The sequence below is a fragment of the Oncorhynchus masou genome, chromosome 18, assembly GCF_036934945.1.
Source record: "Oncorhynchus masou masou isolate Uvic2021 chromosome 18, UVic_Omas_1.1, whole genome shotgun sequence".
Lineage (NCBI taxonomy): Eukaryota > Metazoa > Chordata > Actinopteri > Salmoniformes > Salmonidae > Oncorhynchus > Oncorhynchus masou.
Window position 1 is genome coordinate 41,420,764 of NC_088229.1, and position 121,896 is coordinate 41,542,659.

At 43.2% G+C, this 121,896-nt stretch overlaps 6 protein-coding genes, 3 non-coding genes and 1 pseudogene across 12 annotated transcripts; 9 read left to right on the plus strand and 1 right to left on the minus strand.

The window, feature by feature from the left end:
* Nucleotides 1-4,476: 4,476 nt before the first annotated feature.
* LOC135504627 (rho-related GTP-binding protein Rho6-like) lies at nucleotides 4,477-11,746 on the minus strand. The gene is made up of 5 exons (XM_064923360.1): nucleotides 11,470-11,746; nucleotides 10,457-10,544; nucleotides 6,456-6,565; nucleotides 6,139-6,273; nucleotides 4,477-6,059 (listed from the first exon to the last, which is right to left on the minus strand). The coding sequence occupies exons 1-5, from the start codon at nucleotides 11,587-11,589 to the stop codon at nucleotides 5,814-5,816; spliced, it is 699 nt and encodes a 232-aa protein (XP_064779432.1). The 5' UTR covers nucleotides 11,590-11,746; the 3' UTR covers nucleotides 4,477-5,813.
* A 21,087-nt stretch (nucleotides 11,747-32,833) lies between these two features.
* On the plus strand, nucleotides 32,834-35,132 carry LOC135559363 (DNA primase small subunit-like; annotated as a pseudogene).
* A 260-nt stretch (nucleotides 35,133-35,392) lies between these two features.
* LOC135504628 (nascent polypeptide-associated complex subunit alpha) lies at nucleotides 35,393-52,254 on the plus strand. Of its 2 annotated transcripts, XM_064923362.1 has the most exons (9): nucleotides 35,393-35,482; nucleotides 37,192-37,269; nucleotides 42,751-43,641; nucleotides 47,729-47,808; nucleotides 50,406-50,483; nucleotides 50,671-50,817; nucleotides 51,045-51,173; nucleotides 51,727-51,849; nucleotides 52,139-52,254. In XM_064923362.1, exons 2-9 carry the CDS (start codon nucleotides 37,200-37,202, stop codon nucleotides 52,151-52,153), a joined length of 1,533 nt encoding a protein of 510 aa, XP_064779434.1. In that variant the 5' UTR covers nucleotides 35,393-35,482; nucleotides 37,192-37,199; the 3' UTR covers nucleotides 52,154-52,254. The 2 variants fall into 2 exon arrangements, with proteins under 2 accessions (XP_064779434.1, XP_064779435.1); XM_064923363.1 differs by lacking the exon at nucleotides 42,751-43,641.
* On the plus strand, nucleotides 44,963-47,722 carry LOC135503805 (uncharacterized; the record flags this gene model as incomplete). The annotated part of the gene is made up of 1 exon (XM_064921941.1): nucleotides 44,963-47,722. A coding segment is annotated over one exon (1,635 nt), but the record flags the coding sequence as incomplete, so codon positions are not given.
* Nucleotides 50,196-50,270, plus strand: LOC135505340 (small nucleolar RNA SNORD59). The gene has a single exon (XR_010450273.1). It is a non-coding gene; the product is annotated as a small nucleolar RNA SNORD59 (small nucleolar RNA).
* On the plus strand, nucleotides 51,228-51,301 carry LOC135505339 (small nucleolar RNA SNORD59). The gene has a single exon (XR_010450272.1). It is a non-coding gene; the product is annotated as a small nucleolar RNA SNORD59 (small nucleolar RNA).
* LOC135505338 (small nucleolar RNA SNORD59) lies at nucleotides 51,994-52,067 on the plus strand. The gene has a single exon (XR_010450271.1). It is a non-coding gene; the product is annotated as a small nucleolar RNA SNORD59 (small nucleolar RNA).
* A 3,911-nt stretch (nucleotides 52,255-56,165) lies between the features above and the next one.
* Nucleotides 56,166-64,336, plus strand: LOC135504629 (prostaglandin E synthase 3-like). Of its 2 annotated transcripts, none has more exons than XM_064923364.1 (8): nucleotides 56,166-56,382; nucleotides 59,531-59,644; nucleotides 59,925-59,994; nucleotides 60,129-60,227; nucleotides 60,403-60,540; nucleotides 60,673-60,729; nucleotides 63,077-63,104; nucleotides 63,257-64,336. In XM_064923364.1, coding segments are annotated over exons 1-8 (528 nt in total). In that variant the 5' UTR covers nucleotides 56,166-56,380; the 3' UTR covers nucleotides 63,277-64,336. The 2 variants fall into 2 exon arrangements, with proteins under 2 accessions (XP_064779436.1, XP_064779437.1); XM_064923365.1 differs by having other exon boundaries at nucleotides 56,167-56,382; nucleotides 60,403-60,492.
* An 8,950-nt stretch (nucleotides 64,337-73,286) lies between these two features.
* LOC135504630 (bromodomain adjacent to zinc finger domain protein 2A-like) lies at nucleotides 73,287-115,667 on the plus strand. Its single transcript, XM_064923366.1, is given in 30 exon segments — nucleotides 73,287-73,466; nucleotides 75,420-75,549; nucleotides 75,866-76,759; nucleotides 90,435-91,570; nucleotides 91,573-92,668; nucleotides 93,278-93,529; nucleotides 93,659-94,051; nucleotides 96,213-96,273; nucleotides 96,476-96,584; nucleotides 96,870-96,971; nucleotides 98,929-99,154; nucleotides 99,339-99,400; nucleotides 99,503-99,568; nucleotides 99,661-100,311; nucleotides 100,941-101,155; nucleotides 101,358-101,432; nucleotides 101,560-101,728; nucleotides 101,813-101,875; nucleotides 102,004-102,148; nucleotides 102,251-102,852; nucleotides 102,973-103,201; nucleotides 103,511-103,666; nucleotides 103,931-104,091; nucleotides 104,511-104,576; nucleotides 105,056-105,339; nucleotides 105,559-105,694; nucleotides 107,781-107,927; nucleotides 112,699-112,976; nucleotides 113,130-113,273; nucleotides 113,432-115,667. Coding segments are annotated over 30 exon segments (8,235 nt in total). The 5' UTR covers nucleotides 73,287-73,439; the 3' UTR covers nucleotides 113,592-115,667.
* A 1,955-nt stretch (nucleotides 115,668-117,622) lies between these two features.
* LOC135504631 (aquaporin-4) lies at nucleotides 117,623-121,072 on the plus strand. 2 transcript variants are annotated; one of them, XM_064923367.1, is made up of 6 exons: nucleotides 117,623-117,811; nucleotides 119,401-119,595; nucleotides 119,725-119,886; nucleotides 119,995-120,159; nucleotides 120,358-120,438; nucleotides 120,668-121,072. In XM_064923367.1, the coding sequence occupies exons 1-6, from the start codon at nucleotides 117,797-117,799 to the stop codon at nucleotides 120,881-120,883; spliced, it is 834 nt and encodes a 277-aa protein (XP_064779439.1). In that variant the 5' UTR covers nucleotides 117,623-117,796; the 3' UTR covers nucleotides 120,884-121,072. The 2 variants fall into 2 exon arrangements, with proteins under 2 accessions (XP_064779439.1, XP_064779440.1); XM_064923368.1 differs by having other exon boundaries at nucleotides 119,404-119,595.
* The last annotated feature ends 824 nt before the right edge of the window (nucleotides 121,073-121,896 follow it).

A 121,896-nucleotide genomic window follows, 5' to 3' on the forward strand; every position in this document is an offset into this window, starting at 1 on the left:
ATTCACCATATGCATGGCCTGGAGCAAACTTCCACAGCTCACTGGCTAAATGAACATGCTGTGTCTGGCCAGATGTTTGCCTAATTTGCCAGGACTCCTATATGCTAGGCATTTTTTCCAACCCTGTGTGTGTGTGTGTGTGTGTGTGTGTGTGTGTGTGTGTGTGTGTGTGTGTGTGTGTGTGTGTGTGTGTGTGTGTGTGTGTGTGTGAGTGCATGCATGTGTGCATGTGTGCTTTTGTGTGTGCGTGCGTACATGCATTATAATTAGTGCTAGGCCTATGTACTGCATATCCTGTAGAAAGAGACAGACAGACATAGTACATCTTTGGTGAATCACCACAAACGTTCTATCTACACCACTCTGCCCATTAGCACTGAGGTCAACTGTATCGTAAAGAGTAAAAAAAAAACTTGCAGATGACTATCGTGTTGTACAGGCTCTTCAGAAAGTATTCAGACCCATTGACTTTTTCCACATTTTGTTATGTTACATCTTTCTTCTAAAATGAATGAAATATTTTTTCCTCTTTAGTAATCAACACACAATAACCTATAACCTACAAGGTGCACACAGATTTATAGAAATGTTCGAAAAAGAAACAGAAATACCTTATTTACATAAGTATTCAAACCCTCTGCTATGAGACTCAAAATTGAGCTCAGGTGCATCCTGTTTCCATTGATCACCCTTGAGACGTTTCTACAACTTGATTGGAGTCCACCTGTGGTAAATTCAATTGATTGGACATGATTTGGAAAGGCACACACCTGTCTATACAAGGTCCCACAGTTGACAGTGCATTTCAGAGCAAAAACACAGCCATGAGGTCAAGGTAATTGTACGTAGAGGTCCGAGACAGATCTGGGTGAAGGGTACCAAAAAATGTCTGCAGCATTTGAAGGTCCCCAAGAACACATTGGCCGCCATCATTCTTAAATGGAAGAAGTTTGGAACCACAAAGACTCTTCCTAGAGCTGGCCTCCCAGCCAAACTGAGCAATCGGGGGGAAAGGGCCTTGGTCAGGGAGGTGACCAAGAACCTGATGGTCACTCTGACAGAGTTCTTCTGTGGTGATGGGAGAACCTTCCAGAAGGACAACCATCTCTGCAACACTCCACCAATCAGGCCTTTATGGTAGAGTGGCCAGCCGGAAGTCACTCCTCAGAAAAAGGCACATGACACCCCACTTGGAGTTTGCCAAAAGGCACCTAACGACTCTCAAACCATTAGAAACAAGATTATCTGGTCTGATAACGACCCTAAGAACACAACCAAGACAACGCAGGAGTATCTCTGGAGAGACCTGAAAATAGATGTGTAGTGACGCTCCCCATCCAACCTGACAGAGCTTGAGAGGATCTGCAGAGAGGAATGAGAGAAACTCCCCAAATACAGGTGTGCCAAGCTTATAGCGTTACACTCAAGAAGACCCAAAGCTGTAATCGCTGCCAAAGGTGCTTCAACAATGCACTGAGTAAAGGGTCTGAATACTTATGTAAATGTGATATTTTTTGGGGACATTTAATAGATTTGCAAAAATCTCTAAAAACCTGTTTTTGCTTTATCATTTTGGATTTCGTCAATTTTAGAGTAAGGTTGTAACGTAACAAAATGTGGAGAAAGTCAAGAAGTCTGAATCATTTCCAAATGCACTGTATATCTAGTGTGCAACATACGGCTGGAGATGCAACACCTGCCCCCTGATCCACTGATCCAAGGATTATTGTCAGGATCTGGCAGAAGAGGAGATCTGTTGTAGATTGGTAACAGCAGTGTGTTCCCACCTCGGCCACTTTCTGCTGGCTTTCCCTGTGTCTCAGACACCCCCACAAGCACAGACACCACCCCAGCCCAGATGCTCTCTGAGCCTGGACAGATGTGCCTCTGCCCCTCTGTCACTGTCGAGGAGATGGAGAAATGTGTGTTTGTTTGTACGTCTACGTGTATGCGAGATGTGTGTGTGTGTGTGTGTCACTTAGGATAAGGTAGTCTTTCTATGTAAGCTCAGGAATCCCAAACTCTCCTCCGCTTCCATGTGTCCATCATGGCACAGAGAGTGACAACAGGACACAGACCGAGACACAGCGAAGGACAAAGACCGTTAGAAGGAAATATATCAATACAGAGGGGGAGAAGGACAGCTTTAAGTGAAGAGGGTGAGAGAAGGGAGCAACAGAGAGAGAAAGAGATAGACAAGGGTGAGAGGAGAGAGCAACAGAGAAAGAGAGAGACGAGGGTGAGAGGAGGGAGCAACGGAGAGAGAAAGAGAGACGAGGGTGAGCGAGAGAGTGACTGTATAAGAGGGAGATTGAGAGAGAGAGAGAGAGTTACTGAGGTTGGACACAGACCAGGGCAGTTCAGAGATTCTTGGATGTTTTTTAGTGCTGGGTTTGCCCAATAGGTCACTTCTGCAGTGAGCATTACCACAGGGTTGTAATGTTACATGACTAAAATACTCAACCTGTGTGTGCGCGTGTTTTTGGGGAGGGGTGGCACCAAGGCCATATGAGCTATACACATTTTGGTTACATTTAGTTCCCACCATTTAAATTTTTCAAATAATCTCAATATTATTTAATATCAGTAGACACAGAGGCCAAACATACAGCTCGCAGACTATTGGACCCTGGAACCTGGGATAAAACAACCACGTCACTCTTCTTTGAAGACAAAACACAACAAATAGCTGTATCACTATCTATCCTACATTCCTTCGGTGTAAGAACCTTGAAGTAAGCTTAGTTGACCCAACACCACGTAAATGTTATGGTTAAGACACACACGGATTGATTGCATTTGATTTACCCTACATCATAGCTCAAAGTAAAGCTGAAAGACAATGCATCGATATACTTTTCTACTTAACAAATGCTATGAAGCTGCAATCTTACTTAGGGCAACTTGTGTCTGCCATCACAGTATAGCAGAGCATGAAGTGTCTGAAGTGGTTTCTCTACAGGTGGATGTGATGCATTAGCGTAATAGCCCTGTTCGCGCTCTAATAGCCAAAACGATATCCTTCTGAGGTGCAGTGTGGGGTTCATTCATATCATTATAGCTCTCAGTGTCACCGGTGCTCATGTTGTTTTTCGGTTAAAGATGATCAAATCGGGCATTTAATGTGGACTAAATTACAACACACCCTCAGCAATTTGATCACTTATGCCCCGGTTCTATTAGGCGGATCCTTCTTTAGTCCTAGCACGTGTGTATTATCCGTTAACATTATCTCAAAGTAGGCCCAAAGTTAAGAGGCAATTAGCTATATTTGTGAGTGGCTCTCAACTCTCAAGTTATTCTTTATGGCTCACGTTTTACTGCAACATCTTCATTAACTTCAAGGACGTGATTTTAGCCAAAGACTCCTCAACAGAATTAAGATGAGAGCTTGATGAGCCTAACAGGGCTGCTAGTGCCCGAGAGTCTTCCTCATCACAGGGAGTGTGACGGTGCCTTTGAGGGTGTAGCTACCTGTTTAAGTGTCATGCTGTGTGCTATGCTGATAACACGTTATGTATGGCACCACCATCACATGTTATAATGCCTCATAAACATTCAGAACAACTTATAGATGTTGCTTTCCCCCATACGGCCCACCAAACCTTAACCCCACAAAAACTCGGAAACATCTGAGTGTATGATGAACAAAAGCAAACTTTATTCAGATCCCGACAGAAAAAGGGCGGACCGAAATCTCAGTGTCCGTTCAAATTAAAAATGTCAAAAGATAAAAATGACAACATGAAGCGATACAGTATCTCATTAATAAACAAAGGTCAAGCCATTTTACATATCCCAAACGCTTTGTTTCGTTTCAACAACATGCTTCGTAACTCACTGCTAAACAAATAGTGTTTTGGTTGGAACTCAGTTTGGAAAGGTACTCACATTGCTTTTTGAAAATCCCTGTGTTGTTCTTACACCTGCCACTGAACTGGAGGCTTCAAATGAGTTTCAGATATTTTTCAGCAGTGTTCTACTTACTGAAATGTCCAGCCGTCACCTTAGTAGTGGTCTGTCTGGTGCTACAAAGTAATGGTGAGGAGCCCAGTTGACAAGACATCTTTCTTTTCTCCCAGAGACAGGAACTGCATCCCAGTCACCGCAGCCCTGCTCATGCCTGCCCCTGCTCGCACTGTTGCTAAGCAACATGTTAAATTCCAGTGTTCTGTATGTCCAAACAAATCATGACGTCCTCCGTTAGCTGAGCCGTAGACAGCTCCTAATACAAGATGACGTCAGTAAGTACAACAACAACTACAACAAAAAACTGCAGAGAACAATAAACAGTTAAAAAAGGACTGGGCAGAAAGCAGATTTCAAATGAGAAGAAAACAAAAAAATTGAAATCAACTTATACTTAAAATATTTGAATACAAAGCAGAACAAAAATGGAAAAATAGCTTTCTTCAGACAGGACCAGCCTGTTAGTTCTGTTTCGGCACAACCCAACCCATCCCACCCCCACCCCTTACCACACCCAGGACCCTTTACCCCATCTACATTTCTTAAGCTCTCCTTCACACAGTATGAATGAGATACCCAGCTTTGTAAAGGCTTTGATCCTGTACTATCGTGACTAGCCACACTACAAGAATGACGACTCCAGAGAGTCTCATCTCAGGTGACCAATCGCGGAGCAAGGAGACTTCTCTTTCAACCCAGTGTTGACAATGACATGATCAGCTTATCCCTGCCACCGGTAAGCTTCTCGAGGCGTAGTGAGTGAGCTCCTGACTCCTTCAATGCTACGGTTAAAAGCTCATAGTGAAGAATGATTGACCTTTTATGTGTTACGTAAACGCAAGGTCAGAGGATTTAAGAATGATCCAAATGAGGCTTAGAGGAACCAGGGGGGACTCTTCTCCTTCTGGTAAATCAAATATCAAAGACTATTGGACAGTAAAAGTGGCCTTATAAATATCACCCCACTCCATCAACGTCTGAAGTTAAACACCTTGAGATGAAAAAGAGAGTGGCTGACTAAAGGAGGAAGAAAAACAAGTCTCTCTCTCATCCTCAGTTCTTTTTCTTCTGCTCTCAGCCCGTGTGAATGTTCAGTCACATAGCACTCCTTCAGACTCGCGCAATCTATCCTCCCCACGACCTCTTTTAAGAGCGGTGTGCTTGCCATATCCCTCCTCCAGACCCTGTTTCATTGCTGACAGATTCAATGTCCTAAAAAAATACTGTAGAGGTCGCCATGGAAATAATTTCATTTAAGGCCCACTCTCTCAAACCTCCCCAGTTGCGTCACACTGGGTACTCTGGGTACCGTTCCCTCTCATTGCCAGGAATGTAGAGGTGGCCACCTCATCCTTTTTTTTTTAGCAAAGATCCCCATTTTAACGTTAACATATTCAAGTTTAATTTAGGGCAAGGATGATGGATGGTACACACATCAACATTACAAAGAGGTGAGATGCTGTGTTTACAATTGATGTTTTCTTATATCATTTCACTCTCACTAGCATTATAAAAGGAAGTCTGCACTAACCTACAGTATGCTGGTGAAGTGTGTGTCTGTGTGTGGATCTGTTGTGTATGTGTTTTTGGGGGATGGGGGGGTCATGAAGAAGACCAGTATAGACTACACAGAGTAAACCATGGAGGGGTAGCATTCTTTTTTTTAAAGAGGGCCGTCAGTGGGGGTGGGGAGGATGTTTGGGGAGGCCAGAGGGATTAAACAGAAACCCCTTCCTTCCCCCTTACTTTCCCTTCCCTTCCCCACCCCGCACCCCCCTTTATCCGCTGGACCGGTCAATGGAGTGCCTCTCTGGCCACCACTGTCTGGGTTCTACTCCCTTCCCTCACATAATGGAGCAGCCCTTGGCCTTGTCCTTGCCAAAGGTGGAGGAGAGGAGGTCAGACTTGCCGGGCAGAAAGAGGAGTCTCTTGGAAAGGCGTCGGGCAGGGCTGGGCTTGGTGGAGGGCTGCAGCTTGTTGATGCAGGCCAGGGCTGCAGTACGGAACACACTGTGGATGCTCTTCTCTGAGGTGAAGGCTGAACACTCCAGGTAGGCCTCCGCACCTAGTTGCTTGGCCATGGAGGACCCCTGCAACACGATGGGGAAGAACAAGAGTGAGATGGGGAGAGAGAGAGAGAGAGCGAGAGAGAAAGGGAGAAAGACTCACTTGCTCATGTGAGATGGGTGTCTGCTTCTGATTGGACAGCTCCATAAGCGTGCACACGTCCGTGCGCAGGTCTGTTTTACAGCCTATCAGTAGGATGCGTGTGCTGGGGCAGAAATCCAGGATCTCTGTCTTCCACTGCAATGAAAAGGACATATGACTGTTATAAGGTTGTTGTAATGTATCATAACCACAGCTGTAATGTACATGGTACACAGAGAAAATGATCACAATTATTGTGACGATGACAAGGAGGAGGAGGAAGAAGAAATTGACAGCAGCAATGATGATGATGACGATCACAATGACAAGATCCTCACCTTTTTCAGTGCACCGTCAAATGAGTCTGGGCGGCTGATGTCGAAACAGAGGAGCACAGCGTCTGAGTCGCTGTAGCACAGGGGTCTGACATTATCGTAGTACGGAGAGCCTGTAGGGTCAAACAGATCGGCTAGGGTTAGTCACAGGGCTTTCAAAAGGACAGTACCAAACTAATAAGGCTCCATTAGTTGCAATAAGAATGGTTCGTACCAGAACAGTATAAAGACTAGTGATGGGAGAATATTTTTTTTGATACAGTTACCTATTGGAATATTATTTTTGACAAAATATCGTATCGTTTTGACAATATTATTTTTCTGCTAGTTTGTTGTACCTGCACCAAAACTCTAGTATTTAAATAGGGAGCCAATTTGTTTTCAGCACTTTCCATGACTGATCATTTTCTCATGGCTCTCTTGTCCCTCTACAGCAGACATACGGTGTGCAATATATTTGGAACATCGAATCGCAATAAAAATCAGTGTATCGAATTGCAATACACATAGACCTGTGAGAATCGCAGTAAGCATCGTACACAGGCACTTAAGTATCATGATAATATCGGATCGTGAGGTCCCTGGGGCAATTTTCATCCCCACTAAAGACCAAGAACGAGGAGTGTTAGGTGCTTGGTGTATTGCAGGGTTGGGTGCTGGGATGCTATAGTAAAGGCCAGGGCTGGGTGCATGGATGCTATAGGCTAACGATGGCTGCTGGGTGTAGTCAGACAAAGATGCTTGAGTACTGCTCTCAGACTATTAACACAAGGAGTCAGTCCCCCCACACAGCACCGGACACCACCCACTCCCCCCGGTAACTACGGCAACAGCCTTGGTAGACAATGCTTGAATCCAACCCTCTATTTTACTACCCCCCCCCTGCACCCAAACCATTCTCCGCACACACACACTCCAATTTTCCTCCTCCCTCACTCGGATCTACAGTGAGTCGTTTCACTAAAGCCCCACGCCTTCCCACTCAGTAGAAGAACTTGCCAATAAATCACATGAACACACAAGCAGACTGTACACTATAACTCTATCCCAATCACACCCCTGCGTTACCCAAAAGGTTTATATTGAACCCTTTGTCTGTGCAGAAATCCCACTTGAAATCAGATAGAAGAAATAAAGATCTCTGTCAAGGGAGACACTTTCATAGATTGTTGTTCTAAGAGTGTATCATATATGAAGCAACACACTGACATGATTCAATACACATGCTGTATGTATGCACAACGTCGTTAGCAATGACCGCTAACAAAAAGGTAAATGCTTCTCGTGTTAATAAATTGAAGACAATTGCAAAGAAAATCTGTGTGTTGTGAGCGTTGTGTGTGTGTGCATGTGTGCGCGCGTGTGTGCGTGCGTATATGCTTGCGGGCCTACACATCAAAGTGTAAAAGTATGTTATTGTTGCAAAGGGAGGTCCCTGTGGCTAAAAACAGATGCTTCACCGAATGTCCGTCCTCTGTTGTGCTCCCTCGTCGCTTCGCACACCAGCCACAGATTCAGTTTCCTCTCCCTGCTCCGGAAACGTATTGAACACAAACTCAACCAGGTAAGAATGAATTAAGAAAAGCTTCACCTGTGGATGTATGACCTACGTATGCCTCTATGGGTAGTGTGAAATGCATTTGGATGATATAGGATCCCCTCCTGCTACTGTCAGCGTGACACTGTCTTCAGATCCAATCCATTACTAAAAGCCTAACAAACGCTCTCCTGTGAGGGAGACGATTGTCTGACGTTCACAGGGAACGACTGTATGAACAGTCAAGTGTGTCAAGGCAAGGAACGAGGCAACTGATTAGTAGCGATATGACTTGTTTTTCCAGTAGGTGACAACGCCAGCATTTGGCAGAGAGGAGCCCAGGGTGATGCAACACTGGGGAAACAGACATGATGATGGCTCTGAGCCCTGGAGCTGAGAGAGGATACAAGCCGCGATACACCTCCCACACACACCTCCCACACACACCTCCCCTACCTGGACGTGGACTCACACACACACACAACACTGGGAGAAGGAGGAGTCTAAAAACCTAACGATAAACTGGTTGCTTGTTGATGGAGGCTGGAGAGGCAATGGGAAAGAGAACTAAACGGGACATCTCACTTTGAGTCCGATCACTGCGAGAGAGAGAGAGAGAGAGAGAGAGAGAGAGAGAGAGAGAGAGAGAGAGAGAGAGAGAGAGAGAGAGAGAGAGAGAGAGACGGTGAGAACAGGCCGCCGCAGAGCTTGACCATGAACTCAGAGAGGAGCGGCACGGGGGGAATCGTTAGGCACAGCAACTCTGTTACACAACAACACAGCCCATTCCACAGCAGAGCACAGACAGCAGCCTGACCCTAAGGGGACACTCTGCCTCTCTTCACACACCATCAGCCAAGGAAAATAGAGAAATAACATGAGAATAAGAGCAACCTCAGAGAAAATAATTATATGGCTGTTCATGGTTTTATCATCAACAGCTAGGCCTTCTCTCTCTCTCTCTCTCTCTCTCCCCACAGACCATCGGTAAACATGATAATAGCGATATATGTATAATCACCAACTTTAGTGATAGTACAATCGGAGACAACCATGGTATGGCCATGGATGACAAGAGCACTGCCAGGATAGGACGTTAGAGAGATGGATACAGAGCTCAGATAGATGGAAGCGACCAGAGTGTTTTGTGAGAAAAAAATAAAGGTGGGAAGAGCTTTAAAACAAGGTGTGAAAAATGTAAATGGTAATTATGTAATGGGACTTTCACTACGGAGTGGACGAGCATCCAGCTCGGTCCATCTCTTTTGAAGTGAAACAGACCAAGCGAAAGAATGAAATCCTGTGATGCTTTCTATTATATACGGCATTTTGTACACACTTTCCACTGGGCACAGACGTCAATTCAACGTCTACTCCACATTGGGTTCGACGTCAGCCGCCCAGACTCATTAGACGGCGCACTGAAAAAGGCAAGGATCTTGTCTTTGTGATCACCATTATCATTGTTGTTGCACGCACACACACACACACACACGCACACACACACTCTTCCCACCACTCATGCAGATTCAACCCCCTGGCCAGCCCAACAACTTGGAACTGGTTGGGAAGGTGTAGAAGGATCTTATCTTGTCAGTAGGTCACCACAACACTGTGTGTGTGTGTGTGTGTGTGTGTGTGTGTGTGTGTGTGTGTGTGTGTGTGTGTGTGTGTGTGTGTGTGTGTGTGTGTGTGTGTGTCCGCTATAGGTGTCATATTTGATGTAGAGCCAACAGGTTATTAGACATTCCTCTAGTAAGGGGGTAGGTGGTGAGAGGGGGATATATTTGTCTCCTGGGAATGAGATCCCTGTAGTGTCAAATGAATTAGGCCTGCATCATTCTATGCCTTCTAAACATAAATCGAAGGGAGAGGAGACCAAAACAGAGAACAGGCAGGCACACAAATGGTCATTGGCATTCAAATGTTGTGTCACTGTCTGAGAAAACTTCTCAGGCCTCAGCAGCCTACCACATCACTACCTGTGATAAGCAGCAGGACAACAGTACAGATCGCTATCTTAAAGGAAAACAATAACAAACCACTAACAACCATACAGTATACACTATGATGTTAAATAAGACTGTGAGACAATGGCCAATGGGCCTTTAGTTAGCCTACTGTTGTTTACGCAAACTCTCTGATTGCATTGTTTTCAGGGCGGGTGGGAAAGGAAATGTTAAACTGGAAAGAAATGACAAGTCAGGTTTTACAGTACAATTAGTCTGAGAACTTGAACGTTGACACAAATTTCAAATGGCGTGCTTTTGGACTTGAACTTAATTTCACGCATCATAAACCTGCTGCACAGGTAGAGCATCTTGTATAGAGAGACACGACATACTATATAACCTTTGGTATAAGACGTTATTAAGGCTTATTATACCTGGATGTGCTCAAATCCATGCCTCAATGACTGTAAGGTATATTGGATGTGGGCATGGGGGGTGCAGAGTGTAATGCTCACCTGACGTGTCCCAGAGACTGAGCTCTACGCGCTGCTCCTCCAGCTCCAGACACGCTGTGTAGTTCTCAAATACTGTTGGAACATAGGTCTGTGGATGCAGAAAGTAGCGAGTTCATTAGCTATGCATTACAGTACGGTCAGTCGTTGTGAAACAGTCACCCCAGTAATCAGCCATATTAGATTGACACATAATGATCATCCCAGTCTGTGGCTAATGTCCTGTCTGTCTGACCAAATAAGGCATCTGAACAGTTGTGCTGTTTAGAAAGGATTTTTTTATATACATCTAGTCCTGCCCCTTTGTATTTGGACCTATTCACTTGTATGTGTATTGAAGTAGGCTAAAGTGTAGAATTTGGTCCCATATTCCTAGCACGACGTTAAGCATGTGACTCTACAAACTTGTTGGATGCATTTGCAGTTTGTTTTGGTTGTGTTTCAGATGATGTTGTTCCCAATAGAAATTAACGGTGATTAAATGATGTATTGTGTGATTTTGGAGTCACTTTCACTGTAAATAAGAATAGAATAGAACACTTCTACATTCATGTGGATGGTACCATTATTACGAATAATCATGAATGAATCGTGAATAATGCTTTCATGACTCCAACATGACACAATACATTATTTAATCACCGTTAATTTATATTGGGAACAACATAATCTGAAACACGGCCAAAACCAACAGCAAATGCATCCAACAAGTCTGTAGAGTGAGCTCTACGCGCTAAACACTCCATTTGAAATTAAGCACCATTTGACATTTCTCTCAATATTGAAGTTCTCAGAGGAATTGTACTGACTTGCATTTCCTTTCCAGTTTACTCAATCTTTCCACAAGCCCAGAAAACAATGCATTAAACTTCAATTCGTTATTATCATAGAATTAGAATGACATTTCTATTGCTATTGTCATCTCTTTATAGTATGTGTATGTAGCTTATTCCGCATGTATTTAGGATATGGGTATTATAATCCAGTCAAACGTGCCAGCTGTAGACATTGCATACCTCAGGATAGGAATCCTTGGCAAGGACTTGCAACATCGCCGTTTTTCCGCATTGAACATCCCCAACCAACACCAGTTTACATCTCGCCACCAGAGGCTGGGTAAGTCTCCTTTCCTTCATTGTGAATACGATTTGGTTGACGAACACAATAAATTGATATGCGAAAGAAAAACCCGTGCAAATCCTCTGTCAGTTATCAGCGCATTCCGCCGGGATGCTGTACAGTACACCTTCGATGAAGCTTGCTACCAGCGGTATGCGCCGAGTTATGACACTGCTGAACTTTATATTGTGGCGTCAGCCAATGAAAATTAGCGTTCTGCTCATTGTTGCGCAGCATGCGTTTCGGACCGCATAGGCTATGCAAGATCAGGGTTGGTTGTCAGTCAATTTTGTTCTAAAGTATACAATTACGTATAGTCTATCCATGTCAAGTGCATGATGTGTAACAACGCTACTTCACCGTTTTACCAGCTTCAATTCCATGTTATAGATTTGATTGACACCTGCATTTCACCCTAGCTCTCTATCTCTCACACACACACACACACACACACACACACACACACACACACACACACACACACACACACACACACACACACACACACACACACACACACACACACACACACACACACACACACACACACACACACACACACACACACCAAATCATCTGAAGGAACCCCTTCCATGAATAAATCAATGGAAAGTACCTGCTCACTTCTTCATGCCCAGCGGTAGCTTTTTCTGCATAGATTTATACGAAAAATGTTGTTGTGTGGATTTCGGAAACGTTTCCTGACAGTAAAACGCTTATCTGAACTCAAAGTTCAAGCGATCACAACCTTGGCAAGCAAATTTGGAAAGTGTTGCCTCCCCTTGTGGCTTGGCAGACATGTGTGGACCCAACTCCACTACTTATATTTCACCCCGATCTTGAACAGGATTTAAAAAATGAAGAAGAATTACACTTATTTGTCTTCTCATCAAGTTCTATACATTTGGCAGGAAACCAATCATATGGACAGAGAACGTGCCCTATGTAACAGAGATGGAGTATGCAATGGCTGACTGGGTGCAATGTGCAGGTGCAGCCAGTGTGCTGAAAAACACGTTTGTGTGGGAGTGTGTCATCAGTGTGTGTGTGTGTGTGTGTGGCATGCTAGTGTGCCTGTGAGTGAGCATATGTTCATGTAAGAGTTAGCGTGTGGTGACAGTAGCACAGACAATCAGAGCACACTGACTGCCAAGCCCGAACAGACGAAAGATGGCTTCATGACTCTGAAACACCACAGAACCTACAAAGTCTGCCATTTGGGGGGGAAGTGGAGCATGCCAAGTTATACAGAACATGAATGGGTATACACATAGTGTTATGGCATGAAATGCCATCGTATAAATCAGCACATTATAGCAACTTGGATGGTCTTGTGTGCACGGAAATTTACAGCACAGCTCGAAATGGGCGCAGAGAACTATTTACATTTTAGTCACTGAGCGGACGCTCTTATCCAGAGTGACTTACAGTGCATACATGTACATACTTTTTTTGTACTGGTCCCCCGTGGAAATCGAACCCACAACCCTGGCATTGCAAGCACAATGCCCTACCAACTGAGCTACATGGTAAAAACCCACCTTTGAAAAAAGACACACCGAAAATAGTGGACTGTGTTAGAATAACACATAGCCAAACATGTTCTTAAATTGTCCCTGTTTTGATGTATACATTCTTATCATGTTAACTGTTTCTTTTCAACTTTAACACGGCACTTTCAACCTGACCTCTTTTATCCGTCTCTTTGCTCTCTCTGTGTGTCAGTGTGCTGCCCAGGAGGGGGTTGTCGCAGGCTGCTGTGAAGCTGGTTTTACCCTGGCCAAGTGTCACCAATGTCAGGCAGAATGTGTAGCGCTCCCTCTGGTAAGGCTGCAGGACCGAGAGGTAATTATGGAGCCCAGAAACTTCCTTCCACCAGGGATACAAACCCACACTGGGGGTCAGGCAGACTCCCAGGATTTTAGGAGACAGAAAGAAAGATTAAAGGGGGAAAGGGAGCGAGAGAAGGAGATGGAGTGGGAAGGGAGGAAAGGAATACCCCCTTTTTCAGAATTTGAAATGTTCCAAGTGACTACGTGAAATAAGTACAGCACAGCACACAAGCACATCAGCTAGTGACACCTTTTCTCTTCATCCCAATTATTCCTGTCGGTGGCCGGTAGCATTGCGGATAAGCGCGTTGGGCCAGTAACTGAAAGGTCACTGGTTTGAATCCTACAATTGACTAGGTGACAAATCTGTTGATGTGCCCTTGAGCAAGGCACTTAAACCTAATAACTCTAGATAAGAGCATTTGTGAAATGTAAAATAAATGATTTACAATGGGTCTATATATGGTGTTGTCAAGGCAATCAATTTAGGTTGGCAAAGCCTCAAACATACACTACATGACCAAATGTATGGGGACATGCTGAACATCTCATTCCAAAATCATGGGCATTAATATGGAGTTGGTTCCCCCTTTGCTGCTATAATAGCCTCCATTCTTCTGGGAAGGTTTTCCACTAGATATTGGACCATTGCTGCGGAGACTTGCTTCCATTCAGTCACAAGAGCATTAGTGACGTCAGGCACTGATGTTGGGCGATTAGGCCTGGCTCGCAGTAGGCATTCCAATTCATCCCAAATTTGTCCGATGGGGTTTAGGTCAGGGCTTTGTGCAGGCCAGTCAAGTTCTTCCACACCAATCTCGACAAACCATTTCTGTATGGACCTCGCTTTGTGCAAGGGGGCATTGTCATGCTGAAACAGGAAAGGGCCTTACAAACTGTTGACACAAAGTTGGAAGCAAAGAATCATCTAGAATGCCATTGTATGCTGTAGCATTAAGATGTCACTTCACTGGAACTAACGGGCCTAGCCCGAACCATAACAAACAGCTCTAGACCATTATACCTCCTCCACAAAACTTTACAGTTGACACTATGCATTGGGGCAGGTAGCGTTCACCTGGCATTTGCCAAACCCAAACCCTGTCGGACCACCAGATGGTGCTGCGTGATTCATCACTCCAGAGAACGTATTTCCACTGCTCCAGAGTCCAATGGTGGTGAGCTTTAAACCACTCCAGCCAACGCTTGGCAGTGCGCATGGTGATCTTAGGCTTGTGTGCGGCTGCTCGGCCATGGAAACCCATTTCATGAAGCTCCAGACAAACAGTTATTGTGCTGACTTTGCTTCCTGAGGCAGTTTGGAACTCTAGTGAGTGTTGCAACTGAGGACAGACAATTTTTATGCGCTATGAGCTTCAGCACTCAGCGGTACTGTTCTAGGAGCTTGTGTGGCCTACCACTTCGTGGCTGAGCTGTTGTTGCTCCTAGACGTTTCCATTTAACAATAACAGCATGTACAGTTGACTTGGACAGCTCTAGCATGGCATACATTTGAAGAACTGACTTGTTGGAAAGGCGGCATCCTATGACAATTGAAAGTCACAGAGCTCAATTTTATACACCTATCAGCGTCCGTCTGGTAGCCTAGTGGTTAGAGTGTTGGGCCAGTAATCGAAAGGTTGCTAGATTGAATCCCTGAGCTGACAAGGTAAAAATCTGTTGTTCTGCCCCTGAACAAGGCAGTTAACCCACTGTTCCTAGGCTGTCATTGTAAATAAGAATTTGTTCTTAACTGACTTGCCTAGTTAAATCAAAATAATAATAAAAAAATCAGCAACAGGTGTGGCTGAAATAGCTGAGTTCACTCATTTGAAGGGGTGACCACATAATTTTGTATATAGAGTGTACGTTATTTATTCTGCATGTCTATTCCTCCTCTTTCAAACTGCCTTATTGCTCTTGCTTTTTATTTTCCCTATTGTTCTTTGTCCTCCTCCCTGACCCGCGTGCTGACAACACATGCACGCGCACCAGGGCACCGGAAAACGTGTGGAGAGGCAGAATTTTGCCACATCCCTTTTGATTTAGTTTAATAAAATATATCGACGCAAAGTGTTAAAACGTGGGGCAAAGTGCAGGTAAAAAAAAATTATTATTTGATATGTCTAATGACTTGTCAACTCGTGCACAATTCCTCTGTCCTTCACATCCGGAGTGTTTCTGCAGATGCTTTGCGTATCTTGACCAATCAGATTAATGGAAATCGCAGGTCCGGCACAATGCACAAAGCTCAAGGCGCGCTCTCCACTTCCCTCCGGTATTAAGAAAGTGTGATAACAAGTATCACTCCCGACCGACAAAAACAAAAACTCTATGTGCCTAAAGCAATAGCGACCGTGCATGCTGTATTGCATAGAAACTATACCATTTTTCAGTCTGATCAATTGTAGGCTACTACAGTTTTTTTAATCGCTTTGGTACTATTTTCACAAGTTTGTGGTGAATTTTCAAAACTCTTAGTACAAAACTCAAAACTGGTAACGTGAGAACTTTCATTGTGCGTTCATTTTGTTTGTACATCTTTCACCATCCAAAATATAAGTTTACTGTGAACTATAATGACTACATTGGTTTAATCACCAAAACACAACATAATATCTTCTCAATTTAGTTATTTAACAACCAATTGCAAAAAATGTAAAACACATGTTTCAAAATTGCCCTTTGAATGTAGTATGCTACAGTACTGTAAATTACAGTACATTACACTGTTTTCACATTAGGCAATACACATGCACTACCCATTAAAATTGACAGATCACATTTCCATCATTTCTATCCCATGTTTGATCAAAGGTGTGATCATTGAAGAAATCTTTCACAATATAATCAAATTAAATAAGCTGTATTGAGCATTTGGCCATAGGTTCTCATTGAAATCAACGTAAATATCATATAATTGTTCATGCACCCGGAGAAAAACCTTTTGGCATGACTTAGCCAAGCCTGACATTGGTCTGTATTGAAATCATTGCATGCCTCATACATGGCCTGAAGGAGGGTGATACACTCATGAGGTACAGTGCAAAGTATTCAGACCCCTTGACTTTTTCCACATTTTGTTACATTACAGCCTTATTCAAAAATGGATAAAATTGATTTACCCCCTCATCATTCTACACACAATACACCATAACGACAGTTCCTTCGGGAAATTATTCAGGTCCCTTGACTTTTTCCACATTTAGTTACATTCCAGCCTTGTTCTAAAATGGATTAAATAAATACATATTCCTCAGCAATCTACACACATACCCCATAATGACAAAGCGAAAACAGGTTTTTAGAAATGTTCGCAAAATTATAAAACCTAAAAAACAGAAATACCTTATTTACATAGGTTTTCAGACCCTTTGCTATGAGACTCAAAATTGAGCTCAGGTGCATCCTGTTTTTATTTTACTAGGCAAGTCAGTTAAGAACAAATTCTTATTTTCAATGTCAGCCTAGGAACAGTGGGTTAACTGCCTGTTCAGGGGCAGAACAACAGATTTTGTACCTTGTCAGCTCAGGGATTTGAACTTCCAACCTTTCGGTTACTAGTCCAATGCTCTAACCACTAGGCTACCCTGCCGTCCCATTGATCATCCTTGAGATGTTTCTACATCTTGACTGGAGTCCACCTGTGGTAAATTCAATTGATTGGACATGATTTGGAAAGGCACACACCTGTCTATATAAGGTCCAACAGGTGACAGTGCATGTCAGAGAAAAAACCCAGCCATGAGGTCAAAGGAATTGTCCGTAGAGCTCCGAGACATGGTTGTTTCGAGGCACAGATCTGGGGAAGGGTAGCAAAACAATTCTGCAACATTGAAGGTCCTCAAGAACACAGTGACCTCCATCATTCTTAAATAGAAGAAGTTTGGAACCACCAAGACTCTTTCTAGAGTTGGCCGCCTGGCCAAACTGAGCAATCGGGATAGAAGGACCTTGGACAGGGGGGTGACCAAGAACACGATGGTCACTCTGACAGAGCTCTAGAGTTCCTCTTTGGAGATGGGAGAACCTTCCAGAAGGACAACCCTCTCTGCAGCACTCCACCAATCAGGCCTTTATGGTAGAGTGGCCAGCCGGAAGCCACTCCTCAGTAAAAGGCACATGACAGCCTGCTTGAAGTTTGTCAAAAGATACCTAATGACTCTCAGACCATGAGAAACAAGATTCTCTTGTCTGATGAAGCCAAGATTGAACAATTTGGCCTGAATTCCAAGCGTCATGTCTGGAGGAAACCTGGCACCATCCCTACGGTGAAGCATGGTGGTGGCAGCATCATGCTGTGGGGATGGTTTTCATTGACAGGGACTGAGAGACTAGTCAGGATTGAGGGAAAGATGAACGGAGCAAAGTACAGAGAGATCCTTGATGAAAACCTGCTCCAGGGTGCTCAGGACCTCAAGACTGGGGCAAAGGTTCAACTTCCAACAGGACAACGACCCTAAGCACACAGCCAAAACAATGCAGGTGTGGCTTCCGGACTCTGGAGAGAGCTGAAAATAGCTGTGCAGCAACGCTCCCCATCCAACCTGACAGAGCTTGAGAGGATTTGCAGAGAAAATGGGAGAAACTTCCCAAATACAGGTGTGCCACGTTTGTAGCGTCATACCCAGGAAGACTTGAGGCTGTAATCGCTGCCAAAGGTGCTTCAACAAAGTATTGAATAAAGGGTCTGAATACTTATGTAAATGTGGTATTTCAGTATTTTTTTGTTTAGAATTGTGTAAAATCTATAAAACAAAACGTTTTTGATTTGTCATTATGGGGTATTGTGTGTAGATTGAGGGGAAAAATACAATTTTATCAATTTTAGAATAAGGCTGTAACCTAACAAAATGTGGACAAAGTCAAAGGGTCTGAATACTTTCCAAAGGCAATGTATATATATATATATATATATAAATAAATATATAAATATACATACATATATACATATACACAAACATATATATATCATACTTTTTATGTTTCTACTTTACAGACGAGGTTCTCAAAATCTGTAGTAAACAAACCAGTGGACACCAGTGGACAAACCAGTGGACATGTAAAATCCTCAATTAAGAGCAGTCGGATTAAGTAATAGTAAAATGTATTTTAACAAAAGAGAAGAGAGTCATATCTGAAGTAATGTGAGCAGTGCATTGTGGAAGGCAATTACTTTATATGAACATGCATTGCAATGTGAAACTGATTAAGTGTGGTGAAAAAGTGACTGTATGATTTTGTGTGTTGTACTTAGTCAGCGTAAAATGTACTCACCGTTTTGAAACAACTGCCTTTTTGATGATCTGTTTTGAGTTTTCTACTAAGAGTTGTGAAAATGTATCATATACTTTATCACCAAAAATATTTTTAAAAACTGTGACAACGGCAGCTGCATAGTCTAGCCAACTATGCTCCCAGTCCCTCTGATCACTGGACAGGGTTAACAAAGGGGTAACGTTGTGTATTAATAGCCCATTTAGTTGTGAGAAAATGTGAATAGGATCACATTTGGTTTATATTCAAACTTGCTGGCTAGGCTATCTAGACTTTTTCAATCCAAAATTATTAACTGGGATTAATCAATAAACATGATCTCGGACATAGACTGTGAGTACATTTTTTATTGGGCCTGCAGTTGCATATGGCAGGACTATAAGATGCAAACCTGTATAAAGCAATCTCAAGCCCTGTGAATTTTATTGTCCAATCATGTTTCTTTCTCTCCGTCTGTGTAGAGGAACCCCCCCTAGTACTTTAAAACATAATTCCGATGAACAAGTATAAGGTTGCTGCAGTTTGACAGCGTTTTCATCCTCCCCAAGGCCAGGAGTTTTTCCAGTTTTTTTAAAAAGCATGTGACCTGATTAAAAAAGCTCTGGTCCCATCATAGCCCATAATAACCCTTTTTACAACATATTAGTCACGCCATCACCTTATAATGTCCAAAGTTTTTCCTGGTTAGGTTACCAGGTCAGGAAAAACTACAGGCCCCAGATTTTGTTTTCGCCACTCCACTTGGGGGCCTTTGGTGCCACCTCTAACACACACACACACACACACACACACACACACACACACACACACACACACACACACACACACACACACACACACACACACACACACACACACACACACACACACAAAATGTCTCTTTCCCTGTCTCGTCATCAGCTTGGGCACCTCTGTGTGTTTGTTTCATAATGATGTGTTGCACAACCTAGTCTGTTTCAGGCATGATGTGGAGAAGATCTTCACTGTCCCTCCTCCTGAGACTGTTTTATGAATCAATATCAGAGAAGAATTCTTCTTTCTTCTTTTCCCATTAAATGGATTAAATTTACCATAGTCATTTTTGCAGCCAGTAGTACTATACCTCTAATGGTATAGTAATAGTGGGGTGCACCTCTGCGGTAAGGCTTACACTATGGTCAACCCATTCTCGGAACCCCTACAGCTCTTTGACCTGGAATGTCCCATTAGATAACACAAAGTGAAGGGGCTGTATACACAGCAGTGACATGTTCACCCACTGGGCTATCTTACTTATCAGACCCCACTGTTGTGAGTGTGTGTGTGTGTGTGTGTGTGTGGGGGGGGGGGGTTTGAGAGAGAGATACACTAGTATACTCAGGGAGCGAACTTGTATGAAATAAAGCATACAGTCCAGTAAGAGAGATTTAATATGTGAGAAACGTAGTATGCTTTATATGACATCGTCCACGAAGGGCTGTAGATACTGATACTGTAAATCAAGACGCCAAAGAGATAAGCAAAGTTGAGGTTTTCCTGTATCTAAAAACAAACATTGGTAAGTGCTTATTTCTTCAAAATAGCCACCACCGCCACAATAAACTGTGTCGCAAGAAAATTATATTCCATAAGTCGCGCAGTAGGATGGGCACGACCAATAAGCAGAAGAAATCACATCCAGCATGCCTTGCAGCCACGGAATTTGCATAATTTAAACAAGACGTGGTTGAGGGGGTTGCATTATGCAAATAAGGTATTGATTAAATGATATTCTATACACAAATGTAATCATAAAAAGGAAATTCTGAGGAAATGTTTAGCATTTATTAATTGCCTTTGAACATGCTACAGTTTTTACAGTAATTAAAACCTGTTATGAATAAAACAACAAGTCTATTCGCATTATGTTAGATTACTTCAGATATTGTAAAAAGGATGGACTGTGCACTACCTATTTGATGTGAAGTGGAATCTTTACCACTTTCCAGACTCAGACCTCGTGAAAATTGTCACTTGTTCAACAAACAAGTCACAATTGTTCACATTAGCAAATACTAATCAGTTTAGTGTATACTACTATTTGGGTGTGTTTCCCAAATAAATAAATAACTCTCCAAGAGCAGGGCTGTAAACCACAATATTGGAGTATGAACATCAAACTAGGCTGTTGCGTACCCAACACCTGGGTTGTATTCATTAGTCGGATTCCGTTGCAAAATGTTTTGTCCGTTGCAAAACATTTTGCGATGGAAACCAAATGGAAGCAAACAGAGCAAACGGAACGAAACGGGGAGGGACCTGACTTTGTCCAATAGAAACCTACGTTTTTGCTGCAAATTGTTTGTTTGTTTGGAGTTAACGGTTTCTGTTGTCCGACTAATGAATACACCCCTGCTTTTTAGGGGTTGGGTAGGTTGTTGTTAGTGATGACTGGGGTTATGCGGAAGTCATTATGTATCACTTTTAGAATCCCAGGGAGGAAGGAAGCTTTCTGCGCACACTAGTGCCAAGGGTAGCGGCAGGAATTCGTCCAAACAATGGAGTTGCACTTGCTGGTGTTAGGCTCTGTGCTGTCTGTCTCTCTGTCTGAGGGGGGGAAAGTCCCACATCACCTCTTTAAAACACCACTCCCATTTCCTCCCAATGCCACCCCCTCCATCCTCCTTTCAAAACTATAAACCATTGTTTTTGGCAAAACAGAGCATGCCTATTTTTTTGGGAGGTCCTGTCAAGTAAACAGGCTGTGGCAATTCTAACATTTACATTTTAGTCATTGAGCAGATGCTCTTTTCCAAAATTATTTACAGGAGCAATTAGGGTTAAGTGCATTGCTCAAGGGCACATCAAAATATTTTTATCCTAATTCGCTCAAGGATTTAAACCAGCAACCTTTCGGTTATTGGCCCAACACATTCATAATTTATACATACTGTGTGTGTTCTTTTAACCCATAAAATCCCCCCCCTAAAAATAACTTTCCCCACCCCAGACCTTTATGTTAGAGCGTTGGTCCAGCAACAGCAAGGTTGCTGGTTTGAATACCCGAACAGACAAGCTGAAAGAAATCGGTCTATGTGCCCTTGAGCATTGCACGTAAACCTCATTTCTTCCAGGGGCGCCGTACTATTATGGCTGACCCTGTAAAACAACACATTACAATGCAACTATCCGGTGTATGTGACAATCAAACATATTTTTTTCCTTTCTTTTTTATGCAGAAGTCTACTTTTAACAATTGCCACATTTTTTTTTTTACTAAAACACATTTGTATGAGGAACAATGCAGATGCAAAGTTTGGTAACAGAATGACAGTAAATGCTCCCTCAGTTTTTTGTGACCACGTTTAACATCCACTCCGAATTAAGATTCAAAGATGACGGAAGAAAGAATGGGGTGTCAGCTATGATACGACACCTTGAGTTTGAAAAAAAAATCTCTTTTGGTTATCGAACTACAGTAAGTGAAGTGGATGATAAAATAATGACATCATGGGTCCTTGATCTGCACTATACAGAAATGCATAATTATGAATGTCATTCTCTTCATGGTGATGTATCCTGAACAAGTACACAAAGGTAGAAATATGTAATATCCTCCTTTGCATGTTTGGGTATTATTAAAAAAACTGGCTATTATTCTAATGAGCTCTGCCTCCAAACAAGACCACATTTGGTTGGTCCAGACTGGACCAAATCTGTACCAGTCATAGACATCTATATTTCACAAGTTTAAACATCACAGTACAGCACCGTAGACCACAGTACAGTACAGAGAAGTATAATTCAGTACAGTACAGTAGAGCATAGTACAGTCAAGTAAATTAGAGCAGAGCATAGTTCAGTACAGTAGAGTGCAGAAGCAATTAAAGCAATTAAAACCTGTTATGAATAAAACAACAAGTCTATTAGCATGATGTTAGATTAGTACAGAAGAGTATAGTACAGTAAGGTAAAGGAAAGTAGAGTATAGTTCAGTACACTACAATACAACACAGTCGAGTACAGCACAGTTGTAGAGTATATTACATTATACTGTACTCTACTCATGTGTCATCTACTGTACTGTACTGAACTCTACTCCATTGCACTGAACTATATTCTACTCTAATTTCTTTACTATAATTTACTGTGCTCTACTGTACTCTACTGTACTGTGCTCTACTGTACTGTACTCTACTGTGGTCTACTGTGCTCTACTGTACTGTACTGTACTCTACTGTGGTCTACTGTACTGTGCTCTACTTTGGTCTACTGTACTGTACTCTAATGTGGTCTACTGTACTGTACTTTACTCTACTGTGGTCTACTGTACTGTACTCTACTGTGGTCTACTGTACTGTGCTCTATTGCAGCTGTGGTTTCTGACTACTATGATTTCCCATTGTATACAATTCAATTGCAGTCAAATCAAATCACATTTAATTTGTCACATGTGCCGAATACAACAACCTTACCGTGAAAGGAGTCTTATGGCTTGGGGGTAGAAGCTGTTAAGAAGCCTCTTGGACCTAGACTTGGCGCTCCGGTGCCGCTTGCCATGCGGTAGCAGAGCGAACAGTCTATGACTAGGGTAGCTGGAGTCTTTGGCAATATTTAGGGCCTTCCTCTGACACCGCCTGGTATAGAGGTCCTGGATGGCAGGAAGCTTGGCCTAGTGATGTACTGGGCCGTATTCACTACCCTCTGTAGTGCCTTGCGGTCGGGGAAGAGCAGTTGTCATACCAGGCGGTGATGCAACCAGTCAGGATGCTCTCGATGGTGCAGCTGTAAAACTTTAGATCTGAAGACCCATGCCAAATATTTTTAGTCTCTTGAGAGGCAATAGGCATTGCCATGCCTTCTTCACGACTGTCTTGGTGTTTTGGACCATGATAGTTTGTTGGTGATGTGGACACCAAACAACTAAAAGCTCTCAACCTGCTCTACTACAGCCCCATCGATGAGAATGGGGGCGTGCTCGCCCCTTCTTTTTCTGTAGTCCACAATCAGTTCCTTTGTCTTGATCACGTTGAGAGAGAGGTTGTTGTCCTGGCACCACACTTCCAGGTCTCTGACCTCCTCCCTATAGGCTGTCTCATAGTTGTCGGTGATCAGGCCTACCACCGTTGTGTCGTCGGCAAACATAATGATGGTGTTGGAGTCATGCTTGGCCATGCAGTCATGGGTGAACAGGGAGTACAGGAGAGGACTAAGCACACCCCCTGAAAGGCCCCCGTGTTGAGAATCAGCATGGCAGATGTGTTGTTGCCTACCCTTACAACCTGGGGGCGGCCCATCAGGAAGTCCAGGATCCAGTTGCAGAGAGAGGTGTTTAGTCTAAGGGTCCTTAGCTTATTGATGAGCCTTGAGGGCACTATGGTGTTGAATGCTGAGCTGTAGTCAATGAAAAACATTCTCACGTAGGTGTTCCTTTTGTCCAGGTGGGAAAGGGCAGTGTTGAGTGTAATAGAGATTGTGTCATCTGTGGATCTGTTGGGGCAGTATGCAAATTGGAGTGGGTCTAGGGTTTCTGGGATGATGATGTTGATGTGAGCCATGACCAGCCTTTCAAAGCACTTCATGGCTACAGACGTGAGTGCTACGGGTTGGTAGTCATGTTGTGGAGCCATAAACACTGTTATTCTCTACTAGACACTGTTATTATGTTATGTATCCTGGCTGAAAGCAGCTTTCTGAATGACTGGAGCCATGAAATAGTTTGCTGTGGAATTGTGCAACATTGTATGGTAACATCGTGTACTGTACACTATGTGACATGTGCCCTCTCTCTCTCTTTTTCCCACTCTCTTATCCCTTTCATACGCAGATAAAAAATACCACTATTTTACCATGCCTGCTTTTTTATACCAGCTTTTTGGTATATCTGAAAGGGGTAGGGGTAAAAAAACAAGGAAAAATAAAAGCCACCGAAAGAGCTTGCCATGATTCCTGCATTTTCACAGACCCTGTAAGCAAAATACAGGAATCAGGTCTGTGTGAATGGTTCTCTGCTTTTTTGCAGGTAAACCCATTAACACTTATATTGTTTAACACCTCCCTAATTTGAAATGCAAACACACCCCATGGTTTTACAACACCCCCCAACTCCCACCCCTCCCAATTAGCCCATTTCTACTCACTGTGTAAAAGGGGTATACCTGCAAGAAAGTGGTAAATAAGGTTCTGTTTTAAAGGGGTTATATAAACGTTGCCTCATATCTTTTTTTGCAGGAAATATACCACATCTTCTGTCTGAAATGGGTATCTCTGTCTGATTCCATCTGGTTGTAAAGATCCTCCTCGATGTTCTGGAAGATAACCTTCAACACAAGTTCACTTTCTCACTTCTCACATGGATTCCATAGACCTGCACAGCTTTGACGCATCAAAGGTGGGAAAAGTGCAGTAATGGGAAATCAACCAAGGTCCACTTCAAAGACAGCCTAGGTAGAATGGCTGTTCCACAGCAGCAGTGCTCAAACAGAAGCACACTCACAGTAGAGGAGAGAGCACTCAACGCTGCAGAGCAGAGAGGAATGGACAGTGAGTGGAAGTCTGTGTTGTGATGTGATAACTCAACTCTCACTCAGCTGCTCTCAACCTTCAGCACATCAGCACCACTTCAGTCAGGTGCAGTCTACGACATGTACACCAGAAGGACAACATACTCAGGGTATAGAAAACAAACATGAGCCACGCTCACATGCACGAGAACATCAACAGTGCATGGGGGGCTATAGATAAGGGAGTAAAAGTGACTTGGCTTGGCTCAGAATGCAGATGCCTGTTGGGTTCTGAGTAACCCCTGAGAAACACCAGTCATTCTGGTAACAGGAGCACATCTACCCAATCGATCTCCTCTGCTGAGAAACTGCAGTGTGGTGGAGGAGGGGGGGTGTACAGAGGGCAATCCTGCAGGGAGAGATTATCTGATGTTGCATCGCCATCGTATGGTCATAGAGGAAAAATGCAATCCAGCACCATTTAGCCTGTGTCAATGCGAATGCACAGCAGCAGACTACCATCAACAGCAGCATTTTATAAACAGAAAGTAGTGTATCAATCCAGAGCATATTAAAGTGAATTGTGAATCTGTCAATCCACGCAGAGTTCAATAAGATTGAAGTCCCTTTGCACCATATGTGTGGTGCAGTGGTCTAAGGCACTGCATCTCAGTGCTAGAGCCCTCACTACTGACACCCTGGTTAGAATCCAGGCTGTATCACAACTGACTGTGATTGGGAGTCCCATAGGGCGGTGCAAAATTGGCCCAGCGTCGTCCGGGTTTGGCCGGTGTAGGCTGTCCTTACTTACAAGTCCTTAACCAACAATGCAGTTTTAAGAAAACACAACAAAAACAGTAAGAGATAAGAATAACAAATAATTAAGTACATCGGTAAAAAAAATAAAAATAGCGGGGATATATACAGGGGGTACCGGTACTGGTTTAGTGTCACAAATGAGCAGACATTGAAACACACAAATGCAAAAATACTTTGACATTTTGGAAAGCTCTCAATTTGAGTTGCTGTGAGTGACAACGTAACAGACTACAAATGCTTAGCTAACATATCCCATCAGCCTGTTCGGTGATTGATTCCGGAATTTCCGGTCTAATTTCAGAGTTTAACGCGCGCTCAAACGTCAGTGAAACAACTGTGGTTGTACAGTCTCATCTATCAGTGGTACAGTCGGTTATCAAATTAAAAATATATATTTATCATAATAGCTTAACAAATGTTAGCTGCTGATTATGACCAGGCCTCTCTACCGGACCTAATTGCCCCTCTACTACTGCCGACTTTCCCCCTTTCTCTCAATATTACGGGTGGTTGAACCATGGAGGAGGTGAGTAGTTAGCTAGCTAACGTTAGCCTGCTATTTAACTTGAGTCTGGGTTTATAGAAGAAGTTGAATATGGCGATTCTCCAAGCCCAGGAAGCAGCCATTCAATTTATCATTCACCAGCTTTTTCAAGCTTAATAATGTCAAAATTCGTTCAATACTTACCGAAGAATGGCGTTTCGCTCAGCAACTATCGTCACTACTGAGTTAGTGAACTGTATTTCCAAAAAAAGGTCTAAAAATTGAAACAATCAAAGTATTGTTTTTGACCAAGTGAGCATGCATCTTCTGCAATTAATCATTACTGCCATGCACTTAGTAAAATAAACTATAACGTTACTTAGATTCACCAAAAGGTGTTGTATTCTTCACACGAAGACAGTATCCAATTCAATAATCTTTTTTTTGGGGGGGGGGGGGGGTTCGCTCCACTTACAAAAAACACAAAGAGGGTTTTGACACTCACCATTCTCAGCTTGTTCTAAAATAATTTATGTAGTTAGAAACACAAGATTAGCATTCCTGCACCATTCCTTTATTTTACTATAATTTGATCTGAGAAATTGAGCTAATTGGCCAGTTTAATTTATAGGATTCAATAAATATAGTACCCAACAAACGATATGGACAACTTCTTTCTAACAGTGAGTTAGACATGAACCACCCACGGCAATCTCTCCCCAACAACGAGTATATAGTATCAGTTCTCTGTCTGACAAGTAGTATGGAGCCGAGTATTGTTTTCTTCATCCTATGTAATGTAGTCCCAGTGAATTTGGTGGTTTCTCCCCTCTCTGTACAGATAAATTATTAATTGAAGTTGTTTGGTTTATGTCCTGTCCTACATCCAGATATTACCATGTTCTGACCACTAGATGGTGTTGTTCCAAGATATGCCGATACTGACCAGATGTGACAGTAACCCATGCTTTGGTTTTGTTTACCAGGACACTGTAAAGTCCATTATGCCTCTGAAGAGTATGAATCCTTAGCAACTGAGTCGCTGTAAAATAAATGATCAATGGCAACTTCAGGTTTTTCGGGAATACTTTGAAAAATAACTTGACACTATTAATCAGTCGGATCTGCTGGCTAGGGGCACTCCAAACATAAGGCAATGAAAAAATGGCCAAAACTTGTAAATGATGGTTATGAAATAAACCAAAACTTGTTTCTCACAAGTGTAGCAGGTTGTGAACTCTGCAAACAACATTTCCACTCTGAGAATGAGAACAGTAAATGACTAATTAATACATGCATAAACAGAAATGTATGTAACCAAACTATGAGGATTAACGGTACATTTACTACTGGGGACAAATGTAATGGGGAATTGATTTAAAAAAAGAAACATTGCAAACATTTCACATAAGTAAGTAATGAATGTGCAAGAATTGGTGGGAACGCTGAGCACATTCTGGAGAGCTGAGCACATGCATTCTGGAGAGAAATGCCCAATATCTTTGTGCCACACCGCTTCCCTTGTCTCAACGTTGAAAATTATACTCAAGACACTATTGAAACACACATTTTGGATGCTTTTCACTGACAGACGCAACTCAATCAGCTAGGCCTATTGCCACGTGCTCTGCCCAAATAGAGCTTGCCAGCTTGTAGTCCTAAACCCAAAATGAGATACCTGGTTCGTTCTGCCATTCCTATGAAGAAAGAATAGGGTTTTGGATTAAATGCCAAAAAGGTTTGAGGTTAACATAGGCTTTGAAGATTTTATACGTTTTGTTCTATTACTTAAAAAACAACAACATAGTTACAGGAGAGAAGAGGAGGGATGAATGAGCTAATTGGAAGCTGGGGATGATTAGGTGACCATGATGGTATGAGGGCCAGATTGGGAATTTAGCCAGGACACAAGGGTTAACACCCCAACTCTTACGATAAGTGCCATGCGATCTTTATTGACCACAGAGTCAGAATACCTGTTTAACGTCCCATCCAAAAGACAGGACCCTACACAGGGCAATGTCCCCAATCACTGTCCTGGGGCATTGGAATATATATATTTTTTAGACTGGAGGAAAGAGTGTCTTCTACTGGCCCTCCAACAACACTTCCAGCAGCATCTGGTCTCCCATCCAGGGACTGACCAAACCTGCTTCGCTTCAGAGGTGAGCCAGCAGAGGGATGCAGGGTGGTATGCTGATGAATTATGAAGCTTTTGTGTGTTTTTTTATTTATTTATTACATAAATGTTTAAAAATTCAGTGACATTAGCTGATGAAGATTCTCAGAACAAAACGTATAAAATGTCTTAAGCCTGTTTACCACAGACCTTATTTTCTGTGTTTTATTTTTAAAAATCCATTAAATTCCCCGTAGGCTTTTCCCCAAATGTATTTCAATTTACTTTAAGCCTATTGGATGTGCCACCTATTGAAAAAAAAAATGGGTTACCTTCGCATGTTCGTCCAAAATAATTCCAACGTCCGAGCATTGCGCTATGCACCCGCCAATTCGCATGGCTGAAACTATCTCACCGGAGAAAGCATCCGAGCCATACTCTTTTAGCCCAGACAGTATCAGATACATGGGCACACATACTGAGACAGTGGAGTGCTATTTTGCTCGTTGGGCTGCTTTATCTGAGATTGATGCATTTTTCTGTCGGTGTGCGTCTTGGTCAAATAAATTATCAATATTTAAATGTTTTATTTGGATGGGCAATGAGGTACGGTAGGGCGTACCAGGCCAACTAAGGCCCGCCCATAACATTGTCCATGTATCCAACTCTAAATAAAAGGTTGGGGAAAAACATCATGCACTATACAAAAATAGACACATTTAGAAAGCCCATCCCACACATTCAGTCATAATCCAAATCAAATCCCTACAGGTTCAAACGTGTGAGGGCAGAACATTCTTCAACAGGATTCCTTGCAAGGCCTCGGCTGTAGAAAGGCGTAGAGCCACACCCAATTTTCTGATTTCTACTCCGTTTGTGCCGTTAATGACCGTGCTCAAAGCTACAGCCAAAATGGGTAGACGGTTCCGATTGGAGAATCGCTGTTTGCGTCACCGAGCAGTAAACCAAACTATTAAATCCAGTTTTTAGATGTTAATCCTGTCTCCCCAAATCAAAACCAAACAGATTCCATGTTCTCACACCTGTCTGTGTTTCAAACCTTTTTGTCTAGCTAATCCGCCTTGCAGTATGGGCACAATGCTGCCCCAGACGGGAATGTAGGGGAAATGTGCCCGCAAAGTCAGAACAAGACATTGCCAGCCATATTACATTTAGATTTTTTTTGGGGGGGGGGTAAACTGCAATTCTCCAATCGGAATCGTCAACTGATCATAGATGTAGTTTCAGATGCGGAACACGTGCTGCTAACAGGTACAGTGATTGGACCATGTGTTATCTCAAACGCAGTCACTTTGGAATGCCCCTCCTACTTTTTCTCATTAATTAAATATTGGGCTACTTTTTCTCATTAATTAAATATTGCGCTACTTGCTAGCTAACCTTTTAAACACGAACCTCGGCGGCAGAGTTAAAGCTTGTCTGAGGTCGGTACAGGCTGCTGTAAGCAGCAGATTTCCGGCCCACCTTTACTTGCCGATACTTTCTTTGTTCTCGATTCAAAGTTACCGGTGTCTTCTTAACCCTTGCATGAGGCTTGGAGATCAATTGAAATCGGATGGGATTACGGAATCAGTTTTTAACAAACACAATGAAATGGGCTTCAGCTGTGCGATCTGTCTTATTTCTGAAGATATGGATGTTTTATAAAGCCCGACACGTTCAACAGTTGTTGATCATAACTAAGGTAGGTTTTCCTCTACTCACTTTTCTTCTAAAATACACTTCTCAAAGGTCAATGTAGCCCACTTGGTGAAATGTTATGCACAATGGTAACATGGACTGGGTGCAACCATTTTCTAGAAGGTGCAACCATTTTCGAGAAATCAGCCTTTCTTTCGGGTTCGGGCTCATTACATTTCTGTGACATTGGACTTGAATGGAAGTTTGGCTCGGGCTAAGCCGAACCGGACAAATGTTTTCAGAACGTATTTTGACAACCTTAGTGTAGAGGTCGACCGATTTATGATTTTTGAACGCCGATTCCGACTATTGGAAGACCCAAAAAATTGTTTAAAAGAAAATGTGTTTAATTTATTTGTAATAATGGCAATTACAACAATACTGAATGAACACTTATTTTAACTAAATATAATACATCAATAATAACACTTTAGCCTCAAATAAATAATGAAACATGTTCAATTTGGTTTAAATAATGCAAAAACAAAGTGTTGGAGAAGAAAGTAAAAGTGCAATATGTGCCATGTAAAAAAGCTAACGTTTAAGTTCCTTGCTCAGAACATGAGAACATATGAAAGCTGGTGGTTCCTTCAATATTCCCAGGTAAGTTTTAGGTTGTAGTTATAGGAATTATAGGACTATTTCTCTCTCTACGATTTGTATTTCATATGCCTTTGACTATTGGATGTTCTTATAGGTACTTTAGTATTGCCAGTGTAACAGTATAGCTTCCGTCAATCTCCTCGCTCCTACCTGGGCTTGAACCAGGAACACATCGAAAATAGCCACCCTCGAAGCATCATTACACATGCAGCGCAAGGGGAACAACCACGCCAAGTCTCAGAGTGAGTGATATTTGAACCGCTATTAACGCGCAAACCCCGCTAACTAGCTAGCCATTTCACATCGGTTACACCAGCCTAATCTCGGGAGTTGATAAGCTTAAAGTCATAAACAGCGCAATGCTTGAAGAATTGCGAAGAGCTGCTGCCAAATGCAGGAAAGTGCTTTTTGAATGAATGCTTACGAGCCTGCTGCTGCCTACCATCGCGCAGTCAGACTGCTCTATCAAATCATAGACTTAATTATAACATAACACACAGAAATACAAGCCTTTGGTCATTAATATGTTCGAATCTGGAAACTATCATTTCGGAAAACAAAACGTTTATTCTTTCAGTGAAATACGGAACCGTTACGTATTTTATCTAACGTGTGGCATCCCTAAGTCTAAATATTTCTGTTACATTGCACAACCTTCAATGTTATGTCATAATTATGTACAATTCTGGCAAATTAATTATGGCCTTTGTTAGGAATAAATGGACTTCACACAGTTCGCAATGAGCCAGGCGGCCCAAACTGCTGCATATACCCTGACTGCTTGCATGGAACACGAGAAGTGACAGTTATAAGTTATAAGAAATTCATGTTCGCAGGCAATATTAACTAAATATGCAGGTTTAAAAATATATACTTATGTATTGATTTTAAGGAAAGGCATTGATGTTTATGGTTAGGTACATTGGTGCAACAACAGTGCTTTTATTTCACAAATGCGCTTGTTAAATCATCACCTGTTTGTCGAAGTAGGCTGTGATTCGATGAGAAATTAACAGGCACCGCATCGATTATATGCAACGCAGGACACACTAGATAAACTAGTATATCGTCAACCATGTGTAGTTCACTTGTGATTATGTTAAGATAAGATTTTAATGCTAGCTAGCAACTTACCTTGGCTTCTTGCTGCCCTCGCGTAACAGGTAGTCAGCCTGCCCCGCAGGCTCCTCGTGGAGTGCAATGTAAGGCAGGTGGTTGTGGGTTGGACTAGTAACCGGAAGGTTGCAAAAACGAATCCCTGAGCTGACAAGGTACAAATCTGTCATTCTGCCCCTGAACAAGGCAGTTAACCCACTGTTCCTAGGCCGTCATTGAAAATAAGAATGTGTTCTTAACTGACTTTCCTAGTTAAATAAAGGTGTAAAAAAAAAAAAAAATCTGTCAAATTGGTGTCCAAAAATACAGATTACCAATTGTTATGAAACCGTGAAATCGGCCCTAATTAATCGGCCATTCCGATTTAATCGGTCGACCTCTACTTTAGTGAACACCCACCTGTCTCGATCAATGAGAGAAGATCAGAAGCGGACAAGATGGCAACGTATACATAGTTGGATTACTTAATGGAGCAAAACATGATTTAATTGAATCATGTTCTAAATTCAAACATTCTCCCTGCAACTGGCCATGGGCGTTTTAGAATACACAGGTGAATTCCGAATCGAGAATGAAAAAAGTATCGGCAAGTAAAGGTTGGTCAAATCTGCTGCGTACAGCTGAACAGCAGCCTGTACACGACCTCAGACTCAAGTTTTAGCTCTACCGCAGAGGTTCGTGTTTACAAGGCTAGTTGGCTAGTCAAGTTTAATGATGACGACTTATTTTGCAACCCCCCCCTCCCAGTGACAAAGAACTACATCCAAAATCAAGTTCTCCTTCACGTTGAAGGATAACATCTACGTACAGTATCAGTCGTTCAGCAAGCTGGAGAAGGCGACGCAAAAGATGAACCCGTACAAGATTGACATTGGAGCAGTCTACTGTCACTGGGTGGGCTCCGTTACTCACCGTGTTTATCTGACCACCTGTTACACACATTCTTGCTTTCTTCTCCATCTGCCTAACTCGATCACATGCATCTGTTGTCCCTCAAGTGTCCATTTTTATTTATTTATTTATTTATTTATTTTCCATTCCTCCTTCTTTCACCCTCAGCCCAATCAGCATAACACAGTCAAGTCTGGATCCTTCCAGGCTCTTGAGAAGGAGCTGGTGTTTGATATTGATATGACAGACTATAATGATGTCAGAAGCTGTTGCACGTACTTGGATCACGGCCAGAAAGTTTATTTGTAGTTCCACCATCTTTACTATTATACAGATGTAAAGTATGTTTGAATGTACAACAGACTAATTCAGGGACGGTGCCTTTTGACGTTTTGTTGGGGGTGTGGGACTGTTGTTTTGCAGTGCTGCAGACATCTGCCCAAAGCACTGGACTCTGATGACTATTGCTCTCTGTATCCTGGACAGTGCACTTCGAGGTGAGTCAAAAGGAGAAAAAAAGTGTGATTTAATTGCCATTTAGCAGACGCTTTTATGCAAAGCCCATCACGAATGCATACATTTATTTTATGTATGGGTGATCCAACTTTCCCCAGCATGCTCTAGTAGGACAGGACATACTGGGCAGCAAAGAGGCTGCGGACAAAGTGCTGGCCCTCGTGCCTGAAGATATCCTTTTCCTCTGCCGATTTTTATTACATGACACGATATGAAATGTGTGTGTGTAGCCTTACATGTACTGTAGATTTGTCTCACACCCACACACAGTGTTCCGTATCTTAACGTTTAGCAGGATTTTGCGATAAAATGCCCGTCCTTAACGTAAACCACATGTCAGAAAGGAGCTGCTGCAGTGCTGCCAGACTAAAAAAAAACCTGAGAAGCGCTGGTGTATACTTAAGACTCTGGTCCAAAACAAACGTGTAGGTCGCCATGCCTACACAACAGTGAAGACTGACATAAGCCTTGTTATAACACAATACAACAATGTGGTGATGTCATAAGCGCATGCTTGGCTGCCATTAACAACTCTACTTTCTACCACCAGACGACTGCCAAGGGCCATTAGTTTGAGAAGGAGATCATGTGGCAGTACTGTTACCCTCAGGTTGATGTGAACGTCGGTAAAGGAGTCAACCACTTGCTGAAGAGCCCCTTCAGCGTCCATCCCAAAACGGGTAAGGGAAAAACTAATGAAGTGCATGAGTAATGGATGAAACCTGAGAGAAACGGTCAAAAGACGCTCTCATCCAACTGAAGGAGATACTCTTAGGATGTCATTAGCTCGACACCTTTTCTCAATTATCCTTACTTCCCCAAAAGGCGGATCTCTGTTCCTATTGACCTGAGAGAACTGGATCGCTTTGACCCCTGTGATGTGCCCACTGTTAGGTAAGCCCTCAGTCAATTTGTCATAATAAGAACTTTGTAAAGAGAGAAATTCAAAATGTATTCCCAAAGCCTTACAAACTTTGTTTATGTGTGGCGTCCCTAGGGTTCTTCTCAGTTGGTACACTCACCGGTCCTGTTATCGTTTCTCCCTGTAGTCTGATCTGTGAGGAGCTGGATCGGCCCAAGACAGCAGGAGGAAGAGAAGGAAGAACCCAAGGAGAATGAGAGAGAAGCAGGAGAGCGACAGAAGAGAGGTATTCAAAAAAGACAAGTGCAATTAATCACTAAGAACCAAGGGATCTAATATTGTTTTGTTCATTGCATGTTGATTTGACTAACAAAAACGTTCTGGTTCCATAGACTACAAACGAACAAGCTTGGGGAAGTATGTGAAACTGTTAGATCAATTCCTGGAAGGGATGGCTCGCTCAAGGAAAGGGGAGCATCTTAAAAAGAGTGGTGGGTGTAATTTAAAGTCCTTCGTGGAAGAATACAATTGTTCGAATGAACATTTAGATCTAAACGAGTTGATGATCATGGATTGTTTTCTCAATTTCTTTTCACAGATCTTCAAAAGGACTTCTAGCCCTTAGCAGTATCCAACGGAATACTGTCTTATGCTGGGATTGGTACCTACATTGGTTGGCTAATCTTAAACCATCCCATCATATCAGTTGTTTATAATCTGACAGTTAAAGATGCAGAACACACATTAGATACACTGTAAACAAATGGTTTGTTTGAGAATTGTCACGCAAATATTTGACCAAATCAACAATTGAAAGATCAGTTGTGCAAAACTTTTATATAGCTTATTGTTTTCTAATTAAAATGACTTTATACTACAGTCTGTGTCAATCTATGTTGTGTGTCATGAGAGTCAAGGATAGAGCAGGTACAATCAAGTCACATAACAATACATGCCAGGGTATCAATGTAAAAATGTCCCATCATAGGGTCTTCACTTTTCCAATTATTGGGTTGAAAATGCATAAAGTAAGTAACTAACAAGAAACTAATTCAAGGATACACCAGAGATATGTGTGTGTGTGTGTATATATGTATATATATATAAATTAAATTAAAATTTTTTTTTTTTTTTTTAAGGACCCGGAAGAAGTTAGCGCAAAATGTGATATCGGGAGCCCGAGGTCAGAAATTCTCTCTCAACCATCTTGGATATAGAATCCTAACTCGGTGAGTGTGTCTGCCGCGAATCTAACTTCATCTAACCATTTATCGCAGTTTAAATGATTTAAAACAGGGCTCTGAAAGTACACGAGAACCGTGGCATACCCCTTATGTGGATATTTATCCATATCATTATCTGTACACAGAAATATTCACTGTTTATGTTATCGATCTCCGGTACAAAATGGGGGAACACGACTTTGCCCACATTTGCTAACGGGTATAGGCTTGGTTTCATGTGACACGACAGTTGAGAACACAGGACGAATTAGAAGTTTTACTGATGGGGCAACTTGTGTAGTGTTAAGTGGAAGTTTTCAGTGACCCAACCTAATAACATATCTTTGACAGCGCACATCCAGCTAGCAAGATTCAAGCGAAGCTTGTTCGAAAGTGAGAGTACCGTTAGCTAACCATCTCCCTAATCTTTTACTATTTTCTTTGACTATACAAGTATCAAGCTATGATTGTTATTGCTGTGGCGTTATATTAAACAGCGTTTTAGTCCAGTGTCCATTTGTCTCCTGATTTGCTGCTTGCCAGTATTAGCTATCTAGATAACGTTAATCCATTTAAAGTGGCTAGTTAGCTTGCTAACTAGGGAATGTATCATTACATTAGCAACACGTGAAACACACAATTAACGCTTGAGTTCGAAATTAAAATGGCTTGTTGGCTAACCACTAATTTATCCAGTAACCCTCACTGTCAGTAAGTACCTAACCAATGTTTGACAGTATGAGTCTGTCACATTATATAGTATAATCTGCCGTCCTAGAATTTCGCTACATCCGCAATAAAATTATATTTCACTTTGTATTTAGCTGGGAATTATTTGGATTTTAACAGTGGGAGAACCTCAATTTCATACTTTTCGCGTCCTCTTTCTCAACCAATTCGATGAGAGAGGCAGAGGTCCCTACCATCTGACTTCCTTCAATGGTGTTTAAGGAGGTGAGGAGAGATGACTCTGGAAGTGTGCAGGTGATTTCACTGAGACATTGAGTACGATTACATGCACACAATAATGCGATTATTGTGGATAGATTAATATAATAGTTCGATTAAAACGTTTACATGCTTTGCAAGAAGAACGATTCCCTTAATGTTTTACATAGACACATCTGAAATCGGGCTACCTGATGGCACTGATAAATGCAGAGAATCCCCAATCAAAATAAACGTTCTACCACAGCGAGCATAATTTTTTTTTGGAAGCATATTTGATTTTGAGATCGGACATATAAAGTTTGAACTACTTCTATGCATTCATTCAGTTATTCTGAACGCACTTCACTCAGCACTGAAGAGGGAGGCTTGCTCAGGTGGTGTTAACACATACACCAATCAAATACAGAACTGGGAATGCCAATTAAGGTGTTTACATTTGCTAATAATTAGAAAGATTACACAGATAACCAGGTGTATGCTTACTTTGATTTTGACCTAATGCAGATTTTAAGATGAACAGAGTAAGGTGTTTACATGATTGCATAATCTGCCTACTGCCATAATCAGTTTAATATCGAATTACTACTGTGCTGGTTAATGTACTCATTGAATCCAATTCTTACTACTACATTTTTTTTGTCATCTGCTCTCTGGGTTTACCTAGTCAATGGGAGATGTGTAAAAGTATCTAGTAAGTTGGTCTGTGTTTTATTCATGCCATGTCAGTTATTCCTGGTGAGTCATTCCTTGATTTCTCATTTCAGACACAAGCATGCCTGGTGAAGCTACAGAGACGGTCCCGGTCACTGAGCAGGAGATGCAGCAGCCACAAGTTGAGACTGGTTTGTATAGCATTATTACATCACACCTGCATGCTAAGATGCTAAACTGCAAGGCTAATGGGGTCCTGGAACTCAAACACTGCAGTAGCTAATTCAACAGTGCTTGTTGGATGTAGTGATTGAAGTCATATTTCCCCAGTGGAGTGGTGGCTGTTATTTGAGAGCTCTATATTAATTGAACTCCTTCAGGAAGTGTAGCACCCATCAGTTGACACTTAGATAATCAAGCAGGTGACACTGCTGTAGAATGACACACTGTTGGGGACGCTCACTTGGAACTGTTTTCTCTGCGTCAGGTACAGCTTTACACATATTCTCATATATAGGGATATGTGGTGTCAGGTTTCTTTTAAGGGGAAGGGTGGGCTGATCAGCTGAGGGATCATGTAAGGTGAGGTCCAAAAGTATTTGGACAGTGGAAAATGTTTTGTTTTGCCTCTGTACTCTAGCACTTTGAAATTATGCAATGACTGAGGTTAAAGGGCAGACTGGCTTACATTTGAGGGTATTTTCATCCATCTCTGGTGAACCGCTTAGAAATCACAGCACTTTTTGTACATGGTGTCCTCCCCCCCATTTTAGGGAACCAAAATAATTTGGACAAATTCACTTGCATTAAAGTAGTCAAAAAAGTGAATATTTGGTCCCATATTCCAAGCATGCAATAAGTGTTGTCACTATTCATTTAGCAGCAGCGCAACTCTGCTGCAAAATTGTTGCCGCCCACCCAGAAAAAAGTCTACATTCGTCTGGATGGTACCATGGTTACAGATCATCCTGAATTAATCCTGATGAGTGAGAGGTACAAAGATCACAACCCCAAAACATGTTTACCTCTCACCATTACCAATAACAGGGGAGGTTGGCATTTTTTTGGGGGGGGGTGATATTTATGCCTCTAACTTTCTCTCTCAACATTATTCACAATTCAGTCATGATTATCTGTAATAATGGTAGCATCCACATTAATATAGAAGTGTTTAAGTAACATTTACAGTAAAAGTGACTCAAATGACACTACATTATTTATAATTTCTATTGGGCACAACGTAATCTGAAATGCAACCAAACTGCAAATGCAGTGTCACAAGCTTGATGTAGTCATTGCGCGCTAGGAATATGGGACCAAATACTAAACGTTTGACTATAATACATGTATTAGTGAATTTGTCCAAATATTTTTGGTTCCCTAAAATGGTGGGGACTATGTACAAAGTGCTGTAATTTCTAAACAGTTCAACCAATATGGAGGAAAATGCCCTCATTCAAGTTGATAGCCTGCACTTTAACCTCGTATTCTTGGTATCATTTCAAGTACAGGGCCAAAACAACAAAATGTGTCACTGTCCAAATACTTTTGGACCTCCCTGTATAAACCATGGCCTGTACATTATAATCCTGGGGGGGCTCTCTTTTCTTCTTTTACTTTGAAGTGAGTAGCCCTCAATGATTATGTTTGGCCAGTCATCGACTCACTTTTTAATTTTTAATTTATTTTACCTTTATTTAACTAGGCAAGTCAGTTAAGAACAAATTCTAATTTTCAATGACGGCCTAGAAACAGTGGGTTAACTGCCTGTTCAGGGGCAGAACGGCAGATTTGTACCTTTTCAGCTCGGGGATTTGAATTTGCAACCTTCCGGTTACTAGCCCAACGCTCTAACCACTAGTCTACCCTGCCGCCCCACTTTGCATCAATGTTGAAAAAAGGGTGTGGGAACAATTTTAGGGATTTGAGATGGCTTAAATAATTGTGGATGTCTTGAATTTCACTGCAGTTCAAATGGGTTATCCAGGACCCCTTATTTACTGAAACCCACTCACAACCGCATGTGTTGAATGTTACTGTACCGACAACTGTGTTGTGAAACACTTTCTAATGCATGGGTATTGACGTAATGGCATGTGCATGGACATTTTTTTTAAGAAACACCCTGCACACATTAATTATAACTGAACAAAAATATAAATGCAACATGCAACAATTTCAACCATTTTACTGAGTTACAGTTCAGTCAATTGAAAATAATTCAATAGGCCCTAATCCATGGATTTCACATTACTTGGCATGGGTGGGCCTGGGAGGGCATAAGCCTACCCACTGGTGAGCCAGGGCCCAGCCAATCAAGAGTTTTTCCCAACAAAAGGGCTTTATTACAGACAGAAATAGTCCTCAGTTTCATCAGCTGTCCGGGTGGCTGGTTTCAGATAATTCCGCAGGTGAAGAAGCCAGATGTGGAGGTCCTGGGCTGGTGTGGTTACACAAGGTCTGCGGTTGTTAGACATGTTGGATGTACTGCCAAATTCTCAAAAATGACATTGGATGTGGTAGAGAAATTAACATTAAATTCTCTGGCAATAGCTCTGGAGGACATTCCTGCAGTCAGAATTCCAAATGCACGCTCCCTGAACTTGAGAAATCTCTGGCGTTGTGTTGTCTCAACTGCACATTTTTAGTGGCTTTTTGTCCCCAGCACAATGTGCACATATGTAATGATCATGCTGTTTAATCAGCTTCTTGATGTTCCACACCTGTCAGGTTGATGGATTATCTTGGCGAAGGAGAAATGCTCACTACCAGGGATGTAAACACAATTTTGCACACAATTTGAGAGGAATAAGCTTTTTGTGCACATGGAACATTTCAGGGATCTTTTATTTCAGCTCATGAAACGTGAGACCAGCACTTTACATGTTTCATTTTATATATATATTTTTTTTTACATGTTTCATTTTATATTTTTGTTCAGTATATGTGATACTATTTTATTAGCAACCTCAGCATTAAAACGTGTCACTGACTTATCATAGAGCATTAGGAATTCCTTATGCTTCTGGAAATATATATTTAGTTTTTAGACCAGCTTTTATTTTTTTATATTCACACCTACTTTCTCTTTGACCATGTTAGTGATATGGTTGGTAATGTTATGCTCACAATTGCGGGCCTTTTTTATGGCATTGATTTGACTAAATGTTTGATGGCAAATGTAAGCTGCTTCTGTGAAGTATCTTATGGCGCTTTATTTTCAAGTCATTTAAGAAACATTGGTTTTAAATGCAATTAGTATTGATGGTTTTCTTAAAGCATTTTCTCATTTAATTTACATGCTGCAGCAAACTAAATTCTGATTAGTATAACAAAGATGCGTCACTATGCAAGTGGAAATAATTGGTGACACTTATGGATTTCCTCACTACCAAGCCCTGAACTGGAAGAGTGAAGTGTTGAAAACCATGACGGTTATAAGCAGATGAATCGCCATGTTTCCTGAAGAGACAATGAGTTGGAGCTGGTGAAGGCCACAGATTTGCTTTTGAAGACCACTGGTCATGATGGCAGCCGAAGAAGGTGCTGAACAAGTGAAGACTACTAATATTGATTGGAGAAGATTCTGGATGTTCAGTACCACAGGTGCCTGTTAATGAGGTTGATGGGAAACTACAGTACAGGGATTATGAAGCGAGCCCACATAGTTTTGCAGGTAATTACTTAGTTTAGCTAGTGGAAACACCATCGGTGTTGGCTGATAAATGGGAACTGTTAGTTATGACCACAGGAGAAGACTTTCGGAATTAAAGTTAGACTGTTGGAAAAGCGGTAAATTGTTTTTGTTCAGCAAGGAAGACTGCGTTGTTCCAGAAAAGTGTTGAAAATCCACTTGGGGATTTGGGTTAAATTGCATGAAGTGGATGAGAAAATGTTTATATTTTGCTTTTCAGTTCTAGTTATTTGACTGTAATTCAGGTAAGGTTACCAAATTGCCTCATCACATCAAACAGAATAGCAACCGGTTAAATTTAAATTTTCTAATTCAACCGTTTTCACTAGTGGTTCAGTGTGCATGGTTCTCTGTGGTAAGATTATTTTCACTCTGAAATATTGTGTCATTACGGTTTGTAGATGTATTGAATGCTGCTCGCTCTTCAGAGGGTTTCTACCCACTTTCGGTCTCAAGGTTTTTCCAGTCACAATCTTGTGCATTTAGGCACTGCATGGTAACTGGGACATGGGCTCAAGTTTGGTTTTGTGGGTACACACAACATTCACCCATTCTTGGTTCACTTGTAGCAAACGGAAGGCTGATGTCTGCATCCTTGAACAACCTCACAAACACCTTGGTTCAACTGAATTGATACACTACATGACCAAAAGTATGTGGACACCTGATTGTAGAACATCTCGCCCCAAAATCATGGGCATTAATATGGAGTTGGTCCCTGCACTTCTGGGAAGGATTTCCACTAGATGTTGGAATATTGCTGCGTGGACTTGCTTCCATTCAGTCACACGAGCATTAGTGAGGTCGAGCACTGATGTTGGGCGATTAGGCCTCGCTCGCAGTAGGCATTCCAATTCATCCCAAAGGTGTTCAATGGGGTTGAGGTCAGTGCTCTGTGCAGGCCAGTCAAGTCCTTCCACACCGATCTCGACCGACTATTTCTGTATGGACCTCGCATTTTGCACGGGGGCGTTGTCATGCTGAAACAGGAAATGGCCTTTCCCAAACTGTTGCGACAAAGTTGGAAGCACAGAATCGTCTAGAATGTCATTGTATGCTGTAGCATTAAGATTTCCCTTCACTGGCCTAGCCCAAACCATTAAAAAAACGCCCAGACCATTATTCCTCCTCCACCAAACTTTACCGTTGGCACTATGCATTGGGGCAGATAGCATTCTCCTGGCATCCGCCAAACCCAGATTTGTCCGTCGGACTGCCAGATGAAGTGTGATTCATCACTCCAGAGAACACACAGCCACTGCTCCAGAGTACATTGGCGGCAAGCTTAACACCACTCCAGTCGACACTTGGTATTTTGCATGGTGGTCTTAGGCTTGTGTGCTGCTGCTCGGCCAAGGAAAATCCATTTCATGAAGCTCCCGCCAAACCGTTCTTGTGCTGATGTTGCTTTCATACAGACAGTTTGGAACTCGGTAGTGAGTGTTGCAACTGAGGACAGGTGAGCTTGTGTGGCGTACCACTTTGTGGCTGAGCCGTTGTTGCTCCTAGACATTTCCACTTCACAATAACAGAGATTACAGTTGACCAGGCCGCTCTAGCAGGGCAGAATTTTGTGTATTGAGATTGTATGGCTGTGTGCTCGCTTTTATACACCTTGTCAGCAACGGGTGTGGCTGAAATAGCTGAATCCACTCATTTGAAGGGGTGTCCACATACCTTTGTATATATAGTGTAGATCACAACCCCAATTCTAAAAATGTGCTCATTCAATTGTTTCCTCTTAATATTTTGTGTCATATAATCAAAACATTTGTACCCCAACTTCCTCATGTTGGTAAAAGTACCTGGTATAGGCGAATACCGTTATTGTAGTTAGATTTTATTAAATGAGGGGTTAAATCATTTTGATCATATGCTTCAAAAAACGTTATTGTAAGCTTATCAACCGCTCCTCACACTTGCTGTGACTACCCCCTGCCGCTCCTTCCACTCCTCCTTTCCTTCCTATCAACTCCAGGGGTGTTGCGTTCCTCTGCTCCCCCTGAGATGGCTGTGTCTGACGTGACCAAGGCAGCCGCTTTGGAGAGTCCTGTGCCTCTAGGATCCGCCACTGTTCTTCCAGAGATCGAATCCCAACCGGTGTCAGAAATGGCTTTAGGAGAGGCATCTGGTGGACAAATTAATGGTGTAGAAGCAACACCTGAAGTTGAAGCAGCCATTGTTGAAGAACGTAAAGAAACTGCTGAACAACAGGTCACCCAAGCACCGGAAGAGGTCATCATTCAAGATTCAGCTGAAGTTATAGAGGCTACCGTGGCAGCCACTCAAGATGCAGTGGGTGCCGAACCCGTGGCAGTGGCTGCAGAACCCGTGGCAGTGGCTGCAGAACCCGTGGCAGTGGCTGCAGAACCCGTGGCAGTGGCTGCAGAACCCGTGGCAGTGGCTGCAGAACCCGTGGCAGTGGCTGCAGAACCCGTGGCAGTGGCTGCAGAACTCGTGGCAGTGGGTGCCGAACCCGTGGCAGTGGCTGCAGAACCCGTGGCAGTGGCTGAAGAGACTCCGGTCCAAGAACCAGCACCTGCTGCTAAAGAGCCAATCGCAGACACTATTGATGGGATGGCACGTGTAACTCCAGAAGTCACCCCCGAGCCTGCAGTCGAGATGATCACTGAAGAGTTGGAGACTGTGAGTCTGGATCCAGCTCTTGATGATGCCGTATTATGCACTGAAGTGGTCAGCTCGGACACTGGGGCCCCAGAACCTGAAGCACTGCCTGCTGATATGACCATTGACACGCTAAACGAAACTTCTGTTGAGAAAGACCCAATTGCGGCCCTCTCTGAGGCCGTCCAGACGAAGGTGATGTCAAATCGCGCAGGCCCGCCCGTCTCCACCTGTCTCCTGTCAGGTGGGTCATTTTGTGTGCAAAGTTAGTTGATTTTCCCCTCTTACAGCAGCTCCCCCTTTTCAGACATTTCGTCTTTTTTTTATATACTTGCAAACTTCTCCGCCAATGCCGAGCCTATATTTGCCCTTTCAAATGTTATGTTTTGCCCCAAAAAATTGTAAAATGTTATTATGCTAGATGAAAAGGGCTTATGTTTTAGAGAAATGAAGAGATGTTCAATACTGCATTTTCTTTTTTCGGGCTTTTTATTATCTCCATTGGCTCTCAATTTTCTCTTGCGTCACTGTTTAAACCCAGCGTTTCACCTTGAAACAGGCCAGTCCATTTAGGCACTTAATGTAAAGAACTGACTTCCAGCAACTTCTTTGTCTTTTGTCATCAGATGTGGACTGTCCTTTGACTGTAATATTTCAGTCTTTCTATCTTTCTCTGGGCTTATTGGTGTTTATCAGGAAGAATGCCACCTAGCCAACTGTGTTCATGTGCTCTAACTGCAGTATCTGTTTTTAATGTATTTGTAGCCAATGGGAGTGGTCATAGTTCCAGTTATGGCTTTTTGGTCATTGCGGTACACCTTTTTACTACTCACTAGCCACATTTAATCCATTGGGTTGTTGTTTAATTTAACATATGAAATTGGTCATGTTTCTATTAAATAACAATTGCATTTAATAGTCTATACTACAGCCCGACTTTTAAACTTGGTTGTAAACCACAATTTATATTTGTACCTCCAAAATGAACAACATTGCACCTCATCACTGCAAAAAAAAACAAAAAAAACCGAAGCTATTACAATCTCATTCAGTCGATTTGAACCATTTCAGGTTATGGATGTTAGTGGGCTGAATTTGCCTTTAAGTGTGACCGAAGCTCCCTAATGGGTTCAAACAATGCATAGCATTGTTTATACCCGCTACAGTTCCTTTAGAATTTGACCTGTCATACCACTGTCACAAATGTATTTTAGTGTAAATAGTGCCACGCTTTCCTCTGCACTGAGTGGGTCCTCACTTTTGTTCTCTGGTTATGAAATTGGACTAACGCTGTAGAAAATACTTTGTGTGGGTCTGTGCTTGGACCAAGTAGATGTTGGTGTTTTAACTTTAGGTTGTCAGTTGTGGTTTTGCCTGAATACTTGAATTGGAGTGTGCATTGAGTTTGCTGCCCTGCAACAAATCCTTCCATTTTGGAAATAAGGTTGGTGTGGTGTTCATTTTCCTAACCCTGGAGTTCTGAGGTAACATTGTCTTGTGTGTTCTGATCTTTTAACCCGCATGGTTCAGGCTTTGACTTCCTTCCAAATTTTTAACAAACAAATTTGTTTCATTCAGCCGCACCCTCTGCCCCTGCAAGTGTGGCTACCTCCCAGGAACCCCAGGCTGCTTCTGGCCCTGCCAAGCCCAAAGGCAAAGAGGCCAAGGGTGGCTCGACCCCAAAGGCTGTCCCTGGCAGAAGAAAAAAGACCTCGATATCTGCCTCCTCCTCTTCTCCTACCTCCCCAAAGCAAACCTCCTCAACACCCTGTTCCCCCTTAGCTACCTCACCTGGGGCATCTGGAGCTCCCAGCCAGGGCAACCGTGGCGTCCCAAAGGTTGTAAAGGCTGGCAAACAAGGAAAGGCTAAGAAAGGAGAGGCTTTCAAGCCTGCTGTTGACCTGCCAGCCCCAGCCAAAGCTCCTGCCCCAGCCAAAGCTCCTGCCCCCACAGAGGCCAAACCTGTTCCTATTGAGCTTAAAGCTGCTCCTGCACCAGTAGTGGCCATGCCAGCACCTGTTGCTGCAGATCCTGCACCTGCCTCACCCGTCTCTCCCAAGCCTGAGGCTTCCCCTGTGGCCTTCAAAGTGACCTCAAAGCCTGCTGCATCAGCCCCTATGTCATTTGCTGATGCTGTTGCCTCTAGCCCACTTAAAGCTGCCCCTGAAATGCCTAAGGCCAAGCCTAAGCCTGTGCCCAAAGCTGAGGTGAAAGAGGTCAAGGCAGCCCCTGCACCAGCTAAGCCTGCTCTGGAGGATGATGACCTTCCACCTCTCATTCCACCAGAGGAGCCAGTAAAGATGCCAGTCCACTCACCCCCTACAGTAGTAGAGGCTCCTAAGCCTACCCTAGTTGCTTTTCCAGCTCCCCCTAAACCAGCTCCAGTTGAGCCCGTTGTAGCTGCACCAGCTCCGCCCAAGCCTGCGCCAATTAAGCCCGTTGTAGCTGCACCAGCTCCGCCCAAGCCTGCGCCAATTAAGCCTGTTGTAGCTGCACCAGCTCCGCCCAAGCCTGCGCCAATTAAGCCTGTTGTAGCTGCACCAGCTCCGCCCAAGCCTGCGCCAATTAAGCCCGTTGTAGCTGCACCAGCTCCGCCCAAGCCTGCGCCAATTAAGCCCGTTGTAGCTGCACCAGCTCCGCCCAAGCCTGCGCCAAATAAGCCCGTTGTAGCTGCACCAGCTCCGCCCAAGCCTGCGCCAAATAAGCCCGTTGTAGCTGCACCAGCTCCGCCCAAGCCTTTCCCAGTTGAGCCTGTTGTAGCTGCACCAGCTCCGCCCAAGCCTTTCCCAGTTGAGCCTGTTGTAGCTGCACCAGCTCCACCCAAGCCTGCGCCAATTAAGCCCGTTGTAGCTGCACCAGCTCCACCCAAGCCTGCGCCAAATAAGCCCGTTGTAGCTGCACCAGCTCCGCCCAAGCCTGCACCAAATAAGCCTGTTGTAGCTGCACCAGCTCCACCCAAGCCTGCGCCAATTGAGCCCATTGTAGCTGCACCGGCTCCGCCCAAGCCTGCGCCAATTGATCCTGTTGTAGCTTCCCCTAAGCCTGTTGAAGTAGCCATTGTACCACCACCACCTCCAGTTTCAAAACCTGCCCCCACCCCTGCTAAAACCCCAACCAAACCGGAGCCTGTGACCAAGAATGAGGGTATTTCTTCTTCCTCCTCTCTCTGTCTCCTGTCTCTGTTTGCCTGCCAATGTTGAGTTCTGTGGCCCATTCACTGGCTTGCTCAAGTGTCTCTTCCCTTTTTCTTCAGGTTTGAGTTGAAGAAAGTAGAGATTGTAGTAGTCTGTGTATTAGATTTGCTTCAAATGTAACCTCAACTGGCCTGTTTCAAAGATTACATGTAATTGGAGCTATTGATTGGTGAAATCAGTGCTCCCACTTTAGTGCCATTTTTGTTATTTTGGATTATAATTTAAGCGGCAATCAACAGTGGCCTCCCCACCCCTGGTTTGGTAAAAAGCTGAGAGGTGGGGCAGGAGAAATGTAATCACTCTCAAATGAATAGACTGTGCTATGGATGCAAGGATTTGACAGTCCATTATATCAAAATTATAGTTTTAACCATGTTTTGAGGCCAAATAGTGTTTATTTACATTTTCTTGTTTTCAAATATTGGAGTAAAACAAGCTTAATTTGGGTTCCGATGGGGTACGACAGTTGAACTAAGTTCATGAAGCATTTATAAGTCAAATTGATGTAGCAAATGCTGATTTCCCCTTGAACTGTGTACTTTCAAACCAACCGAAGGTTCCAGTTGGCATGTTTTGCCTCCCATCAAGGTGCATGTTAAAAGTTCAAGTCGTGTAAATGTTCTCATTTCCCTACTATTTTTAGACACTGTATGGTGGCTGTTTTTCCCCACAATGATAGTTGATTGAGCCATAGTATGGAACTCTATAAAATATCCTTGGGGGGGGGGGGGTCATGTCATAAGTTCGGAGAGCCATCTTAAATCTGTATGACTAAGGCAACATTTTACCATAATATTATTTTAACCTTTATTTATAAGCAGGTCTGTTAGTTTGTACACTGACATTTAATTTTTTTTTTTTTTACCTCATCCACATTTAACCATTATTCATTCAGTGCCTCAAATTACTAGTTTAAATTCACTTACCACCAACAAATGTTGGGCTCATTTGACATCTCAATTTGTATTGGTCTCGGTGCCTTAAACCGACTGCTCAGTTAAATGACCCATACAATTACAATTCTCTGGTCTTACACAGGCGCTACTGTAAGAGAACTGGTTATCTGCTGCTCAGGCATCTGCCTGTGACAGCCTGTATAATGTGACTAATGCTTGTTTCTCTATGGGGTGCTTATAGGGTCGGGCACTGAATCGGACAGCGATGAGTCTGTACCAGATCTGGAGGAACAGGACTCCGCACAGACACAGCAAGCACAGGTAAGACCACCTGAGTGATCAAGTGCCCAGGTAAGACTGCCTGAACAAGGGTCTGGTAGGGCACAGATTGGATTAACTGCTTATATATTGTATATACTGATACAGGAACAGTCCCTCCAGGATTCTGCAATCACAATTTTATTTAGCAAAATCAACAACTTCCCAACGCATATTGTGAGGGCTTTCAAATTTGACCAATTGCCACAATATTTCTGCATTAAGAGTCAAATCGTCGCAATATTATTGCATAAAACTTCAATACAAAAAGAGGGCTCGCAATTTCAACCAATCACTGCTAAGGATGCCCCGATGTGAAATGTTTGGGCAATACCAATATCTGGTACTTTCCTTGCCAAAAACCTGATACTGATTATTTAAAATTTTAGCAGCATTTTAAGCATTCTAGTACAGTTAAATAGTTGAAACACACACACACCGACCAATAAGTTATTTTGTTGGCATTTATGTATGTCCCCATTACCAGTAAAAAAACAAACATAATCAAAACCTATTTATTTCACTTGCTGTGCTGTTTCGTTGTTCAGTCGTTTCGTTCTCAGGATTTCATCATGCATGTCAAGCAGTGAAGTTTCAGCTCAGTTGGCCCATAGCCTCTTCTATCGTGGGTTTTCTTCATCGGTGCGCACTGTCTGTTTCCATCTTGTTCAGCTGTGTCTAACATTTCACGTAAACCCTGTTTCTTGTCTGCATCGAAGTAGCGGCCCTTGTACCTAGCATCGAGCTTGGTGGAGACACAGTAAAGAGGCTCAGAGAGAAAGCCACCGACTCACTTGTTCAACCTCTAGTAGAGTACTTTAACAAGTTTTAACCCCACGGTCTGTTGGCAGTTTTGTTGAGCAGGTGTTTCAATGCCATGACAGAGGGTATCACATCTGCTGCAGACGCAGTTGATGAGCTTATTTCTCCAGTCAGTTGTTTGAATGGAGCTAGGAGTGTTTTCATGTTTCAAACATGTTCTCAAATGCCATTGAAATGGCAGCCGCGGTATGAGAATCAGCACATTATTGAGCGTGCAATACGGCTTTCCTCCGTATGAAATCCTCGTCCACCCACTGTGCTGTCAGACTCAGCATGCTCATAGGGCTGACATCGCTGGTCCAAATGTCAGTCGTGAAGCTAATAGCAGTGACGCCCATAGCAAGTAGTTAATGGATGTGCTTTTCAACAATACTGTGTAACTCCGGTAGTGTGTACCAGTCGGTGAAAGCCAACATCATCCACAACAGAGAACGGTTGATTGTTGTCATGGGTAATGAATTTCATTATCATCCTCAACTTTTGAGTTGTCTCACTTTAATGTTCTTACTCTTTCAAATGACTGGTCGACTTGAACTTGTTTAGTTGTTGGAAGCTTCTTTTTTCCCCCCGCTTTTATTCTAGGTAGCCGCTGAACGTCTGGGGGTGATGCACGTTCAAATGAGTAATTAGGTTTGTGGTATTGAAAGATTTCACTTTCTCCCCTCCTCTGGAAATAATAGCGGCACAAACGTTGCATATGGCCTTTATCTTCCTTTGAAACGTTAAAATAGTTCCACCCGGCAGACGTTGTGGTCTAGGTTAGGAATGCTGTGTTGTACGCATAGCGCAATTTTTTTTTTTGTGGCGTGATCACGTCATGTCTGCTACCTACGTAATATAGGTTTAGCATGTCAGCTTTGACATCGGCATGGAACTAGACATCGGGCCGATGTTGCCATTTTTAGCTAATATTGGCTGTTTCCGATATGCTTACCGCTATATAGTGCATTCCTAATCATTGCACATTTACCACATATGGTTCAATCTGTTAAATTCTTATTTTCCAGAGTAAATAACTCATGGACACTAGAGAAGCTTTAACCAAGTTTAATCATTCCCCAAAGGTTCTGTACAGCTGAAAACAGACAGCAAAAGATTTGACTTCACAGTTTATATGCATCCTACTTAAAACACTTACCTTTCTCTCCAATCCTTAATTTTAAGGCTCTACAGGATGCTAATAAAGAGGGTAACAGGATTCCAAACATGTATTACTCACTTAAGAGAATGTGTCCTCACCACCTGACCTCAACCCCTCTTTCATCTAATACACATTCCAAAGCCTTTCTTCTGAGAACCATTAACTTCTAACATAACCCAGTCTCTTTAATTTCCTATGTTTTATTTACAACGTCAATTATCAAAGTATAGCACATTCCAACAAATCAAACCAGACGTCAACAATACTTTTCCCTCGCTCATTTTCGCCACAGTGGACAATCATTACATATTGCCATGCACATATCACAAAGAAATCCCAGCGACATCCTGGGGGGACTGAACACTTGAACTGCACTCACAACATGATTAGAACCCCTGAGTATCTGTTTTAAGAATAGATCCTTGACTCTTCAGTGATGATTGATAACAGTGACTTTCGTTCTTCTGAGTCTACTGAAGCCAACTCCTCTGTCCTGAGAAGAGCAACGGCCAAAGGGATGCTTTCATTTTTGTTTTCTCCATTCATGCCATATTCTTACATATGGGTAGAATTTTTGCTCGCACTCTGAAACCTTGACTGCCATTAAAGGAGGATAAATGTATTTTTTTTTCCGCAGCTTGCAGCTGCTGCAGAAATAGATGAGGAACCCGTTAGCAAAGCCAAACAGAGCCGTAGTGAAAAGAAGGCACGAAAGGTAACTAGCTTTTTTTTAATATATATATATCTGGACTCCATCATATTTTCATTAGACATTCCCATCTTAAAAGTGTACGTTGAATAATTTAAATGACTATGCCACCTTTTAACTATCCGTATAAACAATGGATAGTTGAGGAGTACGGTTCCAGTCAAAATATAACCCATGATTTGCTTTTCTTCAGGCAATGTCAAAGCTGGGTCTCAGGCAGGTGACGGGGGTCACCAGGGTTACCATTCGCAAGTCTAAGAACATCCTATTCGTCATCACCAAACCAGATGTCTACAAGAGCCCTGCATCAGACACTTACATTGTCTTTGGTGAGGCCAAGGTAAGATAGATCCAGGATACCGTTATAATTGTATTTTCTGGTCCCCTTTTAAATCTGAAATGCTATTGGCATTGTTCCATCTAGTTTAGACTGTTCTTTCATGATAGTATGCGATTCTGGTTATCAGTCAAATATGCAGTGTAATATCCTTCAACCAAGGTGTTGGTGTTCTTGCTAAAGGATACCGCACTGATATCTCTGCCTGTTTCTCTCCCTTTGTGTCTCAGATCGAGGATCTCTCACAGCAAGCCCAGTTGGCAGCGGCAGAGAAGTTCAAGGTACAGGGAGAAGCTGTGTCGAACATCCAGGAAAACACACAGACGCCAACCGTACAGGAGGAGAGTGAAGAGGAAGAGGTGAGGGCATTGAGGGGTGAAAAAGTTACTATGTAATAGGCAGGAGTTAATTTCTCTTCAGTGATGATTGATACAGTGACTTTCGTTCTTCTGAGTCTACTGAAGCCAACCCCTCTGTCCTGAGAAGAGCACTTAACTATGATGGGGTTTAGTTTGTACATTATCAAAAATCTGGCACCGTAAGTTTTGTTGTACATTCGATTGTATAGCTCTGAGCCTAGTGGTTAGAGCGTTGGACAAGTAACCGAAAGGTTGCAAGTTCGAATCCCCGAGCTGACAAGGTAAAAATCTGTTGTTCTGCCTCTGAACAAGGCAGTTAACCCACTGTTTCTAGGCTGTCATTGAAAATAAGAATTTGTTCTTAACTGACTTGCCCAGTTAAATAAAGGTAAACATAATTTCCATGTCGTTTGATTGTAGTTGTCTCCCATGTTTAGTGGGGTAATTTATGGGCCCAATCCAAAAGCCCAATTCCCCTGGAGATGATAGTGAATTGCAGTGCGAGTTGACTGTCAAATGTGTATATATACTAACGTTTTGTCTCAATGCATAGGTTGACGAGACCGGGGTCGAGGTGAAGGACATTGAACTTGTGATGTCACAAGCCAATGTGTCGCGAGCGAAGGCTGTACGCGCCCTGAAAAACAACAACAACGACATTGTCAACGCAATTATGGTAAGTAATTTTTACCACACAATTCCCCCTGTCGCCGGACAAAATAATATCTGGCACAGGGTTCCCTTCACTCCAAATATTTGTAGATTTGAATTGTGACCTGTGTCCAAGTTACCATGGGATCTACCAGCAGGAGATAATTTCTCTTCATTGATGATTGATACAGTGACTTTCGTTCTTCTGAGTCTACTGAAGCCAACCTTTCTGTCCTGAGAAGAGCAAAGCAGTGTCAACTATGATGGGGCTTAGTTTGTACATGCATCAACACATTGTGTTCTTATATTCACAGGAGTTGACGATGTAGGCTGCTGGAGTCGACGGGGTTCTGAAAGGTTGCTGATTTTAATCTATCGTTGGTACAATTTATACCCAAGATAGAAATAAAGATGTGGCTTGGTAAATCGATGCGGTTTCCCACAGTCTTTCATTTTGTGAAATTATGCATCTGACACGTCGTCTCCAAGGAACACTTGTCTCCAAGGGATTTGTCTGAACAGGGATATTGAATACAGTTGAGTCCTTTATAGGTGTAAACTCTGCTCTGTTTTACTGAGCTTTCAGAAGTCCCTTGTCTTAAATAATATTATAGGACTGGATATCTTATCATTTCGGCAGTTCAATATGCATTCTACACAGAGGAGTGCACCACAGATTTAAGTCGGAAGGGTGGAGTTTTCATGAGCTGGTGCTGGAAATCTATCTACTGTTACTATGACTCATCAGAAGACGTCAAGTGAAAACTGCCCCTCTTGTGTTACTGATGGATCAAGGAAGCTGTGGCATGCACTCGGGGAAGGTTGGTAAATGGGAATACAAAGAGTAGTGTCTGATATTTTGGGCACCAAACCATTTCAAGCATTAGTATGCAGTTAATTTGATATCCTAGAAATACCTGACTGATGCTTATGATAATATACCAGTCATCAACCCAGAGTGTTTCGAAGAGTAGGTATGTTAACCCATCCCCCTAATGATAAAGGCTAGGAATAGAGTAACCGTAGATATGTGGTCAGGCCAGGTCAACCACTTTTTTAAAATTAAACTAGGCAGGTCAGTTATGAACAAATTCTTATAATGACGGCCTAGGAACAGTGGGTTAACTGCCTTGTTCGGGGGCAGAGTGACAGATTTCTATCTTGTCAGCTCTGGGATTTGAGCTAGCAACCTTTCGGTTACTGGCCCAACGCTCTAACCACTAGGCTACCAGGGGTCAAGTAATGCTGCTATCTAGGGTTTGGCATTTTTCTTAATATACACTGCTCAAAAAAATAAAGGGAACATTAAAATAACACATCTTAGATCTGAATGAATGAAATATTCTTATTAAATACTGTTTTCTTTACATAGTTGAACGTCCTGACAACAAAAGCACACAAATTATCAATGGAAATCAAATTTATCAACCCATGGAGGTCTGGATTTGGAGTCACACTACAGGCTGATCCAACCTTGATGTAATGTCCTTAAAACAAATGAGGCTCAGTAGTGTGTGTGGCCTCCACGTGCCTGTATGACCTCCCTACAACGCCTGGGCATGCTCCTGATGAGGTGGCGGATGGTCTCCTGAGGGATCTCCTCCCAGACCTGGACTAAAGCGTTGGTGAATGGAGCGAGACATGATGTCCCAGATGTGCTCAATTGGATTCAGGTCTGGGGAACGGGCGGGCCAGTCCATAGCATCAATGCCTTCCTCTTGCAGGAACTGCTGACACTCCAGCCACACGAGGTCTAGCATTGTCTTGCATTAGGAGGAACCCAGGGCCAACCGCACCAGCATATGGTCTTACAAGGGGTCTGAGGATCTCATCTCGGTACCTAATGGCAGTCAGGCGACCCCCAAAGAAATACTGACCCACCGCCAAACCGGTCATGCTGGAGGATGTTGCAGGCAGCAGAACGTTCTCCACGGTGTCTCCACTCTGTCACATGTGCTCAGTGTGAACCTGCTTTCATCTGTGAAGAGCACAGGGCGCCAGTGGCGAATTTGCCAATATTGGTGTTCTCTGGCAAATGCCAAACGTCCTGCACGGTGTTGGGCTGTAAGCACAACCCCCACCTGTGGACGTCGGGCCCTCATGGAGTCTGTTTCTGACCGTTTGAGCAGACACATGCACCTTTGTGGCCTGCTTGAGGTCATTTTGCAGGGCTCTGGCAGTGCTCCTGCTCCTTCTTGCACAAAGTCGGAGGTAGCGGTCCTGCTGCTGGGTTGTTGCCCTCCATGTCTCCTGATGTACTGGCCTGTCTCCTGGTAGCGCCTCCATGCTCTGGACACTGCGCTGACAGACACAGCAAACCTTGCCACAGCTCACATTGATGTGACATCCTGGATTAGCTGCACTACCTGAGCCACTTGTGTGGGTTGTAGACTCCACCTCATGCTACCACTAGAGTGAAAGCACCGCCAGCATTCAAAAGTGACCAAAACATCAGCCAGGAAGCATAGGAACTGAGAAGTGGTCTGTGGTCACCACCTGCAGAACCACTCCTTTATTGGAGGTGTCTTGCGAATTGCCTATAATTTCCACCTGTTGTCTATACCATTTGCACAACAGCATGTGAAATTTGTCAATCAGTGTTGTTACCTAAGTGGACAGTTTGATTTCACAGAAGTGTGATTGACTTGGAGTTACATTGTGTTGTTTAAGTGTTCCCTTTATTTTTTTGAGCAGTGTATACATTTCACTGTGACCTGCTCCTGATTATCAGGCAGAGTGAGTGAGATTTCAGACACACAAAGAATTCAAACACATCCAATTTTGATAAACTCACATATACTGGGTGAAATACCACAGTGTGCTGTCACAGCAGCAATGTGTGTGACCTGTTGCCACAAGAGATGTGCAACAGTGAAGAACCCATATTTATGTTCCCTTTTGTGCTTTAACTATTTGCACATCGTTATATAGCCATAATGACATTTGAAATGTCTTTGGAACTTCTGTGTGTAATGTTTACTGAGTATTTTTTTGTTTACCTATTTCACTTGCTTTGGCAATGTAAACACATATGGTAGCTGAGTCACTTGAGTGAAGAGGCATTTTATTTAACCTACCTAGTTAAATAAAGGTTAAGGATTTGTTCTTATTTACAATGACTGCCTACTCTGGCCAAACCCTCCCCTGACCCGGACGACGCTGGGCCAATTGTGCGCTTCCCTATGGGACGCCCGATCAAGGCCGGTTGTGATACAACCCAGGATCGAACCCGGGTCTGCAGTGATCCCCAAGACAGAAGCACGTCATGACAACGTCTTAGCAGTTGAAGGTATGCTATTTAGGTTGTCATTATGGAGACACCGATTTCCTAAACGTTTCCCATAAAATATTAACGCGCTGATGTGCGTCAAGAAATACCGCGACAAAGCACAGGAAAACGACTTTAGGCGCCATAGAGCACATGAGATTGGTAGAAACGGCCTTCTCATGTCGACTTTATGGAAAACCATATCAAGCAAAACATGCAGTCAGTCATTGGTTATCGAACGAGGGACATTTCAAATTTAAGTTATGGAACTTTGTTGTGGGGAGAAGTCCACAATGAAACTGACATTACATGTTGAGAAGGATGCATCTGTTGGCCATTAAGTAGCCTAGTAATTTCTATGCAGTTTACTGTATCCAACCATTTAATTCAATAAATATGTTGAAATCACTGTCGGCATTGCAAATAAACGTGTGCCACTTGTGTAGCCTACCTGGTGCTGGCAAACTATTTAATAATTAGCCTCCATATTATTAATATATGATTCCGTGATTTAAATTACAACCCATAACTTAAACATTTTTATTTTACTAGGTAAGTCAGTTAAGAACAAATTCTTATTTTCAATGACGGCCTAGGAACAGTGGGTCAACTGCCTGTTCAGGGGCAGAACGACAGATTTTGTACCTTTTCAGCTCGGGGATTTGAACTTGCAACCTTTCGGTTACTAGTACAATGCTCTAACCACTAGGCTACACTGACGCCCCGGCAGGGATTTATTGACAATCATGGCAGTCAAACGAGTTAACATCCATTGATGGAAAATGATCTGGCGAGTTTAATAAAGGCTAATTATATTTTCTTGCAACTCCCCCCCCCCCCCCCCCCCCGTCATTATAAATTACGCCAATAGTCCTTAATTCGCTCGATAACGTTATGTAAAAAAATATATATTTTGGGGGGCTAATAGTGGCAACTCCTCTCTTGCTGCTGAAAACAAACATTTGGGCTAGTGTTCAGGCCTTGCCGTAGATGTTGAGTAGGTCACTGGGCTTAAGAAAATGTGACTCGACCTGGCAACCCTGCTCGTGAAGGCTCTAGAAACGTCGAAGGCGCGGTAGCTGCGTCACAGCGTCAGGTCGGATTCAGAGTCCTCGAGGTGTAGACAGGGTGGCCTTGCAGTGTGTAGAATACAATACACAGTTCTGTAGTTCGCGCACACTTTTCTACAGCCCATTGAAACGAAATCCCCACAAGGACAGTATTCTAAATTGAATTGTGTATCCCCAAGGAGACGGCGATCACAACGGAATTTGACATACAACAAGACATGTAAGTTTGAGGAATGGCGAGCGCGTGCTCCTGTACAATTTTAGCCAGCAAAAGGACGCTAGCGCCAGTAGCTAGCCAACGCCGTTGGGTTCGTTATACTGCTAGCTACCTAGCATACCAACATGCTTTTGCGAAAGACGGGAGGAACACCTAGCGATGATGGGCCTTCTTTCATAGTTTTCTGTTAACTACCAAGCTCATTTACAATGCAAGTTCATGAGAATGCCAATGACCATCATTTGATAACTAGCGCTAGCCAACTTAATATTTACTCGTTTTCTGTTTACTCAGTCCCTTTTGGCTAATGGGAATTTTGCCCATTAGTAGAAACTGACTAGTTAACTATCTAGCTTACAGTAACGGAAGTTGGCCTGCTAACTAACGCGTTAGTGTGGTCAAGTGCATGGCTCCGCATGGCGTGTTTTCCTGTCCATGTTCCAGTGAGCTAACGCTAGCTAACTAGCCAGGTAGCAAAACATATTCTACAACTGATTAACTTTATTAACTAGCTAGATTAGTTAGTATATAGATCAATCACCATGGGTTGGCCTTACCTATCTAGCTAGTTAGCTTACGTTAGCCACAGAACGGAAACCCATTCACGAGATGTAACGTTAGCGTTCAAAGAGCTCTATCTAGCCTAAGTAGCTAGCCAGCTTAAGAGGATTTATATAAATAATGAACGATGCATCGTTTTGCGGGAACGAAATGTTTATTCATACCGTGCAAATGGTTAGATAATATCCAGTTGCTCTCAACAAAATGAACGACTGTTTATCCTACTGCTGACTGTAGCTGTAAGGAAGCCAAGCGAGATTGCTAATGATACAGCATGCTCATTGTTGACTGTCCTTAATAGAAGCTAACGTTACGTGCATTCGGAAAGTATTCAGGCACGTTGACTTTTCCCACATTTTATGTTACAGCCTTATTCTGAAATGGATGGGGGGAAAATCCCCCTCACCTGTACACACACACACACACACACACTACTCCTTAATGACAAATCTATAACTTGCCTGTAGAAATGTTTTTAAAATAAAAACAGAAATACCACATTTGCATAAGTATCCCGACCCTTTGCCATGAGATTCGAAATTGAGTTCAGCTGTATCCTGTTTCTATTGATCATTCTTGAGCTGATTCTACAACTTCATTGGCATTCTCCTGTGGTAAATTCAATTGATTGGACATGATTTGAAAAAGCACACACCTGTCAACAAACTGAAAGGTCTCACAGTTGACAATGTCTGTCAGAGCAAAAACCCAGTCACGAGGCCGAAGGAATTGTCCATAGAACTCAGAGACAAGGTTGTGTCAAGGCACAGATCTGTAGGAGGATCCCCAAACATGTCTGCAGCATTGATGGTCCCCAAGAACCATCAATGGTCCCCATCATTCTTAAATGAAAGAAGTTTGGAACCACCAAGATGCTTCCTAGAGCTGGCCGCCCAGCCAAACTGAGCAATCGGGAGAAGGACTTTGGTCAGGGAGGTGACCAAGAATCTGATGATCACTCTGACAGAGCTCCAAAGAACTTTCAGAAGGACAATCATCTCTGCAGCACTGCACCAATCAGGCCTTTATGTTACTGTCCAGACAGAAGCCACTCCTCGGTAAAAGGCAGATGACAGCCCACTTGTAGTTTGCCAAAAGGCACCAAACGACTCTTAGACCATGAGGAACAAGTTACTCTGGTTGGGTGAAACCAAGATTGAACTATTTGGCCTGAATGCTAAGTGTCACATCTGGAGGTAATCTGGCACCATCCCTAAGGTGAAGCGTGGTGGCAGCATCATGCTATGGGGGTGTTTTTCAGCGGCAGGGACTGGGAGACAAGTCAGGATCGAGGCAAAGATGTACTAAGCAATGTACAGAGAGATCCTTGATGAAAACCTACAACAGTGCTCTCAAGACCTCAGGCTGAGGGTGAAGGTTCAGCTTCCAGCAGGAGTGGCTGTGCGACAAGTCTCCAATGTCCTTGAGTGGCCCAGCCAGAGCCCTGACCGGTCGAACATCTTTGGATAGACGTGAACATGGCTGTGCGGCGATGCTCCTCCTCCAACCTGACAGAGCTTGAGAGGATCTGCAGAGAAGAATGGGAGAAACTCCTCAAATACAGGTGTGCCAAGCTTGTGACTCGAGGCTGTCTAAAGTTCTTCAAAGTACTGAGTGCTTTGTCATTATGGGGTATTTTGTATAGATTGAAGGGGGACAAAAACAATTTAATCCATTCCAATAAGGCTGTAACATAACAAAGTGGGGGGGGGGTTCAAGGGGTCTGAATACTTTCCAAATGCACTGTAAGATCAGCTGTATGGTAAGAGAAATTACATTTGCATTGGGGCTTTTCTAATCCAACTGTAACAGAATCACATGAGAGCAGGAAGTAGTTAAATTAATGAAAAAATTAAATGTTTTTAAATGATCACAGTTGAGTTTGCACAGTGAACTTTGCATATGTGTTTGGCATGACATAATGCCAGTTTTGAAGAGCTATTGATGTTTCAATCGGCTTTGACATAGCATCAGTATATTCCATCCTCTTTTGACTGTGTGGCTCAGTTAGAGCATAACGATCACCGCTGGGATATCTGCTTTGGACAAAAGCGTCTGCTAAATGGGATATATTATTATTATTATTGATATGATCACCGTGAATCTGTTGACAGCCGGGTTGCTTTTTAATAAATGCTCAGCCGTTTTCCATTTTGGAACCATCTTGCCTTTACTGTACTCCCAGCAAATTGATGCCTTATTGGCAACCTGATACACCTGTCTTTGACGGTGAGCCTTTGTGTCACAACTCGCAACTGTGTCCCATCTGCTCCATGCAGGTGCTTCACAGCCGTTTGTCCCCACCTCCCACTGTTAGTATCACTGGGGTAGGAGTTACCCTTGGGTACAGCTGTAGGATCAGTGTAATGATTTAGGGTGATTTGCATGCAGTTTGCGATCCAAGACAACATTGCTGGAAAATACCAGCAGGAGATTCTCCCTCTCTAGTGATGATGGATACAGTAACTTTTGCTATTCTGATTCTACTGAAGCCAACCATTCTGTCCTGCGGGGGGGTTGCTTTTCTCAATTCACAAAATATTATGTAGTAGTTTGGCATTCATTTGAGTTTCTTGATCTGTGTTTCCAGGCATCCAGCGACTGCTAAGTGGTATGACAGACGGGACTCCGTCTACATCGAGTTCTGCGTAGCGGACAGCAAGGATGTCAAGATCAATTTCGAGAAAGCAAAGTTTGCTTTCAGGTGAGTTATGACATCTGTCAATGGAGTTTTAAAGAAAAAGTTTGCCAAACTGCTCTGGGCATTTGAAAATCCTTCTAATTCATTTTAAATATGTGCTCCGGGACTTTAGCAACTACCTAAGTAGATTTTAACCCTCCCACTTTGGGCTGAATGTGTCGGGGCCCACTTTGGCTTGTGAGTGCTACTTTCAGAACTACTGGTTAAAAAGTATACATAAGTACCGGAGAATCCATTTTAAGTCAAATTTATGCTGAATTCTTTTCACCCCTCCCTTTACCAGTTGTCTTGGAGGAACTGACCAAGTCAAACACGAGAATGAAGTAGACCTTTTCGAAGCCATTGATCAAAATGTGAGGCACTCAATCACTTCCTTACATTGTCACCCTGTCCTCGGGACGAGGTACAGATCGCATGAGTTATAAGTAATGGAACTTAATTTTGCGGAATGAAAGTGTTCATGTATCTCTTGTACACACACACACAGGAATCCATGCACAAACGCACAGATCGGTCAGTGTTGTGCTGTTTGCGAAAAGCAGAACCTGGGAAGCCGTGGCTGAGGCTAACAAAAGAGAAGGCTAAGGTCAGTTCTAGTGTCTAATGTATTTGCCATATATAGTTAAATAAAAATTATGTGCTTAAGTATTGGTTGATAATTGATTTCGGAACACGCTGAATTCTAAATGCATGTAAGGAGGAAGATGACCTCCAAACGAGCATCTGCAAGCCTTTTTGTCATACGTGTTATCCCTCAACAGCTAACTTGGCTCAGCGTCGACTTCAACAACTGGAAAGACTGGGAGGACGATTCGGACGAGGAGCTAGGCAACTTCGATCGTTTCTCAGAGGTAGGAGATGGGGATATGGCGTTCAACACACAAGAAGCAATGGCTAAAGTAAGGGCCCTAGGGCAACTGGTGAACTTGCTCTTGATTGCTGTATGGATGGTTGGGCCAAGACTGTACAAATGAGTACATGGCAGCAAGATGATATTTGGCTCTGACTGTTCTTTGTGATTCTGATTGCAGATGATGAACAACATGGGAGGGGAAGATGACCTACCTGATCTAGATGGTGCTGATGATGTAAGAGCTACTCTGGAGTTCATTCTCTTTTTCTCCGTTTCACTTTACTTGACTTTGTACAAAAACACAATGTCATGTGCCTCTTGTGTATGGGCTTCCTAATGACTGATCAGTCCCTTTAGAAGAATGTGTGGGGGACAATATGTTCAAATCTTAATTGCGACGGTCATATCAGCGAGTCACACAAATTTCCCCAGGTGGCACTGTTGTCACTAGGTTTCTCCAGTTGGTTGCATCAGCCCATGATTTGGTTGCACCAGTTTTTCCTGCGACAGCATGCAATAGAGAAAATTAGTAATCGTCTTTATAAAGATATTCAGTGCTTTATTAACCCTTCTCCCACAATTTCCGTGGCACTGTGGAAATCAAATTAACGAAGAAAAAAATCCATCATAATCCCTGTTTAAGATATGTTTTTTGAGTGGGGTGCGTCCACAAATCGCCCTGATCACCAATCGTCCAGTTTGGCCAAACTATTATGACCCCTCTGTGGAAAGATGAGACTCTCACGGAGTCACGGGACTTGTCTGAGATCAGTACAACTACTGATGCCAATTTCTGTATGTATCGTCCAAACAATTTGGCCGAGACACTACGAACATGTACATGTGGTTGTTTTGCTCTAGGACAACCATAAGGCTCACAAGACTCGTCTGAAGGTCCCTAGTACCAGTTTAAGAAATGTATGGGAGTACAGTACCTTCGGAAAGTTTTCAGACCACTTGGCTTTTTCTAGATTTTGTTAAGTTACAGCCTTATTTTAAAATGGATTAAATAAATACAAATCCTCAGCAATCTACACACTACCCCATAATGGAAAAGGTGAAAACGGGTATTACTATTTTTATTTCTAAGAATTCAGACCCTTTGCTATGAGACTTGAAATTAAGCACAGGTGCTTCCTGTTTCCATTGATCATATTTGATATTTCTACAACTTGATTGGAGTCCACCTGGGGTAAATTCAATTGATTGGATGTGATTTGGAACGGCACACACCTGTCTATATAAGGTCTCACAGTTGACAGTCCATGTCAGAGCAAAAACAAAGCCATGAGGTTGAAGGAATTGTCCATAGAGCTCTGAGACATGATTGTGTCGAGGCACAGATCTGGGGAAGGGTACCAAAATAATTCTGCTGCATTAAAGGTCCCCAAGAACACAGTGGCCTCCATCAATCTTAAATGAAAGAAGTTTGGAACCCACCAAGACTCATCCTGGAGCTGGCTGCCGGGCCAAACTGAGCAATCGGAGAAGGGCCTTGGTCAGCGAACCAAGAACCTGATGTTCACTCTGACAGAGCTCTAAAGTTCCTATTCCAGAAGGACACCATCTCTGTAGCACACCACCAATCAGGCCTTTATGGTAGTGGCCAAACAGAAGCCACTCCTCAGTAAAAGGTACATGACAGCCCGCTTGGAGTTTACCAGACGGTACCGAAGACTCTCAGACCATGAGAAACAAAACTCTCTGGTCTGCTGAAACCAAGATTGAACTATTTGGCCTGAATGCCAAGTCTCACGTCTGGAGGAAACTGGCACCATCCCTACGGTGAAGCATGGTGGTGGCAGCATTATGCTGTAAGCATGTTTTTCAGCGGCAGGGACTGAGAGACGAGTCAGGATCGAGGCGAAGATGAACAGAGCAAAGTACAGAGAGCTCTTTGGTGAAAACCTGCTCAGGACCGCAGACTGGGGCGAAGGTTCACCATCCAACAGGACAATGACCCTAAGCACACAGCCAAGCAACGCAGGAGTTGCTTTGTAACAAGTCTCTGTATGTTCACATGTTAGCTTAGTAGAACCCAGTTTCCAGATTTGTTTGGCAAATAAATCTCTATTGAACAAATCTTTACGCACTAATCTAGGTTCGATTCACCACCTGAGTAAGTACAAACTCAAATGCTAGATTGCTAACTAATCACTAACTCTTCAGTAGTGACAACCGTATAGCACAGGATAGCTGTTTTCACCGTAATTGGATTTTGAAATGTTATACAGTCAGAAGAGATTCTCCCAGAGCATTATTCCCCCCCCCCGGGAAGGGCAGTGAGTGGCCCACTTGTCACCGCAGCAGTCCCCAGCCAAACAGGCACTGGGCCATGGCAGATACTTTCATTGCAGGAATCATGAAGATAATGCTCTTAACTGTTTTTGAGCAAATCAGGGTTTTAACCTAACCCCTTAGAAAAATAGGAAGTTTTGCATGTAGAATGTGCAGCTCGCATCCATACGACCAAATACAAATTGAACTTCCACAGCCAAGTAAACGGGTCGCAAAATGCGACTAAATTGTAGTCAGGAGCTTTTCATATGCAACTTCTCATGCTTATTTCTATTCCTGTTTAGGATGAGTCTGCAGATAGTGACGATGAAAGTAAGTGAAATGTTTTCTCATCACACTGAGATTTCTAATAATTTTTATACTCTGACATCCCTTAACCCAGAAATGTTAAGTGCTATCCGAAGTATATTGTTGTTTTTATCACATGGCCATTTATTTACTTTCCATTATTATTATTTTCCCAGAAATGCCTGATTTGGAATGAAAAACCTCAAACCTGGAAGAGGGATGGAAGGAAGAATCAAACTATCTTGAAATTGAAGACTGGGGGAAAAAAATCTGTACAGATATATGAGTCGGTAGCCATGTTTAAATCCATAGCCTCTGCTCCAGAGCTAATTTCCAATCAGTCCACTTAAGGTTGATATGCATAGTGTTGTACAGAGTAGCAGTCTCCACTTCCATTTGCAGTGCTGCACTCTTGGCGTGTCCTGTTTTTACTATTATTAGATTAAGCATTCATGATTTGTTACGGATGTACTGTATAGTCATCCTCAACCTAGAAAGCAATACATGTGAAGAGATTGTCAAGTGTAATGAAAAGTAATTAAACATCTGTTTTATCCTCCCCCACAAGGTTCTGTGTTAAGTTAGTTGAGCAGTGTACCAGAACAGTTGAACATTTTCTGTTTGGTTCCCACTTGTGAGCCTCCCTCCCCTGTGGCATATAGATAGTGATCAGAGAAACGGTTCTGTGTTTCAGTAGCTTAGCCTTTACGCTTACATGTTTCCCTTTCTTCCTCACCTGTTATGTCGCAAACAGTTTATCAATGTTATGTTCATTTAGATTTAAAATGTTTTGGAATTCATTACAGGCATCTGACTTGATATGTTGCTCCCCACTTTTTGTTATTTGACTAATCCTGTATTACTATTTGCGATCCAACAGCATTTGCGTTATTCATCACACATTTACGCAGGAATAGAGCATACACATTCCTATTTGTTTAGGCCTTTGTAAACATCTGGATTTGTCTTGTACCCTAAAGAATATTCCATCTGTTTAGAGTTTTGGCAGTTAAAATATCCCTTGTGTGGGGAGTGGGTTGTTGATATGAGATGGTAAACTTGTATAATGACCAAATTATATTTGCACTGTCAAGAAAATGTAAGTCCGGGGAGATGAATAGAAGCGTCGTTATTGGTGTGTATGTCAACTTGTCAGGTTATCACAGGCTGAAGAACTTAAATTGATGTTGAATTGCAGTGGATTTTTTAATTTTTTATTGTCTACGTCTTTTTAATAAACTAAGACTCATGTTTCACACGGTGTGTGTGTTTTGAAGACTGTCTATGCGTGTCAAAGCAGTTTTAGGGTGCGACATGGCTACTGAAATACATGAATCACTGTTTTTCCAAAACCATTTACCAAGAACAGGCTACTGTATAAAGCTGTATGCCTCAGCCTCCAGACATATTTGGACAGCTGCTCGCTGAAGAAGGAAAATAAATATCCTAGAAATAATTCTGCTCCGTGTTCAATATCTATCACCAATAACGTTATGAGCACTTGGGTGCACGCTTGTTTCCCCCCAACCTTGCACTTTTAAATAGGCTACAATAGCCTGTACTAATTAAGCAAAAAAGGTACAAGGGAGTGTGGTACATTGATGATATACCATGGCTATGGGCTGTTATTATGCACAACGCAGAGTGCCTGGAGGTATTTTTGTAATTGTAACTTTAGGGATGACTAAATTCATGTGAGTTGTATAGATGTAATTCTAATTGAAAACAAGTCTAAGTGTGTGTTAGTAAATTCACTCTGGCTATCTTATCAGATTTCAGATGTCCAATAATCTGACACGCAGAATACTTGATGCAATCAATCATCAAGTTTGCAGACTACACAAAATAGTTGGCTTGATTACCAAACAACGACGAGACAGCCTACAGGGAGGAGGTGAGGGCACTCGGAGTGTGGTTTCAGGTAAACAACCTCTCACTCAACATCAACAAAACAAAGGAGATGATTGTGGTCTTCAGGAAACAGCAGAGGGAGCAGCCCCCTATCCACATCGAAGGGACAGCAGAGGAGAAGGTGGAAAGTTCCTCGGCAAACACATCACAGACAAACTGAAATGGTCCAGTGTGGTGAAGAAGGAGCAACGGCGCCTCAACCTCAGGAGGCTGAAGAAATGTGGCTTGTCACCCAAAACCCTGACAAACTTTTACAGATGCACAATCAAGAGCATCCTGTCGGGCTGTATCACAGCCTGGTACGGCAACTGCACCGCACTCAACCGCAAGGCTCTCCATAGGGTGGTGCGGTCTGCACAACGCATCACAGGGGGCAAACTACCTGCCCTCCATGACACCTACAGCACCTGATGTCACAGGAATGCCAAAAAGATCATCAAGTAGGATTGCAAAGGGTTGGAATCTTTCAGGGAAAATGGGAAGTAAAGCCAGAGAATGAGGAATTTTGCTGAAATTCATCAAAAACGTTAGCTTATAACAGTGAACCTTTTTTTGTGGGATACACATAAGGCAATTCTAGGTCTTATGGCATATTTTGGTTAAACTATCCCTAATTCAATGGAATTGCAACCCTCTGCATGCACAGTGAATTCTTCCATCATGTGCAGTGCACTCTTCCATCACATGTACAGCTGATTCTCAAGATCTTGCACACTAATGAGATGCTATTGAGCCCACACTACTACACTGTCTGAGCCAATGACAACATGCTTTCTGGTAAATTTTGATTACAATACTGGGTGGGGTGAATATATTTTATTTGACATGATTTTTTTTGTTAACTAGTAAATAGTAGCCTACAGCAATGTGTGTTTCAATCCTTTCTAACTTAACAATTTCTGAAAGTTAGTTTTTGCTACCATGTGTGTTTTAGCTTGCTTGAGCCTGCTAACTGAGAAGTGTTAATGTTTCATAAAAAAAATTATCTTACAAAGGAGTTGTTTAATCTAACTGCTTAACTATTTGTACATGGAATTGTATCTGGTTTTTCTCTCTCTAATCCCCCCCCCCTAATCTTTACAGGAAATTGTCACGGGCACTATCTGATGTGTAGAGACATTTCGCTGCAGCTAATGTAGAAGGAAAGGCTGTGTACATTTGTAAATACTGTGCCAAATCATATGTGATTCTGCAACAAAAATGCAGAATCATCAGGCCAAGTGCATAAAGTTCCCTCAGCGCTCACAACAAGCAACCTCTGACAAAAGTCCCTCTGCTTCTATTCGAGGTGTAAATGATGAATCAGACACCTTACCGATAGCAACAGCTCATGGTCCTCCTGAAATCATATGTTTTTTTGCCTCAATGGAGGAACGTAGTCAGAGAAATGCTGATGAATGTTTTGCTCGGGCTGTGTATGCAAATTGTTAAACTCTGATGCTCACAGGCAATGTGCATTGGAAGAGATTTCTGAAAGTTCTTCGCCCAGGATACACCCCTCCAACCAGACATGCTTTATCTACTCATTTGCTGGATGCAGAGTTCAAGTGAAGTTCAAGCAAATCATAGACATAGCAGACTATTGCGATCATCTCTGATGGGTGGTCGAATGTTTGTGGGCAAGGAATAATTAACTACATCATCTCCACCCCTCAACCAGTATTCTACAAGTGCACAGGCACAAGGGACAACAGACACACCGGTCTCTACATTGCAGATGAGCTGAAGGCAGTCATCAATGACCTTGGACCACAGAAGGTATTTGCACTGGTGACAGACAATGCTGCGAACATGAAAGCTGCTTGGTCTAAAGTGGAGTCCTACCTTCACATCACACCCATTGGCTGTGCTGCTCATGCATTGAATCTGCTCTTCAAGGACATCGTGGCACTGATAACAATGGATACACTCTACAAGAGAGCCAAGGAAATGGTTAGGTATGTGAAGGGCCATCAAGTTATTGCAGCAATCTACCTCACCAAGCAAAGTGAGAAGAATAAGAGCACCAGTTTGAAGCTGCCCAGCAACACCCATTGGGGTGGTGTTGTTGTCATGTTTGACAGACTCCTGGAGGGGAAGGAGTCTCTCCAAGAAATGGCCATATCACAGTCTGCCGATATGGACAGCCCCATGAAGAGGATCCTCCTGGATTATGTATTTTGGGAGAGAGTGGTAAACAGCCTGAAACTCCTGAAACCTATAGCAGTAGCCATTGCATGGATTGAGGGAGACAATAACATCCTGTCTGTTATTCAGACTCTGCTTGCAGATGTAAGAGAAAAATCCGTACTGTCCTGCCCACTTCACTGTTGTTTCAAGCAGAGGAAACTGCAGTTCTGAAATACATCAAAAAGTGTGAAGAATTCTGCCTGAAGCCAATACACACTGCAGCTTACATGTTGGAGCCCAAGTATGCTGGCAAGAGCATCCTGTCTGGTGCAGAGATCAACAAGGCCTATGGTGTCATCAATACCGTGTCTTGCCACCTTGGCCTGGATGAGGGCAAGGTTCTTGGCAGTCTGGCGAAGTACACTTCCAAGCAAGGGCTTTGGGATGGAGATGCAATATGGCAGTTGCGCCAACATATCTCATCAACCACCCGGTGGAAGGGACTTTGTGGATCTGAGGCTCTTTCCCCTGTTGCCTCTATCATCCTCCAAATCCCACCAACTTCAGCCACCTCAGAGCGCAAATGGTCCTTGTTTGGGAACACACACACACACACCAAAGCACGCAACAGGCTGACCAATACAAGAATTGGTGGCCATCCGGGCAAATTGGAGCCTGACAACAAGCCATCCTCAACAAGGTTGGAAAGTGACCGTGAAGATGAGGCCTCAGAGTCTGATCTTCAAGAAGTGGACATAGAGGTCTAGGGAGAAGACATGGAAGCCTGAGAGGAACACAACCAAAGTTTTAGATTCCAGACTATCATTTTACAGATGTATGTTGAAAAAGTTTTGGGTAGATGATCATTGGGGATCATTCAATATTCCCTTTTGTTGTTCAGTGAAATCATCCTATGTGAAGAGTCAACTCATTTCATTAAAGTTCAATTCGTAACGAAATTGTTGTTTTTATTTATATTGGACGGATTTAATCATTTGCAATTATGTCTACTTATGATAAGGTAAAAGGTTTATGTTTCTGTCTCCATACAACATGGTAAATATATCCAATGCAAAAAACATTACATTTAAATGATATTAATATTAATTTGCATATATTCCCGTTAATTCCCACGGAAAGTTTCCACCTCTGAATATTCCCCAAAATGTGCCACCCTATCAAGGACAACAACCACCCGAGCCACTGCCTGTTCACACCGCTACCATCCAGAAGGCGAGGTCAGTACAGGTGCATCAAAGCCGGGACTGAGAGACTAAAAAACAGCTTCTATCTCAACACCATCAGACTGCTAAACAGCAATCACTAACTCAGAGAGGCTTCTGCCTACATTGAGATCCAATCACTGGCCACTTTAATAAATGGATCACTAGTCACTTTTAAATAATGCCACTTTAATGTTTACATATCTTACATTACTCATATCATATGTACATACTGTATTTTATACCATCTATTGCACCTTGCCTATGCCACTCATCCTTATACTTATATGTTCATATTCTCATTCACCCCTTTAAATATGTGTGTAGTTGTTGGGGAATTGTTAGATTACTTGTTAGATATTACGGCACTGTCGAAACTAGAAGCACAAGCATTTCGCTACACTCTCATTAACATCTGCTAACCATGTGTATGTGACCAATAAAAATGTGATTTGATTTGCGAACACGCAACACCCGTTGAATATGACAGGTGTCAGTAATAGTCGACAATAAAACGTAATTGAATTGTTGCCAGCAGCACAGTTAGTCACCATTGCTCTAGATAACATGAAAACAGCCTCACCAGCACTGCTAGGGCAAGTAAAATGGTCATAGTGAGGTGTTCTCTCATTTGTATCTGGAATTAGCTATCCAACTTTGCTTGGGTGCTTGACTGCTGTTGTGAGGTCAGAATGCTCGGATCAAACCTACAACCCTACTCCTCAGACAAACGAGATTGTGATCTGAACGCTCTGAGAGCGAAAGACACTGGATTTACGAATGGACAATGTGACAACTCTCTGAATTTACCAACGGATAATCTGACAGCACTCTGAATTTACGAACGCCCAGAGCACACTTGCACTCCAGAATGAATATACAAACACACCCTAAGAAGCGGTTGATGTGTTCAATGTGAGCTATTTTTTATGCCTCCCTTGCTTAAGTTCCGTTTCAGCTTCTTTTACTTTCGGTTTTGTACACCAGCTGAAAATACAATACTTTATTGGTTATGGAAAATATATTTCACTGCGGTTTAGATGGTACAATGATTCTCTACACTATACTTCCTTGTTTTGTGACATTAACGGAAATTAGGCGAATTATTAGAATTTTAGCAACCAGGAAATGGCGGATTGATTTCTGCATAGAGCATCTTTAAACGACAACCTCCCATCTCAATACTATCTCATCATCACTTCCTGTTGCATTCTGACCACACACTTTGCGTTCTCATGATTCCGAGGGAGACATCCCGTCGGGTCCTAGAGCCGCTATTTGCATTCGGTATTGAATGAGAGTAATTAATTAAATAGTTATGCCATGAAAGCTGTGGAAAACGATTAGCAAGTGTGAGACGAGAGGAGGTAGTGCGTTGAAAAGGGTTAATGTGAAATGGCTTAATGAGAAAGCAATAGTTATCGATTAAAAATCAGTTTCTTTTGAGTAAACAATATTATCAAATAAAATTGTATTTGTCACATACACATGGTTAGCAGATGTTAATGCGAGTGTAGCGAAATGCTTGTGTTTCTAGTTCCAACAATGCAGTAATAACCAACAAGTAATCTAACCTAACAATTTCACAACAGCTACCTTATACACACACGTGTAAAGGGATGAACAATATGTACATAAATATATATGAATGAGTGATGGTACAGAATGGCATAGGCAAGATGCAGTAGATGGTATCGAGTACAGTATATACATATGAGATGAGTAATGTATGGTATTGTATATATGTATGGTATTTGTTTTATGCTTTTCTTGAATGTGCCCATTTTGTGAAATGAAACTCTGGCAAAACTGAAGATTAAATACAGTGCATTTGGAAAGTATTCAGACCCCTTGACTTTTTCCACATTGTTACATTGCAGCCGAGTTCTAAAATTGTTTTTATTTTATTTTTTATCCCTCAATCTACACACAATACCCCATAATGACAAAATCAAAACAGGTTATTTGACATTTCTGCCCTTTACTCAGTACATTGTTGAATCATAATTGGCAGCGATAACAGCCTTGAGTCTTCTTGGATATGACACTACAAGCTTGGGACACCTGTATTTGGGGAGTTTCTCCCATTCTTCTCTGCAGATCCTCTCAAGTTCTGTCAGGTTGGATGAGGAGCATCACTGCACAGCTGTTTTCAGGTCTCTACAGAGATGTTTGATCGGGTTCAAGTCCAGGCACTGGCTGGGCGACTCAAGGACATTCAGACTTGCCCCAAAGCCACTACTGCATTGTCTGTGTGCTTAGGATCATTGTCCTGTTGGAAGGTGAACCTTCACCCCAGTCGGAGTTCCTGAGCGCTCTGGTGCAGGTTTTCATCAAGGATCTCTCTGTGCTTTGCACCGTTCATCTTTTCCTCGACCCTGATTAATCTCCCAGTCCCTGCCACTGGAAAACATCCCCACAGCATGCTGCTGCCACCACCATGCTTCACCGTAGGGATGTGCCAGGTTTCCTCCAGACATAACGCGTGGCATTCAGGCCAAAGAGTTCAATATCTTTGCTTCATCCGATCAGGGAATCTTGTTTCACATGGTCTGAGAGTCCTTCAGGTCCCTTTTTGCAAATTACAAGGGGGCTGTCATGTGCCTTTACTGAGGAGTGGCTTCCGTCTGGCAACTCTACCGTACTGGCCTGATTGGTGGAGTGCTGCAGAGATGGTTGTCCTTCTGGAAGGTACTCCCATCTCCATAGAGGAACTCTGGAGCTCTGTCAGAGTGACCATTGGGTTCTTTGCGACCTCCCTGACCAAGGCCCTTCTCCCCTGATTGCACAGTTTGGCCAGGTGGCTAGCTCTAGGAAGAGTCTTGGTGGTTCCAAACTTCTTCTATTTAAGAATGATGGAGGCCAATGTGTTCTTGAGGACATTCGATGCTACAGAAATGTTTTGGTACCCTTCCCCAGATCTGTGCCTCAACACAATCCTGTCACGGAGCTATAAGAACAATTCCTTCTACCTCATGGCTTGGTGTTTGCTCTAAAATGCACTGTCAACTGTGGGACCTTATATAGACAGGTGTGTGCCTTTCCAAATCATGTCAAATCAATTGAATTTACCACAGATGGTTCTCCAATCAAGTCGTAGAAACATCAAGGATGATCAATGGAAATAGGATACACCTGAGCTCAATTTTGAGTCTCACAGCAAAGGGTCTGAATACTTAGGTATTTCTGTTTTATTTTTATACATTTGCAAAAAAAATCTAAACTTGTTTTCACTTTGTCATTTCGGGGTATTGTGTGTAGATTGATGAGGAACATTTTTTAATGAATCAATTTTAGAATAAGGCTGTAACGTAACAAAATGTGGAAAATGTCAGGTGGTCTGAATACTTTCCAAATGCACTGTATATTATGTGGTGTAACTTGTTGTGTCCTACAGAGCAGGTTTTTTGCTGCAGGATTGGATAGTCTTTATAAAAGTTCAATGATGTTTTGCACAATGATAAAGTGTGTGTCTGTTCAAATGTAGGCCACTGTAGAACACACTTCCAAGAATTAGACAGGTGCAGGGTTCAACAAATGTCATGAAATTAATAGAAACACCTGCACGCAGTTATGTTACCAAGAATTTTATTGCAATAAAATAAATTCATGAAAGCCTAGAATGTAGGTTGTTCTATTCCTTTAATATAATCTATGTTCTCATTCTGGAAATTTGCCTAATTCATTGTAGGAGATGTAGTAGCCTATTCCACAATATTGCAAAATTAAAACATGAATTTAATTAAAAGGGATTTGCTTCGGGATTTTGGCAATGAAGCCCTGTATCTACTTCCCAATAGTCAGATGAACTCATGGATACCATTATGTCTCTGCATCCAGTATGAAGGAAGTTAGAGGTACTTTCGTGAGCCAATGCTAACTAGCGTTAGTGCAACCATTGAAGTCTATGGCATCTACTAGCATGCTAGCTGATACCATAGACCTCTGGGTATTGCGCTAATGCTAGTTAGCAATTGCACTAACTCTTGTTAGCAACTTCCTTCAAACTGCACGAAGATACATTTTTTTATTCAAGAGTTCATCTGATCCTGGTGAAGTAGATAATGGGCTTCATTGCCAAAATCCCTAAGTAATCCTTTAACAGAATCATTTACCATGAAATGTTAGACTTATGTAACAATGTAACAGGAAATGAATAGGTTAAAATTGCAGTGTATAAGTATATTAAAAGTAGCAGAGCAGCACACATATGCACTACACTGAATTTGCAGGCCTTCAACACAAAAACCATATGGTGTGAGAGACCACATCCCTACTTTGTAGTGGGCTATCTTTATAAAAAAAATGGCACAAACTAATCTCATGATGTCCATACTCGAGACAGTCAAGTTTCAACTTTATTTCTCCCAGAGGACAATTTATTTTAAAGCAGATGAGCACTAGACAATAAAAACATAAAATCCACATGGATCTGAATGAGGGTAAAATGAAGATGTCACAGCGGTCCACCCCTTAATTTCATGCAAAGGAAGCTTCAATCCAGTTGTAGGAGTAACATGTTTCTCCAGACAAAAACTTAAAATGTAGATGGTTTGAGTGCTGCTGAAATTTGTTTTGCATGTAGCTGAACGTTTCAGGTCATGCACTTTTAGCTTGGAAAATGCTCAATATGGTCCCCGATGACAGTGAAATGTGGGAAATGTGTGAGATGACAGGCCAAATACATTTGTAATCTGAAATAGCACTGTGATAACTATTTTCAGTGCCAGTAGGTTATGTATATACTCTGTGTCTAGTATTATACCAAATATACTTATCTAACTCGGTTTCCCATACTCATTTGTGTTTATACTCAAATTCATACGTACTTTTAATTACATTGTATTGATCCATACTTCCATTTTTGTGTGTAGCCTAAGTACATCAGATGACAAGTGTAATTTTATGATAGTTCGGCGGTAGGACCCAGAGCTCACCAGGCTGTGTACCCTCCATTCACTTCCTCATGCGGCTCGATTTCTTTCTCTTCTGTAATCATGGCTGCGCTCAAACACCAGCCATGTTTTCTAATTTGAAACCCAAAGGTTAGCGAATACCTGTTTATTATTTACATCGCCTGTACCATATTTGTTCAATCGGAGGATCAAAGGCACCGATGCCTTTGAAATCCAAGGATTACAAGGTTAGGCAGTTTTAATTACATTTTATGGCGAAAACTTTTGTTTGTGAGGATAATGCTGTCTCACAATTTCTAAGGCAACTAACGTTAACGTTACAGCAAAAACAATGAGTTTATTACCTTGCTAACAAAGGAGCATCCAAAATGTTCAGTAACGCAAACAAGAATGAGACTCCAAGACGACCTACTATGTTTCGATTCTCCATAAGTTTTATTAGCTAATGTAGCTAGCTACCCGCTGTGACTTATTAGCTAACTAGTTTTACACTACGGTGTAACTTCAGTTGCTGATTTATTGTAAATAACCTTGAATTTAGCGGTATCTTATAGGGTGTCGATTGTTGAAACAACCAGCAAATTCTAGAATGTAAACCCGATTGCATTAAATGTAACTAGCTAGCTATATCTCACCTCACGGCATCATTTGAGGACTGTTTTTGTTGCAGAGAAGGACATGAAATCAGATGTTAACTGCGCCCGGTGTTGCTAACCAGATAGGCCTATCTCGCTGGTTGGAAATGACGTTATTTAATGAGCTTTAGCCACTTATCTACTAGCGAGTTTTGAATTAAAGTTATGTAGATACTGTTGTACACACACGAACAAACGTTAGCTAGTCAATATATCGACAATACCAAAACGAAACGTGCTTAATGCAACTGCTCGAGCAATTTTGTTATTGAATTTCACCAACATTACAAGCACTGTTAAGCCCTTTTTTGTTTTCGTTGACCGTTTTGATAAGCAACTGGATAACGTTAGCCACTGTAGCTAGATGGTTTAGCTATATTGACCTAGCTAAGCTAACAAGCGAACATATACATGAATCAACTTCAGCTGGACACGTCAAAGTAGCTAATGTTATCATGAAATAAATGTACAATACTTTTTTAAATTAAACATAGCCATGGTGAGAAACCAAAATGTTTTTGTTTTTTTAATCAGAGGGCTACATTTCGATTTACGTCGACGAACACTTAGCTAGCTACACAGATAATCTTGGTAGCTCGTTGATCTGTGGATGAGAGAAATTCAGGTCCATCCAAGGGGGTGATATCCGCGAGCGCATGGTCACGTGTGGCAGTTAGCCTAGCCAGTGTGAGATGGTAAGCAGAATGATCTACAATCGAATAACATTTTTATGTCATTCGAAAGTAACTAATAAATGACTAACTGCTGTTTTGGTTATTGCATTACCCACATATTTGTGATATGGCCCAAGCATGTCGGTTGCAGTGAGCTACGGTAGTATAGAACGCTAATGTTTTCAGCTAGCTACTAGTGTTAGTTAGCTCTTGGTGCTAATGTTACTGTTTATCGTGGGATGGATGTTGAAAAACGCAGTTAAACATTTGGGTTTACGAATGGTTTGACGTTTCATACAATATGTACTTGTAATCTACGACATACCTTTTTTTCAACTTGTGGTTATGTTGAAAACATATTTCTCAGACCAAAATATTGTTGTTTTCCTGTTATCAAAACGGGTCCGTTGTGCTTTAGCTACGGTGGATCAATCCGTGGCGTTCATTGTCCATTATTTTGTTGGCCAGGGCATCCCCTTCGCTGCTCTAACTGCGACATTTCTAGGGAGCTATGGGAGGGCAATGTTTGATAATTAATTCCACACCGTGTCATCCATAGTAGTCCATCTCAGGCTTGCCAACGCCTGCAGTTCTAACCAAGTAATATTAGTGTATGGATCTAGCTAGCTACTTTGTTTTTAAAATAACATACAATTTTCTATTTATTTTATACTACACACATTTTATTTTTGAAAACCATCCATTGCGTGTGTATTCTGCTTACAAGAATAGCCTATTTATGAGACAGCTGCATGGAATCTGTGATTTAAAAATATATTATTTTTTGATATACAGGTAAAATATTTTTTTTTCTGGTTTCTTTGTTTGTTTCTCCTCATGACTTGTGGTCTGTGCTACTTGTCTTTCTCAGATGGAGTCAAACAACCATTTCAACTATGGCAGCCACTCCTCCGTGTCTGCTAACTCAGGACTGAAACTCTCCTCAGGGGATTCTCTCTATTCTAACAGGTCCTCCATGAGTTTCCCTCCACAGGGGAAGAGTGAGTACCCCTCTAACCACATTTGCTGTGGTTACTTTCTGCCTCACTATTTCTATGTCAATAACTGATTTATATTTCATCTCTCTCTGCCCTAGTCTCGTGACCCTTATAATGAGCAAAATATTGTATGTAACTCTAGACCAGGTGTTCAGTGCAAAAGCAATCAATATATTGATCATACCACAACAAATTGATGTAACCTCACCTTAAATTCACTGGACATTTTATGATTACAGGATGCATGACCTGTGGATGCTGTATGATTTGAACACACTGAACAATTAATAATCTGATTCACCCCTAACCACCTTTGCAGATATGAATGGCGAAATGAATGTGAATGGTGTCACTACTGTAATTGGGCCTAGTGTGCCTGGCTCCCAACTTCCAACAGCCTCATACCCCCACATGAGCAACCACCACCAGAGTAGCATGGGCTACGACTACATGTGGGGAGGACAGCCACAGTACAGCCCAGCCATGAGCTCGTCTCCTGGGCATGGCATGCACCAGAAGCAGCCTCCACCTGGGGGGATGCAGCAACAGAGCCAGCACCACTTCCAGGGTCATGGACAGTTCCAACTGAACGGGGGCATGCCTGGGTCCCGTCAGCCACCCGTGGCTGCCCCACCAAACGTGACTCTTACAGGGGGCCAGTACTGGAACAGGGGTAACCCGGGGCAACAGCAGAGCAGCACAGCCATGGCAATGGGGTATAACTCACAAGGTGTGTACGGGTCCTACCCGAGCCAGGTGCACCCTGGGATTGCGCCCTCACAGCATCACCAGCAGCAGCCTCCACAGTCATCCCCTCACCAACAGACACAGCAGCACCTTCACCCGCACCACCACCCACACCACCAGCAGCAACACCAGCAGCAACCTCAGCACTACAGCATGGTACCCAATGGGATTCCCTACTACCAGCCCCAGCACCCACCTCTTCCCGCTCCACAACCCCAGCCCCCATCCCAATCTCAGTCCCAGGCTCAGATGATGCCCCCTACCTCCCAAAATTTCACAACTCCACGGGGCAGCCCACAGCACCACCACATTGGCCGGGGAGGCACTGGCAGCCCTCTCCCCCTGGGGGTGTCCTCTGTCCCAATGATGTCACCTTCGACAATGGCGGATAGTGGATCGCCCCAGAGCCAGACCAGGGAGAGGAGTCCCCACGGAGGTACTGTGGGGATGCCTGCTGTCATGCAAGGTAAGATTTAAATATTTACACAGGTGGCAAGTTTTCAGAGTAACCTCGTCCCTTTTTTATGGCACTACGGAAGTAAGTATCAGTTTCATTTTCATATCGTCACTAGAGCCAGTGTCTGTGGAAACGGCACCATATATCACTGGAGTTCGAAATACCTATTTCAAAGCGATTTTTCTTTCCAAACGATGACTCAATTACATTCAATTAGGCCTAATCAGTGTCTCAGCTGTCAGTAATTTAATTTGCTAAGCAGATTTAATTAAAACACTGTTTCCATGACAGAACTGAAAACCTTTGCAGATATGAAAACATATACCAGTGTTTTCTCAAAGCGTCTACTTTTTCCACTTCATAAGTTAACTAAGCACATTTTCATTTAGAGGAGAGTGGGGTAAGTCGAACCGCTCCTTGTTTCTAGGAAACCATACACAAAAATTAATAATACATCTAAATATCTCGGAAGCAATCATTTCATGGTCTGTGAAGGAAAAAAAACACACGGAAAACACATGTTCTATTTATTTGACCATTTTTAAAACACAATTAGACAATACATTGGCCTCCTGAGTGACACAGTGGTCTAAGGCACTGCATTGCAGTGCTAGAGGCGTCATTACATACCCTGGTTCGTTCCCAGGCTGTGTCACAAACGGCCGTGATCGGGAGTCCCATAGGGGGGCAGCGGGTCGTCCGGGTTAGGGGAGGGTTTGGCCGGGGGTAGGCTGTCATTGTAAATAAGAATATGTTCTTAACTGACTTGCCTAGTTAAATAAAGGTTCAATTTAAATAATAAGGTAAAATTATTGGGGATTACACAAAGTTAAACTTATTTCCATTTTGATCCTCTTAAATAAATGCTAAAAAAATTAACAAACAGGCTGCACAGTAGACCTAGCCTACACAGCTTTTATTTTTATTTACTTTTTATTTATTTCACCTTTATTTAACCAGGTAGGCTAGTTGAGAACAAGTTCTCGTTTACAACTGCGACCTGGCCAAGATAAAGCAAAGATGTGCGACACAAACAACAACAGAGTTACACATTGAATATACAAACATCCAGTCAATGACACAATAGAAAGTCTATATGCGGCGTGTGCAAATTAGGGAAGATAAGGGAGGTAAAGGCAATATATTTTCCATGGTGACAATATAATTACAATTTAGCAACTAACACTGGAGTGATATATGTGCAGTAGATGAATGTGCAAGTAGAGATACTGGGGTGCAAAGGAGCAAAGAAATAAGTTGGGATGAGGTAGTTGGATGGGCTATTTACAGATGAGCTATGTACAGGTGCAGTGATCTGTGAGCTGCTCTGACAGCTGGTGCTTAAAGTTAGTGAGGGAGATATGAGTCTCCAGCTTCAGTGATTTTTGCAAAACATTCCAGTCATTGGCAGCAGAGAACTGGAAGGAAAGGCGACCAAAGGAGGAATTGGCTTTGGGCGGTGACCAGTGAAATATACCTGCTGGAGCGCGTGCTACGGGTGGATACTCCTATGGTGACCAGTGAGCTGAGATAAGGTGGGGCTTTATCGAGCAAAGACTTAGATGACCTGGAGCCAGTGGGTTTGGCGACAAGTATGAAGCAAGGGCCAGCCAACGAACATAGAGGTTGCAGTGGTGGGTAGTATATGGGGCTTTGGTGACAAAACGGATGGCACTGTGATAGACTGCCTCCAATTTGCTGAGTAGAGTATTGGAGGCTATTTTGTAAATGACATCATGGCCGATTAATTGGGGTCGATTTCAAGTTTTCATAACAATCAGTAATTGGCATTTTTGGATGCCTACACAGCCTTCTTCGCCAAACGGGTGCTGATTTAACAAAAGTGCATTCGCAAAAAAAGCACAGTCGTAGCACCAATGTACCTATCCATAAACATCAATGCATTTCTTAAAATCAATACACAAGTATATATTTTTTAACCTGCAAGAAATTCATGTTAGCAGGCAATATTAACTAAGGAAATTGTCACTTCTCTTGCGTGCAGAGTCCGGGTATATGCAGCAGTTTGAGCCGCCTGGCTCGTTGCGAACTATGTAAAGGCCATTTCTTCCTAACAAAGACCTTCATTAATTTGCCAGAATTTTACATAATTATGACATAACATGGAAGATTGTGCAATGTAACAGCAAAATTTAGACTGAGGGTTGCCACCCGTTGGATAAAATACGGAACGGTCCCGTATTTCACTGAAAGAATAAATGTTTTGTTTTCGAAATGATAGTTTCCGGATCTGACCATATTAATGACCAGTGGCTTGTATTTCTGTTTGTTTATTATATTATTAAGTCTATGATTTGATATTTGATAGAGCATTCTGACTGAGTGGTGGTAGGCAGCAGCAGGCTCGTAAGCATTCATTCAAACAGCACTTTCCTGCGTTTGCCAGCAGCTAATCGCAATGCTTGAAGCAAAGTGCTGTTTATGACTTCAAGCCTATCAACTCCCGAGACTAGGCTGGCAATACTATAGTGCCTATAAGAACATTCAATAGTCAAAGGTATATGAAATACAAATGGTATAGAGAGAAATAGTTCTATAATAACTACAACCTAAAACTGGCAATATTGAGGACTCTGTGTTAAAAGGAACCACCATCTTTCATATGTTCTCATGTTCCGAGCAAGGAACTTAAACGTTAGCTTTTTAATATGGCACATATTGCACTTCTGCTCTTTTACACTGTGTTTTTGCATTATTTAAATCAAATTGAACATGTTTCATTATTTATTTGAGACTAAATTGATTTTATTGATGTATTATATTAAGTTAAAATTAAAGTGTTCATTCAGTATTGTTGTATTTGTCATTATTACAAATATATATATAAAAATCGTCCGACTAATCAGTATCGGCTTTTTTTGGTCCTCCAAAAATCTGTATCGGCGTTGAAAAATCATAATTGGTCGACCTCTAGTATGTTTGGCAGCATGAGTGAAGGATGCTTTGTTGCAAAATAGGAAGCCGATTCTAGATTTAATTTTGCATTGGAGATGCTTACTGTGAGTCTGGAAGTTTTCCAGATATTCTAAGTCGGAACCGTCCAGAGTAATGATGCTGAACGGGCGGGTAGGTGCTTGTAGCGATCTGTTGAAGAGCATGCATTTAGTTTTGCTTGAATTTAAGAGCAGTTAAAGGCCATGGAAGGAGAATTGTATGGCGTTGAAGCTTGTCTGGAGTTTAGTTAAGTGTCCAAAGAAGGGCCAGAAGTATACAGAATGGTATCATCTGCGTGGAGGTAGATCAGAGAATCGCCAGCAGCAAGAGTGACATCATTGATGTATACAGACAAAAGAGTCGGTCCCAGAATTGAACCCTGTGGCACCCCCATAGAGACTGCCAGAGGTCCGGACAACAGGCCCTCCGATTTGACACACTGAACTCTATCTGAGAAGTAGTTGGTGAACCAGGCGAGGCAGTCTTTTGAGAAACCAAGGCTGTTTTGTCTGCCGATAAGAATGTGGTGATTGACAGAGTCAAAAGCCTTGGACCTAGCCTACTGGGCATAGTTGGTTTACATATACAGTCCATTCGTGAAGTATTCAGATCCCTTGACTTTTTCAATTTAAAAAAAATGTATTTATTAGTAATAATGACAATTACAACAATACTGAATGAACACTTTAATTTTAACTTAATATAATACATCAATAAAATCAATTTAGCCTCAAATAAATAATGAAACATGTTCAATTTGATTTAAATAATGCAAAAACACAGTGTAAAATTGCAATATGTGCCATGTAAAAAAGCTAACGTTTAAGTTCTTTGCTCAACATGATAACACATGAAAGCTGGTGGTTCCTTTTAACACGAGTCTTCAATATTCCCAGGTAAGAAGTTTTAGGCTGTAGTTATTATAGGAATTATAGGACTATTTCTCTCTATACCATTTGTATTACATTACCGTTTGACTATTGGATGTTCTTATCGGCACTTTAGTATTGCCAGTGTAACAGTATAGCTTCCGTCCCTCTCCTCGCTCCTTCCTGGGCTTGAACCAGGAACACATCGACAACAATCACCCTCGACGCATTGTTACCCATGCAGAGCAAGGGGAACAACCACACCAAGTCTCAGAGCGAGTGATATTTGAAACCCTATTAGCGCGCGTCCCGCTAACTAGCTAGCCATTTCACATCGGTTATACCAGCCTAATCTCGGGAGTTGATAGGCTTAAAGTCATAAACAGCGCAATGCTTGAAGAATTGTGAAGAGCTGCTGGCAAATGCAGGAAAGTGCTGTTTGAATGAATGCTTACGAGCCTGCTGGTGCTTACCATCGCTCAGTCAGACTGCTCTATCAAATATCAAATCATAGACTTAATTATAATATAACACACAGAAATAAGAGCCTTATGTCATTAAAATAAATCCAGGTTAGCATGCAATATTAAACTAGGGAAATTGTGTCACTTCTCTTGTGTTCATTGCACGCAGAGTCAGGGTATATGCAACAGTTTGGAACTAATTGCACCCGAATTGTACATCGTTGCGAACTAATTTGCCCGAATTGTACATAATTATGACATAACATTGAAGGTTGTACAATGTAAAAGGAATATTTAGACTTATGGATGCCACGCGTTAGATAAAATACGTAATGGTTCCGTATTTCACTGAAAGAATAAACGTTTTGTTTTCGAGATGATAGTTTCCGGATTCGACCATATTAACTAAATATGCAGGTTAAAAAAAAATATACTTCTGTGTATTGATTTTAAGAAAGGCATTGATGTTTATGGTTAGGTACATTCGTGCATCGATTGTGCTTTTTTCGCAAATTACCTTTTGTTAAATCATCCCCTGTTTGGTGAAGTTGGTTGTCTTGTTAGGATAGAAATAGTCTTCACACAGTTCGCAACAAGCCAGGTGGCCCAAACTGCTGCATATACCCTGACTCTGTTGCACAGAACGCAAGGGAAGTGACAATTTCCCTAGTTAAAAGAAATTCATGTTAGCAGGCAATATTAACTAAACATGCAGGTTTAAAAACATATACTTGTGTATTGATTTTAAGAAAGGAGTTGATGTTTAGGGTTAGGTACACATTGGTGCAACGACAGTGCTTTTTTCGCGAATTCGCTTGTTAAATCACCCGTTTGGCAAAGTCGGATATGATTCAATGATAAATTAAAGGCACTGCATCGATTATATGCAACGCTGGACATGCTAGGTAAACTAGTAATATCATCAACCATGTGTAGTTAACTAGTGATTATGTTAAGATTGATTGATTGTTTTTTATAAGATATGTTTAATGCTCGATAGCACCTTACCTTGGCTCCTTGCTGCACTCGCATAACAGGTAGTCAGCCTGCCATGCAGTCTCCTCGTGGAGTGCAATGTAATCGGCCATGATCGGTGTCCAAAAATGCCGATTACCGATTGTTATGAAAACTTGAAATCGGCCCTAATTAATCGGCCATTCCGATTAATCTGTCGACCTCTATTCTTAACATATGACCCCCATAGTGATTTGTTCTTGCAATTTTTGTGACATTTTAGATTTAAATATGGACTTTTTTTCACAGCAGTTTGGATTTTAGTGAAATACTTTTTCAAAGTAACTTTAGTTACTTATTCTGAAATGGATAAAATACCCCCATCAATCTACACACAATACCCCTTAATGACAAAGCGAAAACAAGTCATTGTTGTTTACAGAAATACCTTATTTACATTAGTATTTAGATCGTTTGCTCAAAATTGAACTCGGGTGCATTCTGTTTCCATTGATCATCCTTGATATGTTTCTACAACTTGATTGGAGTCCACCTGTGGTAAATTCAATTGATTGGGCATGATTTGGAAAGGCACACAAAATCAAATCAAATTTTATTGGTCACATATACATGGTTAGTAGATGTTGTTGCGAGTGTAGCGAAATGCTTGTGCTTCTAGTTCCGACAGTGCAGCAATATCTAACAAGTAATCTAACAATTACACAACAGCTACCTAATACACACATCTAGGTAAAGGACTGGAATAAGAAAATATAAATGTATGGATGAGCAATGACAGGGCGGCATAGGCAAGACTCAATAGATGGTATAAAATACAGTATAAACATTATTAAAGTGACTAGTGATCCATTAAAGTGGCCAAGGAACTCAAGTTTGTGGGCAGCAGCCTTTCTGTGTTAGTGATGGATGTTTAACAGCCTGATGGCCTTGAGATAGAAGCTTTTTTTTATTTCTCTCGGTCACAGCTTTGATGCACCTGTACTGACCTCTCCTTCTGGATGGTATAGTGGGGTGAACAGGCAGTGGCTCTGGTGGTTGTTGTCCTTGATGATCTTTTTGGCCTTCCTGTGACATCGGTGGCTTAGGTGTACTGGAATGCAGGTAGTTTGACCCCGGTGATGCGTTGTGCAGACCGTACCACCCTCAAAATCAAACCACATTTATTTGTCACATACACATGGTTAGCAGATGTTAATGCGAGTGTAGCGAAATGCTTGTGCTTCTAGTTCTGACAATGCAGTAATAAACAACGAGTAATCTAACCTAACAATTCCACAACTGCAATCTTATACACACAAGTGTAAAGGGATAAATAATATGTACATAAATATATCTGAATGAGTGATGATACAGAACGGCATAGGCAAGATGCAGTAGATGGTATCTAGTACAGTATATACATATGAGATGAGTAATGTAGGGTATGTAAACATGATATTAAGTAGCATTGTTTAAAATGACTAGTGATATATTTTCCATCAATTTCCATCAATTCCCATTATTAAAGTGGCTGGAGTTGAGTCAGTGTGTTGGCAGCAGCCACTCAATGTTAGTGGTGGCTGTTTAACAGTCTGATGGCCTTGAGATAGAAGCTGTTTTTCAGTCTCTCGGCCCCTGCTTTGAAGCACCTGTACTGCCCTCACCTTCTGGATGATAGCGGGGTGAACAGGCAGTGGCTCGGGTGATTGTTGTCCTTGATGATCTTTATGGCCTTCCTGTGACCGGGTGGTGTAGGTGTCCTGGAGGGCAGGTAGTTTGCCCCCGGTGATGAGTTGTGCAGACCTCACTACCCTCTGGAGAGCCTTAGGGTTGTAGGAGTTGAGTGCTTTTGGTGACAAGCCGAATTTCTTCAGCCTCCTGAGGTTGAAGAGACGCTGCGTCGCCTTCTTCACGACGCTGTCTGTGTGGGTGGACCAATTCAGTTTGTCCATGATGTGTACGCAGAGGAAGTTAACTTTACTACCCTCTCCACTACTGTCCCATCGATGTGGATAGGGGGGTGCTCCCTCTGCTGTTTCCTGAAGTCCACAATCATCTCCTTTGTTTTGTTGATGTTGAGTGAGAGGTTGTTTTTGTGACACCACACTCCAAGGGCCCTCACCTCCTCCCTATATGGCTGTCTGGTCATTGTAATCAAGCCCACTACTGTTGTGACGTCTGCAAACTTGATAATTGAGTTGGAGGTGTGCATGGCCACGCAATCATGGGTTGACAGGGAGTACAGGAGGGGGCTGAGCACGCACCCTTGTGGGGCTCCAGTGTTGAGGATCAGCGAAGTGGAGATGTGAAGTTCCCTAAGGGCTGTCGTGGTATCGGCTTGAGGGGGGATATACACGGCTATGACAACAACCAACAAGAATTCTCTTGGGAGATAATGCGGTCGGCATTTCATTGTGAGGAATTCTAGGTCAGGTGAACCAAGGGACTTGAGTTCCTGTATGCTATTAGAATTGCACCATGAGTCGTTAATCATGAAACATATACCCCCACCCTTCTTCTTCCTAGAGACATGTTTATTTCTGTTGGCGTGACACGGTGACTGTATCAACTCCAAAAGCATATCCCGAGAGGGCCATGTTTCTGTGAATCAGAGTATGTTACAATCGCTGATGTTGCTCTGGAAAGCAACCCCTGTCCTAATTTTGTCTACCTTGTAATCTAGAGACTGGACATTAGCGAGTAATATACTCGGAAGCGGTGGGTGGTGTGCGGGCTGCCGAAGTCTGACCAGAAGACCGCTCAGTCTTCCTCTTCTGCGGCGACATTGTTTTGGGTCAGCCTCTGGAATAAGTTCAAATGCCCTGGGTGGTTCAGAAAAAAGATCCGCTTCGGGAAAGTCGTATTCCTGGTCGTAGTGCTGGTAAATTGACGTCGCTCTGATATCCAATAGTTCTTCCTGACTGTATGTATTAACACTTTGGAAACAGTTTCTTTTTTCCTTAGAGATAAACTACTCCTTAATGCAACCGTTGTGTCAGATTTCAAAAAAGCTTAACGCCGAAAGCACACCATGCGATAATCTGAGAACAGCGCTCAACCACCAAAATAAGCCATACAGATACCCGCCATGTTGTGGAGTCAACAAAAGTCAGAAATAGTGTTATAAATATTCACTTACCTTTGATGATCTTCATCAGAATGCACTCCCAGGAATCCCAGTTCCACAATAAATGTTAGGTTTGTTCAATAAAGTCCATAATTTATGTCCAAATACCTCCATTTGTTTCAGCGTTTAGTTCACTAATCCAAATGCACAAACCAGACGAAAAGTCAAAAGTTCCATTACAGTTCGTAGAAACATGTCAAACGATGTATATTATCAATCTTTCGGGTCTTTTTATCATAATTCTTAAATAATATTCCAACCGTACAATTCCTTTGTCATTGGTAAGGGAACGGAGCTCGTGCTCATGGCCGCGTGCGAGACTAAACTAAAGGCTTTCAACCTGACCAATTGTTGAAACCGCTCTTATTCTCCCCCCTTTCACAATAGAAGCCTGAAACAACTTTCTAAAGACTGTTGACATCTAGTGGAAGCGGTAGGAAGTGCAATGAATATTGGATAGGCAATCACTTGAAAAACTACAAACCTCAGATTTCCCACTTCCTGGTTGGATTTTTCTCTCGCCTGCCATATGAGTTCTGTTATACTCAGGACATTATTTAAACAGTGTTTTCTATCCAAATCTACTAATTCTATGCATATTCTAGCTTCTGCTCCCGAATAGCAGGCAGTTTACTTTGGGCATTCTTTTAAATGGACGTAGTTTGGATCCACCAAGATTCTTCCTAGAGCTGGCTGCCCGGCCAAACTGAGCAATCGGGGGATAACGGCCTTGGTCAGGGAGGTGACCAAGAACCTGATGCTCACTCTGACAGAGCTCCTGTCCATTGAGTTCCTCTGTGGAGAAGGAAACCTTGGAGAAGGACAACCATCTCTGCATCACTCCAATCAGGCCTTTATGGTAGCGGCCAAATGGAAGCCACTTCTCCGTAAAAAGCACACGCAAGCCCACTTGCAATTTGCAAAAAGGCATCTAAAGGACTCCGACCATTAGAAACCAGATTCTCTGGTCGAATGAAACCAAGATATTTAACTCTTTGGCCTGAATGCCATGTGTCACGTCTGGAGGAAACCTGACACCATCCCTACGGTGAAGCATGGTGGTAGCCTAGTGGTTAGATCGTTGGGCCAGTAACCGTATGGTTGCTAGATCGAATCCCCGAGCTGACAAGGTAAAAATCTGTCGTTCTGTTCCTGAACAAGGCAGGTTAACCCACTGTTCCTAGGCCGTCATTGTAAATAAGAATTTGTTCTTAACTGACTTGCATAGTTAAATAAAGGTTAAATAAAATAAAAAGTATAGCCTCGTTATTCTTATTGTGTTAGTTTTTATTATTACTTTAATTTAGCCTACTTGGTACATATTTTCTTCTTCTTGAACTGCATTTTTGGTTTAGGGCTTGGAGTAAGCATTTCACGATAAAGTCTACATTTGTTGTATTCGGCGCGTGTGGCAAATAAAGTTTGATTTGATTTGACGTGAAGGTTCACCTTCCAATAGGACAATGACCCGAAGCATACAGCGAAGACAACGCAGGAGTGGCTTCGGGACAAGTCTCTGAATGTCCTTAAGTGGCCTAGCCAGAGCCCTAGCTCTGGAGAGAGCTGAAAATAGCTGTTTTTTACGACGCTCCCAATCCAACTTGACAGAACTTGAGAGGATCTGCAGAGAAGAATGGAAGAAACTCCCCAAATACAGGTGTGCCATGCATGTAGCGTCATACCAATGAAGACTCGAGGCTGCAATTGCTGCCCAAGGTTTTTCAACAAAGTACTGAGTAAAGGGTCTGCAAGGAAAATGACATAACAATACCAAGGTTATATACAGGGGGTACTGATACCGAGGCAATGTGCAGTGGTGCAGGTTAGTCGGTAATTTGTTAAGTGACTATATATAGATAATAAACAGCGAGTAGCAGCAGTGTAAAAACAAGCGGGGAGGGTTCAATTTAAATAGTCCTTGTTGCCATTTTGATTAATTGTTCAGCAGTCTTATGGCTTGGGGGTAGAAGCTGTTAAGGAGCCTTTTGGTCCTAGACTTGGCGCTGCGGTACCGCAGTAGAACGAATAGTATATACTGTATACTGTAGTAGAATGCTGTATACTGTAGTAGAACGAATAGTCTGGCTTGAGTGAATGGAGTCTTCGGAAAAAATGTGGGCCTTCCTGTGACACCGCCTAGTTTATAGGTCCTGGATGTCAGGAAGCTTGGTCCCATGTACTGGGCCGTACGCATTACTCTCTGTAGAGCCTTACGGTCAGATGCCGAGCAGGTGCCATACCAGGAGGTGACACAAACAGTCAGGATGCTCTCTATGGTGCAGCTGTCAAACCTTTTGAGGATCTGGGGACCCATGCCAAATCTTTTCAGTTTCCTGAGGGGAAAAGGTGTTGTCGTGCCTTCTTCACAACTGTCTTGGTGTTTTTGCACCATGATAGTTCATTGGTGATTTGGACACCAAGGAACTTTAAGCTCTCAACCTGCTCCACTTCAGCCCCGTAGATGTTAATCAATCAATCAATCAAATGTATTTATGAAGCTCTTTTCACATCAGCGCATGTCACAAAGCGCTATACAGAAACCCAGCCTAAAACTCCAAACAGAAAGCAATGTAGATGTAGAAGCATGGTGGCTAGGAAAAACTCCCTAGAAAGGCAGGAACCTAGGAAGAAACCTAGATGGGAAGCACGGGGCCTGTTCAGCCCACCTTTTCCTGTAGTCCACGATCAGCTCTTTTGTCTTGCTCACATTGAGGGAGAGGTTGTTGTCTTAGCTAGGGTTGCAGATTGTCGGAAACTTTATGGTACTTTTCCTGAAATTTTCGATGGGAACTTGGCAGAGGTCTTCACGCTTTTTGATATATTTCAGAACTCCAGCATCCTCTGCTTGTAACAATGTTTGCTCCTATAGGATTCAGGCTGCTTACCACTCTCTCCCAAAATACATCATCCAGGAGGATCCGCTTGATGAAGCTGCCCAGAAACACCCATTGGGGTGGTATTGTCGTCGTGTTTGACAGTCTCCTGGAGGGGAAGGGGTCTCTCCAAGAAATGGCCATATCACAGTCTGCCGATATGGACAGCCCCATCAAGCGGATCCTCCGGGATGATGTATTTTGGGAGAGAGTGGTAAGCAGCTTGAATCTCCTGAAACCTATAGCAGCAAACATTGCACGGATTGAGGGAGATAATGCCATCCTGTCTGATGTTCAGACTCTGCTTGCAGATGTAAGAGAAGAAATCTGTACTGTTATGCCCACTTCACTGTTACAAGCACAGGATGCTGGAGTTCTGAAATACATCAAAAAGCTTGAAGACTTCTGCCTGAAGCCCATACACGACGCAGCTTACATGTTGGACCCCAAGTATGCTGGCAAGAGCATCCTGTCTGGTGCAGAGATCAACAAGTCCTATGGTGTCATCAATACCGTGTCTTGCCACCTTGGCCTGGATGAGGGCAAGGTTCTTGGTAGTCTGGCGAAGTACACTTCCAGGCAAGGGCTTTGGGATGGAGATGCAATATGGCAGTTGCGCCAACATATCTCATCAACCACCCGGTGGAAGGGACTTTGTGGATCTGAGGCTCTTTCCCCTGTTGCCTCTATCATCCTCCAAATCCCACCAACATCAGCCGCCTCAGAGCGCAAATGGCCCTTGTTTGGGAACACACACACACACCAAAACACGCAACAGGCTGACCAATACAGGGGTTGAAGAATTGGTGGCCATCTGAGCAAATTTGAGCCTGACAACAAGCCATCCTCAACAAGGTTGGAAAGTGACAGTAAAGATGAGGCCTAGAGTCTGATGTTCAAGAGGTGGACATGTTTAACCTTTATTTAACTAGGCAAGTCAGTTATGAATACATTCTTATTTACAATGACAGCCTAGGAACAGTGGGTTAACTGCCTTGTTCAGGGGCAGAACAACATATTTTTACCTTGTCAGCTCAGGGATTCGATCTAGCAACCTTTCAGTTCCTGGCCCAACACTCTAACCACTAGGCTACCTGCCGCCGACATAGAGGAGGTCTAGGGAGAAGACATGGAAGCCTGAGAGGAACACAACCAAAGCTTTAGTTTCCAGACTATCATTTTACAGATGTATGTTAAATGTTTTTGGGAGATGTGATGGATCATTGGAGATCATTCAATATCCCCTTGTGTTGTTCAGTGAAATCATCCCATGTGAAGAGTCAATTCATTTAATTAAAGTTCAATTCGTAACCAAACAGTTTTTTTTCTGTACGGAAGGATTTAATCATTTGCAATTATGTCTACTTATGATAAGGTAAAGGTATTACGTTTCTGTCTCTGTATAATATGGTAAATATATCCAATGCAAAAAAAAACATCTACAGTTGAAGTCAGAAGTTTACATAAACTTAGGTTGGAGTCATTAAAACTCGTTTTACAACCGCCACAAATTTCTTGTTAAGCTATAGTTTTGGCAAGTTGGTTAGGACATCTACTTTGTGTATACCGTAAGTAATTTTTCCAACGATTGTTTATAAACCGATTATTTCACTTAAAATTCACTGTATCACAATTCCAGTGGGTCATAAGTTTACATACACTAAGTTGACTGTGCCTTTAAACAGCTTGGAAAATTCTAGGAAATCATGTCATTGGCTGTAGAATCTTCTGATAGGCTAATTGACATCATTTGAGTCAATTTGAGGTGTACTTGTGGATGTATTTCAAGGCCCACCTTTGCTTGACACCATGGCCGCTCAGCATGGAAGAAGCCACTGCTCCAAAACCACCATAAAAAAAGCCAGACTACGGTTTGCAACTGCGCATGGGGACGAAGATCGTACTTTTTGGAGACATGTCCTCTGGTCCGATGAAACAAAAATAGAACTCTTTGGCCATAATGATCATCGTTATGTTTGAGTATTTCGCTATGGTGTATGTAAACATCCGACTTCCACCCATTATGCCATTGTTAACTTGAGTGGGTGACACCCGTTCTATTCATTTTATTTCTATGGCAGCACATGCAGTAAGGAGCGGAGGAGTGTGTCAAATGTACTGTCATCCAAAATTGTATATCTCACCTACACATCCTTATTCTCCACCGCCACCCGTAGGGTGTGGCATACCTCAAATCTAATGTGCACCACAATGCATAATAAAAAAACTCCTCGCCCCTTGCAATGATACAGCCACTATTTATATTGCCGCCTTTGCTGTCTTACTGAGGTGGCACGCTGGCATGCAGCAGATTGTCCCCAAGGTGTTTTTTAAATGCGCCATCTGCTCTCCAGATTCCCTCTTAGAGTTACCTTGTGGCTGCTGTGTTGTGTTTCTGTCGTTTCTAACGGTCTCACTGTTGTTTGTGTTCCTGTTCCTTAGGGCGGATGAGTGAAGTGTTTACAGATGTGGATAAAGGCTATAATGGGATGGAGAGGGCGTCTATCACCCAGCTGCTGCCTAAAAGCGACAGCTACCATCCCAAGCCCCCTGGACCCCCGATGGGGCCTACCATTGACTACTGCCAGCGCTCTGAGCAGCCGATGGCCCAGCACCATGAAATGGCAACCTCAGCGAGGGAGTCTGCGCCTCCACACTCGATGTCGTCCCATCCTCCGGCTGTGTCTGCACCTTCCACCCATTCTAGGCTCTCTGCACCTCCTGCAATGTCTACTCCTCCAATGGGTACATTAGGACCTCCTGTCGTTTCATCCTTCTCTGTTAGTCCTGCGCCTCCCCGAAACTCAGCGGCTCCCATGTCCTCTTCTCCTTCTCTCCCTGTGCTTGGACCTCCTCCTGGACTGTCTTCGCCTCCTCTGATGAGCACAAGACCTTCTCCAGTGTCTTTGTCCACACCTCCATCAGTGGCATCTCCACCCTCGTCAGTGTCTGTAACTCTTCCCAAGCCACCTGCACCACCTCTTCTCCTGGACAAATCCTCTATACCTCCAGCTGTGTCTGCTCCCCATCCAGTCAGTGCTCCTCCCCCAGTGTCTGTGGCACATCAGACTGCTCCCATGACATCTGCCCCTTCTGCGATGGTCTCTACTCCTACTATGGTGGGTGCTCCCTCGCGCTCCATGTCTGCGCCCATCTCTGCACTTCAGCAGATGGTTCAAGGATCCAGACCACCGCCTTTGACTTCCTCTCCCACAGCTTTATCTGGAGCTCCTCGAGAAAAGTTTTGGACTCCATCAATATCTGCAGTTGCACCTCCCCCAAGGGTTTCTGTGTCACCCCCAGCGGTGTCTACTACCTTGGTGGCAGTAAGGCAAAATTCCTCAGCAGTGCCCAGTCCTCCTTGGGCAGTCAGTGCACCTTCTATATCAGTGTCCTCACCTCCTCGATCTGTGTCTACTCCTCCCCCAGCAGTTTCTGCTCCCTCCACAGAGTCTGCGTCTGCAGTGTCCTCGTCTCCAAAGGAGGTATCTATGCCTCCTTTAACAGGTCAAGGCCCTAAAGCTCAGGCCCCGGAGTTTCTTCAACGTCTGAGCCTCCTGCCTTGGTCTTTGTGCCTCGTGCAGTGATGACTGCTCTTCATATGGTCCCCTCAACCCCTCCTGCCGTCTCTGCGCCTTCCCTATCCATTCCTGCTCCTCCACAAGTCCCTAAATGCATGTTTTCCGCTGAGCCAAAGGAGCGAGACATGGGGAATAAGAAGGCCATGGGCAACAAGAAGGAACCCTTTGTAGAACCACCTGGAAAACTAGAGGCGAGTTCTCCACAGCCGAAAGTCGACCCAGTTAGAACACCATCAAAGATGGATGCCACCAAGGCTCTTACTCGTCAATCTGAAAAACATTCACACAAACCCCTCACAGATATTCCTGTGACTCCTCCGCCTCCCAAGGACCAAGAGAACTCCTTTGGCGACAAAATGCGTGCGGAGAGAATGGACACCGCCCCCCTGAGACACTCATACTCTCCCCTGGAGAGAAGAGGTCTGGATGACACCTGTGAGACGGACGAGTCAGCGTTTGAGGAGTCTGCGGACGAGTCGTCGCAGGTGTCCACGTGCCTTGACAGCACCAGGATGGAGAAAACCAGCTTTACTGAAGAGGATGACGCCTGTAACGACTCGTCACTCAACGACACATCTCAGTTTGACACTTCTAGACTTGGCGCTAACTCTCGAATGGATGACACGTCTCGATTGGATGACAGCTTCCGTGTAGATGGTGAAACCTCTCGGTTTGATGATACCTCTCACATGGATGAAGACTACTCTCGATCGGATGTCACCTCTCAATTGGATGACAGCTCTCGCATAGATGGCGGCAAATCTCGATTTGACGATACCTCTTGTTTGGATGACAGCTCTCACATGGATCACCCCTCTCGTGAGGATGAAATATCACATGTTGCTGACACTACAATAGATAGCAGCTTCTCCTCTGTGGAGGATTCCAGGGACTTGACGCTGGATGATACCCAAACAGAGGACTCTTCCCAGGCAGAGGAGACCATTGACAGCTGCCTGAGCACCGGGGTGTCCATGCTGGATTCCTCTCTGAACAACACCTCTCAGATGGAGGACTCCTGTGTTGAATCCTCCCAGAATGACGTCTCCCGGTCAAGCTCAAATGGCCCTGCCAAACCACCCCCAGCCTACAAAGGTAAGATCCTTGCCATAGTTGATATGACAACCTGTGTTTGTATTTAATTAGCTTAAAGGGTTATTTCACCCAAATTTCAAAATTACACATTGGTTTCCTTACTCTGTAAGCTGTCTGTTTTTTGTAATTTAATTTTTTAAATTTATTTAAAATTAAATTTTTAAAAATAATTTCCCAAAGGATCTGAAATGTATTGTGAATCCCAACATAGTCACTTCTAGATGTTTTGAACATGTGTGAAAAATGCGGTCGCATCTAAATCGCTGTGAAATTATATTGTCAATAACAAAGCATATGGTTTTTACAGCTGTTTGAAGTTGGTGGACCAAAACCGAAAGTAAAAGGCTCAACTTGTGTTGGAGCCTTGTACTTTCGGTTTTGGTCCAACAGCATCAAACAGCTGTAAAAATCATATGCTTTGTTATTGACAATATAATTTCACAGTGATTTAGATGGTACATTGATTCCCTAAACCAAGTGCCTAAACCAAGTATCAACTCTTATTCATCACAGCCAGCTATGGGGGCACTTATTTTGTCAACATACAGTGACTGTCAGTTAATTTGAGGTTGTTAACCATTAACCCTTAATCTTATGACCTCTTGACAGGGTTTGAAGGGGAATTTGAGTCGGAGGGCCAGGATATACCCGACTGTGCTGGCACCACCAAGGCCAGTGCCGTTAGTATCATGGCTCCCCCTGTTATGGACAAAGGCAAGCACACAGCGGCACTCAGTGCTCTGGTGGGGAACCTGGTTGCAGCCCCACTCCTGCCCTTAGCCGCCCCAGCCGTACCCACCACCAGCCAAAAGACACCACGGAAACCCAGGAAGCCACGCACTCCAGCAGCCTCCACTCCCGGTAAACCAACTTCTTCGTCCCTTTTTTCCTTTATGATATTTCTGTGCAACTCCAGTTCATTTTGAGCAAACAAAGTTGTGTACAATAGCCAAGCAAAGATTTCTGACTTTCTGTTATCATTCTCTCCAGTTCCTCAGGACCCTGGGCAAGCACAACGGAGGTCTGCTGTTAAAACTCCAAAGGTGGATAAGATAAAGGTGGAGAGGAAGAAGAAGAAGAAGCTTGAGAAAGGAGAGGTCGTAGAGAAAAAGGAAAAGGGACCACCAAGAAAGAGAATGAAGACAGAATCAGTAGTAGTCACAGAAGAGGCTGAACGTTCTGCTGAAGGCTTACTTTCTGGTCAAAGTGGACCAGTCACTACCATCAATGAACCATGTCTGACCAGTGGCGAGACCCCGCCGGCCATCAAACCCAAGAAGGTTAGGGTCAAGAATCTGGAACCGATGCCACCCAAAATAGCGAAAATTGATGTTAACACTAAACCCAATGATGACAATGACGGAGATGACAGTTCCACTGCTGGTAATGAACACGCTAACTATTTTGATTCTGGAAATTATAGAAATGATTGTATATATTTTTGTTGTTGTTGTTGTTTCTCTAGATGTATACTGAACAAAAATATAAACGCAACATGTAAAGTGTTGGTCCCATGTTTCATGAGCTGAAATAAAATATCCCATATAAATGTTTCATATGCACAAAAAGCTTATTTCTCAAAAATGTTGTGCACAAATGTTACAACTCTGTCAGTAAGCATTTCTCATTTGCAAAGATAATCCATCCACCTGACAGGTGTGGCATATCAAGAAGCTGATTAAACAGCATGACACAGGTGCACATTACACAGGTGCACCTTGTGCTGGGGGCAATATGGCTACTCTAAAATGTGCAGTTTTCTCACAACACAATGCCACAGATGTCTCAAGTTCAGGGAGCGTGCAATTGACTTGCTGACTGCAATGTCCCAGAGCTGTTGCCAGAGAATTTAATGTTAATTTCTCTACCACAAGCCGCCTCCAAAATCGTTTTAGAGAATTTGACAGTACGTCCAACTCGCCTAATAACTGCAGGCCACGTCTAACCATACCAACCCTTGACCCCAACATCCGGCTTCTTCACCTGCGGGATCTTCTGAGACCAGCCACCCAGACAGCTGATGAAACTGTGGGTTTGCACAACCAAAGAACTTCTGCCCAAACTGTCTGAGACCGTCTCAGGTAAGCTCATCTGCATGCTTGTCGTCCTCACCAGGGTCTTGACCTGACTGCAGTTTGGCGTCATAACCGACTTCAGTGGGCAAATGCTCACCTTTGATGGCCACTGGCACGCTGGAGAAGTGTGCTCTTCACAGATGAATCACTGGTTCAACTGTACTAGACAAACGGCGTATGTGTGGGTGAGCTATTTGCTGATGTCAACGTTGTGAATAGAGTGCCCCATGGTGGTGATGGGGTTACAGTATGGGCAGGCCTAAGCTATGGACAACGAACACAATAGGATTGAATGCACAGAGATATCTTGACGAGATCCTGAGGCCCATTGTCGGGCCATTCATCCGCCGCCATCACCTCATGTTTCAGCATGATAATGTGCAGCCTCATATCGCAAGGATCTGTACACAATTCCTGGAAACTGAAAATGGCCCAGTTTTGACATGGCCTACATACTTATCAGACATGTCACCCATTGAGCATGTTTGGGATGCTCTGGACTGACGTGTATGACAGCATTTTCCAGTTCCCGCCAAGATCCAGTAACTTCGCACAGCCATTGAAGAGGAGTGGGACAACCTTCCACAGGCTACAATCAACAGCCTGATCTACTCTATGCAAAGGAGATGTTGTTGCTACATTAGGCAAATGGTGGTCACATGCCAGATACTGGTTTTCTGATCTACGCCGTTACCTTTTTTTAAAAGGTATCTGTAACCAACCGATGCATATCTGTATTCCCAGTCATGTAAAATCCATAGATTAGGGCCTAATGAATTCATTTAAATGTACCAATTTCCTAATGTGAATTGTAACTCAGTCAAATATTTTAAATTGTTGCATTTATATTTTTTGTTCAGTGTAGTTATGACCCAATGATTATAAACTCAAAACCAGGGATAGTCAACTAGATTCATCTGCAGGACAATTTTTTTTCAGATCGTCAGGTGGCTGGAACATAATTACAAATCATTTGTAGACTACAAAATTGAACACAAGAAGTCCAAACAAAAATAATTTCATACCTTGCTTAGGTTTTTCTCTCTGCATTGTTGTGAAGGACCTGTAAAGTAAGCATTTCATTCTCAGCCTACACCTGTTTACGAAGCATGTGACAAAACATTTTGATTTGATCTGTATGTGACCACATATACAGTATCTCCCTATTATGCATGGGAATACTTTTTTGGAACAGATTTCCAAAATTAAACTCACTTGGTGTGACAGGTGTTGCTTGCTCACTAGGTGTGTGTGTGTATATATATATATATATATATATATATATATGTATGTATGTATGTATGTATGTATGTATGTATATGTATTTATATTTATTTATTTATTTAATTTTTATTAATACATTTTTTGGGGGGCTCTGAAAGCTTGGGGTAACCATGCTCTAAACCGATGTTGATGAATGAGAGTAATTCTGTACAAATCTAATTCTCCTATCTTTGTTCCTTGTACAGGTGACACCCCCAGGAGGAGGATAGCAACAGAGGAGCAGGTCCATTTCCCTCTGCTCCATGGGTAATGATACATATCCTTGTGAAAAGCTCCCCTGATTAGTGTGTCTCTGTGCCAAATATTTCAAATGTATGGAAAGTGCAGGTTAGTGTTCACCTATAAATACAATACTCCTCGGTTTCATCCGACTGCAGGGATACTATGATCCTTCTACTGTGTGTTGAATGTGGCTCTTAACGTGACTTTTTATTGATCGGTGCTTTAGCTGGAGGAGGGAAGTCCGAGTCAGGAAGACAGAGGACCGGCTGAAGGGTGAGACCTGGTACTACAGCCCCTGTGGGAGAAGGATTAAGCAGTTTCCAGAAGTCATCAAGGTAACTGGCAGTTAGAGTAAAACATTTTTGTCACAGAAATTTAGCAGCTACAAATATCTCTTGATATAGTGGGATATCTTTCCCGCAGGGCATTTACCACGTCACACAGAAATTATAAGAGGACATGTTTTTAGTATACAAACAGCAGTTGCATTTGATCTTATTTCATTAAACTGTCAGTTGTTCATACGGTGCGTGGATAACATGTGACTTGGTGACCTATGACCTGGCTTTCTCTCATGTTCCCCGGCTCTGTCACTGACCCATGGTCTTGTTCTCCCTCAGTACCTGAACAGGCACAAGGACACCGTTGTGACCAGGGAACACTTCAGCTTCAGCCCCCGCATGCCCGTAGGAGATTTCTACGAGGAGATGGACTCCGCTGAGGTGTGTGTGGATCTGTTGTCTGTGCTGACAGATCTGTCATCATAAATAGCTGTAGTAATAACTCAATGCCGACTGTCATAAGCCCTATTCGGACGGGATTCGTTTTACCGGGGAGGTTGGGTAATGTAGTTGTGTGCACGAGCACAAAACAAATCTGTATTTTAACTTGTTATTGCTGCAATCCCACTAATGGGATAAGTGTCATCGACAACTGCTGAATAGCATAGCACTACATTCAATAAATATTTATATTCATGAAATCATAAGTGCAATATAGGAAAACACAGCTTAGCCTTTTGTTAATCCACCTGTTGTGTCAGATTTTGAAATTGTGCTTTACAGCGATAGCAATCCAAGCGTTTGTGTAAATGTATCGATCGCACGACAAAACATTAAGTACACTTAGCATCAGGTAGCTTGGTCACGAAAATCAGAAAAGCAATCAAATTAATCGTTTACCTTTGATCTTCGGATGTTTTCACTCACGAGACTCCCAGTTACACAACAAATGTTCCTTTTGTTCCATAAAGATTATTTGTATATCCAAAATAACTCCGTTTGTTTGGCGCGTTATGTTCAGAAATCCACAGGAAAGAGCGGTCTCGACAACGCAGACAAAAATTCCAAATAGTTTCCATAATGTCCACAGAAACATGTCAAACGTTTTTTATAATCAATCCTCAGGTTGTTTTTAAAATATATAATCAATAATATATCAACTGCAATTGTCTTTCACAGTAGGAGAGGGAAAAGCAATACCTATCCAGACTGTTGCGCGAGCAAAACTCATGTGACCACCACGATGTTATCGTTCTGGCTCATTTTTCAAAATAAAAGCCTGTAACTATGTCTGAAGACATTTGACACCTTGAGAAAGCGATAGGAAAAGGAATCTGGTTCATATCCCTTTAAATCCAGCAAAGGGAGGCTATGGAACATGGAGTTTTCAAAATAGAAGCCACTTCCTGTTTTGATTTTCCTCAGAGTTTCTCCTGCAATATCAGTTCTGTTATACTCACAGACAATATTTTGACAGTTTAGGAAACTTTAGAGTGTTTTCTATCCAATACTAATAATAATATGCATATATTAGCAACTGAGACTGAGGAGCTGGCCGTTTACAATGGGCACCTTTTCATCCAAGCTACTCAATACTGCCCCTGCAGCCATAAAAAGTTAAGTCCGAATCTGCCATGTCAGTGATTTTTACATGGCAGTAGAGTAACAACTCCAGCCAGAATAACCTACAGATTTTTTTGGTTAACTCCAAAATCCCTGCGAATTGACATCCCTGTGTTTTGAGAGAAATGTCTAAGTTTGGCGATTTGAGCAAGAAAGTGCTGCGCGTAGCCTTTACGTGAAGTGCCTACACTTTCACAGTGAATGCTTTTGTTTATCAGCTTTTTGCGATTGAATTGAACATCGCCAAATGCATCATTAAAAGATATTGTGCCTATTTAATGCAACCTGTGCGGTTAATAAATCGCAAAGCAGCATACAACTCACCTCCAACATTTGGAAATGACAGTTCACTTTCCCATCCATAGCCTAAAAGCACGTATCAAGTGCAAGTGCGCTGCTTAGCTGACATCTGAAGGCGGGGGCATTTAGGACGTCTTCTACCTCGAATCGCTGAAATATCCTAATGATTATGATCACACTTCCGCAATTCAAATATTATGGCGACACTATGCCGAAGATGGTTTAGAAACTTGTGAACCAGTCTCGAGATATCAGACTTGATGAAATATCTTCACGCTTAGAAGAAAAAAAACTCCAGGCTTCTGTCATAACTGTCAATAAAAAATAAAAATACAATTAGGAAAAAACTAATCCTGTGGAATAGTATACATAGCCAACTTTATCTAGTTGTACAAGTCCCATGCGAATAGGGCTGTGGTGTAATATCATAAAAAAGACACATTTCCCATAAATCTTTTCATATGATCTCCTCCAGGGAGTGAAATGGTGCCTCCTGGCCAATGAGGAGGTGCCTTCCATGATCATGGCCATCACGGGTCGACGCGGCCGACCTCCGAACCCTGACAAAGAGAAGCCCCGCCCCCGAGCTCGGCGCACCAAGGGTGGGCTAGTCCGAAAGCCCGGCAGGCCGCCCAAACCAAAGATGGTGGACCTGCTTAGCAAGGTTGACGCCAGAATGCTGGAGAGGCTGGAGGCCAAGGGTGAGTGGACATAGCCTGGTGAAATGAGCCTGTTCACTGGTTGGAATGTAGGCTACTATACAGACTGATTCAATGGCAAGACGGGATCAGAAACGTAATATTGTAGAATATGTCTGCATCAAAAAGCTTGTATTAGGTTGTGCTTTTGACGTCTTGAATGTAGCTGTCGGATCTCTATTTTTAGAAGCTCTGACTGAGGAGGACAAGGAGAAACTTGTCAAAATCAAGAAGAAAATGAAGAGAAAGGTATGGTATACCAAGTATCAAAATCTGAAGACTAAAATTGCATCTTTGTGGTGTTTCCAGGTTGCTTCCAACACACTAAGTCAAATGGTTACTCTCTTCTAGGCAAGGATGAAAAGAAAGGAGAATAACAAGAACAAGAAGATCCGACAGGAGAAAAAGCAAGCGAAGGTAAGGATTTACTTTCTTTTTAAGACCAAAACACAAATCGGTCTCCCTCTTTATCTAATAAATCCCTCGCCTTCTGTGTTTCCTGTGCTCAGCTTGACAAAGCCAAGGAGACCAAGGACCAGGAGGTGGTGAAGGCTGAACCAGCCGACCAAGAGCCCCCGCAGCCTGCCCCCCCACAACCGCCCGCCCCAGAGCCCAAAAAGCGTGGCCCTAGGAAGAAGAAAGCTGAGGTGCCTTTACCGGTCGTGGAGACGGACCAGGAGAGGGTAGCCCAGGGAAAGAGAGTGTTGGGGGCCAGGAGTAAGGCCAAGGCCCTGGCTAAGGCCCAGGCAGAGGCGGAGGCTGCAGCCCAGGCGGCCCTGGCAGCTAAGAAGCAGGTGGAAAGGAGAGCCCAATCCCAGAGACGGCTGGAGGAGAGAAAGAGACAGCAGATGATCTTGGAGCAGCTGAAGAAGCCCACTGAGGACATGTGTCTCACAGACCACCAGCCCCTTCCGGAGCTGTCTCGGATCCCTGGTGTGGTTCTCTCTGGCGTGGCCTTCTCCCACTGCCTGACTGTGGTGGAGTTCCTACACAGCTATGGCAAGGTGCTGGGCCTCCACATCCCCATGGATGTGCCTAGCCTCAGCACACTGCAGGAGAGCCTCCTGGGCCTGGGAGACAGCCAAGGCGAGGTCCAGGATCTGCTCATCAAGCTGGTGGAGGCTGCACTACACGACCCAGGCCTGCCACCGTACTACCAGGTGTGTGTTGTGGACTCTATGGAGCTAGTTTTGCAGATGGGTTTTCCTGTTTTTATTTTCTTTATTTAAAGTTCTGGGCCTCCCGGGTGGCGCAGTGGTTAAGGGCCCTGCACTGCAGCACCAGCTGTGCCACCAGAGACTCGTAACTGGCCGCGACCGAGAGGTCTGTGGGGCGACGCACAATTGGCCTAGCGTCGTCCGGGTTAGGGGGGATTTGGCCGGTAGGGATATCCTTGTCTCATCGCGCACCAGCGACTCCTGTGGCGGGCCGGGCGCAGTGCACGCTAACCAAGGTTGCCAGGTGCATGGTGTTTCCTCCGACACATTGGTGCGGTTGGCTGTGTTAAGAAGCAGTGCGGCTTGGTTGGGTTGTGTATCGGAGGACACATGACTTTCAACCTTCGTCTCTTCTGAGCCCGTACGGGATTTGTAGCGATGAGACAAGATAGTAGCTACTAACAATTTGATACCACAAAATTGGGGAGAAAAAAGGGGGTTAAGAAAAAAATATAATTAAAGTTCTGTCTTCATGTTGACATTTCACTGTTAGCAATAGTTTACCTTTTTAAAAATGTAGTTGCATGTTAAACCCTAGTTCAACAGATTAACCAGTTCCTTTCTCCCTCCAGTCAGTGAAGATCCTAGGGGAGAAGCTGGTGGATCTGGAGCTGACTCGCAGCACGGTGTCCGAGGGCCTGCGAATCTTCCTGGAGTCCCACGGCTTTGACATGGAGGTGTGCAACGTGCTGCGGACCAAGACCTTCCATGCCCTCGGCCCCGACACAAAGGCTGCCATCCTGGGCTTCCTGGTGGAGGTCCTCAACGGTAGCAACATCGTCATTAGGTCAGGGTGACAATACAGATAAACTAAGGAGCTACCTATCAACCCTCACGCCCTCACTACTATTACTGCTGATATTTGTTTAATGAAGTATCCTAAGTGTGATGCAGACATCTTCCACAATGGAAATGTGTCAAAAGAAACCCCTTCTGGAAAGAATTTCCCACATTTAAGTGATGCCTGTTTGAATGTTTTTGCATTGCAGTGAGATTGACAACACACTGGAAAACATGGCTACTTACAGGAAGAACAAGTGGATCATCGAGGGGAAATTGCGCAAGTAAGGCCAGTCACGGCTCCTTTTAATTTAGCGTTTGTCTTAGTTGGTGGAAGGAGTGTGTGATACCACTGATGTGTGTGTTTTGATATCTGATGTGTGTGATCTGACGTGCATGTGCTCCCCTCAGACTGAAGGCAGCTCTAGCACGGCGTACAGGGCGCTCTGAGGAGGAGCTGTGTCTCGAGGAGAGGAGGTGCAGTGCCAGGGTGGCAGAGGAGGAGAACCTCATTCTACAAGGGAGCAGCTCCATGCAGAGGGGCCGCCGCACACCCAAGGAGGAGCCCAAACTCGGCGACGTACGTATGGGCGCGTGTGTGTCACATTCAATGTGGCGGTAAGGATGTACTATATATTGTACTCACCAAATGCCCTTTCCACAGACTGACAGCCCCACCAATGACAGCGTTCCAGAGTTGGAGAGGCAGATCGATAAGCTAACGAAGGTAAGGCTAACATACTCTGCAGTTCATCCTCCGCATTAGTTTTTGTATGTCGTGTCTATTCTAACTACATTGTGTGCACATGTCTGGGTTGTTTTTTATATTTGCAAAATATTTCCTCTCTTCCACAGCGGCAGGTGTTTTTCCGTAAGAAGCTGCTCCAGTCGTCCCACTCCCTGCGTGCGGTCTCCCTGGGCCAGGACCGGTTCCGCCGGAGATACTGGGTCCTGCCCCACCTGGGAGGGGTGCTGGTGGAGGGGCCTGAGGAGATCCTAGGTGAGTCACAGAGAACCTGCCCTCAACCCTCTGCTAGCCAACAAAAAAATATCTTTAGCATATTTTTATTGACTCTAAACATATCTCTCCTCTGTATGGTAGTGTCAGAGGATATCCTGGTGAAGGAGGTGCCTATCACTCTTCTGAAGAGGGAACCTAAAGTGGAGGAGACGCTCACTCCTACAACCCCTCCTGCCCCCCTCCCATCCCCTCTCCCTCCCAAGTCTCAGACTTCCTTCCCTCCTGAGGAGGACCCCCTCCCTGGCACCGCCTCTCTCATGAGCAGCCCCAGGGCCCGGGGTCGCCCCCGCAAGATCAAACCAGAGGTGGAGCTACACCTCCGCACTGCCAAGTGTCGCCGCCGTCGCCGTAGCAGCAAGTCCGGCGGGGAGGAGACTGGGCCAAGCGTTGCCCCAGAGGCCACCACCAACGGCTCACAAGACCTCACGCAGTCCGCCTTCCACAACTGGCTCAGCCACTTGCAGGGCGCCATAACTAACGGGACGGAGCCAGCAACAGGCAGCCAACCAGAGGACAGTGTGAAGGAGATGGCGGAGAAACAGGGGCAGTGGTTCAACTTGCTGCCCAAACAGCCGTGTGACAAAAGCTCTCTGACAGAACCCCAGACCCCCCCCAGCACACCCCCCAAACGCCTCCCTCTGACCCCCAGCACCCTGCCCGCCCTCGCCGCTCCACTGCTGCAGGTGAGTCCCAACCTCAGCCCCCTGCACACTCTCCAGGACCCTCATGGAAGAGAACACTCTACATGCATTTTCATATGATCTCTTATTAAACAAGCACTCTTTCTCCCTTTCCCTCTCCAGTCTGTCCCAGCCCCCTCGGACTCCCCACCCCAGGTGGCCCCTACCCAGACCCCCACCCCAGCCAAACCGGGGCGCAGGCGGAGGAGGGGCAGCAGGGGCAGCAGTCCCGCCCGTAGGGTTGGGGCTAGAGGGGCTGCAGCTAAGCGTCGTGGCCGCCCTCCTTCCACGCTCTTCCAGGAGATAGAGCAGCAGTACTTCACTCAGCTCGTGGTCAAGCCCATTCCAGCATGTAAGCCTTCAATTCAATCCATTCAGTTCAAGCCCATTCCAATACCACTGTGGTTACGTGTATCAAATTTCCTCACTTAGGTTTCTGATGAGACTTGTCAGCAATGTAAACATGCTGCAATTTGAGCTGTTGATTTGGCTTACATGATAAATGCATGGTTAGCCGAAACTACTTGCATGTTCAACCAGATCAGTAGTGGTTGACATGTTTGTGGTGTGGTTAGCCGATATGACTAACATGGTTAGCTAACATTGATATGCTAGGCGGCGATGCGGGTGTCTAATGTGTGTGCTGCTGCTGTTGCCTTAGCGATGGTGCGTGGCTGGTGGTGGATCAAGGAGCCTGAGGAGCTGACAGCTACCCTGCAGTCCCTGCACCCGCGAGGCATACGGGAGAAGGTGCTCCACAAACACCTGGCCAAACACATGGAGTACCTGGCTGAGGTCTGCACACGACCCATCAACGGTGAGACAATGAACAGTGGTCACTGTCAGCTATAGGGGAAGATGTGATAATTAAAGGTGTACCGTGTTTCGGATTGCTTGTGTTTTTATATTGAAGCTGCATTTGACATCAATGGGACTTGGTTTAAATAAGGATGGTTTTGTAATGAATGGAAACTGGATGACGACACGTCTTTCCGTTCCCTTTCTCTCTTGACCATCTCTCCTTCTCTCCCTCTCTATCCCCTTGCCTCTTCCCCTCTTCTCCACCCTGTCCTCTCACCAGACACTATATTCCAGGTGAAGGTGGAGGTCGGTGAGGCCCTGCTGGAGGCTCTGCAGCAGCCGTGGCAGGTCCAAGGGCGGGCCCTGGAGACAGACGTCAGCGCCCTCCGCTGGGTGGAGGACCTGGAGCGGAGGGTCATCGCCGCTGACCTGCACCTCAAGGTGAGGCGCCAGGGGGACAGTGGGGCTGTGTTGCAGTAGTCTAAAGTAGATTCCTGTGTTTGGTTCAATGCCTTTCCCTACACCTGGACCTGGAAATTGAATTGAGGGAGAGGAGATTCCCAAATAAGTCACCCCCCCACATTTACAGCGTTTTCAGATCTGGGCGGACAAAGGCGAGGAAGACACTTTAGACTGTGGAGATGCACCCAGGGCTGCGTGGGTGGTTGTTAGATATGCTAGAGCTTAATCGTTTTCTCAGTTTTACTATGGCTGCAGTTGCACTGAATGTCCAGAGGGTGGAGTATTTGGCCTGTGCTGCTGCAGTTTGTACAGAGTGACTGTGTCCCCCCCCATGTCGTAGTGTCATGCAAAAAGAGGTCACACTCATCACATCACATGTCCATGACTTATATTTCAAGATGGCTCCCCAGAATGGAAGGAGTGACACTGACAATAGCACGGAAACGCCAGGCGCAGGATTCCAGGTACAAACCAGGTTTCAGATCTAATGTTCGCTCGTCGTCACCCTGTTTTAAGATCTACACTCGTTCACACGTCTTCATGTTTCCCCCTTTCCTTTATTTTCCTTTAATTGTATCTGTTACAATTCCTCTTTTCCTACACCTCTTAAAATGACATGGAGTTGTCCCAAATATCAGAATGTGTAGAATTCTCACTTTAACACCCCTGCTCCTTACTGTTAGAAATACGAGCTGTTTGTCTCTCTGCTCCTTCTATTCACCCTGCCTCTGTCCTTTTTTAGGGGCCTGCTGTTATGTTTTTAATTAGTAAACGTCATTATACAAATGTATTGTTTGATGTCTTCACTTGATGTCGCTTACCTTTCCTCACAACCCTTTTTGAGTCTTTCTCTAGCTTCAAAGTCCTTTTGCTAACTGCTTTTTGGTTGTCGAGAACAATAATATTCTCCTTTCTGTCATTCTCCCTCCTCCCCTCCCCTCAGCCCTACACGGTCCCAGAGGCAGACTCCACACGTGACGACCTGCGGTACTACGAGCATGACACGGACCCCCGGGACGACTGGATCGTGCGGACCAAGAAGGAGTGGTCGGACCTGCCCCGCGTGGCCAGTCACCCGCTGGACCTGGCAGTGCTGCGCCTGGCCAACCTGGAGAGGAACATCGACCGGCGCTACCTGAAGGAGCCCCTCTGGAACCTGGCTGAGGTGGTGCGTCTCGCCCCGCTCTCCCCCGAGGAGAGCCAGATGGGCCAGATGGACGTCATGAGGTGAGAGGAAGGGACAGGGTCAAAGTCAGGCCAGGGGGTTAGAGGTTGGAAAGGATGGAGTGGATGGGAGCGTGAATTAATCGTAGTAGGAGGGATTGGATTTGTGTAGCATTTGGTCAATTTGCTTAAAACACTTCAGAGTGATTTAAGCTTTTTTCTCACTTAAGCTCTTAACTGTTTCCGTAATCTCTTCCTTCCCCTCTCTCTCCCCCCCCCCAGCCTGGAGAGTGAGATAACCTCCAGGTTGCGGACATGGCGTCAGGCCCTGGATCGTTGTCGGAGCGCCCCCCAGCTGTGTCTGTGTCTGCTGCAGCTGGAGAAGGCCATCGCCTGGGAAAGATCCGTGGTCAAAGTGGTGAGGACAAATCCACTAGCATTATTCAATATCTACACTGAGAATAGAAGGCATTGTTATAAAGGGAGGGAGGAGGATGGATGTTGGCGAAATTAGTAGTATAGAACATTAGTAGAGATAGCAGACACTTTGATCCAAGGCTTTCAACTCTGTCAATCACCACATCCTCATCAGCAGACTAAACAGCCTTGGTTTCTCAAATGACTGCCTCGCCTGGTTCACCAAATACTTCTCTGACAGAGTTCAGTGTGTCAAATCGGAGGGCCTGTTGTCCGGACCTCTGGCAGTCTATGGGGGTGCCACAGGGTTCAATTCTCGGGCCGACTCTTCTCTGTATACATCAATGATGTCGCTCTTGCTGCTGGTGATTCTCTGATCCACCTCTACGCTGATGACACCATTCTGTATACTTCTGGCCCTTTGGACACTGTTTAACTAACCTCCAGACGAACTTCAATGCCATACAATTCTCCTTCCGTGGCCTCCAACTGCTCTTAAATTCAAGTAAAACTGAATGCATGCTCTTCAACCGATCGCTGCCCACCCACCCAGCATCACTACTCTGGACGGTTCTGACTTAGAATATTTGGACAACTACTAATACCTAGGTGTCTGGTTAGACTGTAAACTCTCCTTCCAGACTCACATTAACCTCTTGATACTCCCCACCCCGGATCCGGGATCGTGAATAAAGCCTCAGGCTCATTAGCATAATGCAACGTTAACGATTTCTGAAAATCGCAAATAAAATGAAAATAATGCACCTGCTCTCAAGCTTAGCCTTTTCTTAACAACACTGTCATCTCAGATTTTCAAAATATGCTTTTGAACCATAGCAAATCACTAATTTGTGTAAAAGTATGCTAAGCTAGCATACCACAGAGAATATCTTTGCAGTTCTGGAAACGTCAGAGTGTTTCTTTCCAAAGCTATCAATTATATGCATAGTCGAGCATCTTTTTTGTGACAAAATATTGCGCTTAAAACGGGCACGTCTTTTTATCCAAAAATGAAATAGCGCCCCCATAGCATCAAGAGGTTTTAAGCATCTCCAATCCAAAATTAAATCTAGAATTGGCTTCCTATTTCGCAACAAAGCACCCTTCACTCATGCTGCCAAACATACCCTCAGAAAACTGACCATCTTACCGATCCTCAACTTCGGCGATGTCATTTACAAAATAGCCCTCAACAAATTGGATGCAGTCTATCACAGTGCCATCCGATTTGTCACCAAAGCCCCATATACTACCCACTACTCTGACCTGTACGCTCTCGTTGGCTGGCCCTCGCTTCATACTCGTCGCCAAACCCACTGGCTTCAGGTCATCTTCAATTCTCTGATAAGTAAGGCCCCACCTTATCTCAGCTCACTGGTCACCATAGCAGCACCCACCCGTAGCACGTGCTCCAGCAGGTATATATCACTGGTCACCCCCAAAGCCAATTCCTACTTTGGCTGCCTTTCCTTCCAGTTCTCTGTTGCCAATGACTGGAATGAATTGCAAAAATCACTGAAGCTGGAGACTCTTACCTCCCTCACTATCTTTAAGCGCCAGCTGTCTGAGCAGCTCACAGATCACTGTACCTGTACATAGCCCATCTGTAAATAGCCCATCCAACTACCTCATCCCCATACTGTAATTATTTATTTAGTTTATCTTGCTCCTTTGCACCCCTGTATCTCTACTTGCACATTCATCTTCTGCACATCAATCACTCTAGTGTGTAATTGGTATATTGTAATTACTTCGCCTCCATGGCCTATTTATTGCCTTACCTCACCTTTTTTTTTACCTCATATATAGATTTTCTTCAACTGTATTATTGACTGTATGTTTTGTTTATTCCATGTGTGTGTTGTTGTATGTGTCGAACTGCTTTGCTTTAGTCTTGGCCATGTCGCAGTTGTACATTTGAACTTGTTCTCAACTTGCCTACCTGGCTAAATAAAGGTGAAATAAAATGTTTTAAAAAATTAAACATCCAAAGCAGCTTCCAGTAAACACATGCAGTATATTATCACAGTCTCAAAGACAGCAAAATAAATTTTGTCTTCAAGACTCTACCTGTGTGTCTGTTGTAGACGTGTCAAGTGTGCAGGAAGGGGGATAATGATGAGTACCTGCTGCTGTGTGACTGCTGTGACCGCGGCTGCCACATGTACTGCCTGAGGCCAAAGGTCACCCAGGTGCCAGAGGGGGACTGGTTCTGCCCCACCTGTTTCTCCAAGGTGAGGACTGACTGGGGTTCTGCTCAGCAAGCCTTATGGATTACAGCAGTGGTCACTGTTCCCCTAAAGGTCGATCCACAGCTTACTCAGTCATTTAAAGGGCGTGCGTTTCCCGGAGTCTGATTTTTTTGGTGGGATCAATGTGTGCCTTTTGGTAGCATGATACTTTGCCGATCCTGGCGTTCCTAGACTCCCAAATAGCAACATTCAGACGGGCGATAGCAGTGATTTTCTTGTCTTCCCTTGCTAGCTTGCTAGCTAGCTAGCTGGCTAAACAGCAAGCTAGCTAGTGTCGTGTCTTTGGCTATGCCGGATTAAGTGATATGACATGCTATTCTATAAAATCCTTTCTCCGTAATTAATATTACCTGATTGAGCTAATCATGTAAATGTAATTAACTAGAGAGTCGGTGCACCAAGAAATAATATTTATAGAGCTGTCATCTTCCGAATAAACTCTTAAAGACCTAGTAATATTTTACATCAATAGCAATCGTCACCTTAATTCAGTCTCATCTGAAAGTTTTATAAATTCTTGGTTATCTTCACTAACCCTGGCTAACAAGTTGAATCAGCAATACAAAATTGGGTTTAATTATTTATTTACTAATCACACAGAATTAGATATACAAAGAATGAATCATACCTTGATTACAAATTACGTCAGAAAGGAAAACGTCCCTAGCGGGCAGAATGGATATGACAGCTGGTTACACAAAAGAAAAGGGTCTGGGTTTGAGTGAAAGAGCGAGAAGACTGAGGGACAAAGGGAGAAGCTGTGCTGTCGTAAATACAGTATCTTTTGCATTCTAAATTACCGCCCATTTGAAAAAGGAAAATGCAATAACTATTTACTCTGAGCTGCGCTTCGGTAGGTTGGTGGTAGATGGAAGGCTGTGTTGACAAACCGAGTCCTTTGAATGTCTCTGGCGGTCAATTGGATATGTTGTAGTAACGTTGTTGTGTGGTAGATGTGATAGTCTGTCTGTTCTTTCCTAGACCACGTTTGCAGCTGCTGTTGCTAACTCAACGGCTCTCTAGTGAATAAGAGTTCAAAGTTCATACCATTTGCAACCAAAGCTCACGCTGAGGTTGGCTTAGTTCTGGTTGACATGTTAGTCCTTTTAACACAGAGGCTGCAGACCTCACGTACTTGGAACAGGAGGTTACATTTTCGTCAAGGCTTTATATAGTGGAGCGAGAAGGGTGTGTTTGAAAAGTTTTATAACCCATGTCTCTTCACAGGGGCGGGCCACTGATTGAGCAGAGCCCTGACTTTATGAAAACCCAAATCTCTCATTTGGAAGCTAAAATTACATTTCATCTCTTCACCAATAATTTTACATTTAAATTTAACAACAATTCCATGTGACTCCGATAACTACAATGTGCAGACTTTCCACTGTAGAGTTTGTCATCCTATCATTGATGAGAATGTCCCAGATGACAACCAAACTGAAATATCATATTCATTAAGTACAACCGCATATGTTCAATTGGTCAGATTACCAGAATATAGTTAATTTCCCCCCACCTTCTGATGCTCCCAGAATCTCTATGTTAACCAAGGGATTTTCAAATTTCACATCAGTAGGGTAGAGAGAGGAAAAAGGGGGGGAAGAGGTATTTATGACTGTGATAAACCTAACCCCAGGCCAACTTCATGACACTAGCTTTTTAGCTTCCCACATGTCCATGTGAAATAATCTGATTTATAATAAAAAATGATGCCTTGGCTACCCTGCAATATTGTAACCTACAACAGTATAGCATTTTGATATGCTGCTTGAATGCATTCACTCCCATATCGGCTAAAACATAGGATGTAATCATTTTAGCTCATGTAGTAAAAGCACATGACTAACACCTGTTTTTACCTTTTTAATGTAGACTGGAATCGCATAGTTTTAGTTGTATTTATTTGCACCAAAGAAAACAAGTGATAGACAACAATACAGACAAAATAATAATTTAAAATACAATGCAGATGTGGTTGGAAGTCCAAGGGCTTATATGAAAACCACACCACAAAAAAACTATATTCAATACATAAGTACACAAATTAAAACCGATAACAAAACCTAAGTATAAATTAATTGATCAGTAATCACACAAAAAAAAAATATATATTTGTTTTGTTTAAATGTGTGTGCATGTGAGTGTGAGAGTTAGGCTATATGGAGGAGATGACTGAGTAGTTTGGTTCATCAGGCTGACCCCCAGTCTTCGCTTGACGTTATTGAGGGATGATGTTATGTGAAGATAATTGTATAGATGTATTATCAGTATTAACCAGGAAGAATCCATTGAAGGGTGAGGTGAACTTTCTGGGAGGTACATAACTGGCGTACATTGTCGTAAATAGACCAAATTTTGAGTTTCTTAAACAAAGATATAGATGGAGCCAGGTAATTAGAGGGGGTGTCTAGTCTTGCAATGTATTTTGTATGAGTAATTATGTGTAGGTATGAGGCATATGTACTGGCCAGGAAATGAGATATGGGTAAATTAAGCTATATTATAGAGTTAGGAAACAAGCCTGATGAACCAAACCATTAAACTTTCTGATCATATCAACAGATTTTATCCCTTTGCTGCAGACAAATTGAATATGATCTTTCCAGGAATACTTTAAATCAATTAAAACTCAGAGCAATCTAGTGGATGTAGCGTGTTCCTTTTCATTCCCACCAATTTGAGATTCTGGCTCTTTTTTTTAAACAATATTTTTTTTTCTTACTAGTGAATACAATAACGTTGTATTTGTTTTTTAGCATTTGAAGATAATTTGTTTTTCTGGAACTATTCAGAAAATGTGGCCATGTCTGAGTTGGCTTCATTAATTTGTGAATCAAAATTCTTGTGTGATAAAATCAAATTGGTATCATCAGCAAAAGAGAATGGGAAGTACGATAGACACAGCAGCAAGATCATTGATATAGAATAGGAATAATAAAGGTCCAATTGTTATACCCTGTGGCAGGCCACAAGATGTCTTGGCCCTGGTAGATCTGTATCATAAACATAACTATATAGCCAATTATACAGTTTGAAGTTTACATACACTTAGGTTGGAGTCATTAAAATTGTTTTTCAACCACTCCACAAATTTCTTGTTAACCAGCTATAGTTTTGGCAAGTCGTTTAGGACATCTACTTTGTGCATGACACAAGTCATTTTTCCAATAATTGTTTGCAGACAGATTATTTAACTTATAATTCACTGTATGCCAATTCTAGTGGGTCAGAAGTTTACATACACTAAATTGACTGTGCCTTTTAAACAGCTTGGAAAATGGATTAAATGGGATTAAATGTCAGGAATTGTGGAAAAACTTAGTTTAAATGTATTTGGTTAAGGTGTATGTAAACTTCCAACTTCAACTGGATATATGTAATATAAATAGCTTTGTTTTTAAGGAGAAAAAAATAAGAAGAGATGAGTGAGAATACATGTTTGTTAATCTGGTCATATTAGAGGTAATAGTGTATATATTGTGATAGAGGCATTTTAGTTCAACGTCTTAACTGTGTCGGGAGTCAAATCATAAAGGTTAAAGCTAAATGTAAGTGTAGTCATTGTTCGTTCAGTGGGAAGGGTAGAGAGATGATCGTTAACTGCAGAGGACCTCATTTTCATAAAGGTCTTTTGAAGTTTATCACGGCTTTTTTTTAATTATTTTTATTATTTCTTTTATATGTATATAAACCAAAAATGGTTCCCAAATGGTTGTCCAGATTTTAAGAGAAGAAACAACAACCAGAGTAGAAGTCAATTTGGATGCAGTAATGGGTCTAGTGGAGCTAACAAGGGAAGTGAGAAAGCAAAGGACCAAGCTTCTAGCTGGCACCTGTCTGTCCCAGGGTATGAAGCCAAAATGTGAGTTTCTGAATGTTAGCAGCCCAGTAATAGAATATGAAATTAGGTAAAGCTGAACCACCCTCAGAGTGGTTTATTTGAAGCATTTTTTTATTTATTCTGGAAGGTAGATATCAGCTGCTTCAGAGATCTGAAAAAGTGTTTTTATTCAAAATTTGAGAGGAGCAATACTGAGTTGAAAGCGAGGTAGGCAGGCCTACAAACTACAAGGAGCCTCTTTATTTTGTGACGAAAAATGACAGTTATGTAATGCGATGAGTTTCAATTTTATTTATTTATTTTACCTTTATTTAACTAGGCAAGTCAGTTAATTAACAACAAATTCTTATTTACAATGACGGCCTAGTGGGTTAACTGCCTGTTCAGGGGCAGAACGACAGATTTGTACCTTGTCAGCTCAGGGATTTGAACCTTCCAGTTACTAGTCCAACGCTCTAACCACTAGGCTACCCTGCCGCTCAGCAATACATAGTCTGCCGAGCCTCTAACCAGAGGGCAGGGGTTCATGACATCGCAGATAGAAATGACCTTCCTTTTCAACCTGGGTTAGATTGAGAAACTGATTTACTTTTTGAAAATTCAACCAAAAAGTCACATTAATGCAATGTGATTACAATTATCTGCCCTGTCGTTTTGGAAAATTTCATTTGAAATTGAACCGTTATTAAACCGTGATACTGTCAGTAGCAGTGAGGCCCTTAGGCCTAGTCATGCTAACACCAGCCTCTCTACCCACAGCTCGCTGTGTAGTCACGCGTCACCCAGGCTACCGTACACCCTCCTCTCCTTCCAAACCTGCTACTCTGTAAAGTGGCACTGAGTCCTCCTTAACCTTTCCCCAGGTCCTTTTTTTTACTCTCTGTCTCACTGTGTCCTGTTGTTGTTTGTAAGGCGAGTGACGGTGAGTCACCACATAGTAACCAGCGCTCCTCCAAGCAGAGGACCCGGGTGAAGAAGAGGAGGTACGAAGACGACAGTTCTGACGAGGAGACTGTGCCCAGCAGACGTAGTGGCGGTGGTGATGGCATGGCAATGCGACATAAGGACGGTGGCCCTGCCTCATCCTCCTCCTCCCGTTACTCGGGAGACGGGGGATGCACGACGGGCTTCTCGCCCGCCAAGCGCCGCCGCATGACCACCCGCAACCAGCCCGACCTCACCTACTGCGAGTGAGTCTGAACTTAGAGCAGTTATCTCCTCACTGTTAGTCCTTAATGGACCACGAGCTTCCATTTACTGACTTCGGATCACTTCTTGTTACACTGGTTTCTGTTGGACCATTTCTAACGTGTGTGTGTGTGTGTGTGTGTGTGTGTGTGTAGAATCATCCTCATGGAGATGGAGTCTCACGCTGACGCCTGGCCCTTCCTGGAGCCAGTCAACCCCCGCATGGTGCCTGGCTACCGACGCATCATCAAGAACCCCATGGACTTCCTCACCATGAGGGAGAGGTTGCTACAGGGAGGGTACAGGGCACTACTTCACTCTCTGTCTGTGTCCGTCTACAACCTGACCCAAACTTCCTTTTAAGGAGGCCGGTTTCTCTCGTTTCCCATCTTGTCACTGAAAACCTGTCACCTTTATATTTGACCTGTCTTTCTCCCCTCTCCTCCCCTGCTCCCAGGTACTGCAGCTGTGAGGAGTTTGCAGCGGACGCCCATCTGGTGTTCAACAACTGCGAGCAGTTCAACGAGGACACGTCCGAGGTGGGCATGGCTGGACACTCCATGAAGCGCTTCTTCGAGAACCGCTGGGCGGAGTTCTACGAGAGCAAGGACAAATAGGAGCCCAGGGCGCTGGGGGTGGGGCCAAGGACAGTGCCCTAACCCCATTGCCTGACGCATATGCTCTCCATTACTACTAAGACTGTCTGGGCTGGAGTCTCCTCCAGCCCTGTATAGATATGTATAGATTTGGTTATTTGTCTGTCGTTCTTGTTTTTCCTTTTTAAACCCTTGACTCTGTTGGGTTGAAATTCTCTGGATGACAGAGAGGGGGATGTTTGAGCTCTCCACCTCTCTTCCCTCCCGCCCTCCCATTGCACCCTCACTTCTGCACCTGACCACCTGCTTGGAATTCTGCTGTCGTCACGTTCTCTCCTAAGCCTCACCCCTCGTCTCATAACAATGCCACGATATTGGTCCATCCCTTGCTCTAAGGGGCTGGGGGGGGGGGGTCTGAGTCCCTGAGTTGATTGGTTCTCAAATTTTACCCTGTGTCATGGTCCCGGTCAGGATTTCTGCCAGACCAATGCGACTGCTTCGCTTCAGACCGGACCGGACATGCTCTGACCTCGTTTCGACCACAAGTGGATGAAAACCTTACGGTTCGCTCTAAACTCAAACACTTTGGGATTGGATACTCTCTTAACTGTTCAATGGAAATGTAATGTGTGGTCTTATGCCTAGAAGCAATTTTTCTCAATATATTTTTATTATATATTCTATATATATATATATATATCTATATATATATCTATCTATATATATATATATATATATGAGTACAATAGCTGGGATTATTTAATAGCAATAGCTTGTAGTGAATATGTACAGACTCCTTAGTTGAGATGTTTAGACGATTTATGAAAAGGCCAGTAAAACAAAGTGGACAGGATCGTTTTTTTCTCTCTAAAGACTGTCACATCACACGTAACCAACCCCTAACTCACACACACACACACACACACACACACACACCTACAGACACACATACACACGACTACCCTGCTGCTGTGTGAAGGACACTGGTTTCAGAAACTGGAGGCTTTTTTTTTCTTTTACCGTTTTTTCACTGCTTCGTAATCACAACGAAGACCTGTAGTCACAGCAATGGGAATGTTCAGGTGAGGTGTGCCCATAGACTGTGTGAATAGGACTAATAAGGCGCTACCGCCATTTTGAACCTCTGTTTAAAACACTGTTCGCTTTGTGTTGCAGCTTACCATATTGGTCAAATTGTGCGGAAAACTAGCACGCTGCTGAAATATTATCGGTTGACTGTTCTGTAGCTATATGTCATGTTTTGACCGACATCCTTTCGTTGGAAGAATTGTTTTGATATTATGGAAAAATGTCACTCAATGTTTCCTAGTGATAAAAAAAATATATATCTGTATTCTAAGTTTAAAGGATCTGAACAGGTATTTGGGAAACACTGAAAATGTTCAATCGTCAATTTGATACTAGCGTAGAAACATAGGCCTGTGCTTCTAAAACAAGAAAATCATAACCCCCCCCAAAAAAAAGTACAGCGGAATAACAGGAAATGTGCGTTGAGGTTTTTGTGTGTAGGTTTCTGCAGCTTGGCAGTAGAGAACAGGCATAGCTTGTGTGTTAGGAGAAACTTTTTGTTCTTGACTCGTGCTGAAAAAAGGCTTCTATACAAATATGTGCACATTTAGCTAACCCCACGTTCTTATTATCAATACATTTTTTAATCTGTTGAAAAGGGGCCACTGCGCTCCATAGCTTGGCGTGGTTGGTGGGTTATGGGAAAGGTAGGAGGGCGACAGGGCGATACTCCACAATCCAGGTTTTATTTAAAGCTTCGTACACTGAACTGAAACCAGTCGATAAGAAATGCATTGTTGTGTTCCTTGCTACACAAAAGGGACATTCTTTTTTCTATATTTAAAAAGACAAGACATGAAAATAAAAGCAAATGTGGTGTTAAGTGAATTTTTAATAATGTACAGTTTTTGTGACTTTAAATTTGTTCCTTTCTATATTTTTAGGACCAATCTATCATTTTTAAGAGGACGTATTACGAGACCATGTTGTATCGAGGTGATGTAACACGTGTGCATCTGTAGAATGTACTGTGAGTTGAATAAAAAAACATCTAGTTGAGAGACGACACTCCAAATGTCCCTGGGTCCTCATTTCACTCCTGTTTTGTGTTTTATTAAATCACAGTAGCAGTCTCGTACAGTAGCCTCCGCTTGAATGGAGGTGTAAGAGTGGCGCGGTACACACTCGCAGACAACCCTATGTACACCTCAGTACCCTGGGGAGCCCTGTCTGGGGCACATGCTGCAGGGAAGGCCCTCCAGTCGGCGCCAGCTGGACTTCCTCTTCTTAAATGGGACCGAGGGGGAAGAGGTCTCATTTACACCTTTCACACAGAAACCAAAATGGGTGAGTGTGCTGATCGTTTAGAAGTTGGTGCTATGGAAGAGGGAGATAACGGCGTAACCCTTCAAATACTTTCTTCTGACACTATCCATGCACTCTCTCTATTCTGGGATTGATAGATGGTCTCTATCTCCCTTGTATCCCTTAGCTGGTACTTTTCCAGGGGTTTTAGTGGCAACCAGTTAGAGGTGTGAGTGGGGTTTTGTGTGTGTGTGTGCGCGCACATGGTTGTGTCAGTGTCAGCACTCTGGGTGGAGGGGACTGAAAACTCCCCAGCCAGCGGGTTCCACTGCTCGACCCCACCCATCCTGCCCCACACAGGGGGGCTTAACTCCACAAAAGGGGCATAACAACGCCCATGGAGGGGGGTAATCCACCCCATAATGGGCACGCTACCTCCCCCCCCCAACCAGTTAATTCTGGACCGGGTCTTGTACGGAGTGGGCCCCTGATGCCTCGGGGGCTTCTCTTGGCCATTGACCTCGTCCGGTCCCCTCTTGTCCCCCAAACACCACTTTATCAGCCAGGTCCCCAACACTCCACTGGGTCGAGGTGTTATGTAATCATCTTGACATTTTTTTTTTAAGCCTGATCTTTTGGATTAATCAATTCTAATCAAAACTATCACACAGCGTGTCGCACAACACGTCACAACTTGAGACTCATGGACGTGCAATTTGGCTCATATCTTGACTTTATTGCAAGGATAATGTCTGTAAAATGGTTATCAAATACCTAAAAAAAAAGCAAATACATTGGGAGTGTTAAAACACAGCAACTCTGTTTCTTTTTAGGGTGGATCTTCACAGGGGTGTTTGTTTCCTATCAAAGATGATGAGAAAAAGCATCCATTGAGCCAGCATCACAATAGGCGCCATGGCAACTGCATCATGAAAGAGACTGTCTCCATGGCGATTCGAATGGTACCTCACAAGTAGGTTGATGAAAGAGAGGAGGAGGGGCTGGAGGAGATGCCATGGTGCGTGGGAGATGAACAGTTACATAGATAAACTTTAGATTAGATAGAAACCTTTGCCCCTTTTTAATCCCGGTAAAGTGTTCAGTTCTTTTCCGTGTGGAAGGATCATGACGTCAAGGTCAACCTTTCACAGTCCTTCAGACAACCCTGCGCTCATCCCGCTGTCACTGCAGCCTCCATCTTTTTCTCTGCCTCTGTTTCTCTATGCCAACATGATAACGTTGTTACAGCTATCAATCATTCAAAAAAGTATTGATTACAATATGTGGTACAGGTTGACCTTGTGGTTGGATCCAGTCAAGCTGTACCCATACACAGTTGCTGATCAGTCCATCCCATAATGTGGACGCTGTAATTGTGTTTGATAATGATTTGGCCTGTTCATGATATGGCTCCTCTAGCTCTCGCCGTCTCTCCTCAGTAATTGGCCTCTCCTCAGTGTCATTGATATGAAAATGAGTCCGAGGAGCTATGATGTGTGCCAGGTGCTCAGGACACTCCAGCTGAGCTCAGCCCAGGAGGAGAAGCCCTCGCTTGGGAAACATAGCCTCATACTGGGGGAGGGGGAATGGTGACCAAATGCACTTGGACAATCACTCCACCTAATTCATAACACACAGGTAGGAGGGGGAGGAAAAACGGAGAGGAAGGGGGTCAGTAAAAGGAGGGGTGGGCGGGGGGGGGGCAGAGTCCTCTTGTGTTGTGGTTGGGCCACTCAGACGCTCCTCCAGGGAAAGGCCAGTCACACAGACGAAACACACGAACAGAAGGCGAGACAGACAGAGAAAAGGATCCTGCAGATCGACAGGACAGAAGCACAGAAACGGACGGAGAGAAAAACAAGACAGATAAATACGCACTCAAGCTGTTAAACATGACACTGCGTGAGGTGAGTTTAAAAAAACATTTTTTTTTAGTTCCTACACAACTTAGAAAGGCTTTATCGAACATTCATAAATAAAGGTTCCATGAGCCCAATGTAGATGTTTACTTTTCCTTGATCTTACTTCAACCTGTAATTATGTTGGTCCAAGACAACAAATGACGATTTACAATGACAGCCTTGTGAGTGTGGCTGTGTGTGTGTGTATTAAAAAAAAGAAGCTTGGTTTTACCAAGCAAGAAGTGATTGGACATTATCAGTCAATTAGTCAAGTTATTTTAATAACATGAGCCTTTGATCAACGTGGCGGTAAGGCCTCTTCAGACATTGATAATGATCAATCCACAGGTTAGTTCCATAACTTCATAACTTGCTAGGCCATTTGATTTGGATTGTGCCCACATTTACCATAATCTAATGATAAGTGTTGAGGATAAGCCGGAATGGAAGTATCAGAGTGGCGTGGGTTGGTTAGCATGCTAATAAAACTCATAGTTTTATATTCAAGACACTGGGTTTGATATGGTATTTACAATGGTAGGTTAATGCTATATCCTCCTGAGACCTGGAAAAAAAATGGTTTGGGATTTGTATTTTTTTCTGGGGGTATAGTACTTAAAAAAAAACAGTTGCAGCATCCGGGTATCCACTACAGAGGACATTTCCTCTTATTTAGCTCTTATTTAATGTGAACAATTTATTACACAGTCCTGACAACTCACTTTACTATTCCTGATATATTTACTTAATAGAAACAATTTGAATATCAAACTCACAAAAACGAACATTAATAATTATATACACTTCTTTTCAAATTTCCATAAAATGTGTCCATTTTGACAAGAAGACATTTTTTAAAGAACGAGAGCTCAGATTCACAAAACTTCTTACGCAAAACAAATATGTAAGATAAAGAACTTCATAAGATAGTTCGTAAGTGCAATTCCTCAATTTCTTAAGATTTAATGATTTTCTTATGAACTTCTCAAATATCTTCTTACGAATCTTCTTTAAGATGTTTCTTGCTAGGCAACCAATTTAGCTAGCAATTAGCATATTCCTTGCTGAGATTACGTTTCTAAAACCTGTTCTTGGGTTTAAAATAATCAATACTGAAACTTTCAGATGACGTTTGTGAGTGAATTGAAAATGTTCAATTGCTTTCATGAGCTTTTTCTCTCACTGCCCTGAATTTAAGACACGGGTTTAACTGTCTTGGAATTAAGAACATGTCCAATATCAACATGTCCTTTATTTTGAAGAAACTAATTTCTTCTTGACTTTCTGCCTAAGAACATTTCCAATAACCTTTTTAAGGAATAGCAACTTTGCTTAACTTTCTTCTTAAGTCTATAGTTAAGGATAAAATGGCATTTAAGAAGAAAAGTCTTCTTAAAAAAGTTTTGTGAGTCCGGCCCCAGGAAGATAAAGTTGTCAAGGTCACACCCCCATATATGTGATATGATTGTACGGCCTCAGAGATATGTATGGCCTCAGAGATATGCACAAAGAACTGATGTCCACTAGAGACTACAAAAATGAATAGCTTTGTCTCAGAAGGATTAAAACATGTGCCTCTGTTCCCTCTCCCTGAGGAGTTGCGGAGTCGTGAGTTCTGGCGTGCCATGCTGGCCGAGCTGCTGGGTTCCCTGGTGTTTGTGAGTGCTGTTCTGGGGGCCTCTGTGCCGGGCCCTGGAGAGGCCTCCACGGGGCCCCTCTACCCAGCCCTGGCTGCAGGCATGGTGGCTGTTGCCCTGGGACACTGTTTTGGAGAGATCAGCGGAGCACAGGTGAACCTGCCTTTCTGGACTTATGGTTGTGTATGTGTATGTCTCTAACCTTTCTCCACAGAATGACTGTAAATTGATCACTATGATTGATTGTCAATTTGAACTCTATGCCTCTCTATCATGGTGCAGGTGAACCCAGCAGTTACCCTGTCTCTGTTGGCCACGCGGAGGCTGGACCTGGTGAGGGCCCTGGTGTACGTGGGAGCCCAGTGTCTGGGGGCCTCCCTGGGGGCCGGGGCTCTCTACTTCGCCCTGCCCCTCAAAACCACTGCAGACTGCTTCGTCAGCAGGGTCAGTCTGTGTGAAAGGAGCGGAGGGGGGGTCTAAATCTAATCATAGACCTGTACTATTACTCTTATAGATTTTTTGTTTCGTTTGGAACTCCCCCTCCAATTCTAGGTTCCTCTCGAGGTGAACGCGGCCCAGGCTCTAGGGATGGAGCTTCTGTCAACCTTCCAGCTGGTCTTTACTGTGTTCTCCGTGGAGGACCACCGTCGTAGGGAGTACACAGAACCAGGGAACCTGGCCATCGGCTTCTCTCTCAGCGCAGGCGTGCTCATCGGGGTCAGAACTGTTCACGTCTGATTCCTCTTAATTTAGTTTATAGTTTAGTGTAGTTGAGGGTAGTTTAGTTGAATTGTTTAGTTCATTAGTGTTGTTTTGTTTAGTTTAGTGTAGTTTAGTTTAGTTCAGTTTACTTTACTTACTTTACTGTACTATGTTTTCATCATTGGGTATGTGTGTGTGTTGTGGTCCTCTTAGGGTCGGTTCTCTGGAGGCAGTATGAACCCGGCACGTTCCCTGGGTCCAGCCATCATCACTGGCTTCTGGGAAAACCACTGGGTAAAACCCTCCACATCTATTACAGTCACAATATCACCTTGAACTGCATACCGAACAAATTCTCTCTCTTGCTCTCTCTCGCTTACACTCTTTCTCTCTCTTGCTCTCTCTCGCTCTCTCTCGCTCTCTCTTGCTCTCCCCCTCTCTCACTCCTTCCCTTCAGCTCTTTCCTTCTCTTTCCCTCTTTCTTCTATGTCTCCATCAGTCCTAACCAATCTCTCCCCCCCAGGTGTACTGGATTGGACCGGTGCTGGGTGCAGTGCTGGCTGGGGTGTCCCATGAGTTCTTCTTTGCCCCCAGTGCATCGAGGCAGAAGCTGGTTGCGTGTCTGACCTGTAAGGACATAGAGATGGTGGAGGCAACCAGCGTATCCCGGTCCTCCCTGTCCACCGTCACCCAGACCGCCATGAGGGCTAAGCAGGTCAACAAACAGGAGCAAAACTAGAAAGGGACACATCATGCTACACAACAATATATAGTGGGGTCTGAAATGATTGACACCCTTGATAAAGATGAGCAATAATGACTGTATAAAATAAATTATTCAAATAATGAGCTAAATTGACTTCAGAAGGTTTTCATGCCCCTTGACTTATTCCACATTTTACAGACTGAATTAAAAATGGATTCAATAGATGTTTTTCTTACCTATCTACATACAATACACCATAATGACAAAGTGAAAACCTGTTTTTAGATTTTTTTTGTGCTAATATATTGAAAACGAAATACATAAATGTCTCATTTACATAAGTATCCACACCTCTTTGCTATGACACTCCAAATTGAGCTCAGGTGCATTCAATTTCCTTTTGATCATCCTTGAGATGTCGCTACAACTTGACTGGAGTCCAACTGTGGTCAATTCAATTGTCTGGACATGGTTTAGAAAGAAACACACCTGTCTATATAAGGTCCCACAGATGGCAGTGCATTTCAGAGCAGAAACTATACCACAAAGTCCAAGGAACTGCCAGTAGATCACCAAGATAGAATTGTGACGAGGCGTATATTTGTGGAAGGGTATAAAACCATTTCTATAGTGTTCAAAGTTTCCAAGAGCACAGTGGTCTCCATCGTTGGGAAATTGAAAAAATATGGATCTACCTAGACTCTGACTAGAGCTGGCTGTCTGACCAAACTGAGCAACCGGGCAAGAAGGACCTTGGTCAGAGAGATGACCAAGAACCCAATGACCACTCTGACAGAACTACAGAGTTCCTTGCTGAGATGGGAGAACCTGCCAGATCGCTAAGTCTCTACAGCACTTCATCAAGTTGGGCTTTACGGGAGAGTGGCCAGACAGAAGCTGCTCCTGACAAAAAGGTAAATTACAGCACGCAAATAAGTTTGCGAAAAGGCCAAAGAATCTGTCGTCTGAACAGGTCGTGGGTTCGATTCCCGCTGGGGCCACCAATATGTAAAAGTAGTGGCCACAGCCGACTTGTAAGTCGCTTT

Excerpts from the sequence above, each read along its gene's own strand:
- LOC135504627 (XM_064923360.1), bottom strand. The coding sequence starts at position 11,589 with ATGAAGGAAAGGAGACTTACCCAGCCTCTGGTGGCGAGATGTAAACTG. Across the intron at positions 10,545-11,469 it reads CCAAGGATTCCTATCCTGAG|ACCTATGTTCCAACAGTATT; the intron begins GTATGCAATGTC and ends CTGCATCCACAG. Across the intron at positions 6,566-10,456 it reads CAGTCTCTGGGACACGTCAG|GCTCTCCGTACTACGATAAT; the intron begins GTGAGCATTACA and ends TTGACCCTACAG.
- LOC135504628 (XM_064923362.1), top strand. The coding sequence starts at position 37,200 with ATGCCTGGTGAAGCTACAGAGACGGTCCCGGTCACTGAGCAGGAGATG. Across the intron at positions 47,809-50,405 it reads CACAGACACAGCAAGCACAG|CTTGCAGCTGCTGCAGAAAT; the intron begins GTAAGACCACCT and ends TTTTTTCCGCAG. Across the intron at positions 50,484-50,670 it reads GTGAAAAGAAGGCACGAAAG|GCAATGTCAAAGCTGGGTCT; the intron begins GTAACTAGCTTT and ends GCTTTTCTTCAG.
- LOC135504629 (XM_064923364.1), top strand. Across the intron at positions 60,730-63,076 it reads ATCTAGATGGTGCTGATGAT|GATGAGTCTGCAGATAGTGA; the intron begins GTAAGAGCTACT and ends ATTCCTGTTTAG. Across the intron at positions 63,105-63,256 it reads TGCAGATAGTGACGATGAAA|AAATGCCTGATTTGGAATGA; the intron begins GTAAGTGAAATG and ends TTATTTTCCCAG.
- LOC135504631 (XM_064923367.1), top strand. Across the intron at positions 119,596-119,724 it reads GAGAGATCAGCGGAGCACAG|GTGAACCCAGCAGTTACCCT; the intron begins GTGAACCTGCCT and ends ATCATGGTGCAG. Across the intron at positions 120,439-120,667 it reads GCTTCTGGGAAAACCACTGG|GTGTACTGGATTGGACCGGT; the intron begins GTAAAACCCTCC and ends TCTCCCCCCCAG.